This window comes from Lynx rufus, unplaced genomic scaffold (genome assembly GCF_022079265.1).
Source record: "Lynx rufus isolate CCGP_SWC_20201006 ecotype Redwood Valley unplaced genomic scaffold, mLynRuf1.p SCAF_11, whole genome shotgun sequence".
Lineage (NCBI taxonomy): Eukaryota > Metazoa > Chordata > Mammalia > Carnivora > Felidae > Lynx > Lynx rufus.
The window spans coordinates 52,334,771-52,459,878 of NW_025814825.1; the positions used below are offsets into that span (position 1 = coordinate 52,334,771).

The 125,108-nt window shown below is 41.3% G+C and overlaps 1 protein-coding gene across 1 annotated transcript; it reads right to left on the bottom strand.

Moving 5' to 3' along the window:
* Positions 1-59,509: 59,509 nt before the first annotated feature.
* CCDC186 (coiled-coil domain containing 186) lies at positions 59,510-113,443 on the bottom strand. Its single transcript, XM_047073480.1, has 16 exons — positions 113,357-113,443; positions 103,178-103,870; positions 96,657-96,783; positions 89,556-89,684; positions 84,079-84,291; positions 83,021-83,140; positions 75,913-76,017; positions 75,374-75,472; positions 75,105-75,191; positions 74,133-74,275; positions 70,480-70,735; positions 69,151-69,340; positions 67,701-67,781; positions 65,692-65,902; positions 64,186-64,405; positions 59,510-63,349 (listed from the first exon to the last, which is right to left on the bottom strand). Exons 2-16 carry the CDS (start codon positions 103,807-103,809, stop codon positions 63,266-63,268), a joined length of 2,697 nt encoding a protein of 898 aa, XP_046929436.1. The 5' UTR covers positions 103,810-103,870; positions 113,357-113,443; the 3' UTR covers positions 59,510-63,265.
* Between the last annotated feature and the right edge of the window lie 11,665 nt (positions 113,444-125,108).

Sequence of the window (125,108 nt, forward strand, 5' to 3'; positions counted from 1 at the left end):
CAGTGACCTTGGGAAAGTCAGTTGGTTACCCTGCACCTCAGGTTCACTTCCCACAAAGCCCGATCAGTAGACTTTGTTTGTGAAATCCTTTGAAATAGAAGTTTATTGCTTTGCAAAGTCTATCATTTCAAATGCTTCCTCTTAACTTTCTTTTCCCTTTCCTTGTAACTCCACCTATAAAATCCTCGGTGGCTGGTTTTTTTTTTTCCTTTATGAGTGCAAGGAACGGCTAAGAGGAATAAAAATATATATAATACCCCATGCATCCAAACAGTCATTCCCTTTTTATTATGTTTAAAGTTCTGCAGAAACCGCAACTGAATAACCTTCCCAAACATCGGATTAAAAAACCTGTTTGCCATGTGCTAAGCAAAAATGGTTGTTCAATGATTTTTAACCCACAGCCTCTATGAGAAAAGTCAATTTGAAAAGTTGCTCACCTCTACAATTTTGACTGAGTTGTAAATGCTAAAAGCAACTCTCTGAATTGTTCTCTTTTCTGGGCATCGCAATTCAGAAATGAAACGTGCTAAGTTTGTCTTTTTGTTTACCTCTTTTGTGGCTTGCAGGGTATTGGGTTTCATTGTTCCCAACTCCACAAACAGTGGCAAATACACGGGAATCTGACCGACTTCAAATATCTGTTATGTTAACTAGAGGAATTCACCTGCAATCTTGATGTCCTTGTTAAAAATGCTTTTAAAGAGTAAACATTAATAGATGTTCCAATGAGATTTTCTGCACTCCAGGGATTTTTCTAAAGCCATTAAAGGTAACATTTTGGTAAGACGCTCCTCTTAAAGAATTCCTTGTGCTTAAATGAGTCTGTGATCAGCCCTGAAATAATTTTTTTTTTCTTAAAATAAGCATACTTAAGTAAAACTGAGTCACTAAGACAAATTCCAGACTCTTTGGTGTGGGAAAGACATTGATATGTCTGGTAAACAACACCACTTTACTCAAGCAAGTCTATACCTTGATCAGCGCAGACCCCCGAAATGGATGGCATTCAGTTCGAGATTTAAAGACCCGCTTTACCATTTTATAGCCTGTCCTATCAGCAAATAGTTCCTTTGTAGCTAACACAAATCCCTCTCGCTGTTTGGACTCATGGCTGATCCCAATATAATCTGACAAAGGATGACTGATCCACTATTTTCTGTAAAAATCCTTCTGATGACCCCTTCCTCAGTTTTCTGTGCACTGTTTCCATTTCCTCTTGCAAACAACTTCAAATTCTTTCATTCTTTCTGTTGTTCAAACGGGACTCACCCCAGTGACAGGGGTTCCTCCTGGCCGGAGACCTGAATGAAACAAGCGTTAAGTGTGGCACCTGGCCCAGTGCCATCAACATCCCATCCTTCCTAGAACCGTGCTGCTGATTTTTTTTTCACTATCACCAGAGCCACAAAATTCTGAAGATCTGAGGGGCGCCTGGGTGGCGCAGTCGGTTAAGCGTCCGACTTCAGCCAGGTCACGATCTCGCGGTCCGTGAGTTCGAGCCCCGCGTCAGGCTCTGGGCTGATGGCTCAGAGCCTGGAGCCTGTTTCCGATTCTGTGTCTCCCTCTCTCTCTGCCCCTCCCCCGTTCATGCTCTGTCTCTCTCTGTCAAAAATAAATAAACATTGAAAAAAAAAAATTCTGAAGATCTGAAAAATGATTGTACAAAGTGACAAAGTTTAACATGAAAACTGATAGGTCCTTACAGCCCATGCCTAAGGCATCCTTGTGAACACAGGACAAAACGGACAGTGTAAATCTTTCTCCACACAGGCAACCAATAAAACTCCCTCCCCAAAGGGCAAACGTCCACAGCTTTCTTCAAATTTTTTTGAGCATGAATATACCTATACGGAAAAATAAATCTTTTCAGTTAGATGTGCTCAGGAGACACCTGGGTTACTCAGAGGATTTCTGTGATTAGTCTTGGAGATGTGATTCATATGCTCAGCTGTTCTTAAAAGATGGGAAGGTACTATGCATTGAAAGAGTGTGCTGTCTGGAACACAACCAGCCGAAGACTCTGAGCCTGTCCCCAAGGCACTCCCTGGCTGGGGAGATTGGAACTCCACATGTGAAAAGTGACTAAAGGGGCGCCTGGGTGGCTCAGTCGGTTAAGCGTCCGACTTCAGCTCAGGTCATGATCCCAGGGTTGTGGGATCGAGCCCCACATCAGGTGACCATCTGCCCTGAGCATGGATCCCCCGCTTAAGAATCCCTCTGTCCCTCCCCCGCTTGTATTTTCCCTCTCTCTCTCTACCTCCCTCCCTCTAAAATAAATTTTAAAAAAAAAATTTTTTTTTTTAATTTTTTTTTCAATGTTTTTATTTATTTTTGGGACAGAGAGAGACAGAGCATGAACGGGGGAGGTGCAGAGAGAGGGAGACACAGAATCGGAAACAGGCTCCAGGCTCCGAGCCATCAGCCCCGAGCCTGACGCGGGGCTCGAACTCACGGACCGCGAGATCGTGACCTGGCTGAAGTCGGACGCTTAACCGACTGCGCCACCCAGGCGCCCCTAAAAAAAAATTTTTAAAGAAATATAATGCAAGTTCTAGATTTAATTTTACATTTTCCACTATCCACATTTCTTACAAAAGTAAAAATAAACAGGCTTACTTAGTATTATCATTTCAACACGTAATTGATATAAAACAGTATTCATGAGATAACTTATTTTTACACTACATTTTTTAAATCGGGCGTGTATGTTGCATTTACAGACTATCTTAACTGGGACTCACCACGTTGCAAGCGCTCAATGGCCACACGTGGCCAGTGGCTCCTGTACTGACATTTGAGTTTAGAGTTCAGAGAAGGAACGGTGGGTGGATTATGGGTGGAAGGGTGGCATATGCCGAAGAGGATCTTGGATAAGAGGATAAACACAGCGTGAAAGGCCATTCATTGAGAAGTTATAAGGGGGAGAGGAACAAAACCACAGAGATACGTGTGGTCAGATGAATTTCCAAACAAATTGCCAAATGCAGACAGTTCGTGTTGATGCAGTAATTAGAAGATGAAGTTGGAAAAGTCGTTTGAGAATGGATCAGAAGGCTAACGCAAAAGTGTTGAACTCTAACCTTCCTGAAAGCATGGAGATTTATGAACAAGAGTGTCATGAGGAAAAGAGTGTTTTAGAAAGAGTAACCTGGCATCAGAGGCATGATACGTGGGTATAACATCTTCGCCTTCAAAATAATTCTGAGTTAAGTAAATTCAGGGATCACATTTTCCAAATTAAAAAAAAAACAGTAAGATTTGTATAATTTCCTATAATAGATATGAGCTCATTATTAAGTTGGCTTTCTGGTTTTTATATCTCAACCTCAGGAGCTGACCCAGAAAAATGCTTTTTGGCCAAGTAGGTTTCTATGTGCACAGGACTGAGGCCTGGAAAATGTCCAAAGGTCATGCCCCCAGTGGAAGTAAGGAATAAGAGAGCAAGCAATTTGTTCAAAGCAACAGGTGAGCGGTTTTGATCAAGTCCCTCCTAAGTCTGTCTCTTATCCATGCACCAAATGGCTTGTCCGCTCCTCACCAAACTAGAAGTTCTTACAGGATAAAGGCTTTGTCTTTTTTTTTTTTTAATGTTTATTTATTTTTTGAGAGAGCGAGAGGCAGAGAGACAGAGCCCGAACAGGGAAGGGAAAGAGAGAGAGGGAGACACAGAATCCGAAGCAGGCTCCAGACTCCAAGCCGCCAGCACAGAGCCCAACGTGGGGCTCGAACTCACAAACCATGAGATCATGACCTGAGCCGAAGTCGGACACTTAACCGACTGAGCCACCCAGGCGCCCCAAGGCTTTGTCTTTTTATCTTTGACTCTCCAATGCCTAGCACATTGCCCGACACGAAGTATTGACTCTGAACCTTCACTGACAATTTGACTAGGATCAGAGAACCAAGTTCTCCAGCTTCTCCAGCAATCCAGGCACATAGCGATCACAGGCTTAACTAGACCCATGCGCTGCAAGAAGATGTGATGTGACCCTCTACTTCCTTTGTAAATTCAGATTTTTCCCACAGACATAAAGAATATTTCTCTAAGAAAGGTGCAAAACCTCCAACTGACATGCACAGGAGACAAGCCCTCCTCTTGTCACAGGAAACGAGGGGTTATTTTCCAAACATTTCTAAGAAATGGATTTCTTTCTAGAAATGGCACATAGATTGCCGGAGTTATGTACCTTGGCAACATAAACGCAATGAGTATGAGGGTGGGATACTGTATATTATCATTCGTTAAAAACAGACACTTCAGGGGCGCCTGGGTGGCGCAGTCGGTTAAGCGTCCGACTTCAGCCAGGTCACGATCTCGCAGTCCGTGAGTTCGAGCCCCGCGTCGGGCTCTGGGCTGATGGCTCAGAGCCTGGAGCCTGTTTCCGATTCTGTGTCTCCCTCTCTCTCTCTGCCCCTCCCCCGTTCATGCTCTGTCTCTCTCTGTCCCAAAAAAAAATAAATAAATAAACGTTGAAAAAAAAATTTAAAAAAAAAAACCAGACACTTCACTAAATCTGTTAACTCAGAATGACATGTTCTAGGCTCTAGGTTCAGTTGTCAATGTGCAAAATCGTTGATTTCCTTGTCACTTACCGTATTCTGTCTCTCCTTTCTGAGAGATCCATAGCCATTTTTCTTACTGGACATCAAGAGAAAGAGCCCCTTTCCCTACCCTTCATGGTCTCCCCGGACCCCAACTGCCAACATAACTAAGAGAATCATATTCCACTTCACCAACACACAGATTTCAGTTTTAAATATTACTTCTGCATTTCTACACTGTGAAAAAAATGACATTATATCCATAAAACATGTGTTCGGAGCAAACAAAACATCCACAGCCCTCTCAAAGTTTGCATCATCCGCTTAGGTCTTTTCCACCTGAAACAGATTCATAATCATTACCTCCCTCTCTTAACACAAGAAATAGAGCTCATGTTGAATCTTTGTTGCAAGGGAAGTTGTATGGCTTCTTGCCTTTTGACAAAGCATTAGGACTTTAGCTGGTGTTCTTTTTTTAAGTATGTATGTATGTATGTATGTACTGAATATTGCAGAGTTCACTTAAATAGCATTATATTTTTATTACCATACCAAGATTATTGTTTGTGAGAAGCTCAGCACTGAGGTCTCAGAGTGGGAAGGTGGGCAGCAATGCGGAGGCTGGCATGAGGAGACCCCCATGAGAGGCATGGCCTTCAGGCATTTACAGACTCTCGGCTCTAAACGCTCAGAAACCTATTTGCGAAGTGTACATTTCCCTAGGTCAGTTCCTGAGATCGATGTATAAAATCAGAAAGCCAGTTTAATAATTTACAATGCAGCTGTCACAAGGCCTATTACGCCTCCCTGAGCATAATCAGACATTCTCTCTAGGCCCAGGGAAGATAATTACAATCAAAAGATTGCTTAGCAAGCAGGGGGTCAGAACAAGGGAAGCTGGTGGCAAAATTTAACGTTAAGGGCATCAGACTAAAATTTACCAATGCATCTATTTCTAACATGGGCTGGAATACTGGAAGTCTGCTGGCCGTGAGACCAACTCTCCTTTCTTCCCTCAGTGGGGCTTGGATGGCCCCTGTCTCCATTTGACTCTGTGTCTTACCATTTTCCATCATCAGTACCCCCACCTCCCAACAGATACATTCCGACTTTGTAGAAGTTAAGATACTTAGGCAGTTCACTGTCAAGTCTTCCTGATTTGGCTGTCTTGTGAGGAAAGCAGTCTATCTCTGCTCTCATCGAATATTTCTGAGTTCATGAAGGGTGGGAGTGGGGAGGGTATTTTGCTGGCTTCCCTACAACATTGAGATTAAAGCATATCCCCCACTAGAAAAGCTCCTATGTCTGTTTTTACATTATGAGAACCTAGGTATTCGATTCTATTAGTCTTGCTAAAAGAAGTAACATTGTTTCCATTTCATGTAATGATCTATCTATATCTGATTCTGTCTACCTCTACATATCTATATATCTATATCTATATCTATATCTATATCTATATCTATATCTATATCTATATATCTATATCTATATAAAGCGAGAGAGAGAGAGAGAGAGAAAGGGAGAGAGGTTGGGCAAAATGTATAGTATATGTCTACAAACTCTTATTTGAGGCTCTGTGGGGCCAGATGTCCTTTGGAACTGTTGAGAATTTTTGAGTTTTAGGAAGGTAATATGCATACACCACAGATTATAAGACCCTAAGCAGGGTCCAGGTCAGATTTCTACAATCAAACATTAACATCTCTGCAGTGAAATATTTGATTATTCATACTAAGTGGATAAATGACTATAAATAGCCTCTCGCTAGTTCAGGTCAGGTTTTGCTGCCAAATGAATCCAAGTCAGGTCACATCTACTCTCAAATGAGTTATGGAAAAACTCTCTCTTCAGCTTTCCGGATTAGGGAATGGAGAATAAGAAACTGTGGACCCGTAATATGGAATGTTCCTTTGTGGTATGCCATCGGTCTTTTAGGGAAGGCAATGAAACATATGTAAACCTACTAAATATGTTGAATCAATTCATTTATGAGCAATATTCAATAAATACTTGTTTTCTTATTTTTTTAATGTTTTTATTTATTTTTGATAGAGAGCACAAGCAGGGGAGGGAGAGAGAGACAGGGACACACAGAATCTGAAGCAGGCTCCAGGTTCTGAGCTGTCAGCCCAGAGCTCCATGCATGGCTCGAACCCACAAACTGCAAGGTCATGACAAAGTCGGATTCCTAAGTAACTGAGCCACCCAGGTGCCCCTAAATAGTTGTAAAAGGGGGAATAAACACAGTTACTGAGACAGTGGCAAGTGCAGGGAGATTTTAAAATAACTCAAGCTGCATCCTATTAGCAGACATTAACAATGGCCAAAGGCATGATGGTGATTGGTGGGCAAGGTCTTAGAAACAAGCAGCAAATTTTTTGGAAAACCATAACGACGTATCATATAGCCAGCCTTCCGCTTGTCTGCTTATCTGCATGTCTACACCTACATGCCAAGAAAGTATCCTTGATTAACACATGGGTAATTCCAAGGAATCTCATGATTGGAATAGACCTTTAAAATCACTATCATCCAACCACCTCTTAGAGCCAAGAATCTTCTGATCCTTGAGTCACCAGTGCCTTTGAAATTACAAAAGAAAAAAAGAAACAAAATGTTATGATCTTCACTGAGAAAGACACAAATACATAAAAAGTGAAAAGAGTCACATTGTCAAGGGGTCTTGTGACCTCTGGTTACAAATTCCTGCCTTAGATGTTTACCATATTTGCAAAGAAAGCTAATGCTTTATCACTTCACAGCAATCTTAGAACCTGGAGGGCTTCTAAATTAAGTTGCCTCATAAATTGACTGTGGTTATATGTTTCAGTGGCTTCTGTGACATTCATCTCGACTTATGACTTTCTATGCAATATTTATAAGATACGATCTTTTGAACCCATTGTGACCTTTTGTCTTTATCTTTTAATTTTTTTTTATAACATTTATTTATTTTTGAGAGAGAGAGAGAGAGAGAGAGAGAGAGTGCGAGTGAGGGAGGGGCAGAGAGAGAGGGAGACACAGAATCCAAAGAAGGTCCCAGACCCTGAGCTGTCAGCCCAGAGCCCGATGCAGGACTCAACCTCACGAACCGGGGGATCATGACCTGAATCAAAGCCGGACGCTTAACCAACTGAGCCACCCAGGCGCCCCACCCTTTGCCTTTATCTTAAAGGTGGAGAAAAGGAAACAGGATGACATTTTTAGCTTTCCTTCGTGTACTTTTACATCCCATATCACGCCTAACTCAGAAGGGAGATGAACAGAAAAAGAGGTCCTGTACGGAAAGGACGTAAAATTTTCGACTAGTAAATATCTCAAGCGTCAGCTTTCAACTGGACACTAACTGGGAAAGGAAATGATGAAGTAAATTTTCTAAGTGCTGAGCCGTCACTGGAGAAAAGATTTGTATCAGTCTGGCATTAAATCATGATTCAGATTTGTCGGTATCAGGCACGCCATTTCTTCTTTTTGATGTTTTTCGGAGTCCGACAGGAGAGGATTCTGGGTGTGCTCCAGTGTGCACTTGCCTCCGCACACTTATCTAGATGGTTCTTGAAGAGCATCATTTTCAATCTAAGCGTCTCAAAGAGATTCGCTCACCAGCTCCAGCGCCTTGGCACACAGCTGCAGAAGGATGTACACGAACTCAGTTCGCGATCACACTGCAAAGACTGGCTCCCATTTGCACGAGAAGTTAAGAAAGCAATGGTTCCCGCCAGGTGTGGACCGAAAAACTTCCCCGCAGCCTCTTTCCATTTAGTCTGGCGAAATTAAATATGAACTGTCCTAAGGGCAACCCGGATCCTAGCTGAAATCTCACTGTGTTGCTAGGCTTCATCCAATAGCTCGACACACTGTCTTCATGAACACACGGGGAAAAGACCACGTAGGTCAACAAAGGCACCACCAAGTCAGGTGACTGGTTCCTCGCCCTTTCTGCACCTGCTCTCCTTACCCGGCTCAGCCCTGAGCCTGGGGAAAGTGACGGAGAGCTCTCCTTGGGTCACTGTTACCTTTAGGACCGCTTCTCTTTTCCTAGTAGGAGAAAAACTCTCAATCCTACTGATAAATATAATTGGCTTGTTCCTTTGCTGCTCTCCAGTGTCAAAAATCTACCATGACCATTAAAAAACACAAAATACGATAGGAGCTTGAAAACATGATGCCAAGGGGAAAAACCAGACACAAAAGTCACATATTGCACGATTCTATTTAGAGGCAATATCCAGAATAGGTAAACCCACAGAAACAGAATAGAGGCTCATAGTTGCCAGAGGCTGGGAGGAGGGGGGAATGGAGAATGACCAGCCTTAATAGGTATGGGGTTTCCCTTTGGAGTGATGAAATTGTCCTAAACCTAGAGATTAGTGATGGTTGCACAACATTTTTATTATTTTATTTTACTTTATTTTATTTTATGTTATGTTATTTTTGTTTCATGTTATGTTGTGTTCTTTATTTTATTTTATTTTATTTTATTTTATTTTATTTCTCTCAGCGATGTTTTGTAATTTTTTTGAGTAACCTTTACACCCAATGTGGGGCCCAAACCCTGACCCTGAGATCAAGAGTCACATGCTCTATCAACGGACTCAGCCAGGCACCCCTGCACAACCTTTTAAACGTACTAAATGCCACTGAATCGTGCACCTCACAATGGTTACAATGGGGACATTTTAGGCTATGTGTCTTTTGCCACGATGAAAAGAAAATCCAACAGGGTCCTTTTCTACTAGGCTTGCCGTTTACTTAGATAGACAAAACCACGTAAAACAAAAATTGGGGGAAATATTCCAACACAAGAGAAAGAGAAGGGGAGGAATTCTATGCTAGCTTTAAAAATAGTTAAATGGGTTTTCTTCGAAGTTGATAGCAAGCAAGGAAGAATCCTAATCTTCGTGAGCCAATGTGATTCCCTCATTTCACAGATCAGGAAACTGAAGCTTCCATAGTAACCTGGTCCTGGAAAGCGAACCTTCCAGATTTGAATCTTGCTCGGCAGATTCATTGGCTGTGTGACTCAAGCACGGTCCCTTAGTGTCTCTGAACCTCGGTTTCCACATCAACAAAATGGGATGGAAAGTACTCAGCACTGCACTCCCCTGAGAGTCACCAGTTCATTTGTCGATGCAGCAAAATCAAATTTATTAGAACTTTCTGCGGTTAAGGGAAAGCAACATCTTGACAAAGTCTTAGCAGTGTCTCAAAAGGGGAAGGCAAAATAGATGTTTAGAGGATTTCAGGATCTGGTCGCAGTGACTTACAGCAGGTCTTTGAAGGTGGGGCTGACTGACAGGGGCCGAGTATAACGTATAATGTGTACATATGTGTATATGTATGTGTATAATGCAGTATAATGCGGGCAGCCGGTGGGCACAGCAGGGCAAGGGGTTCGAGGCAAGTCTTGACGAGCAAATTATTGTCTGGATAGCAAGCTGTTTGCCGGGTACCTCTGGTAAACTGATCTTCAGGATTCCCTGGAGCTAAATGTACAGTTATTTACCGGTTTACAGTCTTATCATTCCTGAGGGAAGGGTCCCCGGACCAAACCGCTAAGTCACGTTGACATGGCTGTTCTCAGTTCCAGGTTCTTCGACTTCTGTCGTGTCTGATGTAGGGGTTCATAGTTCCTGTCAAGTACAAGCCCACCCAGAGCCTGCACCCAGTACCTTCTTTATTTTCTCCCAGTCTCTCCACCAGTCCCACTAAAAATTCGCTTCTATAGGTGCCTGGGTGGCTCAGTCGGTGGGGCCTCCGACTTTGGCTCAGGTCACGATCTCGCGGTCTGTGAGTTCGAGCCCCACGTCGGGCGCTGTGCTGACAGCTCAGAGCCTGGAGCTGCTTCGGATTCGGTGTCTCCCTCTCTCTCTGTCCCTCCCCCACTAGCGCTCTCTCTCTCTCTCTCTCTCTCTCTCTCTCTCTCTCTCAAATAAAAACATAAAAAAAACACCACACACACGCACAAAAACTCATTTCTAGATCGTGACTCTCAGCCAGAACTAGAACCAAGCCTTCTGCCTGGCATTCCGGAACCCTTCCCACCAGCCACGGCTGGATTGGGTTCCACTTGTTCCGGCACAAATTAATCCCGCCACAGCAAAACATCCCAAGTCTTTTCACCACTTGGAACGGAGCAGCAGAGCAGAGTGGCAACAGACCTAGGTCCTAGGCTTCCTGTCACTTGATCCGCGACCCTGGGCTGGTCATTTACCTCTTCAAGCCTCACTTCCTCATCTGTTAACTGAGGGTGACGTCGCTTGGCACTCAATACGATTCAGCCAGTTTTTAAAATGAAGTACGTAAATTCACAGTCCCAAATTCTGATTCAGTTTCTTTTCTAAGTTTGAACAAAGACGACGTTCCTTCGTTTTGTTTTCACTTACCCCTTATCTTCTGGGAGGACCTGGGAGTGGCTCGCAGGAGGCTGAGAGAGCCTTTCCTGTGGAATCCTGAACCTGACCTGCTCAGGGGGAGAACATGGAGTACCACGGGACAGGATGGCCACGAGGAACCCACCAACCGATTTTCAGGCTACAAGACAGATTCTCAGATTTTCGGGCAGCCCAAAGTTCAGTTTGATATCGGAACTTGATCAAGCCTAAATCCCCTTTCTTCCTATTTGATTCCTCCCCTTTCCTAAGGCAACTTCCATTACTTCTCCTGGGCAGAGCTGTTGACATTTTTAGCTGCTCCATTTCAACCTGATTTATTGCCTAGAGGTCAAGTACAACCGTTTTTGTTTCGGTATTTATTTATATAAACCGGCAGTTTGTCTGACCTGTAGAATTACCCACATCCATATGGCAGATTAAATCCATGACACGAGAGTATTGTGACTAATTCCTATTCTGGGCACTTCCAATGGAGGCATCAGAAAAAAAGGCCTCTAAACTAGGGATAGGGCCTGGCATGGGTTCCAGCGCCCTCTGCCCCTAGTCAGTTTGGGGGAGTGATTTCACGTCTCTTAACCACAATATTGAATTTGTGAAAAGACTACTGGTTCAACAAGGTAACAGCAAAGATCTTTTTCTAGCTCTGATTAATTGCAACTACCCTACATTTAACCCTGGATGTGTGCCTGAAAGTTCAGATTCTCCTTGAAGAGAAACTCAATAATTTTTAAGCGGTTTTAGAAGAGGGCTAAGTTAATTGATTTATAAATACACACACACACACACACACACACACACACATATATATATGGTTGTTTTGGGTTTTTTGTTTTGTTTTTTTTTTTTTAATCCAGAAACACGTATTGAGTTCCAACTAGAAACCAGGTACTACCTTAGGTAATGGAAACACTCAGCTGCCAATCCTGGCCCCTGGTGGAAGACGTGGACAATGTCGGTCTCTAACTGAATTGTGCAGGGTTTACCATGAGACCCCCAAAGAGGGAATTGATCCCCAAATGGGCGGGGACAAAGATAGCATCACCACAAGGCTTCAAGTAAGCTGGAACTTGGTTGATGAGTGATTGTTGCCAAGATGGAAAGGGCATTCCAGGCAGAGGATAGAACTTTCCAAAGGTACAGAGGCAAGGAAGAAGAGGCCGGATTCTGAAGACAGCGAGAACATTTCGATGGCTGGAGCATCTGGCCGCTGCGGCTAGCACGGTGGGAAAGGATAAACGGTAAACAGGCACAGGCTAGATTGGGAAGGAGTTTATACATCTTACCAAGAATTCTAGACTTCATTCAGAAGGGCAGAGACAGTCATCGAAGGCTTCAAGTAAAAGAACAACCAACTCAGATTTGAGTTCTCCTGCCTGCACTCCATCAGAATACAGAGGATGGACAAGTGGAGAAAGAACTGGAGAAAGGGACATGAGTTCAGTGAGACACAATAATGAGACAAAGCCATAAATGGCAGAAAGGAAGATGAGACTGTTTGCAGGTTTCCTGGGGGGAAAGTTCAAGTCAACAGAGCTAGGCATGTGCTTTGAGGTTCTTGAGTTTGATGAGAACACCCAGGGAGAGATACCCACCAAGCAGCCAAGGAAATAGATTTGTGGCTCAGGATAGGGCTAGATACAGAGATTGGAGGGATTGTTGGCCCACCGCGAAGGAGAACTTAAAAGTGAAAACACCGTGCTGGCACCAACAAAAACACAACAAAAAAGGACACCCGAGTGGCTCCATCGATTGAGCGTTTGACTCTGGCTCAGGTCATGATCTCACGGTTCATGGATTCGAGCCCCACATCAGGCTCAGTGCTGACAGCTCAGACAGAGCCTGGAGCCTGCTTCGGATTCTGTGTCTCCCTCTCTCTCTGCCCTTCCCCTGCTCACGCTCTGTCTCCCTCTTTCAAAAGTAAGAAAAACATTAAAAAAAATTTTTTTAAACACAACAAAACAAGTAAGAGAATCGTGATGGGGAGGGGGCAAATGTTGGGGAAGGAAACAGTCAATCTACAGTCTCCTTAGACTATTTTGCAAAATGATATTTCTTATATCTTCACAGGTAAACTTTTCTTCATTGTAACTAATTCAGATATTGTATGATAACAGGTAGAAAATATGGGTCCCAAGATTATTAAATATAATGCATGTATGTGTGTATGTGTGTGTATGTGCACATATATGTGCATGTGTGTATATATATATATATATATATATATATATGTGTATATATATATCCTTTCTATATTTGGGAATATATGTATATATCTCCTTTCTCATTCTAGGAAAAAATGATGCATCAGCTTCAAGCCAGGTGAGTTGCCCAAAAAGAGTTAGGAAAGTGTTATATTCTCTTCTTTACAGTCTTAGTTTGTTGCCCAACTCATGCAGGACTTTCCCCTACATCACTGAAAGAATGTGTTTGGCACCAAGGACTTGGTATCAGGCAGACGACATATTTCTTACTTTAGAAGTGCCACTGGTAGAATAGAGAGCCTGAGAACCGGAACTGCTGCCCGAAATAGCAGGGTAAATTCACCCACTTCCAAGAAGGTCACTCAGTTTCAGAACAGGGTGCAGGCAGATTGAAGCAGATTCTTGGCTCTGTCATGCCGCGTCTGTCTGTTGCATAACTTACGGTTCTTAGTTCCCTTGACCGAGAGCACTGGTGTTGACCGGGCATTTTCTGTTCCTCTCTGTTATACTGTTTTCTAGCTGTGTCAAAAATAAATCACTATTATCAGGTGACCTTCCCTAATAAGTCAGTCTCCCTTCTGTTTTTAACAGCTACCTGTTGAGAATCCTATTTTTTTTTTAATGTTTATTTATTTTTCAGAGAGAGAGAGATTGAGCAGGGGAAGGGCAGAGAGAGAGAGAGAGAGAGGGAGACACAGAATCCGAAGCAGGCTCCAGGCTCTGAGCTGTCAGCACAGAGCCTGATGTGGGGCTCGAACCCATGAACCATGAGATCATGACCTGAGCAGAAGTCAGACAATTAACTGACTGAGCCACCCAGGCGCCCTGAGAATCCTATTTTTTTAATGAACAATTGTAACCCAAGAGCTGTTATCTGTCAGGTTTTAAATGTTTGTTAAAAATAGGAGTCCCAGACAAGTAGTCATTAGACAACAGAAAACCACAAACAATCAGAGAAGCAAGTGACAGCAGATGTTAATTACATCTGAATTCATTACTACATCTGAGCTTGAGCAAGAGCCACAGTCAGTGGCAAATCTTAAGGAAACCGAGGGGGTTTTGCCCTTAACAGAAGCACTTCTGACCCAGAGGAAACTACATCACATTAATAACCATAGCTATTCTCCTCATTTTTTGGACCTGTCCTAGAGTAAGAAACCGGAAAAATAGGAGAATACTTCAGGAACGATGCATAAATTCAGGAGAATGCTTTTAAAAATTCACAGTCTTGCTTTAGTGTTTCTTATTTTATTTAGCACTGTGGCTAAATGCACTCACGGACTATGTCACTCGATCTGAGCGAACCCCGTGAGACGAGTACTATCACATTTCACTGATGAGGAAACTGAGGCTTAGAGAGGTCAAAAACCTTCCCCCAAGTTGGACACTGGCTCTACGGGGCTTTAGAAACCCTGGCACCCTCCTTCAGAGTTCCCTGACTTGCCCACTCCCATGCAATGCTCCAGACAGTCCCCGACCCAGGACACCAAGTGCCCTTTGAATGTAAACAAAAGTGGAAGGATCACCTCCCCATCCCCCTGCCAGGCTCTCTGATTCTTGTCAGGTGGGTGGTGACAGCTTGGGTCTTCCTGAAGAGAGGCACTCTCCAAATCACCCTGGAGTGGGGGAGGGAAGGTTGCAATTTATTAGATGGCCGCATTCTCCCCACCTCAACCCCGGACCGCGATGCCATCGGTAATTGTAGCTGCTCTGCGTGTCCAGAGGTGCAACAGCCAAGGATACACCTGCATTTGTCGATTGAAGATCACAGTTTTAACACCAGGAGCGACTTCTGCTTCACCCAGAAAGACGTTTTTCTTTTCTCGTGCATGAAGAAATATGTGTTTTTCTTTCTGGTCCGTACCCTACATAACTCATTTCCATGCTCTTACCCCCGCAGTGTTTTTCCACAATTTCCCCTGATTTAGGGAAATTCAAACTTCCACATCCCCAGAACCCTAAGATATAGACTGGTTAATGCAGGTGAGCAGAGGAGTTTTCAATAGCAGCCGTAGGTCCTTTGGATCACTTGTTATTAACAACTGCCTGGGGGGAGGGGGTTGGAGTCCCGGCTAATTGACAATCACCCAGATATGAATATAATAACATCCCCGAAAGGCTAATTGTTAAGTGCTTATTAGAGCCTACCCATACGCCTGTGCTGAAAACTGAAGCACAAAAAACATTTCCAAAGAACTTAGTCTGATTGCCCTCAAAAGGATAATTAGCAGACAATATGACATTATACGTAATCAAGTGTTAAAATGTACAGAATGTAATTCACTTGATCAAAGGCTGTTGTATAACCATGTTTTAGAAACACACTTACAACATATAGTAAGCTACTATTTTCTTGGTTAAAAAATCAAATAAAAAGTCCGTCATTTTTTATGGAAAACTATGACATTGGGCGAAAGACGTCAGGAGTTTCCTTCTGGCATTTACATCCTCCTCTTATTTTAAACTCATTGTAACATCTTTGAAGTATTTACTGAGCGATGCCGGCCACAAATAGTCCTTTGCGTTGCAAATAAAAATTGTTATCTCGTTACCTACTTTGCTCCTCCAAAGTTATTTCGAGAACGCGTTTTCTATTATGATGGTATTCCTAGGATTTTACTTTTGCAATCCAGATAACGATAGCTCCTTCCCTTCCTTCCCCCGAAATACGTCTGCTGGGAGCCCTGATGCCACAGGAAGGATTCTCAAGATCTCCTAGAGAAAATACTTCATAAACTTTACAGCCAACATCAGACTTTGAAGAAGAGAAGACAAGTACAGCTGGCCGTACAGAGGCCTTCTAAATTCCTTTTCCAGCTTGTAGTGCTGCAGATAAGTTTTTCCATGAAGCAGTCCAACCCCTGTTGCCGCAAGACCTGTTTTTTTTTTTTTTTTTTAAACAAGTCAGTAAACTAACTGGAACTTTCTGTCAAGTCTGGTGACTCTGTATAAATGGGTGCAAATTTAACTTGACACGTTAATTTCTTTCTAGAAAACAATTTATATTCATAGAATCATGGAATCCCAGAGTTGCAAGGACCTTCGCAGTCATCCAGCCCAAACACCAATCTCGCGCTTGAGTTGTTCATTCCGAAAGAAGTCTGTTTTCCAGAGCCACCGAGCTGAGGTCCAGAATCAGATATTTCCAGTGAGCCTGTCCCTTCAGGGCAGATCAGTTCGACATCACCTCAGGGGTGGTTATTCTTGCTGGGGAGTGTGGAGAGATTCTGAGTGCTAGGTTCGGTAGTTGGTGAGGAGAAAAGATTTTACTTCTAATCCTATGTATAAAGAAAGATGTGGTATTACTATTCCCATCTCCCATATGAGAAGACTCAGACCCAGAGCCTGAGTGTGGCGAGCTCTAATCTAGGCATCGGGATCCAACACCTACATTCCTTCTACACTGGTTCTACCGTGTCACCCTACTGGAATATTTGGGGAAACCCAAGAAAAAGTACAGGAAATGGGCGCCTGGGTGGCTCAGTCGGTTATGGGTCTGACTTCAGCTCAGGTCATGACTTCACCGCTCATGAGTTCGAGCCCCGTGTCGGGCTCTGTGCTGACAGCTCAGAGCCCGGGGCCTGCTTTGGATTCTGTGTCTCCTTCCTCTCTGCCCCTCCCCCACTTGCTCTCTGTTTCTCTCTCTCGAAAATAAATAAACATTAAAATCTGAATTGTCAATTTCAAAAGAGAACACTTTAAAAACAAAGAAAAGAAAAAATATGGGGAAAAAAATTTAAATGAGAGTAAGACGGGGGCGCCTGCTTGGCTCAGTTGGTTAAGTGTCCTACATGAACTCAGGTCATGATCTTATAGCTCCTGGATTCAAGCCCCAGGTGGGGTCCTGTGCTGTTAGCTGCAGAGACCTCTTAGGATCCTCTGTCTCCCTCTCTCTCTCTCTCTCTCTCTCTGCCCGCCCCCCCCCCTTGCATTGTCTCTCTCTCAAATAAATAAAACATTTAAATAAAAAAGGATTAAGATGGTTTGTTAACAGGGTGAAGTAGAAACTAATTTATTTGTGGGCACCTAATAGCCCCAGGTATCTGTTTCTTTGTGTTTCTATTTTTCTTTTCTCTATTAAAAAAAAAAAAGTCTACACTTCTGAAAATTCTCAGCCTGTTTGTCATTTGATTGTAAATCTCCCCTAAATATGCAAAGATTTGAACAATTCCCCTGCCAGCCAGCCACCCATACAATAGGATGAGTATTTTCAAATCGCAGGGCTGGAAAACGGACCAGACGAGAATAAACACGTGAACCGGCAGAGGCACAACAGGACAAAAGGCTAAAAAAATTCCAAGGCAGTGGCTGAGAGAGTATGTCCTCGCAGGCACACACTCAGACAATGGAGACGCTGATTGGGTAGAGTAGGAGACCCGGGTGTCTAATAACCGCTTGGGGTAACATCTTGCCGAAAAGGAAGCTCTCACCTGTGCAGCGACCTAAAGAACAGAAAGAAGTCTGGCTTGGCCGCAGACAGGAGCAGGAGAGAGGCATCTGATGACAGAATCTAGGCCTGATTAGCCCATTCAACTGAATCGAGATGAATTGACTAAATAGGGTAGAGCCTTCCTTGTAATTACCTCTCTGTGTTTAGTCTGTATTCCCCAATCTCATGTAGCAGTGCAGAAAAATATTTTTTTTATTGTGAACTGTAATGTTGACTCTGCAGAAAATACAGGGAGGGATTCCAGACGGGGAAAAGCGAGCACCCAGCAATGAAAGGAAAATCCAGCCCACCGGGGGCGGGGGGGAGGTGGGGGGCAACTACACGTTTGCAACAGGTGCACCAGGAGGTTTGTGCTTGAGGGAGTCTGACTCACTCTCACCCAAGAATTCAACAGAAGGACCCTGCACAAAGGGTCAGCTTTGATTTTCTATCGTCTGACTTTCTATTTGTTTCGCTCTGATAACAGGGGCTTCATTCCTGGTTGGCACATCCACAATTGACTTCGGCTGAGCTCAACGGGGTTTTCCTTTCTCTTAAAATGTTACATTTTATTAAACGGGAAGGTAAAGAGAATGGAAAAGTAAAGATTATTAGGACAGGGTATCCATAGACCACTACCCACTAGAATTGAGTAATATTAACATCTGGACATGAAAATCTTTTAAAAATAAAGCAGAAGGTCCTTGGTTTCCTGCCCTGTACCTCTCTCTGTTCTTCTTCCCCAGAGAAGTCTTCTGTCATGACTTTGACGAGGCGTCTCCTCCCAAGCTTTTATACCTGTACCCTATATAAACACACAGAGCACCACATATTGTCTTGTTACTTTTAAAATGTTATAGGCATCATACTGTAGGTGTTGTTCTACAATATGCTAATTTGTAGGCATTATTCTACAATTTCCCAATTTGTTTTGAGGTCTGGCATTCCACTTCTTACAGAGTCTCTGTGACCATTCCCGCAGGGAAAATGTTCCTGTTAGATAATGAAAGATCAAAGTGATGATATTTATGCACAAGAGAAAGACATTAAAGACTTTTAAAAAAGCACTCAACTACACCTCCAAGGGTATCATGAGGCTCTCTGATCTATTAAATTAAAAAGCATAACATTTTAATGAATTGCAATGAACACTAAGCAGACAAAATACTTTTGTTTTTATTTCACGGAGCTATTTTACTCAAATGAAAGTGCTTTGAAGATGAAAGCACATTTTTTTCCCTCCCAGAATTAAATGATTTCATCCCTCACCCCACAAAGTTTATTAAAGCAGAAAAAGTAAATACTGATGTTGTTCCCTTTTCATGGAGTTTCAACCTTTACTTATGTTACAGCTTGCTTCCATTTTCTGTCCTCACGTCTTGTCACAGTTTGTAACTTCCCTGTGCTGAGAGATAGTCCTTTTCCATCCCTTAAGTTATGCCGAGTAGTGGTCTGGGGGAGGCCTCATTAACCTTATTTTTTGTGTGCGGGTTTTCTTTCATTATTTCATTGCAAGGCAATATTTTTTAAAAGACCTCATGCTGCTGAATGGAAGTTGAAATAGAGCACAACAACTTTTTTGGAGTCAGAAGGTCTGCGATGTAAATACCCAAGTTTGTTTTTAAAGGGTTTTCATAATCCATTGCATAAATATACATATTTACATAATTTCCAAAACATGCACTTTGAAGCCGCAATCCTTTCTGCGTTATCTATCAGCAACTAGTAAACGTGGGATCTGCAAGCTTGAATTCCAACATGTCACTTTGTCATTTTCAAATTCTGTGAGGGCTGGAACTCAGAGGGCGGACTTAGCCCATCTGGCTTCAAGAAACGGCATGTAATCTCCTTTGGAAGGAAGAAGATTCGAGAGTTTTGATAAACTCGGTCTCTGTGGAATTACACCAGAGGGGACTGGAGCGAAATAAATGTTCGTAGGCGCTGAATTTGCAGTTTGTCCTTCCAGGTAACATTCTGCAATTCCTTCTATGGTCTGCTTTTGACTTTGCCCCCTAACTTCTGGCCAAGGCCATGGAGTTTTCAGTTTCAGTCAGCAAAGACAATGCACACTGCCCATGGGAAATATGGAGAGTATTCCTTGTACTTGAGTGGCTTCCCATAGGCTTGATTTACCCTGGTTTGGAGAGGAGGAGCTTAGAGAGAGAAGGAGAGGGCTGATAACAGTTTCAGTGAGTTTTGCTCACCTTTGGCTTGGCGGGGAAAAAGCATGGACGCAACATTCCTGGGTGTTTCCAGCTTCAGATGCCCGCTGTGGCTGAAACCAAAGAACAAGGTTAGCCAGAGACCCTTTGGTCCAAACCCTCTACTAGGCCTTGACCGGGCCTGTTACCTGGCCCTCTATGTTTCTCCCAAGAAGAATCCTTTTCCTATGTTTTGCTTCCACGGTGTAGGTCACATACTGGTATCTTCTAGTCTTGCCAATTAGACAGAAGAGTCTTCTTTTGATCGTTGGCGGGCTTTCTTTTTTACTATTTTGAAATTATTTTCTGTACGTTATCTTTTACTACACCTTCTTTTATTACAGTTTGTTTTACTAATGTTTCCTGTGCATTTTCATCTTTAAAAAATAAAATGGAGGGCCATCCGGGGGGCTCCGTCGATTAAGCGTCTGATTCTTGGTTTCAGCTCAGGTCATGACCTCACGGTTCCTGAGTCAGAGCCCGGCGTCAGGCTCTGTGCTGACCGTGCGGAACCTGCTTGGGATTCTCTCCGTCCCTCTCTCTCTGACCCTCCCTTGTTCGTTTTTTCTGTCTCACACGCACAATAAATAAATAAACTTTAAAAGAATAATAAAAAATAAAAAGGAGAATAGTGAGGATACGGGAAGAATTTCAAACAAGGGGGCAGGATGCCAACTGTCCCCCGAGTGAGCTCTCCCTCCCTCAGCCCTCCCCGCCTGTCAGTGGATCTCTCATTTCAGTTCCAGATGGTCCCCCTGACCTTGAAGACAGCCTTCTGGGAGAGTTCTTAGTCTCACACCTAAAATCATTATTCTTGGCAGCTCAGTGGGGGTTACAGGCTAACATCCTCCCTCTGGGGAACTGTAATCCCAGCCCTGAGGATGGCTTTGTGGGGCCCCCAACACACTCTTATCTCAAACTGAGCGAGCTTACCAACGAAACTTCTTGATTTCTCATCTGCGTAACTCTCTCACACTGAGGTGACTGGGAAGAATGTTGGCTATTCTCCTTCTTTCCTTCTAGACCCACTTTCTCTTCTTCCATCCCAATCCGGCCTCTGAAAACCCTCAATGTAGGCAAAAGTAAATCCTTAAACCAGAACAGGACTAGACTGCCCGGTTCCACGACCACCACCACCATCATCATCATCATCAAACATTTATTGAACACCTGCTCTTTGGAAGACTTTCTAGAATAGAAAGAAGTATAAGATGCAGATCCTACCCAGAGGTGTCTCTCATGGTGCGTGACTATAGGACATGCATACACTTGCATAAAAAAGGAGACTGATGTGTCTGAAGCCAGTTAATGGGCCAGAGACGGATGCTGAAAAAGGTTTCTTTTTACCTGCCTGGCAAGGGCTGCCTCGTTTCTATATGGGCTGTGTAGTGCGCAGGCCATTTGGTATTACCAAATTGTGATTTAAGGAATATTAAATCACAACGTCTGGGCCTTTGCTATGGAAACAAAATTTTGCTGTTTGTCTTCTGTCCAGTTAACTAAGAACATTGTGCATTTTTAGCTTGGAAAAGATTGAGAACTATATTTATTTGAGCTAACTGAATTCTAATAACACTGGCGCATGTTTTTCAGGTTTTAAAATTAATACACACAGCGGGACGTACGTATTACACACAGGAAAATTTACCCCTTTTGGCAGACAGTCCTGTGAGTTGTGACCAATGCATACAGCCATGTAACCACAACCGAGATAGCAAACAGTTCCATCACCCAGAAGGTTCCCCTGTATCTTTGTAGGCAACCCTTCTCCCTCACCTCCAGCTTCCCCTAACCCCAGATCTATTTCCTGTCTCTACAATGTTGCCTTTCCCAGGACGCCGGATACATGAAATCACACATCCTTTTAAGCCTGGCTTCCTTCACTTGCAGCGTCATCCATGTTAAGGTACATATCAGTAATTCGTTATTTTTTGCTGCGAAGTACTATTCCATTGGAGAGACGAACCGAAGAGTGTTTATCCATACAAAAGTGGAAGGACGCTTGGGTTGTTTCCGTTTTGGGGCAATTATAAATACAGCTGCTATCAACATTCACATACAGGTTTTTGTGGATGTAAGCTTTCATTTCAGTTTTGTAAATACTTAGGGGCGGCGGGACTGCTGGGTTGTGTGATAAGTATAAGGTTAGTTATCTAAGAAGCTGCCACACTGTTTTACAAAGTAGCTGTACTATTTTGCATTCCCACCCGCAGTATAGGAGACTTCTGGTTTCTCTACATCCTTGCTGGCGCTTTGTATTGTCATTTTTTCTTAAACATAGCCATTTTTACAGGTGGGGGGCTGTATCTCATGGCACCTTTAGTCTGCATTTCCCTAATGACTAATGATGTTACGCATCATCCCGCTACGACATTCTTCATCCTTCCACAGCTAGAAGTAACCATTCCATCTCAACTGGGGGCAACATTCGGCAATGTCTAAAGACATTTTCTATCAGCAATTGGGGGAGGCTACTGGCATCTGGAGGGTAGAGGCCAGGGATGATGCTAAACATCCCACAATGTGTGAGACAGCCCCCCACAGCTCCAAAGAGTTACCCGCTCCAAAATGTCAGGAGTGCCAAGGCTGAGAAACTCTGCATTCAGCGGTCATCAGAAAAATTCAACCTGCAGGTTAGGGGAGCTTGTCATGTTATATCACATTTACATTAAATAACAAGGGACTTAGAAAATAATTTTCCAGTGGACCGTGAACCTTTTTTTAACTGCCAGCATGTGCTAAAAGTCACAGATTTCTGGCCCTTGGCGCATTACTTCCTACAATACGCGTTCTATCTCAGGTTGAGACGCACACTCTTGCCAACTTATGTATTTGGCCTTTCTCTGACCTGAATAAATGTCAACTCGGTGAGGTTTTCCTTTGCGACTGAGTTCGTTTTAGTGGTGAGATTTTGCATTATCAAACTTTGGCCCAAAGTAAGTTATGTTTGCATCGTAAATCCTTGGAAAGGGCTACAATTTATTACCAGAATGGCAAGTCCCTTACTGTCTCTGCATTTCACTCGCCCACTGTGAAATCTGAGAATCAGACGGGCAGCAGATTGCTGGGGCCACTTTGAGGCTTCAGTTCCTGTTGGGAGACTGTTAGGTGTTACTACTACCCAGCAGCAAAATGAAATTGTTCCCGTGCCAGCTGCTGGCACCAAAGGTAGGTCTTTATTGAGAACCCTGGCCTCCAATCACTTCCCCCACCAAAGTTTAAGATAATTAACAGATAAACAAGACCACATGATTTGCCTCGCAAGAGTTGAGCTTCCTTTGAAGAGTGCTTATAAGTTCCAGTCATTTTTAGATTTGATTTTTTTTTGTTTTCTTCCAATGTTTGTTTACTTATTGTTTGTTTATTTTTTTTGAGAGAGAGAGAGAGAGAGAGAGAGAGAGACGGAGTGCGAGCAGGGGAGGGGCAGAGAGAGAGGGAGACACAGAATCCGAAGCAGGCTCCAGGCTCTGAGCTGTCGGCACAGAGCCCTACACGGGGCTCGAACTCACAGACAGAGCGATCGTGACCTGAGCTGAAGTCGGACGCTTAACTGACTGAGCCACCCAGGAGCCGCCAATGTTCGTGTATTTATTTTGAGAGAGACAGAGAGCACACACGAGTAGGGGAGGGAAAGAGAGAGAGGAGAGAGAATCTCAAACAGGCTCCATGCTCAGCCTGGAGCCCCGTGTGGGGCTCGAACTCATGAACCATGAGATCATGACCTGAGCCAAAACCAGGAGTCAGATACTTAAGCCACTGAGCCATCCAGACGCCCCTGGATATTTATTCAAGTTCAGAGGTAGAGCCATTTCCAGTCCATGTTTGTGGCCATGGAAGTTTATCTTCAGAATGGGTATAAAAAGAGCAGGGAGACAGAAAGGCAAGAGGCCAGCTACCTGCTATAGTCACATACAGCTGTCACCTTCTCATCTCATTTTTCTTACCACGATTGCAAAGTAGTAACTTTATTCAACAAGTACTTATTTTTTTTTTCAACGTTTATTTATTTTTTGGGGGACAGAGAGAGACAGAGCATGAACGGGGGAGAGGGGCAGAGAGGGAGACACAGAATCGGAAACAGGCTCCAGGCTCCGAGCCATCAGCCCAGAGCCTGACGCGGGGCTCGAACTCACGGACCGCGAGATCGTGACCTGGCTGAAGTCGGACGCTTAACCGACTGCGCCACCCAGGCGCCCCTCAACAAGTACTTATAGTGTGTCTGCTCTGTTCTCGACACTGTGCCAGAAACCTAGTTGGACACCAAGGCATTCTGAGATATGGCCTCTCTCTGGAATTTGCCTTGACACAAGGGAAGACCAGACCACCACCCTCGTACCATTAGCTAGCCGTACAAAGCCCTGACTATCAACTCCTGAGACATTTGTGTCCCTAGAGCTGACACTTGAGTGCAGTAGACCCTAAGTAAACATTTCATTGATGAAGTGATGGAACACAAGTGGTGCTTCCCAAACCACCTGTGGCAAAGGACCAGTTTTTGAGTTTCTGATCCATTGGAGACCAATGCATCGGTAAAACACAGTCAAAACGTGCTTGGATGTCAAAACAATGCTGAATTGTTATGCAAGTTTTTGCATGTTTTATCCTAATTTCTGTGGTTATCTCATCGGAGGTATTAAAATAAAGAAAGAAAATTAAAAACACCCCACGGACCAGCACTGGTCCACGGACCACGCTTCAGCAATCCGAGGCACAGAGAAAAGAGGGGACGTTGTGGCTGAAGTGATCAAGGGGGTGTGAGCCCACAACTCACGTTGATTTCACCCTCTCCGTCTGGGCTTGATGACGTAAGAGAGAAGAAATCGGAATGACTCCCCATCCGCCAACCTCACCCAGATTTGATCCTGTTTCCCCAAGTCCTCCTTGTCCCAAGTCTGTTTTCTGTTCCGGTACTGGAGGGAAGGAATCCAGGCAGAACAGGAAGAAAGGCAGTTGTGGGGTTCTGGGGTGGCTGGCACCCATTCAGAGTGAATTGCTGAAGAGGTGTTCCCAGAGGCCCACCCAGGCTCTCCCTACCTTGGTTTATTCTGGTCACCTTGCATTTACTCTGTTTGTGAACTCTCATCCTACCACCACAAGCCGAGTGTGTAGACTGGAGCTTCTCACGCCTCCCTGACGAGTCACCGGGCAGTATCTGTCATATAACATCTCGGTCATGCCTCGCTCTGAAGACATTCCAGCCACTGACCTACAACCTAACGGTTCTCTAATTAGTGTTTCTAACTCACTGAAGCAGCCAGTTACAGCGATCGAAAATTCCTCTCCTCCCCTTCCCTCTCACCCACGGCCTCTGCCAGCCACGGGCACCCTAAGGTGGCCATGACTTTCCTTCCCTCTCAGTCTGGCCAACTGCAAAGCAGTGACCTGGAGAGAAGTCACCACCTCCCATGAGCGGCCCCAGGCATAGAGCTGTCTGTGGAAACACTTTATTTTAAGAACCAGAGCAAACTGTCATTGTAAGAACTCTTTTACAAGTCAGGATAAAACTTCATTGCTAAACAAAGTGCCTGCTGAGAAAGGACAGGAGTAAGAGATCAGTATTCTGAACTTTGTGGCCAGCCAGGTTTGGGCTGGGCCATCTGCCATTTGACAGCTGAGAAAAAACGACGTGCGAAAATTCCTCTGTCTCAATACTTGTGTGGATGGTGCTGAATACTTTGCGGGACATGGCAGCAGAGAAACACTGCTAGGTGAGCCATCGCTGGAACCCTTCTCATGACAGAATGCAAAAATCAGAACGTATGTCACAGAGGCAGCGTTTAGAGTGATCACATCAGCATTGCATTTTTTTAATCACACAAGAAGACAGGAAATTAATGTGACCTATAAACAGAGTTGCCATAGAGGGGGACCAAACTCCGTGCTTCCTGACGCCTTGGCACCAAACTCCAAGTTGAATGGTATTATTTTGAGAACCAGTTACTGGAATGGCCTCTCTGCTGTTCTTCCTAACCGGTCTCTTACGACCGCAATCTACCCTGTGTATTGAATGAATCGTCCCCAAATACTCCTCTCATATGCCTCTTTCACTCATGAATCTATAATGGCAGCCAACAATTGATCTTAAAAAGTCGTCGCCTTGTTGAGCAGAAGGAAGCTTGACCATTCAAACCAGTCTACTTCGTCGCAAATTGTGAAGTGAACGTCCAGAAAACGTGATCTCCTCACGGTCGCTCAGCTAGTAATTGACAGAAATGAGAACTAGAACTTGAAATCCAGGCCACGGTTATTTTGTGTGTTTATTTGCTTGTTTGTCTTAATTGCCTTAATTCCTCTCAATTCCTTAATTCCTCTGAGCAACTTTCAAAGCACAACCTGATCCCACATTACTGTAAGACATCATTTCCTGGCCCAAGTTCCTCACTGCTGTGCACAGACCTTCCCCTTTCCTTCTGCTGGGCCTTCTGCCAAAAGTTCCCATCCCCCCACCTCCCTGTACTCATTCCACCCACTTTCCTGTGAATCCCAATCTCAAGACTGAGATTCTGCTGCTCACACAGCTCCTTTGGTACTCGTTGGCTATCCTTCTCATCATATGTTGTTTTGTTCGTTAAGTGTTTCTTGGGTCTTTTCCTCTTAATTACCATGAGAGAGTTATTGGAAATTCGAGGTGGAAAGCATCTGGAAGTCATCCAGTTTGACCCCATACCTGTACATGATTGTCCCATCCCACGTTGCTGACCAGTTCTCCTAGCCCACTGCTGAGAAAGAGGATAATTAATACCTGACCCCAGCTGGCCATTCCAAGTTAGGCAACTCTATCTGCCAGAGACTCTTTTCTTATGCTAAGGCAAAAATCTCCCTCCCACCATTCTCCACCAAAATTTTTAATGTTTATTTATTTTTGAGAGAGAGAGAGAGAGAGAGAGAGAGAGAGAGAGTGCAAGTAAGGGAGGGACAGAGAGAGAGGGAGACACAGAGTCCGAAGCAGGCTCCAGGCTCTGAGCTGTAAGCACAGAGCCCAACACTGGCCTCGAACCCATGAACCATGAGATCATGACCTGAGCAGAAGTCAGACAATTAACCAACTGAGCCACCCAGGCGCCCTTGGGGGTTTCTCCTTGATGTAGTAGCAGCTATTGAAAGGTTTTTAGAAGAAGCACCCGCATGACAAACTACCTCAGATGACTGCTATTTCTTCTACTGTGAGCAAGGCTGCGGGAGAGAAGAAAAGGTTAAGACCTTCCTTAGAGGTTAAGACAGATCTGTGCATGAACTGCAGGTCTTGGGGGCAAATAGGGCATCCCTTTTTGAGAAACCTGACAACTGGATTGCAGCCAGATTGGTCTCTCCGTGGACAAGAGATAAGACAAATATGATTCATTGAATAAATTATTTTGAGAAAAAAGGCTCTAACGGACAGCGTTTCATTTTAAAATCATGCTCATTAATCATTATAAATGTAAACATTAACAAATTACTTAAACAACTGGCTATAATACGCAAACACAGGGCCAAAAGACAAAATGCCTGTTGAGCGTGGTTCAAGACTATACTTTGAAATTACGAAGCTCTTTTTTTCCCCACAAAATTCAGAGGCTAATACATTACACATGAGTTTCCTCCTTTCCTGTCCGGGGGAAGAGAAGAGTGCCATTAGAGGGAGAACAGAACTCCTCAACATCATCCATTTTTACCTAAATCACCTTTCTTAGGATCGTGTGAGTCAGCAATTCGGGCCGGGCTTAGATAGTGGTTCTTCTCTTTGTCCTACCTGGAGTCACTCGCGCTGCAAACATCATCTATCAGGCAGTTCGGCTGAGGTTGGGCGGCCTACTATGGCCTTACGTGCACGTCCGGAGGTTGGTGTTGACTGTCGGCTGGGTCACAAACAGGCAAGTGTGGGTTTCTTCACATGGAGGCAACATCCTGAAAGGGCACGCCATATTTGCCGACATCCCATTGGCCAAGGCAAGTCATGTGGCCAAACCCGGAGTCCCTGTGAGAAGAGACTATCAAGGGCATGGACGTGAAATTCACTAAGGGCAATCAATCACTGGGATAACCTACCACACATGGTCTTGTAAGGGGCTAGGCAGCATGAGTTAAAATCGAAACCACAGCACAAGACTTACTCGGGCTTCTCAAGGCACCAGGCCAGGACTCTTTCTCCACCTCCCGCTCCCTCTGTCCCCACAGTCTGACTCCTGTGTCATCCACATCAGGCTCTGGTACTCAAAGATCTACAAGACTTAAGACCAAGTCCTCAAGCCTAGCACCTCTGTGTTCCTGGCCAGGAATAATCCTTTGTTTGGTTTCTTTTGGTCTTGTCTTAACTAGCTTAACAATATAGAAAAATTAAATAGGTAGCTGATAAAAAAAATCTAAATAATATACAAGAATACAAATTAAAGTAGGAGTTGCTCAACCTTTCTACAAAATCGACTCTTCTAGATTTTTCTTCTGAAGACATTCCAGTGTTATCTGAGCTCCCAGCTGCTTCTCGTTTCCCACTTGAGACCTCAAAGCTATAGGAATTCTCTGGGTCTGCAAAAGTGGGCAGGGATCGAATGGGTTTTCCAGCAGATGTTCTGAGACTCCTGGTTTACCTCTCATGACTGACTGCCAAGTCCACATTTGTTAAACTCAGAGCTCCCGGGCATGGAGTCACCTCCATCAGCCTGGAGCTTATTCTTGGGGGGCTGGCGACCGGCTTTGGGCATTTCTGCATCCACATGAGAGCAGGCATGAGTTCCTCATGGGAAACCCGGAGCCACAGCACTCCAGAGGGTGTTTTAAGGTATTACACGGGGATATTACGGAACCTAGGCCTCTGCCACCGAGAGAAACATCTTCATGTCAGATTCCAATTAGGGGTTTATTTCCCCCACCAAATGCTGCAAAGTTGATTCCTTCCACTGGCGTTGTGTATGCATGGTGTAGAGAGCTAGACGTTGCACCTTAGGGCAAGCAGGCGTGGAACAGAGCCCCAGGAGTTTATGCACCGGCCGGAGACAGCAGGGACAGAGAGACCGACAGGTCACCGGCCTTGGTGAGAAGACTGTACTGAAAAAAAGAAAACAAAACTGTGACTTATTTTATAACCAGAAGTTTGTCCTTCATCTATTTCACCCATATTTGGAAGTTGCAGAGAAAATAGATCTTGAAAGTTTTCATCGCAAGAAAAAAAAAATGTTTTGTAACTATGCAAGATGACAGATGTTAGCCAGACTTATTGTGATGATCGTTTCACAACATATACAAATACTGAATCATGATGTTGTCCACCTAAAACTAGCATAACGTTCTATGTCAATTTTGTCTCAATTCTAAAAAAAAAAAAAAAAAAAATGCTGTATCTTAATACAGAACTGGCGATAACTCACCAAAATATAATATGATGCAAAATGAGACTCCGGGAGGGCAAAGGTCCTAAATGACAACATGCATGTGAAAGCTTGAATGAAATAATTCCCTGAGGGGGGGTCTGGGTGGCTCAGTCGGTTAAGCGTCCGACTTCAACTCAGGTCACGATCTCGCGGTCCGTGAGTTCGAGCCCCGCGTCGGGCTCTGGGCTGATGGCTCAGAGCCTGGAGCCTGCTTCGGATTCTGTGTCTCCCTCTCTCTGACCCTCCCCCGTTCATGCTCTGTCTCTCTCTGTCTCAAAAATAAATAAACGTTAAAAAAAAATTTTTGAAAAAAAAAAAGAAAGAATTCCATGAAATGTTAAAAAGGAAAAAAAAATTGTGAACAAGCACATTGGCGGAAACCAGAAACCACGAGCGTGGCCGCTCAGACCAGCATTGGCACCTGGTATAGCCAGAGAGCCTGGACACCGGCAGAAAAGGATCCGGACTAGAGCAAAACCGGTACTTTTTTTCTCAGCCACACCAAACAGAAGGTTTTCACCGATTCCTGTGCTCAGGAAATTAATAATCATCTAAATCAGAAGTGCAGGTCCGTATATACATAAAATGCACATGCACAGTATATATTTTTCTTCCGTTACTTGGCGATAAACTGCAATTCTCAATGAATCACAGTGGTTTCTAGTCATTCTTATCAGATCTTTTTTATTGTCTTCTTGAAGCCGCAGATCAGAGAACTTTCGCTGGTACTGTTAGGGGGAAAAGTGTGGGCCATGCAGACACTCTCCGAATAATGCTGGCGTGCCAGCCAGGTGCTGCCGGCCAGGGTGGGCCAGGCCCAGGCAGGCCTCACTCTTCGCTGAATCTTGCTTTAATAGGTTTATTTCCACCTGTTCTCAGGACACACTGTACTTCCCCATCAGGTCTGAAATCACTCTTTCTAGGAAGATCCTCATTCTCCTCAGCATCTTTTTTTTTTTAACTATGTCTTTCCCCACCTCTTCCTACTTCCGTTCCACTGCCCTTCTAGTCCCCTTTTAGATACTGTTTATAGTTTGTTATTAAGCTGGCCCCATAATCCCTTTTTTATTTTTCCTCTGGGTTCTGGGAGAATTTCTCGATTTTCCTTCTCCTTCATTAAATTGCTATTCTGTGGTACCCAGGGCCTCCATGGGGGAAGGGGAGAGATCTGGCAGTCAGGATTTGCACCTCTGGGTCTCCTCTCCTGCCCTCAGGTCCCTCCTCCTAAGATCATCCTGACTGCTTTCCCACCAGTGTCTTCCTGGGCCTTATTAGAACTCAAACCTTTTTTTTTAAGTGGGTTTTTTTTTTTTACATTTATTTATTTTTGAAAGACAGACAGAGCACAGGCGGGGGAGGGGTAGAGAGACAAGGAGACACAGACTCTGAAGCAGCCTCCAGGCTCTGAGCAAGCGTTCAGCACAGAGCCCAACGTGGGGCTCGAACCCACGAACCGCGAGATCATGACCTGAACCGAAGTCGGACGCTCAACCGACTGAGCCACCCAGGCGCCCCAAACTTTTTTTTTTTTTTTTTTTGCTGAGTTTATTCCATTGTTTATTTTGCATATTTGCTTGATCCCTCGGGTAGGTTCCCTTCTTTAGAAGTTGGAGTCCTCCGCGTCCCATGTTCTGTCTGAATCGAGCCTTCCAGAAAGAGATAGACGAGCTAGGGGGAGTGGGGTGCAGTCCTTCAGAATCGCTGCGGCCACCTGTTTGATCTCTTCCGCTTGGGATTCACTCCCGTTCCTCTTGCTAGGTCAGCAGCTTCCGCAGAGAGCTCGGTGGGGCTGGGGAGAAAGGCTGCACCTTCATGCCAGAGACCCTGTTCGCGTTTACAGCAACGCACATGCTTTGCCTGATGCCGTTGTCCTCAGAGCAGGCAGCCCTGGGTTCTGGGACTCTACGGTGCGCCGATGTCCACTCTGAGGGCTAGTGCGGGCAATTGCTGTTCCCCAAACCCTCGTGAGGGATCTAAGCCCGTTCCGTTTCCCTGACAAGCGGTTCCTTCACGTATGTGTGTAATAAGATGTGGGGTGGGAGACGTCATACTGACCGGGACTCCTCTTAGGGAGAGCACTGTAGTTAGGAGAAATAATTTGATGAGCTGCTTGGCAGAGTGGATGAAACTCCAAGGGCATATTCTTATCCCTAAAGGTGATGGCTTAACTGAGGACCATGAGGCAGGGAGAAGGATGTGTTTTGCTCCTGAGAAGAACAGAGGTGGGGGCGGTGGGGGCGGAGGGGGGCAGGTGGAAGAGAAAGGCAGAGAAAGGAAAAGGAAAAAGGGAAGACATAGAAATCGCAGAAACCCATGTACGGCACAATGTTAACAGTCTCATGACCTTCGTATCTTTCAATGAAGGCATTTTCTCAGTATCAATGCTATTGACATGTGGGCCAGATAATTCTTTGTCATGGCGGGCTGTCCTGTGCACAGCAGCATCTCCGGCTTCTACCCACCTAGATGCCATCAGCACCCCTTCCCCATCTGTGACAACCAAAAATGTCTCCAGACGCTGACAAATGTCCCCAGTGGGGAACAACTGACTTAAGACAACTACACTCATGATGTGCCGGGTCTGAGTGAATTCTCTGTGCAAAGTGTTGAAGGGTTGGAGTTTCCCGGCCAGGCTGATATGGGGCCAAGCAGGGGTGGGGTGAGGGCCGGAGGAGCCAGAGGCAGAAGGGATCGTGAGAACACAAGCCCCAGGAATTCACAGATATGGTGGGTCGGGCTTTGAAGTTTTCCGGGCTCTGTTCTCTGGGGCCGGGACTTTGCCCAAGGTCTGCATTACAGAGTCAGCCCCAGATGGAATCATCCCCTCCTTTAATCTGCTCCGGTCTGAGCTGTAGACAACAGAAATTCCTCCGTGTTCCTGGCACATGGCAGTCAGTCTTCCTTAGTTGCCAGCTCTAAGACAGGCTGTTCCCATTTCTTTGATGGGAATTTGGGAGAGGCTGGTCATCACCGCCCTCCGGGAGTTGTCCTGCTAACCAAGTCTATACTAGTTTTTAGTCTCCTCAGTTAGGCAGAGACACCTTGAGCCTGTATGTTGACAGAGGTGATATGTGTCTTACACAGGAGGATGGTCACTGCTGAGCGTCGACTAACAGTTTTGGGCGGCTTCCTTCAGGATAGATGCGTCCTGAAAACTTGTATGGTCAATTACTTTTTCTTTTCTTTTTTTTTTTTTTTTTTTGTCTAGCTGATCAATCCTTAGCTCTTAGGGATCCAGGGCTTGTCTATTTCCCACCAAACTTTGCTTCCTTCTCCCATGTGAGCACTTGGACTGGTTTATTAGCCCTGGTGCCCACTTAATTTTCTACCACGATCCGTGGAATTTTCCAAAAGCACTTCCCTCTCTCCTCCTCTGCCAGATTCCTAAACACATAACGGTGGTTTACCTGATTATTCAAATCAAATCAGCAAATGCCTCTTGAGGAGTTGGAACAGAATGACGAGGACATGGAAACCATGACTCTAACATTCATTGAGTGATTATTGTGTGCCCTCCAATACTTAAGAGGTTTAATCCACCAGCAAAATCCCATTTTAAAGATTAAGAAACTGAGGGTTCAGAACATTTAACTAACTTTCAAACTATTGTTACTATCTTAGTGACTCAATAATCTGATTACAAACCCTTTCTCTTTACAATATTGTAAAATGACTTGGAAGAGAAATCCAACATATATATACTATATACATATATATATACTATATATATATATATGTATATATGTATTATATGTATAGTATATATATGTATTATATATATAGTATATGTATGTATTTTATGTATATATAAAGTATATATATAGTATATGTATGTATTTTATGTATATACTATATATATACATATATGTATATATGTATTATATATATAGTATATATATGTATTATATATATAGTATATGTATGTATTTTATGTATATATAATATATACATATATATTTATATTATATATACATATATAGTATATATATAGTATATGTATGTATTATATATATAGTATATATAATATATATTTATATTATATAAATATATATTATATATTATTTATAATATTTATATAGTATATATTTATATATAATATAAATATATAATAATATATATAAATATATATATATTATATATATATAATCTTGCAGGTTTGGGTCCCAGCATACATTTATGGAAGGAGAGTTTGCTTTTAAAAACGGGGCTGTCACTTTCAAAACCTAGCCTTCAGATAGCTTTCTAAAGGAGGAATTTGGGGTCATAGGTAATGAACGTATGTTCAAGGCTCATGGTACATATTGGTGGAGTCCCTTCTTTTAAAATATTTGCCACTTGGACAGGTGAAAATATGCTATCTTTTCATTTTATTGTGCATTCTTTCATTATCTCCAAGGTTGAGCATTCTTTAACGTTTATTGGGTATATGCATTTTTGTTCATGTCCCTTGCCTGTTTTTCTGGTGTACTTTTTCTTAATATTCTGTAAAGTTTGCTTGTAAAACAAAGCTACTAATCCCTTATTATAGTGTTAAAAATATTTTTGCCAGTTTGTCATTTGCCTTTTTATTGTTTACTGTTTTTAGATACATAAGAATTGTATTTTATTGAAAAATCTCGTTCCTTTTTATAACAATTTGTTGTATTGATGGCATACTTAGAGAGTGCTCAATTCTGACATTTTCTTCTGCTTTTCAAAGGCTTCATGCGTTACTTTTATGCTAATCTATCTGTAATGCATTTTAATATAGTGCGTAAGGCTGTAGTTTCAATCTTTTACAAATAACCCATTTTTCCATCATTTTTTGAGTAATTCACATCTTCCTCCTTTAGTTCCTTATGATCTATTAAGTACTTAAATGTTCTGGGGTCTCTTTTAGGTTAACTATTCTATTCTGTCTATCCACTTATCAATTCTCTTCTTTTTAAATTTTTTTAATGTTTATTATTTATTAATTTTTTGAGAGAGAGAGCGCGCGCACAAGTGGAGGAGGGCAGAAAGAGAGAGAGAGGAAGGTACAGAATCCGAAGCAGGCTCCAGGCTCCAAGCTGTCAGCACAGAGCCGGATGCGGGCCTCGAACTCACGAGCCATGAGATCACGACCTGAGACAAAGTCAGATGCTCAACCGACTGAGCCACCCAGGCCCCTCATTTGTCCATTCTCATGCCCAGAACATAGCATTTTAAAGTAGCTTTCTGATCTCCTTTAACATTTAAGGCTTCTGCCTCTTCCCATTATCCTCTCCTCAGATGTCCTTAGCTCTGTTGGCACGTTAACTCCAAGTGAAATTTAATCGTCACGCCATTTTGTTTTTAAGAGAAGCAAAATCCCTTTGTTTCCATGGAGGTTAGTTAGCTGGCTTTAGGTACCTGCAGTTCTCCCAGCCTGCCTTTGGGCCTTTTAACAACCCCTGTCTTTGCCTAGAATGCCCTTCCATTCCCACCCCACCTCCCCACCGGGTAACTCCAGCCACCGTTCATCCGTCTATTCCTTGTTCTCCTTGTCCTCCTCTCCCTGCGACCCCCGCTCCACACTGTGAGTCTCTCAGGAGTAGAGGCAGAATCTTGTTCTAATCCTCTGCCCTGCAGTCCGATTCCCAGGTTTAAAATAGAGCCAGGTAGAGGAGGATGTGCGAGGCGACCTTTCCCCCTTGATCGTCAGTTGACCTTAGGGGGTGCTTGGCTGGGCCTTCCTGAACTCGGGACCCCCCCCCAAGGCCACTTCCTAATCTCTAGTGTCTTGAAAACCCTTCCATCAAATCCACGCCTTGCTCTCACCTCCCGCAGAACTGCTGTAACGCAGCCCACGTGAAGGGATATTATGAGATGGTTTCTGTGAAGGACCCAAGTTGAAGACTTATGGAACTGAATTTTAATTCTGCCAGCACAAAGTGTGAACAAACATTACCATGCTTTATTGCTCTAAATCTGTTGCTAAATTCGTTGTTTCTCTACGAGTCAGAAGCCCAATAAACAACTTCTGCGATGTTCCAACAAGTACTTTGTCATTGCAGCATTCTGAATGATTCATAGTCTCTCCGCTGATCTCAACCACAGAAATACCTTCTGTCTAAGGCATTAAACCTGAAAATCCATAACTCTCGGGGTCATCGGAGGCGGTTGGGAAAATAAGAGACGCTTCATGTCGTTTCCGGAGCTGAAAGTGGGTGCAACAGATATTAGAAGCAGGCGTCTTTCTATACTTGTTTTCATATCTATCTTCCCGTGGCTTCCAGTTTCAAAGATGGAGGGAAGGGCATACTCTTGAAACGGAGTGACTGTCTCACTGGGAACAAGTTGGACTTGAAACAGACAGGGAACCATATTCCTCCCCAATTACGCTCTCAACCAACGATGCTTAATTTGTCCTGAGTAAACAAAATCATCACCCCTTCTACATCTGCACGTATACCCCGTGTTAGAAAATAAGTGGCAGGATAGTCCCTCAAATGTGCGTGGGTGTGTTAAGTTTTCAAATCTGGATGAAGATTTCGTGAGCAGGCTACCCCATGCTCTGGTCCTATATATAGGCAGAGGAACAGGGCACTGCCTGAGTGGTAGGATTGAGAATGTTGCTTGCATTTACCACCCAGGCCCACACGCCCACACCCAACTGTCACAGAGCCTGAAATTCCTACCATTAGCGTTGCTACTTTTGGTTGAGGCAGAGGGCTTCAAGAAAACCCTTGCTCAAATATAAATATAACAGCCAAGAAGTGTTCCATGACACTCATTTGCAAGTAGCATCATATTTCTTCATTTTTCTATATTGCAAATAAAAAAGGGGCCGGATGGCTTTAAGAGAATCGAATAGGGAAATGGGATTAGTAACTTGGTAGTGATGAAACCTGGCAGTTACCACATCCACCAAGTGATGAAGGCTAACATGGTCAGTGATGTCATGTGGGTGTCATGGACCCTCTGATGTGATGTGATGTGATGTGATGAGAAGTGATGTGATGTGATGCGATGTGATGTGATGTGATGAGAAGTGATGTGATGTGATGTGGACGTGATGTGATGAGAAGTGCGCTTCACCCCTATGGTATTCTTCTCCAAATCCCACAACCCCAGTCTAATCATGAGAAAAGTATCTGACAAAGTCAGTTTAGGAGACATTCTACAGGATAGCTGGCCAATACCCCTCAGGACTGTCAAGGTCATGAAAAACTAGGGAAGATGGAAAAGCTGTCATAGACTGGAGGAGACTGGAGAGGCATGATGATTAAATGCTATGTGATCCCTTTGATTGGATTCTGGAACAGAAAGAGGACATTAGTGGAAAAACTGGAGAGATCCAAATAAAGTTTGGGTTTTAGTTAGTATAACACAATGTATAAACCAATGACATTAACTCTGTGCTATCTTTGCAACATTTCTGTAAATCTAAAATTATTCCCTAATAAGGTGTTGTAAAAGTCAGGGAGAAGTCCAATATCCTCTTTGTACTTTGGGGCTCCAGTGTTGGGCTGTAAGGAACTCCGGGAACTTAGTAGTGTCTCTAAACCTGAGGTCAGTGTTCAGCTGGTCCACCTTACATCCCCTTATATACAGTTGGGCCTTGAACTATGCAGGTGTTAGGGGTGCTGACCTCCTATGCTCTCAAAAATCATAACGTTTGATCCCCCCAAAACTAAACTACGAATAGCCTATTGTTGACAGAAAGCCTTACTGATAACATAAACAGTCAGTTCACCTATTTTGTATGTAATATGTGTTATATACTATATTCTTATAATAAAGTAAGGTAGAGACAAGAAAATGTCATTAAGAAGATCATAAGGAAGAGAGGCGCCTGGGTGGCTCAGTCAGTTAAGCATCCTACTTCCCCTTAGGTCATGATCTCGTGGTCTGTAAGTTCAAGCCCCAAGTCAAGCTCCTTGCTGACAGCTCAAAGCCTGGAGTCTGCTTCGGATTCTGTGTCTCCCTTTCTCTCTCTGCCCCTCCCCCGCTCTCTCTCTCTCTCTCTCTCTCTCTCTCAAAATAATAAGTAAACGTTAAAAAAAATTTTAAAGGAAAATCATAAGGAAGAGAAAATACATTTACAGCCCTGTACTATATTTCTCGAGAAACCTCCACATGTAGATGGACCCGAGCAGTTCAAACCTGTGTTGCTCAAGGGTCAACTTACTTGTGGGTGCATTGCACAGCCACCTATCCATGCTGCAGTTCTGTCTGGGGTGAGCCTTGCTTGCTCCATGATCCCAGGCCAAGTGGTCCGGGCGCTGACGGGCGTCAGTGTCGAGTGCATCACTCCTTGTAAGTCAGGCTCAGTACCAGGGATCACTTGCCTTGGCGGTTAGAGCCGCGCAAGTCAGTACCCGATTGCTCACTGTCTCCGGGTAACCAGTCCTTGTCCGAGGTGTCATGTTTCACGAGGTAGTGCCTGCAGGCTGGGAGGGGCCTTCACCGTTTCGGAACCTCACCTCCTTGCACCTGGCCAGCCTCAGAGCTCAACCCCCTTCACCCTCCCCTTCAACCCACAGAGCCCTCTCCGTATTCCACTGGGTTGAGTCCTGTCTCCCAGACCTTTGGAAACAAAGGCATGTCATGCTCCCCTGCGACAGCAAAAGCCCAGACATCCAGAACGCAGAACCTGGCTCCTCTCTTGGGAGAAGGAAAAAATTCCTCTCATTCTTTCCTGGTGAGCTTACAACTAAGAGAATTAGGCATTGTTAATTCTCAAGCGGCTTATTCTGCCGCATTACATGTTTAATAGGCGGTCTTGGACTACTCCCACAGGAAGAGCGACACATGACGCAGTAATGAGAAGTGGCACCAGGGGCACCTGGGGGGGCTCATTTAGTTGAGCGTCCGACTTCGGCTCAGGTCATGATCTCAGGGTTCGTGAGTTCGAGCCCCTCGTCAGGCTCCGTGCTGACGGCTCAGAGCCCGGAGCCTGCTTCGGATTCTGTGCCTCCCTCTCTCTCTGCCCCTTCCCCACTCGCGCTGTCTGTGTCTCTCAAAAGTAAATAAACATTAAAAAAAAAAAAAAAAGTGGCACCAGGCACTGTACCGCCTTCCACCCCCAAGAGGGAGATGAGGAAGAAGAAAAAGATAGATGAGTCCTTTCCATAAATGGTCAACCAGGAACGCTTGCCAGGGAGTCAATGAGAACAGCCAACAGAGAGGAGTGCGGGTCCTCTACTATCTTGGGTTTTTTCAAGGTAACCACTCTGCATAGAAGTAAGGCTCTGTGTGTCTGAAGGAAGAGAGCCTTGAAATGTTTGTGAGACTTGTCTCTCTTAATTATGCTATACGGCCCTGTGAGGCTTCTTGGGGATAAGCAGACCCAGCCTCGAGGATTTAGTTGCCATGGGGGCTGGAGCACCCCAGGTACTACTCCAGACAGAACAACTCCAACCTGAGCAAAAACAGCCGGGACGCCTGGCAGGGAGGAGGTGGTTCCAGAGGATGAGCCCCCTTCTCTTGGATAAGGTTGGGTTTCCCCGAAAGAGGCGGTGGGGGTGGGGAGATTTGCATAGAAGTCTCTGGAGAAAGGGGAACAGCCAGAGAGAACCAGAGGAGACTGGTCAGGATATGGGGGCACGCTGGGAAGGATGGTAGCACTACAACCAGTTTCCAGATGATCTAGAAGTTTGTCCAGTGTGAGAAGCGCTCACAGCCCACTCGGCCGTCTCCTTGCCCAGGGAGAAGACAGGGGAGCCGGCCCCAGCGCAGCTCAAGAACTGGTTTCAGGAACTGTTGTTGATTGCATAGCCTACAGCCTTCATTCCCCAGCCCTCCTGGGATTCCAGAAGTTATCTAACTCAACAAATTCCTTTCTGCTCTAAGGGACCAGACTTGTCCTCTGTTACTTGCCATTTAAGAACCCTGATTGACACATGTTAACTCCTTTCATCCCAAATTTATGCAGATAAATGCCACAAAGAAATTATTCCCTTGAGCCTGGAAACAGTAAGTTACAATGGATGTAATGGAATCGGGCTGCTGTTCAGCAAACGAGACTAAAAATGTGTTTTTGTTTCCTCTTTCCATAATACATATTAAATAAGCCCATCTTACATTATTTCTGAGCCTCAGAGACCCCGAAACCACTAGCAAGAACACAGTCTTGTGAGTTAATTATAACAGCCTTTGCTAAGTTCGGCCTGCGGTTTTCCTCTCCTAATGAAACGTTAAGAATGGGGGAGGTGAGTTCTGTCGTGTGTTGCTGCTAATGTTTTTAACTAAGGACCTGAGGCTGTTGGATATTTTTGGCTTCATAATTCCCATTTCCAGTCCCGTCTTGGACATAAATCCAGGTTGAGATCCAACAAAACGGAGTCTCTCAGCTACAAAATAATCTGTTGGTCGGAGGTAAAAAAGCTGAATTCCTGAGGCCCCTCTTCTCCCCATTCTTTTGAGTTGGCTTTTCTCAGGCCGGAAGCTGTACTTTCCTGATGCTGTTTTGTTTTTCTTCTCTGCCTTAGTGCTGGAGGCCAGCTTCTGCCTCAGTTTATCACAGTGTTTGTTCTGTGGCTCTAGACTTCCTGGTTCTTCTTGGCACTCCTGCGCTTGACTGGACACCAGAAAGAAACCAAGGTGTGTCCATTCTGTTCTCCAACACCCAAGGAGGGTGAAGCTCCATTTCCTATCTTGCCCACGCCGCATCATATGACATAGAAACCAACAGAGAAGGGATTCCTCTGGCTGACGTCGCAGACTAGCATATTACGCTCCTCATTCAGCTTTGAGGTTTCAAAATTTGAGAGAGAAAGATCAAGGGTGCCGATGGTATTATTTTACCCTCTATGGACTAAGGGCATTCTTTAGCACAGGTTGGGAATCCCTAGCTGTAAAAAATACCCATTGCTACTTTCTGTATTCAAGGACAGGTGCAAACTTTTCTGGCCTCTGTGCACTCATGTGTGTGTGTGTGTGTGTGTGTCCAGTGCGTGTTATGTATGTGCATGCGTTTGCACATGTGCAAGTTATGTATGTGCACGTGCATGTTGTGTGTGCATCTGTAAGTGCACGTGCGTGCTCTATGTGTGTTGTGTGTGCGTGTATGTGTGCACACATGTGCACGTTGTGATTGCATGCACATACATGTTGTGTGTGCACGGGTGCATACACATGCATGCTGTGTTGTGCATATATGTGTGTTGTGTGCGTGCATGTGTGTGCACACATGTACACGTTGTGTGTGCATGGCGTGTGCTTGTGTGTTCATGTGTGTGCACGCGTGCATGTTATGTGTGCACACGCATGTTGTGTGTGCGTCTGTGAATGCACACATGCTGTGTGTGCATATATGTGCGTGTTGTGTGTGCATGCATGTGTGTGCATCTTGTGTGTGCACATGCACAGGTGTGTTCAGTGTGTGTACATGGTCCTTGCTTTTAGTAGAACCCAGGTTTGCCTCACTGTATGAGGTGTTCAGCCTCTAAGAGTGACAGAATCTGAATTTTTTTCCAGCCTGAGATGAGCGCATGTGGCCCCAGTCTCAAACACAGGGTAACCTCTAACTTCCTCTGAACCTTCAGATCCTGAAGAGCCTTCTGAGATTGAGGAAGGAAGAGTCAGGGGGAAGTTGTTGAAGGCCAGAGATATTTTTGGCGAAGCTCCCCCTAAACTATACGGAAGACATATTAGGAGTCTTCTCCTGCTTAACGCAACTTCCTATAAAATTCATCCAGCCAACTTGCTATTGTGCATCATCCATAGATAATGGATTACACTGACCCAGGGCCCAGTTAAAATGAGGTCTTTAGGGTGGCCCTAATCCAATATGATTGGTGTCCTTAAAAGCGGAGGACGTTAGGACACACACACACACAGAGGAAGACGTCAGCCATGTGCGTGCACAGAGAGACAGCCATGGGAGGACACAGCAAGAAGGCAGCCATCCGCAAGCCACAGAGAGAGACCTCAGGACAGGAACAAGCCTACCAGCACCTTGACCTTCGACTTTAGCATCCTAGACTGTGAGAAAATAAATTCCTGTTGTTTAACCCCAGTCTGTCGTATTCCGTCAATGGCAGCCTGAGCAAATTAAGACAGGCTCAAAGAGGTGAACACCCAGTAAGACCCGGCACGAACTCTAGTCCACGTGCCCCAACTGGAAAACCCTTTATCAAATAAAACAACTTACTTAGAGGGAAACACCCCTGCCTCAGAGCTGCTAATGTGTAACGACGCTCTGATCGATTTACTATTTCCTCTCTGTTTAATTGCCCGAGGAGTCATACACACTGACACAAATAGTGTTCCTTTCATTTCAGGGTCCTTTTGGTTCAATTGGTATTTATAAATCCTAGACAGCACTGGAAAATAATTCAGGGTCCCCTGTTCCTATTCTCTATCCCCCTCCCCCCCCCGAGAAAGCTAAAACATCCCTCCTTATCTGTCCTGATTTAACCAATATTCCCGTTTCCTATTTGAGAAACACACAGAGAATGGCATTCTGAGAAAAACTTGACTTCTTCAGGTCGACCAGATTCCAGTTAAAACAGACCCTTGACCCAGACTCATGTCCTTTAGGGACACCTCAAGTGCACTGCCCTGACTTCCCCGGCAGGAGGCGCTATTCGTTCAGAGGGACGGCCTTTTTACTTAGCTCCTCAGTGTCCCCCCCCCCCCCCCCCCCCCGCCCAGTCCCCCTTACTCTCCGATAGGCTGAACACCCTCTGTGGCTTTGCATTCTAAAACGGAAGCGAAACCAGGGTGGGAGCAATGTTTTTGCCTGACAGGTCCGGTTCCCCTTTCCTCCCCGCCTCGGGAGGGGACACTTACTGAGTCTCAACTGGACCTGACCTCTGGGGACATTTCTTAAAGCAGAGAGAACAGGAGCCCCTCAGTCACCAAGACAGCTTTGGAACCGGTGGCCCCGGAGCCAAGCTCTATTCTGGACAGAGCACTTGCCCTATGGAAAGGGCTAGAAACAAATCTGCCACTCCTGGGGAGCCAGGGGCACAGGAGGAAGGACGTCTGGCAGACTTTCCCGGCAGGCAGGGATGAGGGCTGCCTGGTTAAAATAGTAACTGCCGAAGGTGACAGTGACATAATCCATGTGTGCAGCCACCCTGGGGGCATTTGGGTTCTCCACCTCTGCTCTGGCTAAGAGTGGGCCTGATGATGATTTTCGCACCCCGTCTAGTTCTATCTAGAACCAAAACCTAAGCGTTTTGCTGGGTTCCTGTTCACTAATGTACGCGCTTACGTTTGAACTGAACTTGTCAAAAATACGCCTTTGTGTCTTATTATCATCTTTGTAGTTTTCAGGATGACCATAAGGTCTTTGTCAGTATAGGCACAACTGGCAGATTCCAAGCACACCTACAAAGGACGACCTGAAACCCATGATCTTTTTTTTTTTTCAACGTTTATTTATTTTTGGGACAGAGAGAGACAGAGCATGAACGGGGGAGGGGCAGAGAGAGAGGGAGACACAGAATCGGAAACAGGCTCCAGGCTCTGAGCCATCAGCCCAGAGCCCGACTCGGGGCTCGAACTCACGGACCACGAGATCGTGACCTGATGCTTAACCGACTGAGCCACCCAGGCGCCCCTGAAACCGGTGATCTTTATGCCAGCTGAAGTCAGCATCCCATCCAGGCTACGGCACGGCACGGGGGCTTTCCCTCTCTCCCGGCGGCAAATTTAAGTCTGCTGGTCCCCAAGCACCGTGAGATGAGGTGTGGGGACCCCGGAGCGGTGAGTCCTTGTCCACCTTCTAAACAGCCCCCACAGAAGGCGCACTAGGCTCCCCAATTCAGCACAGCGGAGCCCTTGATAGGAAAAACCATATTTTGCACTCACCATTGAAAGCAAGTTTGCAAATTTCCGGGTAAGCCCCCAATATTACCATCAAACCTTCAGAACTGTAGCTAGCTGCAAAAGCAAATGTTATTTTATAAGACATGGAAAGGGCTCCCGGAGGAAATGTACCCCCCCCCCCCGCCCCCACGCTGGCGAGCCAGAAACCATCCAGCCCAGGAGAGACGGAAATTCCAGAGAGGAAAGCACGGAGAAGAACCGAGGTTCCCAGGGGCGGGAAGAAGCGCGGTCAGCATCCGCGTGGGCTCCGCGGGACCCCGGCCAGAGGAAGAGACGGGATCCGCCCGGAACCAGGGGGAGCTGGGGTTCCAAAAGGAGAAGGAAGGCCAGGGCAGTGAGTTCCAGCCGCGGGGAGTCTGCGGGGGACGACCTGGGCGGGGACAGGGACCCAGCAGCCCCCGGCAGAAGGAAGTGGCTGAAGGCTCCTTGCGGGGGGTGGGGGTGGGGGGGCTGTCCCCAGCTGGCCCTCCACTGCCAAAGCCCGCCTCTGGACACCTGGGCACAGAGGTGGGAGGCTCAGAAAGGAGAGTGCGGCTGTCCCCTGCCTTTCAGCTCTCCCTGCCTGCGCTCTCCGCCCGCGCCGCCCTTGACCGTGGGCGGCTCGGCTGGGCTGCTTTGATGCATGGTCGGTGGCTGCGTTTCCAGTAACCCCTTCTGGGAAGCAGGAGGCACCCTGGCCGGTTACAAGGACAGAGGGTTTCTTTAACGAAGGAGATGATTGCGTGGACTTAATTTGGAAGCCCCTGAATCTAATTTGTCCTTTATTGGAAAGCTGGATTTTCTCTCCCACGTTCTCCCCAAAGCCAGGAAACAGATCCTGGGCTGGAAAGCTCCACTCGCAGAGGAAGCAAAGGGCCACTGTGGCGATCACTTACAGAGGGCTGAATGGACAGAACACCCTCTGCCCACATCTCAGCTAACATCAGAGGCTAGTGGCTCATCAGTAAGAGAACGAGCCTGTGTCGGATGGAGGCCCTGGACAGGTCTGGGACGCGTAGAAGGACTTAGGAAGCAGGTGGGAAGAAGGGGGTCCTGTAGGAAGACACTCTCTTCGTGGCCACCTCTGAACCCAGCTCCCTGTCACCTCGAATAAGGTGTCCTTTCAGACTGTGAGGTCCTCATCTATCTCTACACGAAGGCTTTTCAGGCCACATGCCCTGCTGTCACCCCCACTGGCCCTGCTCCAGTCTTCAGTCAGCACTTGCCATGGGGAAAGAGAGGGGGAAGACTTGATTCTTAAGCCAAGGACCTCAACCAGCTACCTTTCCAGAAACTTTCTCTCCAGCAATTAGAAGAATTAACTGGGTGGTTGCAAATAATAGCAAGAAAGGATTGTTGTTGTTAGCCAATCATATTGACTGTAATAAAATTCCAAATCTTAAAGCAGAACCTGCTGGATTTCTGCTTCATGCGGTGCTGACCTGACATTAAAGCAGCTCTTTTTCGAGGAGGGTATTTCCTTTCTGCTTACAAGAGCTACTTGATCAAACCCATCCTGAACTCTCTCCAGATAAAATACACTGGGGCTAGACCTCAGGAATAAAAAGAGTGTTTTCCAGCTCCGACTCAGCACCTTATCTTTTAAAAAATGAAAAATAAGACCAATCGATTAAATCACTCAAGTTTAGTCCAAACTGGCCTCCCAAATTTTGGAGCGCTGGAAACGATATTTAATATCCCCCCAAAAATCATTTTTGAGGTTAAGAAGTTAAAGATTTAGACAAAAATAGAGCTACTTGTCCATCTTCAGTGTTGGGGGGTGGGAGTTGAAAAGTGGACCCCCCTGTTAGGAGGAGGAAAGATGACATCCCAGTGTGTTGGGCTCGTCCTCCTTAACAAGTGTCCTGCAACGTGCCGGAAAGAATGTTGCCCTTTCTTCCAAATGTCCAGACTTGAAAATAAAATTTTCAAAGGTTGGAAAGCTTTTGATATTTTTGGTTTAGGGCTTTGGGCAACAGTGGAATTACACTCATGATCTGCTAGATTATGCCAGTGCCTGCCATCCAGCATCACAGATTCTTCTGGAGGCTGAGTATGTGGAAAGGCAAGGACCTAAAGTCCACGTTACAGGAAAGTTCTCTCGGGATCATGCAGGGAGGCCACCCACCGTGGGGATGCACCCTACTCATCTGTGATGATTGGCTAGTTTCATAACATTCCCCTGCCACCTAGTGGCATTTAGAGCATAAACATACGCCCCATAGAACTTTCTAGGAGCTTCTATGAGGACTAATCTGCAAGGCGTTTATGAAGTATCTTTATTTTTCATGTGAAACAATTTCAAACAAATCCCTCAGGAAGCTCATCAGAGAGAAGATCAATGAGAATGGACTTCGGGTCTGTGCCAGCGTGTTGGGTGACAACCCGAAGCCACTTTACCATGGACCCTGTGCCTGATAACCTGTAGCAGGTAACGATTTATTCTTTCACAATAATGTGATCTACAGCACAAAGACACACACACACACACACACACACACACACAAGTATCCTTGTTATCTTTATCGCTAGAGACGAGGATTTCTACAATAACTCTGTGACTGTGCCTTTACTATTTGTAGTGCTTTGGAAATTCTTTTAGACGGATAAAGCCAAATCTTTAATTACATCATGCCATTTGCGTGACTGCAATCTTTCATCCAGTGCCTATGCAATGACCTTGCACTGTTCCCACTTGGAAGATCCATGTTCAATGCCGGGGGTCTGAATTCTAGCTGTTGTAACGGCTAACATTTGTTCAGTGCTCACACTAGGTGACAGAATACACGGTGTGCCCTACGATTATCTCATTTGAATCTCGCCACAGCACCACAAGGAAGGTACCTACTCTCACCACCATTTTGCATAGGAGGAAACCGAGGCACAAAAAGGTCAAAGGTCAAGCAGTAAGATCAAGTGATCAAGCCCAGACATTCTGTTTCCAGAATGCACACGCTTTATCCATTTCACATCGTATCCTGGGGCTCCTGGGTAGCTTAGTCGTTTAAGCATCTGCCTCTTGATTTTGGCTCAGGTCACGTCTCACGGTTCGTGGGATCGAGCCCCACATGTGGCTCCATGCTGAGAGTGCAGAGCCTGCTTAGGATTCTCTCTCTTCCTCTCTCTCTGCCCACCCCCCATCTCTCTCTCTCTCAAAATAAATAAACTTTAAAAAATCACAAAGTTCACATCATATCCTGCTGTTGGAATTTTTGGTGGTACAAAACTTCCTTTACTTAATTTTCCAGGCTGCTCAAAACAGTTTATCCAAGTGCATTGCTCCACATAAATATAAGGTCTTACACCAGAAGAAGGCCAGCTTTGTTCCAGGCGGTGGCTGTCATATTTGCATTGTGTATCACATGACATCAAGGACCTCCTGGCACAAAACCAATGGCCTGGAAGTACACGACACATGTGACAGATTTGTCACAAATATCAGCCCAACAACGCTGGGTTAAGATTTCCCAGAACTATTCCAGGGCAAGAACTTGCCAGTGGGAAATGGTATAAGGAACTACAAAGGAGCCCAGATCCAAAGTCGAACACTGAGCCCCTTGTATGTAAACAAACAAATTAGGCACCTAACCCCACGAATTACTAAAGCCCATTCTTTTGACAAAACTAAAAAAAAAAAAAAAAAATAGAAATGAACATCAAAACTCAAAACCTTAAGCAAAATATGACAGTATAAAAATAATACTTCAATTTACACATTTTAAAATGAGCATAGAATGGTTTTTTAATGATCTGACATAAACAAACCCATTCATTTTTGTGCTTTTCAATTTTTTAAAGCCACTTGAGGTTTTAATGCTAAGTGTCTCTGATTCTGTTAGATGTTCTTTGTCATCTCACGGTACTCCTTAAATCATCTGAAATTCGTTTTAATTTATAGAAAGTATGCTCGCTGAGGATAAAGTAATGAGAATGGTCAAAATTAATAATATTATGGGGAACATACTCCAGAAAAACTCCCATTATTTGAGGTTGTTTAAAGGGTTCATTTGTTTGTTTCAATGTTTCTCTTTAATGATTAGGTACAAGGCAGTGATTGGTTGCATTCATATGATTAACCTTAGATCTCTACTTGAATATTTTTCGTACATTTTTTGGACCTTCCACAACATATCTTTGATCCACGTCAATTAACTGGGTTAGAATAAAAAAAGTCAATAAGTCAGCAACTGTGCTTGGCCTTGAAATCTTTGATCTATCTGGGTAATATTTTTATTTTACGAAAATGTAATGGAATTTCAAAATGATAAGCCACACTCCTTCCCCACTCAATGAACATTATCGCTCAGAGAGCTTTTATAATGGGTGTTGGCAAATCAATCAACAAAGTAGTTGACACAAAAATCTTTTCTGTATCATTGGAGTTTTTTTTTTTTTTTACAGAATATGAAGGTGCAACCCACTTTATATTTTTCTTAAGTTTATTTAATTTGAGAGAGAGGGGGAGAGAGAGAGAGAGAGAGAGAGAGAGAGAGAGAAAGGCAGGGCTCACCTGGGGCTCATGTTTTTACCTGAAGCGCGCCTGAAGCTCACCCAAAGCGGGGCTCGTGCTCACCCAGTGTGGGTCTCCCAACTCACCAACCGTGAGATCATGACCTCAGTCAAAGTCAGATGCTTAACAACTGAGCCGCCCAGGTGCCCAGAAACAAAAATTTTCTTTAATATAAAATTATATTTACAAGTAGAATATATCATTTAAAAGTATAACTTGAGGAGCGCCTGGGTGGCTCAGTCGGTTAGGCACTGACTTCGGCTCGGGTCATGATCTCACGGTCTGTGAGTTCGAGCCCCGCGTCGGGCTCTGTGCTGACAGCTCGGAGCCTGGAGCCTGCTTCGGATTCTGTGTCTCCCTCTCTCTCTCTGTTCCTCCCCCGCTCATGCTCTGTCTCTCTCTCAGAAATAAACATTAAAAAAAAATCTATTTTAAGTGTAACTTGAGGGGCAGCTGGGTGGCTCAGTCGGGTAAGCATCCGGCTCTCGGTTTCGATTTCGGCTCAAGTCATGATCTCACGGTTAACGAGTTCCCCCGTGTCGGGCTCCGCACTGACGGTGCAGAGCCTGCTTAAGAGTCTCTCTCTTCCTCTCTCTCTGCTCCTCCCCATTCACACACTCTCTCTGTAAACAAATAAATAGATTTTTAAAAAACGTATTGAAGCAGTCCTAAGACAATGTTGGTTTCCACTACATATTACACTCTGATGCGGGAACCTGGGTGGCTCAGTTGGCCGAGCATCTGATTCTTGGTTTGGGCTCAGGTCATGATCTCACGGTCGTGGGATCGAGCCCCACGTCAGGCTCTGCACGGAGCGCGGAGCCTGCTTGGGAATCTCTCTCTGCCTCTCTCTCTCTAAGTAAATAAACGTTAACACAAATAAACCGTGATGGCAAACTGTGCTTCATTTCAGTTAAAATGTGGCCAAATATCAAAGGGCAGTCCACTGCCAGGACAGGTCATTGTCCCTGCTGAAGCCAACGTCTATTTCCATATCCTTCTAGCTAAGAAACTGGCAAGCAGCAGAAAGCTTTCCCAGAGACTTAATACACTGTCAAGAAGTTCGTGCCATTTTTGTATATTATAAAATCCAGACGTAGTATATTCTTTTTCAATGGCCTGCGGAGTAAATTATATCTTAGGCTGCACAAATTAATCTGAACTACCCGGGGAAAATGTGACCAGCATAGAGATCTATTGTGATATCGCATATGTGCCTGTGTTATGTTTTCCTTGGCAATGTGTATTCGGTCTTCCAGCTGCTTAGACCGATAGTAGTTAAGAGAATAATTTATAGGGGTGTCTGGGTGGCTCAGTCGGTTGAGTGTCCGACTCTTGATTTCGGCTCAGGACACAATCCCAGGGGCGTGCCATCGAGCCCTGCACTGGGCTGTGTGCTGACAGTGTGGAGCCTGCTTGGGAGTCTCTCTCTTCCTCTCTCTCTGCCCCTCCCCTGTTCAGGCTCTCTCTCTCTCTCTCTCAAAATAAATAAATGAACTTTAAAAAAAGAGAATAATTTGGGGTGCCTGGGTGGCTCTGTCAGTTAAGCGTCTAACTCTCGGTTTTGGTTCAGGTCATAATCTCACAGTTTTGTGAGTTGAAGCCCCACACTGGGCTCTGCACTGTCAGGGTAGAGCTTGCTTGGGATTCTCTCTCTCTTCCTCTCTCTCTCTCTGTCTCTCTCGCTCAAAATAAATAAATAAACTTTAAAAACATTATAAGTTATTATTCATTCACTTACTGGACAAGTGCTGGCTGTGCATTCTTTTTTTTTTTTTTTTTTTTTGTGCCCTGACTGTGTTAGAACCGAGGATCCTGTTGATTAGGAATTTGGTGTCCTGGCTGAGAGCATACGCTCTGAAGTCAGATGGCCTGGATGTGACTTGTGACTCTACCGCTTCCTACCTCGGCAGCCTCAAGCACGTTGCTTCAACTTACCGAGCTTATCCATCTCTAAGGCAGGTTTTTGGCATGGATCAAACGAGTTAACGCACAGAAGTTGTCTAAAACAGTACCTGATTTATAGGAGCTTCTGCTGTTTTGATCCATGAACGAGTGAGCAGAGCAGTGTCTCTGCCCTTACGTAGGCCATCGGACAAGACAGGTACGTGGGAAGTTGCTCCTGGTCCGTTGTCAGGGGGTGTTCGCTTGCTCGTGTTGTCATATTTTCTGATTTTGTCAAAATTGACCCGTTCAAGGCCACGATCAATACCACGGAACCTCTGACCTCACGTGAGTCTCTTAGGATCGCGCGTGTGCCCTGGTGTCACGTGTCCACTGAGCTGGCTGCAGCTCGATCTGCCTGATTGAGGTCTTCTCAAAATGCCCTGCAGTTCCGTGCCCACACTCCACTCTGTGCCATTTCTTGGAGACACCACACTGGCTGAGCACCAGAATTTGTCACAACAGGTTTCCGTTAGATTCACACGCTTCCTGGAATTACCCCAGTTCTCGTCCTTTTCCCTCATGGTCCTTAAGAAAACGGGGAGGTGGACAGATGTTCTGGGGCAGATGGTCAGAGGCTGGATTTCCTAGAACATCTATCTTTTCCATTTTCTATTGCTCCCTAGGTCCCTGCAGTCTAGACCCAAGTCATCTTGGTTGTTACCTTATTCACATTCTATCCTCATTTTCCCATATCCCCACTCACAACTACATTGGAAACACTGAGCACTTAGAGCTCACAGTTTCTTTCTTTTTCTTTCTTTCTTTCTTTCTTTCTTTCTTTCTTCCTTTCATTTTTTTTAATTTTATTTTTGATAGAAAGAGAGACAGAGCACAAGTGGGGGAGAGGCAGAGAGAGAGGGAGACACAGAATCTGAAGCAGGCTCCAGGTTCTGAGCTGTCAGCCCAGAGCCTGGCGCAGGGCTCGAACCCACAAACCATGAGATCGTGACCTGAGCTGAAGTAGGACACTCAACTGACTGAGCCACCCGGGCACCCCAGAGCTCACAGTTTCTTGGTACGCCCAGTCAGTGACTAGAATTTCACGGCTTAAACAAGCATTCCACTTAATATCGGGTGACAACTCGTTTCCAGCTAAACTTAGAAAAAACAAATTCCTGTCTTTGGAGCAAAATATTTTGAAATAATTTCTCAAATTATTTTGAAATTACCCTTAGCCTGAATTTATTGCTTCAAGCTAATATTTTAATCTCTACTAAAAATGTCCACTGCTGGTATTCCCAGTATCTAGAACAGTGCCAGACGTGTTCAGTAAATATTTGTTGAATGAACTGAAGTGCAGTGGGCACGATTATATAAGGTTGGAAATACAAGGTTCGTTGGAAAAAGGATGCAAAATTGCATCAAGGCTCTCCTGATGTGAGGAGTCAGTGAACTATATCCAGGGTAGACTTTATTCGTTCATTCATGCATACATTTAGTCCCTTGATAAACACATATAGTGCATAATATTTGCCAAGCACTGTTATAGGTGATTTATACATAATAACTAACGTAGCCAATACTTCCTGTCTATAGGACGGAATAATCAGATCTTAGACATTGAAATGAGGGGCGCCTGGGTGGCTCGGTCGGCGTAAGCATCCAACTTCGACTCAGGTCATGATCTCAGTTTGTGAGCGCAAGCCCCTGATCAAGCCCTTCAAGGACAGTGTGGAGCCTGCTTGGGATTCTTTTTCTCTCCTTCCCTCTCTCTCTCTCTCTCTCTTCCCCCTCCCCCACTTGCCTGTGCTCTCTGAAAATAAATAAATAAATAAATAAATAAATAAATAAATAAATAAATAAATGTAAAAGAAGAAATGGAAACGAAGTGTGAAAAAGCAAGGGGGTATAGATTCCTATGGTACGTTGGAAGAAATGTGTAATTGATCACTTATTTCATAACAGCTTATCGCGGGCTTACTCAGTCTAGCAGGCCCCATGCTATATGCTTTATATAATAAATTCCTTTCATCTGCACAGCAAACATATAGGTTTTTTTTTTTTTAATAAAGTTTATTTGAGAAAGAAGGAGAGAGAGCGTGTGCGCGCACGCGCGGGCGCCCACAAGTGGGGGAGGGGCAGCGAGAGGGAGAGAGAGAATTCCACGTAGGCTCCTTCCTGACAGTGCGGAGCCGGATGCGGGGACTCAAACTTGCGAACCATGAGATCGTGACCTGAGCCAAAGTTGGACACTTAATGGACTGAGCCACCCAGGTGTCCCCGTTTTAAGTGTTTTTAGAGGTACAAAAACTGGGGCTTCGGGTAGATAGAAGTCCAAAGTCCAAAGTCACAATGTTAAGAATTTGAACCCACGTGTATCCTATTGCAAAGATTTTTCATACTCGGAAATCATCTATTCTCTTACTTATTTTCTGCCTTCTTTCTCACTCCCAAACCCACTGGATTGTAAGCTGTACCCATTGGCAGAGGAAACCTCGCTTTCACTGCAGTCTCCGTGTGTCTAAATCGGTGCCAGGCACTTGGGTGGCACTTGGGAAATATATTTTCCGTGAGTGGGTAAGTGACTGGACTCCAGAGCCTGGTAGGGATGCCCCCCTGCCTTCCTAATACCACCAGTTCCCACCAAAGTCATGTAAGGTTTCCATGCTCATTTTCCCAGTTTAAGTTTTATTAACTAAAGCATATATTTGATGTTAGAGACTTCCTTCAGACTTTGGGAAACGAGTCGTGTTGAAAGAGCATGGGCTTTGTGGAGTCATACCAAAGGAATGCTAATAACAGGCACATGAAAAGGTGCTCAACGTCACTAAGCGTCAGGGAGATGTGAATCAAAACCACAATGAGATATCACCTCATACCTGTTAGAATGGTTAGTACCAAAAGGACAAAAGAGAAGTGTTGGTAAGGATGTGGATAAAAGGGAGGACTTGTACATCGTTGGTGGGAATGTAACTTGGTATAATAAATTGGGAAGCACTTTGGAGGCTCCTCAAAAAGTTAGAAATAGAACTACCATAGGAACCAGCAATTTCTCTTCTGGGGATACATCCAAGGAAAATGAAATCAGGATTCCGTGTTCACCGCAGCATTACTCACAAAGGGGAGGTGTGGAAATAATCTAAATATCCGCGGATGTACAGATGGAATAAAGAAAATGTAAACGTCAGTGGAATATTATTCAGCCTTAAAAAAGGAGATCCTCCCATTTGTGACAAAATCGAGGAAGCTGGAGTACAATCAGCTGATTGAAATAAGCCAGACACAGAAAGAAAATACCGCGTGACTCCACTTCCGCGTGGAGTCTAAAGTGATGGTTGCCAGGGGCAGGCGGGGAGAAGGAAATGAGGAGATACTGGCCAAAGGGCGCAAAGCTGCGGGGTGCCCGGGTGGCCCAGTCGGTTAAGCATCCAACTTCAGCTCACGTCATGATCTCAAAGTTCGTGAGTTCGAGCCCCGCATCGGGCTCTCGGCTGTCAGTGTGGAGCCCGCTTCGGATCCCCTGTCCCCTTCTCTCTCTGCCTCTCCCCCACTCATGCTCTCTCTCAAGAATAAATATTTTTTAAAAAGAAAAAAAAAGGTGCAAAATTTCCGTTATTCAGGATGAATAAGTTCTGATGAGATAATCGCCATGTATAGCATAGGGACAATAGTTAACCATATTGTATACTTGGAACTTGCTAAGAGGATAGATCTTAAACCTCTCTCTCTCTCTCTCTCATACACACACACACACACACACACACACACACACACACACTGACAACCATGTAGAGGTGATGGGTAAGCTATTTAGTTTGATTAGGGTGACGCTTTTTTTTTTTTTTTAATTTTTTTTTTCAACGTTTATTTTTTTTTTGGGACAGAGAGAGACAGAGCATGAACGGGGGAGGGGCAGAGAGAGAAGGAGACACAGAATCGGAAACAGGCTCCAGGCTCTGAGCCATCAGCCCAGAGCCTGACGCGGGGCTCGAACTCACGGACTGTGAGATCGTGACCTGGCTGAAGTCGGACGCTTAACCGACTGCGCCACCCAGGCGCCCCTAGGGTGACGCTTTTACAACATACACATATATCGAAGCATCAAGTTATACACCTTACATATATACAATTTTTATATGTTGATATTACTTTGTTTAAAAAAATAAAACTGATATTTGGGCATTAAAAAAATAGGATATGGGTTTTGAAGACAGGCCAACTTGGAATTACGTACTGCCCTACCTACCAGTGGTAAGTCCTGGGAAGGTCCCTGAACCCAGCGGGATTGCTGTTTTGTGTTGGGTCCCTAGAGACCAGTCCCATCCCTTTTTACCTGGCAACTCTTTAGCTCTCTGGAGACAGTGCTCTTATCTCCCATAGAATCTTCCCTGTCCAGGTTTAAAAAGACCTTATTCTTTTCAATCATTTCTTAAGAACATGGTTTTCAGAGACTTCATCTGCCGAATCACCCACTCTGAGGAGCCCACACATGGCAGTGTCCCCTCGTTTGCTAGGATATAGAATAGAGCCACGGGAACTCTTATGCACAGCTAGTGGGTGTCCAAATGGTACAACCGCTCTGGGAACGTCCAGTAGCTTCTACCAAAAGCAGACATTTGTGTTTCGACTGTTCTAGTGCTAGGCATACGTGCACTAAATACACATCCATTCGCTTTGCCATAGACGTGTACAGAATGCTGTATAGCAGCTTTGTTTCTCCAAGTAGGCCCCCAGCTAGAAACTCCCCCAAAGCTCATCAGTATTAGATGGATAAACGGTGATATATCCACACAATGAAATACTATAGAGCAAAGGGAATTAATGACCCACGATAATACCTGACAGCGGGGATGATGCTTACAAACAAACTGCTGACTCACAAGAACACTACTATATCAGTCCATCTTCTATCGAGTCACAAAAAGTGAGGTAAAATAGGTCAATGCTACTAGAAGTTAAGAGAACTCTCATCCTTCCAGGATGGGTAATGACTGAGAGCACGAGGAGGGGTTTGGGGTGTGTTGGTCGGGATCCAATCGGAACAAAGAAAGCACTGGGTGTTGGTTCCACAGCTGTGTTCAGTTTACAACAATTTATTAAACTGTATACCCAGGACATGTAGACTTTTCTGGAAGCCTTATGGCTATAGCTCAATAAAAGGGTTTTGTTGTTGTTGTTGTTGTTGTTAATATAATGACCAGATAGTCAATATACTTGTGTGGATGGGACACCGGCCTGTGGTCTTCTATTGAAGCAACTTTTCTGGCAAACCCAGTAGTCAGTTTCTGTGTGTGGCATTCAAGGCTGTTCACCGCCTGGATGCTGTCGGATAACTTCCGAAGATCTCTTCCGTGTCTATGGGTCTTACCATTGCTTGCTGAACATAAAGGTTGCCATTGCAAAATAGACTCCGCCTTTTTGTGCCAAGAGCATGATCCAGACCAAGCTTGAGCCAAATAGAACCACTAGCTATTTCTTCTACACATCTTCTGTTACCACCGCTGGCACACCCAGACGGCCCTGAGCAAATGGCATGGAGGCTTCTTCAATCGGGGCATCCCGTCCAGCTTTCCTTCCATAAGTTCACTTGCGGCATCCATGAGGGTCCTCCTCAGATGACGCTGTCTCTTCCGGCACAAATCTGGTCCTTTCCCACCACCATCCATGCCATCATAGGGTGCTGGGCTCTTGCCGCCTTGTCCCAAGTAGGGAATTCGTCTTACCTCCCATGGTGCTTTGCGCATAATGATACTGTATGAATTGTTAAATAATACAATGAGAAGAAATGATACTTTTAGTTGGTTAAACATTCAGTTTCTGAGTGTCAAAGATCAAAGTCTTATCTTTGTGCCTTTGCAGGAGGTTGAACGACTTAGGTCACTCTCACCTTAGTAGCAGTCTGGGCCAATCAGGAGAGAGAAACAACACAGTAGGTTAAGTCAGAGCTTAATACAAAGAATTATTACCTATGATAAAAGAGTAACCATAAGGAAACTCTGTGTGGTACACGAAGGCTGAGAGAGAGGTCCCGAGGAAGCACAAACTTGGAGGGGTTTCAGCCCACCGGGTAGCAGAGAGGTTAGCTGGTTTGGCCAGCCCGGAGCTGGTCTGGAGTTGGCTGGTGAGCAGTGAATAGGCTACCCTCTGCAGCGCTGGCCGGGAAATAGTCAGCAAACAGGGGTGTGAACGTTCAGTGGCGATTCTGTGTGTGACTCTCTGGACCACGAACAACGGTCTGTAGCCATGTGGCGGCTGCAGTTTCCACGTCGAGAAGGCCACGGAAAGGTTAGCACCAAGTGCTGCAAAGTTGCAGAGGGATGGCTGGGGCAGGCTCCCCTGGATGTCCTCAGCGGACCTCCAGCCCCTGACAGAAACTTCCAGAAGCCTCCTCCTCCGGTAACGTGCCGCCATGGCCCTCTACCGAGGAAACTTAACACCGCGCTCACTTGAAAGGAGAAAAGGCTGAGGGGATTCTCTGGTTTGTCACAGAGCGGATAGTGAAGAATGCACTGGGATCTGAGAGGCAATACATCAATATTCCACACACGGTCCACCTTCGGAGCCTCCTGAGTTCATTCGGTTCCAGGGACGTGTGCAACCGGAAGGCTGTGGGGATTAACTGTGTTTCGGGCACCGTCAGAGTCGTCGGTGCCTGCGTGGAAGAGGCTTCTGAAGGTGTGTGACCTCAGGCAGATCACCTCCACTCACTCACCAGCCTTCTTCCTCACCTTCTACTGAGGGGCTGCAGTGGCCGAGAGGGTTGCAACCCGGGCTACAGCAAGAAACACACACACACACACACACACACACACACACACACACACACACACAGGGTTTCAAAGGGCTACGCACAGTTCAAAGTTTGAACGTTTCAACCACTGGTTTTTTTGGGTTTCTTTTTTTTTTAGTGGTAAATCATCTTGTCTTTTAGGATATTATGGTAATAAATGCTCATTCTTTTTGATCTTCACTTAGCAAAATAAAAGTCGACAAGCTCCGAATTCTGTTTTTGAAATTTTACTGGTCTGTGGCACCTGAAGGTCCGGTCATTCTGGGACTAGATGTTCTCCCTTCAAGCGCTCTTTCCTCTCTGGAATCTGTGCTTCATACAAAATATTCAATGAGTCCAAAGGCAGGAAGAAAATCTAGGAAATGGTGAAAAAATGGCTTTATATGTGTGTCTTGTGGAGCGTAACGGCTTTGAATTGGCGACAGCAAACAGCCTGACTTCCATCAAAACACAAATCATGGGGCACACGGGTGGTTCAGTGGATTAAGCACCCAACTTTAGCTCAGATCATGATCTCACGGTCTGTGAGTTCAAGCCCCGTGTCCGGCTCTGTGCTGACAGCTCGGAGCCTGGAGCCTGCTTCGGAGTCTGTGTCTCTCTCTCTGTTCCTTCCCTGCTCATGCTCTCGGTCTCTCAAATAAACATTAAAAAAACAAAAACCCACCACAAATCATCTGCGTGGGAGGAGTGTTCAAGTGATCTCCATGGCTTTGAAAGCGCCCCAGAACCTCGTCAAGAGTTTCTTCTGCTCTGTGACCAGTGGTTGCGGCAGTGGAATTACATCATCCCCACAGTAGAGTCCGATCTGTAAAATCCATCGGCGACATTTGTGCTCGACGGCCTGGGATTTGGCACCCGAGATGCTAGATCGACCACGACAACTTCATAACCCTTCGTGAGACTGGATCGTCGGATCCCTCAGGGGGCACCTGGAGCTTGAGCGTGTGGAACGTCCTCCTGCCACAGAGCTCTGTCTCCCGGCCTCGGCTTCAACTTTTTTTTGGAAGTTGGTGCCTTGGAGCTTAGAAGGCACTGAACCTCATAAAAGTAAAGAAAAAACGTAATAAATATTTCAGGCAAGCACACAAAGGCCACTTTACACATAAACTTCGAGTAAAGCACTATTTAAAATAGGATTTTAGGGGGCACCTGGGGGGCTCAGTCAGTTGAGCATCCAACTCTGGCTCAGGTCATCATCTCGAGGTTTGTGAGTTCAAGCCCCGCATCGGGCTGGCTGCCATCAGCACTGAGCTCACTTTGGATCCTCTGTCTCCCTCTCTCTCTGCCCCTGCCCCCACTCTCTCCCAAAATAAATAAATAAACTTTAAAAAAATTTTTAATAAAATGGGATTTCTATGAGAAAATGAGTTCTGAATTCTGGTCAGGATGCCGGGGAAAGACTCTTTCTGGCCTGCTTGTCCCAGCAGGGTCTCCCTCCAACCTTGTCTCAAATTCACAAGAACAAAACACAAAATCCAGAGAGAAGGTAGTTCTGAGCCCAAGGCAGCACCCTCCCTTGGCAAGGGTTTCCTGGTTACCTGGTTTTGGGGGAGATGGAATCTACTGGGGGTCTGGGTGGGCAGGAGCAGGGTAGACCTGGAGGAAGGACAGCAGGGGTGATGGGCATTTGGGGTTGTCTCACCTAGTCAGAGCTCATAAAAAGAGCCTAAGAAACAAGTAGTGTGCAAGTTTAACTGGTATTTCCTGAAACAAGCAAAGTAGGAGGGTGCTGAGAACACACACACACACACACGACTTACTGCCCTGCGCCTTAGTCATTAAAAAAAACAAAAAAACCAAACAAAAAAACTGCATAGTGAAATGATGTGGAAAGCCATTCTAATATTTAATGTATTTCCCAAGTTAATGCAAATAGAAGTTGACTATTGGTAAGTTTTTTGTTTTGTTTTGTTTATTTCAGTGGGTCCTAAATTTACAGAACTACTTTGGCAATGTGCTAAATGGTAGAGATTCTTCTCTGGAATGTAATGACATCCTATTCCTTGTGTGTGTGTGCGTGTGTGTGTGTGTGTGTGTGTGTGTGTGTGTTTTGGAGTGCAATTAGGAGCAGATAGTCTAGCCAACAGCATGGACTTCGGACAATCAAAAAGTAAAACAAGGCTGAAAATTCCTCAGAAATAGAATACTTAAGTGCACGCTTAAAAAAAAATCAAGTTTCTTAAATATAACATAGGTTAATAGTGCATCTCTACAGGGGCAGGAACATCAAGTCTGGTCACACTGTTCTCAGAGAGAATCATTAAAACAGCATTGGCATTTGTCAACCAGAGGCATCCTCTTAAGCTTCTGGTCCTAAAGAAGTGTGTACTTATTCTACATTCACGGATTGGAGCAGAGTTATTAAGAAAAAACCCAAGGGGAGCCCGGGTGGCTCAGTCGGTTAAGCGTCCGACTTCGGCTCAGGTCATGATCTCACAGTTTGTGAGTTCAAGCCCCGCATTGGGCTCTGTGCTGACAGCTTAGAGCCTGGGGCCTGCTTCAAATTCTATGTCTTCCTCTCTCTCTGCTCCTCCCCTGCTCATGCTCTCTCTCCTTCAAAAATAAATAAAATGTTCATTTTTTTTTAAAAGAAAAAAATCCAGCATGGATAGAAGTTCAGAGGAATGGTCTTTCCAATCTCTTCACTGATGAGGCTCAAACTGACAGTTAAGAACTACAAGCCAAAACGAAAAAACAAACAAACCCCCCGCCCCACCACAGCTAGTATCTCTTTCCCTCGCTCATTCTCTTCCACGTATACATTCCTTTCTCTCACAAAACAAATCCCTAAGCTACCAAAAAAGAGACCATCGAGGACATCATGCAAGCTTCCTCTATTCTATTAATTTTCCCTTTATTCCAAGGATCCTGATTTCAGGGGATTCTTTCCAGTAGTAAAGTCATTCAGGTCTGTGGCATAATTTAAGTGTATGGAAAACAACACGGTGTGATGTGAAATACCCACCACACACACATTAACTTCATGAAATTAATGCCGTTTCCGTATCTTTTTATTGAACATATTAGAGCTTTATTATTAAAGCTAGATAATTTGGGCAAGTTACATAGTTTGGTGGAAAATGTGAATATATTACTGGCTCGTCCAGTTCAATGAGAAATTTTCACACAGGTGAAAATGTCTATGTGAAGACAGGCATGTGAAAATTTGCCTTTTGTAAAAGGCCAAGTTTTGCTACCAATGATATAAACACAAATTTAAAATAGAACCTGGCATTCAATTTAAACTGCTTACTATTCATTGACTTCTAATAATAATTGGTATAATAAAGAGAACTGTGGTAAGCAAAACCTCCTAGTGGAGTTTAAAAAAGAAAATTCAAGCAATTTGAATCAGCCTTGCCAACAGTCTGGAGAATCAGTCTGTTTAGCAAGTGGTGTATGTAAATAAATAATCAAAGATGCTATAAAATACAACTTGGTAAACAGGCATTACCTATTTAATAAGTACAATATATACATAGAATTCTCTTGAAAAGCTTCATTTTATACAGAAACATATTTACAAAATGAACAGTGTAATCAAATTAAAGATTATCTGTACAATGCACACACACATACATATACATATATATATATACACACATATATATATGTATATATATATATATATATATATATATATATATATACACACTTTTGGAAGATAAACAAGTTTTATCATTGTCATCAAAATGGACAGGCATATGCATTTTAAAAAAGAATTCATACCAGAAAATACATCTTTAATATACAATTATATTTTTCATTTATTTTCCTGAAAATTCTTCATGTTTGGATACGTTTTCAATTATTTGCTCTTGTTCAGAGCCTTGAGAAATTTCAGGTTTCTAGTGCCACCAACTGGTGTTAAAAATGAACAATCTCAGTGTCAAAAGAAGATTGTTTTGTTTTTTAAAAAGGATATCGAAAAACAGGCTAGTAGAGTCAACATTCATAAGGCAAACTAACCATACCGAGTAACATGATTGAGAAAAGTATTTTCACCACAGTAGCATATATATAACATTTACAACATTGACGGTTTTTTAATGTCTTGGTAAATCTTGATCTAAACTTTTATGAAGAAAATCTTTAGAAAAGAATATGCTGTGAAACAAAGTTTAGGAACACGCATGAAAACGTGATTAGATTCACTTTTATGAGCATCAAGTAGGCATTAATAATTTACTAAAAGGGCAAAAATCAAATACTTGTCTATGCTCTTTGGATTTTTTCTTCTTTTTTCCTAAAGAAGAAGTAAACACCAAACTATGGCAGAGGACGTGCAGACCTCTCAGCCTACCCCAGAGCAAGGACTCATCTCCCAAAGTTTCATGCCACGGCGAGACTTCTGGGCCACTACTTGCACAACTGGATTAACCCTCTTCCTACGGCAGCTGGCTGGGAGCTGCAGAGGCTCAAAGAGCTGCTTCTGGTGCCTTCCCTGCCATTGTCACTAGACCTCAGCTCCATGGGGACAGCAACAGTCCTGCCCGGTCTGTTCACCAGTAAAATCACAATACCCTGGACGGTGCCAGGCAATAGCACAATAGCAGACTTTCAATACAGGTGTTTTTTTTTTTTTTTAATGAATAAATAACATGCTGGTAGCCTGATAAAATAATTCAAGATAAATCACTTTAAATGGCGTCAAAGAAAGTTAAAAGAAAAACCAAAATACCGAAGTTCAAACCCATTTCTTTGCTCAAACCCACTGTTTTCAATCCTGAACACTTAACAGGCTAAAGGGAAGTAGTATGCGAAAAAGGGAGCCACAGTAAGAACTCACTTCAAAACGAAGGCCTAGTAAGCATATACCGATAAGACACACACACAAAATAATTTCCTGTTCAAAGAAACCAAAGCAGTGCTAACTATCAATGTAGCCTTTGATATGTACAATGAATAATGAACATCTAAAATAAATATTTCCCCAGATCTCACGTTTATTCAGGCCGTTTTCCTTTTTTGGACACTCCACTCTTCTCTCTGTATATTCACTATAGTAAAAGACTCTCTAAATCCCTAAATCCTCACACCAAGAGCTTTTTGTGAGTTCGTATAAAGATTTGATATATGCACATTTTCATATATTACTTTGTTTGGTTCTAATCCACAATAGAAAGTGAAGATACAATAGAAACTGAAGGAAAAAAAGAAGATAAAGCATTCTCTTCAAAAGTTTTCCATAGTTTCTTATATTTATGGCGGGGGGGTGGTAAGTAACAATAAGTCAGAACATGATTTATGACAGCTTTCTTCTAAAGTTGCTTCACCATTCAATTTTCCCAAATGGTGGCACAAGTGTTAATATTGGAATGTTTTATTTTTGTATATAATAAATGTATATATTCTTAAAAAGTGTATAGACATAGGACACTCTAGATCTGATCACTGTTTGGCCTCCATTCATATATTTTGTGTCTTGGAAGGAAAAAACAAATATTGTAGTGTATGAATCTCTATCACATAAGCAGCCATAAAAATGTAGTTTTGTTGGCTACTCTAAGCAGTCTATAGGAATATCAATAGTATGTCTAGAAACAAAGGGGAAAGTAATTCAGATTTGATTGCACTCACCCTCTTCTTTTGATAAATTATTATTGGTAAAAATAACAAGACACATTATGGTAAGACTGACACTTGTCACAGCTATTTTAAAAATGTTTTTGAACTTCTATTTCCATGCTGAAAAGATTTTGTTTTTGGAAGACAAGACACCTCGATACACAGAAAAAATAAGACACTACATTGAATCCTTAGTAAAAATTAAGCATATGATCCTTTTAAACAATGTTGATATAAAAAAAATGTTAAAACACATTAACGGGACATTGCCACCGTAAGCCCAACTTTCAGAGCCATATAACTTCTGAAAGGCTTTTTCATCATCCCAAAGCTTACTTCTCTTAAGGGGAGAAAAAAGGATGCAAAAATCCAAAACAAGAGTGACACTTGTGGCAACATCTGCATGTCAGCCAAGGTATCCTATCGTAGAGATGACCTGAATGTAATGAAATGTGAAAAACCACACACAGAAATGATAATAGGTGACAAATTACAAGAGGAGGGAACAAAATTCAATGATGTAGAAGTACCGATACCATGGACTGGCGACATGGAAGGGCGTATTTTAAATAAATACTGTAAAAATCCAACAGGCTACACAAATTTGGCTCTAAATTTCCCTTGGTTACAGAGATGTAATTATTTTGTATTTTAAATAAATATACTGAAACACATCACATTTGGGGACTGTAAGATCACTCTGCTGGAATACATAATTATATCAATGGTCAAGCATGGTGCTCAAATGACATGGTTAACAGAGTCATACGCTGGATTCTTTGGGGAACTGGTTCTTCCTAAAAGCCTTACACATTTATCTTAACACTTGATGTCAGTAAAACTAAAGTATTTCAGCTTGAAAGAATTCATTATTCATCTCTCTGTTCTAATGAATAATCTATTTCACATTTTAAAATACAACTGAAGTCCGCAGAGATTTTCTAAGTGAGCGTGTTATTTAAAATCAGATTTTGTGTAACTGAAGACTAAAAAAACTCAACTATGAACTCAAACAACTTGAATCTGACAAAACGTACCTAGCACAGAGAAGGAAACCTGATGGAGGCATTCAATGGCTGATTATTGCTGGCGACCAAGAGCTGGCTTTCCTATTAGTGTCCATTAAAATGACAAGAAGTTAAGACTCCCTGGCATCCCTGTGACACAACCAAATGGGATACTGGAAGGTCAAATATGATCTTTATCACTTTAGTTTTCTTCATGTTGGAGAAACAGCACATTACGGAATGATGAACACGTGTCCTTTCATGCAGAATTTTAAAAGCTGAATCATTTTTGACATTATATATTTTAAAAGGAAGAAATAAGGAGAAGGGGTTTTCAAAAGCCCTTGTAGTAATGTTCAGCACTTTGTATGACCATTAGCAATTTCGGTTGTTCTGATTCAGGGACAGGCTGTCACTATACAAAGACAAATTTCATCAAAGCTTTTGCTCTTACAGTATACACAGCAATGCATTCATATTGTAAAAGGATACTTTTTTATACAGATGAAGCAAAACAATTTTTTACTGACACACAAAGCAGGGAAAAGTTTCCAACAATAATGGGCAGTGGCACCTGCTCCTTATGTGGCTTTTGTCTGTTTAGTGAATGAGAGCTTTGCGTTAGGGTTTCTTCGTTCTCTGTTCGAGTTCATGCTGATGTTTAATAAGACGCTCAATTTCTGTTCCAAGTGTTTGTAGATTTTCCTTCACCAGTTAGAAAAAGGGGGAAAGAAAACAGAATTATTAGGTAGCATAAGTATAAAGATTCAGTTTGTACTGTTTTTGCTCAAATTTTGAAACCAAAAGGGTGAGGATGAGTCTTAAATGCTCGGTGACACTGGCCAGGAGCACAGTGGTTTTCAGTAAAGGAGTCCTATACATTTCAGAATCTGTCTTTTTACTGAAGCGACAGTAAATTTTGGTGCACAAAATTATTACTAGATTTAAAATGTTCTGTTTTAGGGACACCTGGGTGGTTCAGTCAGTTGAGCGTCTGAGTGACTTTGGCTCAGGTCATGATCCCAGGGTCATGGGACTGAGCCCCACATCAGGTTCTGTGCTGAACGTAGAGCCTGCCTAAGATTCTCTCTCTCTCCCTCTCTCCCCTGCTTGTGCACTCTCTAAAATTAAAAAATGATAATAATTAATTAAATAAAAACATTCTTTAAAATCCGTTACTGACTATGGAGGCCCAAACACAGCACAAACAGAACAGTCAGGTCAGGTAATATCTGCAAAAAGTAGAGCTAGAATGTACATTAGAAAAGACATACCTCAGTCTTAAAGCCTCAGTGATCAATCATAACTAACTATAATAGAGGTCAGAGGCGGCCCACTGCAAAATAAACAACTGTCTGTCCAATAGTGAAGCTGATGTTTTGCTCTTTCTTTTTCATTAAGAAAAATACAGAAATTTGATCTCTGGGTCAAATGGCTACCTTGCATTACAGAATTGGTCATTTACATGCCAGCTCACGCAATGAAAGAGGCCCCATTACGCCATGCTTGCTGGTTGGTAAGTAAATGAAAAATATAAATACCTTCAATGTAATATTTTTTAGTAATGTATCCTCTAAAACAGCCTGTAATTTTCTGTTGATCTCCAAAGAGAGTTCCAATGTTAATCCACTATCAGCTGGATGGGATGTATATAAAGATGCCATAATGCCTCCCCGTCTACTTAAATGGACTTTGTTAAAATCAGATGCCTCTGAAGAAAGTGTGCCTGATTCTTCCCGTAAAATGTAACTCTGAATTATTCTGTAAAATAAAATGACATTGTCAGTTATATACTTGCAGAATTAAAAACATTAGAATTTACAGGAGTTGGCTAATCATAAGCATAAAGATGATTAGCATAAAACAAATATCTATTAGGTTAAAAAGAAATATACTAGAAAATAAGGGAACTTTTCTCATTCAGTAGTTTCTTAATCCCATTTTTGTTCAACATGGTATTTATATTAACGATATACAAACACTGCTTTTCAATTTCTTTGTTACTTTAATCAAAATACTTTTGAGTAATTTATTGGTCCATTTTTAGTTAACATTTTCTATTTTCCTGTTATTAAACTCAGAACTTTATCCTTTTTTTTTTTTTTTTAAGTCATGGGCAAAATTTTCTCTAAGACTAAAATTATTTCAAAATTAAAATTAAAAAGGCATGGGTACATATATAAAACCTCTTACTTAAAAGAATATAACATTTGTAAGAGGACTCTGGCACAGCACAGGCTCTGGAGTCAGTCAGAGCGGGGCCCAGATCTCCAGCTTTTGGTCACTTACTAGATGAGTGGTGACTCTGGAACATTTAGTAATTTGACCTGAGCACCACCAGTTAACGTATAGGTCACTCAGTTGTAAGAAATCAATGAAATTTCGTTAAGTCACAGGCACAGAATCTTGTACTTGGCAGGTGCCCAATAAATTACCCACCAAATCCTACCCGACAGGAACAATAACCCACAACCCCATATTATCTCTTAGAGCCACAGTCATGAAAACTGAAAGTAAAGTAGAGTATTCTTTTTAAATGCAAAGTTATTTTAGTATCTTAAAAAAATCAACATCTGAGGCGTCTGGGTGGCTAGGTTGGTTAAGCGTCCGACTCTCGGTTTCGGCTCAGGTCATGATCTCACGGTTTTGTGGGTTCAAGCCCCGTGTCAGGCTCTGTAATGACAGTGCAGAGCCTGCTTGGGATTCTTTCTCTCTCTTCCTCTCTCTCTGCCCCTAGCCTGCTCACATTGTCTCTGTCTCTCTCAAAATAAATAAACTTAAAAAAATTTTAAAAGAAAAATCCACATCCACTGAACTCTCTGTATCACCTTAACGACCTGTTTTTTCTTTTTTTGTTTTACAGAAAAACTAGGTTTTTCTGTATTCCCAAAACCTAGAACATAGTTAAGTGATCGATATAAGACTGGGAAATTAATAAATATTTTTTGAAAGATGGGCTCTTGTTATAATTAGTTCTGAAAACAGTAACTTTACCATACAAATAACGGTATTTCAAACACAGACTGTGTTATCATAATAATACATACTTTGTTTTTTTCCTAATTTCTTCTACCAATTGTTTGATATGATCCTCCATAAATTCTATCTTTTCATTTTTCCGAGCATGTGCTTTCTGTAGCCTTACTATCCTCTCAATCAACATGGCCTTATCTACTTCTGGAAAGTTATCCACAGCTACTGATGACCCAGTATTTTCTGGAGATCGATCTTCTGCACTGCTTCGAGCATTGAGGGACCCTGAAGACAAAAAAAAATCAGTTTAGATGCTGTGCTTAGTCTAAAGTCATCTCTAATAGCACATATTATTTCTCTAGTATTGTTTTCAAATATTCACTCTAACACAGCTGGGCACAGAACACAAGTCCTACCTGGCCTGAGGCTCTTGCTATTGAATACATGGATGTCAGAAGTACCAAAGGGCCTATTATGTCTCTCAGCAACAGGATGAGGAAGTGGCAAGAGAGAAACAAGAAACTCAGAAAAAGTCACAATAACAAGCCTGAAGTCAAATGAGGAGCCAAAGGCAGACACAGAGAGAGAAGACAGAATATACCAGTCGGTTCAGCTCGGAAGCCAGTCTCCTTAGGTACAAATCCCACTCCTCCACTTTGTAGCTCTGTGACTTTGGTCATGTCATTTAACTCTCTGTGCCTTGGTCATTTCATCTTAAAATGGGAGTGATGTTATTATTTACTTCATACGATTGTTATCTTTATTTAAATGAGCTAATGTATGTGAAAGTGTTTGGAACAGTGCATATAATAAGCACTAAGTGTTAGCTATTATTTTTACCAACATCAGTTGAGAAAAATTTCTGATCCTTTTTATACTACAAACATAAGCTTTTTCAACTCCATTTTGTAGACTGAAGACAAGGAATAGATCTTATTCGAGGTTGCACACTAATAAGTGACAGACCGGGTTCTAAATACATATGTGTAATTTCAAACCCATGTTCTTTCTACTACATGATTTTCCCATTACTGGAACAGCTGATTCTCCCTGTAAGGTACTACTCCTGAGAGGGAGTGTAGTGTAATGGCACGAAAGGACTCTAGAGGCTGAGAGTTCTGTCGCTGTGAATTCGGACCAAGTCATGGAACCATTCGGAATCTTAGTTTCCTCATCTCTAAAATGTGAATTATAACACTTACCTCACACGACTATTCTGCAGAGTCAATAATATGCTGGAAGTGCTTAGCATGGTTCCTGGCATTCCAAAATGACAAATACACTGATTTTTTTTTTTTTTTTTTGCTAATTATCACTTCCACAATGGTATCAATCATAATTTTTGGCATATTTATCATGAGAAAAGCTAAAAAATTTTAAAATACACATATATAGAAGCACTTGGCTGGCTCAGTCCGTTAAGCATCTGACTTCGGCTCAGGTCATGATCTCACAGTTTGCGAGTTCAAGCCCTGCGTCAGGCTCTGTGCTGACAGCTCGGAGCCTGGCGCCTGCTTCAGATTCTGTGTCTCCCTCTCTCTCTCTCTGTCTGCTCCTCCCCCACTCATACTCTGTCTCTCTTTCTTAAAAATAAATAAACGTTAAAAATTTTTTAAAAAATAAAATACACATATATAAAAAATCTGATTAATGATCATTTCATTAGTTTTCAGGTGTTAAAATATAAAAGGAAAAAAGAGAGAGGGAGAGGGAGAGGGAGAGGGAGAGGGGGAGAGGGAGAGGGGGAGAGAGAGAGAGAGAGAGAGAGAGAGAGAGAGAGACTGTATTATACCCAATCTCTCTATATGGATGGATACAAATCTAAATTGAAAAATGAGGAAATTGTTACACAGAATAAAGAAGCAGCAGGTAAAAAAGGAGGTAGGGAGACAATCTAGAATCCCGTGGCAAACTTGAAACCCTGGACGGTGATGAGAATGTAAACATTTAACTGGAAATGCTACAACTTTTTATAACTCAAAATGGAAAAAAAAAAAAAGCATATCAATACCTTTTAACACACCAAAGAAGCTACTTCTTTTTAGTCAGTCACTAGGTAACATCTGAAGCCTGAGATTTTTACCTGATGAACTAGAACGACTCCCCATGCTGCTGACTTCTTTATCATAGTTTCCATTCTCAATCTGATCTATTTTTCTTCGTGCTATAGGAAAAAGAAATGGATTGCCTGTGACAATTCTCATGACCATTCGCCCCCACTATCTCTGATCTTAATTGCTAAAATCACTTAGGCAAAAATGGCTTAAACATCAAGAGAAATTTCTTGAATACATACTTCAGACAGGAGAGCTATGGTAGTCATTCATATACAATGATATGTAGAAACGTACAGGTCAAATACAAAATATAAGAGACAACACTATGATGATATCATTTAGGTACAGTGACCTAGCTTTCAGAATCCTGACGAATTTAGATGATCTCTGTGATGCCAAAGATTTCCCTTCAATTATATCTATAAAAACAAACTGAATAATCCTTAAGGCAAATACCTGAATATATTCATATTAAGTAAATGCTAAAACTCTTTTATCTTATTACTATATTTTACCATATTTTACCATAAAGTAGTGAGGAATAATAGAGATTAGGAAGTCAGAATACATATCTTATTCATCTTTTATCCAAGCATATAGCATAGACTCCAAATCACTGCATGAATTTTTAGATGAAAAGAAATCTGGGTTCTAGTCCTAGTTGTTGTGTTCGGGTAATTCAGAACGTATCTGGGTCTCGGTCTCCTCTAAGATGAAGAGTTAGGGTTCAGTGATCTCTAAGAGGTCTATGAGGGGAGGTACAAGTACCTAGATGCTAAACAAAACAACTCATAGCATGTATAGGGAGAAAATATTGGAATTTCCATTTATACTTGTATTTCGTCTGATCTTTTAAAATTTACATTTGTAATGTAGAATAATACATGTTTAAAATTTATAAATAAGTATACATAAATTGGAGAACAAATGCTTAACTACTTTTTACTGATAGGAGCATGTGGTCAAAAAAGTTTAGACACTACTTCCCTAAGGTACATTCCCAACTGTCACGTTTTGGGATTCTGCGAATAAGTGCCCTTTACATAGAGGATGTTATAGACTATTTGTGGAACTATAAGAGGTTTAGTGATTTGGTTTATGAACATCAATACATTAAAAAGAACACAGAGGGGCGCCTGGGTGGCGCGGTCGGTTAAGCGTCCGACTTCAGCCAGGTCACGATCTCGCGGTCCGTGAGTTCGAGCCCCGCGTCGGGCTCTGTGCTGACAGCTCAGAGCCTGGAGCCTGTTTCCGATTCTGTGTCTCCCTCTCTCTCTGCCCCTCCCCTGTTCATGCTCTGTCTCTCTCTGTCCCAAAAATAAATAAACGTTGAAAAAAAAAAAAAATTTAAAAAAAAAAAAGAACACAGAGTTCTAATCAAAGTGGTAGAACCTGATGCAAAGTAGATTTTTTTCTACAAATCCTTAATGACTAAAAGAAACAATATTAAGGTCTAAGTGGGTGAGAAATTGGTACCTTGCTGGAGTTGTTTGATAAGATCCTTGACACTGGAGGCATGTTTACGTCTCTGAGTGACCAATTCATCTTTTAGTTCTTCGACCTGGGTGCTCAGTGCTTTAACTTCTGTTTGTCTACAGGTGAGTTCCGCTTGCAGGGTCTGGACCTCCTCTCTCCGCAGTTCCTCCTCTTTCAACAATCTACTTTCCTAAATATTAAAAAGGATAAAACAAAATACACCAGTTTTAATACCTGTTTCCATTATTGCTCACAATTCAAAATCCTGAAAATACAAGGTCCCTGATGGTAAATGATGGTAGATTCTTCCAGAATCGCTTCTTACCAGGTTCTGTTCCTGAGCTCTCCAAATTCCTCATAGAGGAATGCAGGGGGCATATTAACACATTTGCCATTTCATACATGCAAAAGAGCATATGACCGATGTTCTCTGTATTTTGGACTAAAATCTCAAATTATCTTTATGAGTAACTTGAAGATACTTTCATAACACAAATATTAAACCATTTTTAAACTATAAACATATAGAAATTTGAAATAACTTTAAAAAATATACAGTAATTCCAGTTAGGAATGACAAAAACCATGGTTTTCTTTTTTTTTTTAATTTTTTTTTTAATGTTTATTTATTTTTGAGAGAGTGAGTCAGAGCGTGAGCGGGGGAGGGCCAGAGACAGGGAGACACAGAACTGAAAGCAGGCTCCAGGCTCTGAGCTGTCAGCACAGAGCCCGACGCGGGGCTCAAACTCACAAACCATGAGAACATGACCTGAGCCGAAGTCGGCCACCCAACCGACTGAGCCACCCAGGCGCCCCCAAAAAACCATGGTTTTCTTATTTTCAAAAGTGAAATACTTTCTCATAAGCATTTTAGGGAGACATTTTATTATAAATTAGGAAGGAAAAAGGAAACTTTGAACAAGTTGGAAAAGAAAAACTGTTACCTTGCACAGCATTTGAAATTGCCAGAAAGTCAATGCCAATACAAAAAAAGAGTTTAACTCAACTACCAGTGGGTTTATGCTAGTAGGAAAATTTAATTTGTGCTTCTTGCTATGTTGCTTTAAAAGTTAAATGTAGGGGTGCCTGGGCGGCTCAGTCGGTTGAGTGTCCGACTTCGGCTCAGGTCATGATCTCACAGCTCGTGGGTTTGAGCCCCGCGTTGGGCTCTGTGCTGACAGCTCAGAGCCTGGAGCCTGCTTCCGATTCTGTGTCTCCCTCTCTCTCTGCCTCTCGCCTGCTCACACACTCTCTCTCTCTCAAAAATAAATAATAAACATAAAAAATGTGAAATAAATAAATAAAAGTTAAATGTAAATTTATACTTACCAAATTAGTATTTGTCTGTTTCATTTGTTCACATTGGCTTTGTAACTGACTTTCACTACAGGAAAGCTTATCCAATTGTGACTGCAAAGAATTGGATTCAGACTGGAGCTGTGCATTCTTACTAGTGAGCTTTTCTGTAAACAGCAGTAGCTCAGATTCTCTTTTCCTACTGCCTTCGATGTCTTTTTGTAGGTCATTAATCAAAGAATTGAGACTTTCCACTTCTTCCTTCAAATTTTCAATTTCTTGTTTACCTCTAAAAAACAAAGTTTATGTTTAGGGGAAAAAAAACTATTAAAATACATTAAGTTAATGGTTTGGGAGTTTTCATCAAATAAAATGTTTTATGAAGGTACTTTTACGCATTCATCCAAATTATTTATTTGGATTTTTATGACTACCTGATATGTGCTAGGAACTAAGAGCTGGGAGTGTAAGTGAGCAACACCGACACGGGCTTGCTTTCAAAGGGCTTTCATTCAAGTAAGGAAACTGTATGTGTGATAAAACATTTTTCATGAAAGCGCAGAGTGGGCTGCCTCACCTCGTATAAGTGATGTTTAAATGAATACTTAAAGTAAAGGTTAGCAAACTTTTCCTGCAAAAAGTCCAGACAGTAAACAATTTAAGCTTCTAGGGCACATGGCCCTGTGGCGACTGTTGTTCCCTGGTACCATGGTGTGAAAGCAGCCTCGGACAGCCCATAATGGAATGAGAGCAGCTGTGTTCCAAAACAAAAAAATTATTTACAAAAAAAGGTAGCGTGCTGGATTTGGCTCTCGGGCCACAGTTTGCTAACTCCCGACCTAAAGAAAAAGTAGGAGTGACCGAGACATCAAAATATGTTCTTGGGTGAAATGAGCCATACAGAGAAAGACAGATACCATATGTTTTCACTCTTATGTGGATCCTGAGAAACTTAACAGAAACCCATGGGGGAGGGGAAGGGAAAAAAAAAAGTTAGAGAGGGAGGGAGCCAAAGCATAAGAGACTCTTAAAAACAGAACAAACTGAGGGTTGACGGGGAGTGGGAGGGAGGGGAAAGTGGGCAATGGGCATTGAGGAGGGCACCTGTCGGGATGAGCACTGGGTGTTGTATGGAAACCAATGTGACAATACATTTCATATTAAAAAATATATATATGTTTTTGGTAGAAGAAACAGTATGTGCTAAATCTGGGGAGGGAACGACAGAATGACTTGTTTGTTGCTTCAACACTGATGGGGACAGTGACAGCATTATATCCCCAGCATTGAACACGGGAGACACTCAACATTTGTAAGCAATTGTGCTGAAAAAAGAGAAGGCACAGAGGGAGAAGCAAGGTGGCTACTGATCTTCCAAGCCATGCTAAGGCATCTGAGCTCACAGGGCAGTTTGAGCCAATGGGAAATCACTGAAAGCTTGTGAGATTTCCATTTTAAAAAGATCATGCTGGCCACAGTGTAGGAAATGGATTCAAAGGGAAGCAAAACAAAAACAAACAAACAAAAACCCCACCAAACTAAAAAAAGACAGTTTAGAAGTTGTGGCAGTTTTCCAGATGAAAGGACAATGATAGCAGTGGTGGGAACGTAAAAAATACACGACTTGAAGGATACTCACTAACACTCTGTTTCTGGTTAGATGTGTGAGGGGAAGGAGAGAAGAGCCAAGGAGGAGCCCCAGGCTCCTGGGCTGGAAAGTCACGTGGGTGCTACACACATCATTCACCTCAGGAACAGGAGAGGAGTGTATTTATGGACAGGACAGATGAATCAGTTTGGGACACATTAAAGTTTGAGGTGTCTGTGATACTTGTGTGTCTGGAGCTCAACAAAAAGGGCTGAAGACAGTATCTGAAGGTCCTGCAGTATGGTATGGGAACGGTAAGGCTCACTCGGGGGTATGATAAAACAACAACAAGAGTTTTATGACAAAGAGAAGGCTGCCGAGGAAAGGAGAAAACGAGTGGCCACGAAGTGGGGAGGAACACCAGGAAAGAAGATATGAAATGAAGCCGAAGAACAGAGCATGTCAAGAAAGATAAGGGGCTTAATGGTCTTAATACTGAAAATTCAGGGCTCCTAGGTGGCTTAGTCAGTTAACTGTCAACTCTTGACTCCGGCTGGTCATGATCTCGCAGTTCATGAAATCAAGCCCCGTGCTGGGCTCTGTGCTAGATGTGAAGCCTTGTTGAGATTCGCTTTCTCCCTCTCTGTACCTCCAGCACTCATACTCTCCCTCTCTCTCTCAAAATAAGTAAGTAAAATTTTAAAAATACTGAAAATTCAAGCAAGGCTTAGTCTGAGAAGTGTGTGCTAGATTTAAGGAGGCATTAGCAGTTTTTAATGGGAGGTTGGGGTAGAACCTAGAAGGACGTAGAGAGAAAAAGAACAAAGGAAGCAAGGGCGTGGAGGATGCGTATAGATGATTCTACGAAGATGCTCAGTTGTGAAGGACAGGAAAAGGGTAGGGGAGTCATAGGAATTTTAATGTTTTTAATATACAATATTTAAGTACAGAAAGAAAAAATGTAGAGAGGGGTAAGAAATAAAGGATAAGAGAAGCAGAAGAGCATGGGATCCACACAAGTCGAGAGAAAAGCTCAATTCAGAGGGGAACAGGAACACTTCTTCCATAACAACAAAAGGAAAAGAAAGAAAGGTTGCCAAAGGCTGGCGAGTTCACAAGACAGATCAAGAACTTGTTAGCTCCCATTTCTTTTGTGAGGTAAATAAGAGGTAATTGCCCGCTAAGCCTAAATATCAAGGGGAGGGAGACCAGAAGTGTGAACAAAGCAGGAATAGATGCTTCCAGGTCGGGGAGAGGCTATGACTAGGGACATCATTATCATTTCCAGTTGAGGTTACTAACTAACCATGGATTTATCACAGCATCAACCCTGATGATGGTGAGAATTTTTAGCAACGCTCAGCAGCAGATATGGGTAAGGTATGAAAAAGAAGGTATTTGGATTCAAGCTGAATCCACGCTCTGCCAGGTCATGTCACGAGTAGAGTCTAGCTAAAAGGTTTTACAAGAGGTCAAGGAATAAGGTCAGCTCCTGACTCTGCACTACACACACACAAAGATACAGGTATACGTACGTATCTACCTTTGGGAAGAAAAAGTAAGTAACATAATTTGAAAGTTAAAGAATGGATAAAGAAACTAAAAACCATTCTGTCTTATAAATTGCTATTTCCAATATTGAGGGTATATACACTTTGATTTTTAGAAGCCATGATAGGAACTTCAAAGATAATCCAAAAAAGTTCAAACAAAGACAGGAATTTAAAAGTTTTTCACTAGTCAAATTGTAAAATCATTCTTGCTTAATGCAGTAATGGCATTTAAGAACACAATCTTGAGACAGAAGAGCCTACTGATTAGCATAAAGAAAAGTTGTGAAGGGGCGCCTGGGTGGCGCAGTCGGTTAAGCGTCCGACTTCAGCCAGGTCACGATCTTGCGGTCCGTGAGTTCGAGCCCCGCGTCAGGCTCTGGGCTGATGGCTCAGAGCCTGGAGCCTGTTTCGGATTCTGTGTCTCCCTCTCTCTCTGCCCCTCCCCCGTTCATGCTCTGTCTCTCTCTGTCCCAAAAATAAATAAACGTTGAAAAAAAAATTTAAAAAAAAAAAAAAAAAAAAAAGAAAAGTTGTGAAGTTTATACCTTTGATGCTGCTCCTGTATCTGATCCGCAATTTTCACTCTGTCCAATAAATTCTGAATTTCAGCTTTCTGGCGATTAATAATTTCCTTATATTTTGATAACTCATCTTCTGTTCTTAATCGTTCATCTTCTAGACATTTCACCTATCAAAAATCATAACCAAGTTAGCGTACAAACAATATTTTCTTGTTCCTTAATTACTTCAAATAGTGATTACATGTTAATAATCCGAGCTAAATTCTGGAGTGGAACTAATTAATGTGAAGAAAATACAACGGGATGTTGACAGTCCTAGGACTCAGTCTCAGATTTCTTATGATTTAGTCTCGGGAGTTTTAGCTTGTCACATTGTTTTGAATCTCCATTTCCTCACCTGAAAACCGTATACCTTCCCTACTTACCTCAAAAAACTGGCACGGAGAACAAATGGAATGCACACGAAAGGCACTTTGAAAACTATTAAGTGATGGCAAATTCCAGGTTGTTACTTAAAAGCCTATTTCTAAATAAATAAATGGTATTCAATGATATTTCACATCCATATCAAAAGGGATACTATTCTTCCAATAAAGACTAGATTGTTAGAAATTAACACTGTACAAGACTATATGGGAGACATATGAAGTCTATTATTTTTTGTCACTCACAGTTCTAAAGTCCAACTTTCTTTTCAATTAATTCGCTGACAAGACTGCCTTACATTAGAGGCCCGGGGAGAAGTTACAGAAACAGCAAATGTGCCGTAAAACAGCAATGTGTGGCAAATAGTTCAAAGGGACTAAAGTGGAAGACATTTTCATTTCAATAAGAGACTCACCTTCGTTGCTAGGAAATCGACATTCTACTCCTCTGAGTTCTTTCATTTTGAAACATTTCTATATAAATATCCTTTCTCCAACACTTGGAAAGTCAGAATGAGTCCCAAATTAAAGATATTGACCTTTCCTCTGAAATGACTAACGATTTAATTACCTTTGTTCTCAGTGTTCGTAGTTCATCCATGCCCTCCTTAAATGTCCTCTTCAGATCTTCCAGTTCTTTTATTTTGGCATGATGCATCTTTTAAAAAGTTTAAAAGAAACCACAGATCATTATGTACCAGACAAGATCTAAACGTTACTGCGTGTTCCTTCGAAAGGCCTTATTATTCTCTTATTACGCTTAGTATAACATTATTTATTATTTCTCTCCCTCTGTATTTATTACACAATCCACAGTATGAAAAGAGCAAAGCCACTCACCTCTAGCTGGTCGGATTTTTCTTGCATCTGTTTTTCAAGTTCTCCTTTTGTGACTCTAAGCTTGGCATCCAGCTCATTTGATTTAATTTCTTCTGACTCCTAATGGAAAAGAAATGAAAAAAGTATGACTTAACTTTTAAAGTTTTATGCTTTGGAACGTGACAGCTTTTGCCATTGTTTACTGATTGTGAACTGCATACCTTACATACTAAAAAGGATTGCACTGAAAGGTTTTTAAGATGTCAATTCTGCACGAACAAGAATAGCACTTAAGATATGTAACATAACACAGAGTAGGTTTTATGTTATACGTTTCCGGTACTCTTCATTCTTCTGACATTTTCTAATGTTTTTATTTGGTTAAAACTTCCCTAATAAGATCTCTATTTAAGCTGCAAGTACTTTAACACAGGAAACAGTCTGCAATTTATTTAACTGTCCTACCAAATCCATTCCACACTACCAACACTGTAGATACAAAACGAGTACTGATATTTGGTGCAATTTTGTTACTAATCTATTTGAAAAGTTAAGCATACCTGATACGTTTTTATCATATCCTGACAATTTTTCCTTATCTGATCTGCTTCTTCCTTTGCTTGAGTTAACTTTGTTGTTGTTTCTTTGAGTTTATCTTTGGTTTCCTGCATTGACAAAAGACAGTGTGAGACAAGAAAAAAATACACAGTGGTCTCTGCCTTGGTCTTTGACACAAAACTCCTAAAACCCTTGTAATATCCTAAGTGATAAGAACACTAGGAGCATTTCTTGTTGCAATATCGTTTGTGTGTGTGTGTGTGTTTTTGGGCATGGAGCCCAATGCAGGGCTTGAACTCACAACCCTGAAAGTAAGACCTGAGCTGAGATCAAGAGTCGGACATTTAACTGACTGAGCCACCCAGGCAACCCACTGCAATATTGCTTTTGGCCTCTGCTCCTGACATAGAGCTCTTGAAACCCCTGTAACTTCCTGAGTGACAGGGGTGTCTTTTGTTCTAATGAGACAACTCTAGGTGGGCTCCTGGATGAGAGCTGGTCACCAAAAAGACCACGTCATGATTAGAAGCCAGGAATTTTTAGCCCCCAAAGAAAGCCTGAAGATGGAGTTGACGATCCATCATGCCTACATAACAAAGCCTCCATAAAATCCCAAAGTATGGGGTTCAGAGAGCTTCCACGCTGGCAAGTACGACCACACTGAGAGGGTGACGCCCGCCAACTCCATGGGGATGGAAGCTCCTGCGCCTGGGACCCTTCCAGACCCCACCCTACACAGCTCTTCATCTGGTTGTTCATCTGTGTCCTTTATCATACCCTTTATAATGCGGTAAACATGTGTTTCTCTGAGTTCTTTAAGGAAAATTTCCAACCCAAGGAGGGGGTGGCTGCAACTTCTGATCTAGAGCTGGTTGGTCATAAGCACGGGTGATAACATCTGAAGTATGTATGTGGCAGGAGGTGGGTGGGCATTCTTGTAAGACCGAACCCTTAACCTGTGGGATCCGATGCTACCTCCAGGGAGATGTGTCAGAGTCGAGTGAAACTGTAGGACACCTAGGTGGTATTCACAGAGAATTACTTGCAGGGAGGGAAAACCTCCACACATCTGGTGGACCGGAAGTGTCAGAGGTCGAGTGTCTTGTGTAAAAGTAAAGGAGACTCACAGGGAAGAAAGACACAGCAGGGAGAACTGGGTTCTTCCCTACACTGGGGAAGGAAAACATTGTCCCTCACAGACAGCGACAAGGTTGAGCACAGTAACGTGATGAACGGTAAGAACAATGATCAGAGTAGAGAAAGTTCTTGTCTTGGCACTGCCACTGAGGGGTCACATATTTTCTAGAAATAACACTTTACGCTTCTGACAACAAATAAAGCGGCCTATGCAGTTAACTGATAGCCATAAAATCAAGTTAAATTTGACAGAGTTTTAAGTAAATCGCTACAAGTAACTAACATGATAAGCCAAGACGAACACAGCGTTAAACAGTTCTTTGCACACACACAAAAGACAGTTGTTTCACAGCCATGGTATCTATTCGAAACTGTCTTACACATCCATGCTGTGATTTGGTTTCTGTTCCTAACCACTCTCCTGAAATAGCAATTCTGAAGGTTTGGACGGACTACTCTTACCAAATCCAACTACTTTCTCTCATTTTTAATTCTTGACTTACCTGCTCCAGTTCTGACCCCTTCTGACTCTTTGGATAGCCTTCCTCTGTTTCTACTACAAGACAATATACTGTTTTTTCCCTCTTTGCTGTTGCCTTCTCTGTATCCTCAACTGGCTTCCTGCTTCCTGTGGCAATTTTTCAGATACAGCCCTGCTCTGCAGCTCATTTTCCAAAGTTCTCCTTCAGAGCACCCATCCAGTCCCATGGTCTGGGCTATACTGTGGATTTGAGACGAGGGTTTAGGTATGACCTCCTGGTAGCTGCTATTCAGAAGGGGGTAGATGCTGCTATTCTGCCTTCCCATAGACAGAATCCGGGGCATCATAGGGTATAACAATGTATACGCCGTACTGTAGCTTTCGTGTTCCCCCCTTTGAGTACACAGCTTCTGGACAACCCCCGGCTTAGTACTTGCCACATGTTTATTGTTCAAGTATATTTGCTGAATCAACAAGGAATCACTAATATAAACTTTCTGCTGTAGGTAGGCCAGTCTTGCTAAACATCAAATACTCAACTCCCATTTTTCCTTTTTTCTTGTTGTTCCTCCACTTTGAACGTCTTTCTCTTCGTCTTTTGAACCACCTAAATTGCACCTATCTTCACACACCGCTTCTCTCATGTCATTTTTTATTATAATCTCTCATACAATTAAGTACTTAGCTAGATACTTCCAGTTGCTGGTCTTCTAGTAAAAACTTGGTTTGGATTAAAACTCAGCATCACTTTGGGGCGCCTGGGTGGCTCAGTCGGTTAAGCGTCCGACTTCAGCTCAGGTCATGATCTCACGGTCCGTGAGTTTGAGCCCCGCGTCGGGCTCTGTGCTGACAGCTCAGAGCCTGGAGCCTGCTTCAGATTCTGTGTCTCCCTCTCTCTCTGGCCCTCCCCCATTCATGCTCTGTCTCTGTCTCAAAAATAAACAAACATTAAAAAAAAAATTAAAAAAAAAACTCAGTATCACTTCTAAAATACAAATTATTTGGAGAATTTTTCAAACCTTGTTTTTTTTTTTTTAATATCAGAGTATTAGCTCGAAGAGGGGAGGGGAGAGAAAAATCGTTCATATATTTTTTCCCCACTTTCATATCATCAATAACTGAAATAGCTAGGCACACAGTAGGTACTCCACTCAAAAAACAGCAATTGAGAGATTCCTATAATGCTAAATCATTATTAAATAAATAATCGAATAAAATAAGTTTGGTTAAGGTATTATGTTTCATTGATGCAGTCACTCATTCTGTGTTCACTGCCATGTGAGGCACTGTTCTAAGCTTTGGGGAAATCTTACTGGAAGACAGTTAAAATATCTACTCTCATAAAGCTGGTATTCTAGTGATGATCATAAATAATACATAAAATACATAAGTAAAACTACGTTATATTGGATAGTGACAAGTGCTAGGGAGTCAAAATAAAGGGCACAAGCAAGTCTGAAGGGAGGTATGAATGTTGAGAGAGCCAGGGAAAGTGACACTGAGAGGTGACAGATGGGTAAAGACCTGAAAGAAGTGAGCAAGAAGAGTCGCTAAAGGACTGGATATGGTGACTGAGAATTCAAGGACAATCCTCAGGTTTTGCGCCTGGGCAACTAAAAGACTGAACTGCCATCTACTGAGAAGGGAAGCAATGGAGGGCGGGCACATTATCCACAGAGTTTTAGACATGTTCAGTTGAAGATGCCTGTGAGTCATCCCAGATGTCAGATGCCAAACAGCCATTGGACTATATGAATCTGGAATTCTGTGTCCAAGTTCTAAATCTAGGAGTCACTAGCATAGCTTTTAAAGTTTCATGTTTTTCAAGTCCACCAATCTTGTCTTCTATAGTATCTAATCTTGTTAATTCTGCCCACCGTATTTTTCATCTCAGACGTTACATCCATTTCACCTTTCGTGTCTCTACTTTTAACATACTCATGCTTTTATTTACCTTCTTGAATATATGGAGTATATTTTTATAACAGCTGTTTTAACATCCTTACCTATTTCTTTCACCTAGGTCATTTCTGGCTTTGTTTCTACCAATTGATTTTTCTTTACTTCTCATTATAGGCTATATTTTCCTGCTTCTTTGCATGTCTGGTAATTTTTTATTGGATACCAGACACTGTCAATTTTAAGTTTGTAGATCCTAGAGATTTCTGAATTCAAGTATTTTGGGCTTTCTTCTGGGACATGGTTATTTGAAACAATTTGATTTGAGGTTTTCTTTCAAAGCTTTGTAAGATGGGTCCATAACAGACTTTGAATTCGGGCTAATTAGTCCCCACTGCTAAAGCAACACCCTTCTGAGAACCACTGGATGCCCTGTATGTTAAGAGCACTCTCTCTTGGTTGGGGGAAACGTGAACCACTCTTATGAGCCCTAGGAATTGTCACCCCTACTCCTTTCTGATAGTTCTTTCTCCACCTCTTTCTCATACACATATACTGATTAGTACTGAGCTGAATGAAGAATTGAAGGGAACACAGTGCAAATCTCCAAATCTTTCTCTTCTCTGGTACTCTACCCTGTTTCCCATACTTCAAACTTTGTCTCCTCAATTCATGGAGACTTGCTGGAATCTGTCTGGGTTCTTCTTCTTTGCAGCAACCTGGAAATTCTCCATCTTGCTTGATTCCCTTCTCTCAGGGATCACTGTCCTGTGCTGCCTTTGTTGTCCCAAACCTAAAAACCTTCATTTCATATATTTTCTTTTTTTTTTTAATTAAGTTTTTTAAGGTGGGAGGCTAAACTGAACCCTGTTACTCCATAATGCAACCAATTATAGTTATAGAAGAGTTACAGAACTGAACATATACTTCTACTATGTGAGGTAACAGTAAAGCTAATTAAAAGTGAGCACTAGCTTCTAATTAGTGGGCTTTATAAGTTAAACCATACAAGAATGAAATTATCACTGACAACATCTATGCTCCAGTGAGATTATTTTATCCTGGGACCAAGTAGGTAAATAGGTAGCAACCAGGTAGGTGAACAATTATATGAGGTACACTGTGGGGAAAGTCCTTCACTACACTAAAAATAAAAGGCTTTTGTTTTTAGAAGCTAGCCATTAAAAACACATTTCAATTTAACTTCCAAAGGAGTTTCAGAAAAGGAATAAGTGAAACTATTTCTATTGTCTGATCCAATTGATAATTCTACTGATGAAGGAGCTATCCGATCTAACTAAGACTTAGTTTCTGGTAATACCTCTGGAGGCCTGCTCAGCGGTTAACGATCACAGTGAATCCAGAACTTCAATATTAATACCTAGGACTGGGTGGGCAGAAACTAGAAATTGGAAAGGGTGCCTGGAGAAAAACTTACAAGAGTCCTGGCTCTTGTTCACCTTTTAAAAGGTGGCCTATACTGCCTAGACGGTCATTAAATCTTTGCATCCTTTGATCTAGAGACACCACCTCACATCTACTAGGTAAATAACGTAAAACAGGTAACCAGGATCCCATCCCAGACACTCTCTCAAAGCAATTACTGTGTCCTCCATGGCTTTCACAGCATCCATATTATTTCATACAGTGCTGTGCACAGAGGAAGGCCCAGTTAAACACCTGCTGGTTAATAAATGCCTTAAAAAAAAAAAAAAAAAACTGGTTAATTTCTAATTTCCACATACTAGGTCAATATGCTTATTTTCGTTTTCTAGCAATCCACACCACGTGACCTCATTATGTCAGCCTCAAACTAATTCTCTAACCTACTTACAAAGTATCTGGTTTCATCTCACCTCAAAGCTGCCATTAAATAGCTATTATTACCAATTTTTTAACACATATGGCCACAGAAGACCAAATGTTAGCCTTTCACTTTTCACGCTCCAATGCTAGTATTCTAATAAGTTGCAGCATCCCATCCCTTAGGGCTAGAGATAATGAGGAGAAAAGTGCCAGAGATATTAGATATGACCTACTATTATATTCAGATTTTGAAGCAATTTGGATAGTTTGGAAATCGTTATCATGATGTAGGATTTGGAATTTTAATTCTTCATTCTGTAACTGAAAGTAAAGGGACATTTTAAATGATTTACAGCCCTGCCTGTGTGAACTGCAAGGATTTCCGATCCTAATTCCTTCTCTGCCTGTGTAGCTCGTCAACACTCCTGTGCGGATCAGCATTTAGCTCAGAACTCAAGGACGGCTGCCATTCTCTATTCTGTGACCACCGTCAACACTTCTCCCAACAGTTTTCTCTGATAATATTATATGTAAATATCCAAAGGTTACTAACAGTTCTACTTAGAATTATTTAGTGAGATAACCTATGATTATGGTTTTAAACAATATCATTAATCTTATTTTTGAAAACTTGGCAATTGTTATAAATAATACTGCTCTCCAGTTTAAATCCTATTTTGAAGTTGTTCTTTTACTTCACATCTATCATCTTCAGATTTTTATTAACTCTTATACCAGTTCAGTTGGTGCTTAAAATCATGGCATCACATACCAGCCTTTAGGATCACTTATCATTATATTAATTTTTTTTAAATGATACTCATTAGGCATAATACCAATGCAATTATATTCATAGTAAACAGATATGGAAACATTCTTAAAATCTTTATTATACTCTTATTAAAATAAAAATTTATATTTATTTTTTAATTAAAAAATTGTATTAAATGTTTATTTTTGAGAGAGAGAGCATGCATGTGCATGCACACACGTTGGGGAGGGGCAGAGAGAGAGAGAGAGACACACACAGAATCTGAAGCAGGTTCGAGGCTCCCAGGTGTCAGCACAGAGCCCAACACAGGGCTCGAACTCACGAACTGCGAGATCATGACCTGAGCCGAAGTCCGACACTTAACCAATTGAGCCACCCAGGTGCCTCTATTTTCTTTTATTTTTGAGAGAGCGAGTGGGATTGCACAAGGGTGCATATAAGCTGGGGAGGGGCAGGGGACAGAGGGAGAGAGACAACATTAAGCAGGCTCCACACTTGGTGGCACACATGGGGCTCAATCCCACAACTCTGGGATTATGACCTGAGTTGAAGTCAAGAGTCAGACGTTCAACCGACTGAGTCACCCAGGCACCACATAAACAAGAATTTATATTTCTTGATTGTAAGAATCTTAGCATCACTGACATTCCTTTAAAATTTTCAGAGTTTACTTTTAATTTTTATAAATAACCCACAGACTCCCCTCTTTCCCCTAAATTTCTGACAATGTTTAATATTAAATATAAATATCAAAAAATGCTTAAAGAACAAAATCAATTTTGGATTTATAAACAATGAATGACAAAGTTTAATATTTTTAAAATTTATGATAAAATTTAATAGTGTAATTTAATATGTAAATCATGCAAGGAAATACCTTTTCACAATTACCAAATATTTAGGCCCCACCTACTCCCCAGAAGTCACTACATTAAGCTTTATGCCTCATTAACTATTATTGCATTTGCTCTTAAAACTGGTTTTAATAACTTTTCCATTGCATTACAGTACTTACCTTGTGTGAATCCATTTCTGCTTTTAATTTGTTTTGTGCCCATTTTACTTTTATGACATGAGAGTTGATATCTTCTTTTAATTTGTCAATTTCTCTGGTGAGTCTAGTAGTTTCACTTTCCTAAAACAATATCACTAGGTCATATTTTTCACTTAAACAATCAACCAACTCTTTGTGTATCTTTTATGCCTCATCAAAATAATCAGTGCAATTAACACTGTATTTCAGGGGCTAGCATATTATAACCTACAAGCCGTAAACCTAATTTAAAGTTCAAATGATTAAGAGAGTAGCAAAACCCTAAATCAAATTAATAGACATAAGATGATTAACATTTACATTTTAACCAACTAGATACGTTGCTACAAGTACACCTTCATGATCCTTCTCAACTGGCTGGCATTCAGGCAAAATACAAATTAAATTTTTCCAGAATTCCTGAGAACAATGACAACATTTCTGAACTAAAAGTTAATTTATAAAAAAAAAAATAACATTCATCATCAAGAAATGATAATCCACTAGAAATAAGACCATGCCATGAGGCAGCTAGTTAACAGCAAGGACTCTAAAAAGCTCAGTAATTAAATCTTTTGGGGCAGCATCTAAGAAGAACATGTTTTTCTACAAGAAAAATATAAATTCTCTTCTATGATAAATAACTGTTACATTGAGATTCAGTCAAATTGTATACTTCTGGCTGAAAAATTGTTTACATCTTGATCATACTATGTATATATTTTACCAAAATAAAATGTTTTGAAGCAGAACTCTCATTTCTTCAACATATAGATATTAAAAGAGGACTTTAAAAAAATACCTGTCAAGAAAATGTTATTTAATAAACATGTGTCAATCTCATTTTTTCCCAGCAAAGACTTTTCGCAGACAAGTAATGAGATATTAAAGTTACTAAAACATTCATGTTCTTAGAAGGCAAACTAACAAAAACCACTTTATGTTTAATAGTGACTTAACCACATTAAGTTATGATTATTTGATTAAAGAAAAGCAAAAAGAATACATTTCAACTAAGGTACAACAGCACCAAGTTATACCTTTGTCTCATACAGCTGGTGCAACCGTCCTTTCTCCTGAGAAAGCTGCTTAATTTTGTTAGTGTTTTTCTCGGATTCTTTATTTGCATCTCTGAGCTTTCTTTCAAGTATCTCTTTTTCCTTTCGAAGGTCTAAAGATTCCTTCTCGCCTCTTACATACTTCATTACCATTGCTTCTTTTTCCTGGCGTGCCTCTTCACATTTTTTGTTGGCCTTTGAAAAAATATCCAGCATTAATAAAACTTTTTTTGCAAAACAAAATCAAAATCAATCAAAATAAGTAATACTTGGGGCACCCGAGTGACTCAGTGGGTTAAGCATCCAACTTTGGCTCTGGTCATGATTTCACAGTTCATGAGCTCGAGCCCCACATCTGACTCTGCCCTGACAACAGATCAGATCCGCTATCTCCCTTGCTCTCTGCTCATCCCCTTCTCTCTCCCTCCCTCTCAAGAACAAATATTAAAAAAATAACAGGGGTGCCTGGGTGGCTCAGTCAGTTAAACATCTGACTTTGGCTCAGGTCATGATCTCATGGTTCGTGATTTCAAGTCCCACGTAGGGCTCTCTGCTGTCAGCACAGAGCCTGCTTCAGATCCTCTGTCCCCCCCCCGCCCCTCCCCTGCTTATGCTCTCTCTCAAAATAAATAAACTTTAAAAATAATTTTAAATAACAAAAAAATAATAAAATAAAATTTTTCTACAATATCACCAATGTATTTTTGGGTTTTTTTTTTGCACAACATTCTCAGGCCTGTGTCATGAAATTTTTAAATGAAAGGAAAAATTCAGAATTATAGAAAAAAGATACAGCCAATAAATTACTATCACTACTATTTGCTTTTACTCTTTCCTATTCCTTTTACTTTGGCTGACATAGTTACTGTTTCCCATTTACTCCTCCAGATCCACTCTTCCACTCTTTCCTATCCCACCCTGTGCTTTGGGAAGATGACTATCACGGACCGTATCAATAAGTTCCCTTGCCCTCATACTTCCAGTTGGATTCAGTCAACGGGAGGCATTAGGCAGATCAGAACTACAGGCAAAGAGTGAGATCTGGCTCCTCCAGAGTCACCACAGGTTCACGGAAGGCCACTGTCTATGTCAGGTGTCCACACTATACAACTAACCCTTCTGAGTTGCATTACCTGCTCCCTCTCCTTATTCCTTTAGCCCAAAGAGTAACAGTGGCTCCTCTAGCATCTCAAGACCCTGCATTTTCCTTTGGGTCCCCTAAACCTTGTCCATACTTTTTTGTAAAGAGTCCTTTCATTACATTCTCAAATCGGCAGTTTCTGTTTTCTGCCAGGACCCTGACTATATGCCTGACAGTTCCTAAAATCTAAAAATCTTAGCTCCCTTGCTAACTGTAGGCTAATGAATGATCATCTGATTTCTTGTATATGAAAAACTTTTCTAAAGTTTTCCACTTAATAAAAAAATATCTAGGGGCGCCTGGGTGGCTCAGTCGGTTAAGCGGCCGACTTCAGCTCAGGTCATGATCTCGCGGTCCGTGAGTTCGAGCCCATGTCGGGCTCTGTGCTGACAGCTCAGAGCCTGGAGCCTGTTTCGGATTCTGTGTCTCCCTCTCTCTGACCCTCCCCCATTCATGCTCTGTGTCTCTCTGTCTCAAAAGTAAATAAACGTTAAAAAAAAAAAAATACCTAATTGGATTGTGATACCTACATACTCTCAAAATTCTGTTAATATAAGCCAGTACTCCATATTCTGAAGTTTCATGTAATGAAAACTTCTACAGATAGCCCTTCATTTAAGTAAATTTACACTCATAGCTTGCAAATATGATGGAACACATATTTATGTTATAAAAGATGAAACCTTAAACTTTAGGGCTTTTCATTGGCATCTAGTGGTAAATACCAACTGATACTATAACTGAATTGAAGAAGATATAACGTTAAAGAGAATGTAGGTAAAGCTACCATGGTCTGATGAAAAGTACATAACAAAGAACGTTTCATGAAGTTCTGCTATAGCTGATAAGCACATCTAGTAGACACTCAGAATACTATACAAATACTTTTCAAAATTGTCCAATTGGGCCCCCCCCCCCACTGAAATAACCTGTTAATTTTCAGGAAAAATTAAGGGAAATATTGGAATAGGAATGTCAGAGATCCCTGAGGATTTCACGATGTAATTGTGGACAAAAATTGAGAAAACTGTGCTGGAACTGGTTAACGGAATTAGCTATATTTTTAGATAACTGAATAACTGTTCTTAGGAAAAGCAATTAATGATAATATCAACTTAAAAAGAAGTCTAGTTTCATAAGTTGATGTTCAGATAATGTATTAGCTTTTGGAAACACAAAGAACAAGTTGTGGCTTCTGTCCCAGAAAAGCTCATTATCTAGGTATGAATAACATATAAACAAAATGTTTACACGTTATATAAACAACATATATACATATAACATGAACAAAAGCGCAAATGCCTAGTTGTATAAAATAGCATAATTTTTTTGAGGATATCGACATTTTGGAGGGTTTAAATTTAGCATGTTGGCTGGACTGGGGTGGGGGGAAGTAGTTATGAAACAGATTTAATTAGAGATTGAATCTTCAAAGGAAGAAGGGCTTCTCTTATCATGCTAATGAGTTGAGATTTTATCCTACAGGCAATGGGAAGCCAAAGGATTTATAAATCAAACCTTTTATTAAACAAATTAGTAAGATAACTGGTGGCAGGATGGTAGCTTCTCTGAAACTGAGAGATGGGAAGCAGAAAAACCAGAAAAAAGACAATTAAAGTAAAATATTATGAGGTTCTTGACTATGCAAGGGATGTCCTGTTACTCGGTCATCCGTGGATCAGCTGCGAAGGAATAATGTGGGGTGCTGAGTATTCACATTTCTAGGTCTCAACCCAGATGATGGCAGCACCTACTTCCCAGAACTGTTGGAAGTATTAAACAAGATCATACTATTGCTTAAGCTTCTTCAAAAAGTCTGTCCATTTAGGGTACAGATAAAGGAAGAGGAGCCAGTAAGTCTTTGGATTTGACCAGTTTAAGATATTTATCACTGACTTGGATAAACACATAGAAAGCATGAATAAGATAATCAATAGGATTCAATAGCCAGTTAAAATTAAGATAAAATGTAAGATGTTCTGGTCTCAAAATATGGTAGATAAACCATCCCCATCTAAAACACCAAAAATTTAGATGAAATACAACAAATATTCTTTTAATAAACAGTTGAGCTCACAACAAAGTATGAGAAACCCCCAGGGCCCAAGAAGCTAAGAGGAAGCAGGAATCCAGAATGGTATGCTAGGCCTGAACTCTTCATTGCCTTGTGGACATTTCCCAATCCAGGAATGGGGGTATAAAGGGAACATGCTGTAAGTCCTTGAGAATTTATAATATAAGCCTACCCTCCTGGAAGTTTGAGGTTCGTATTCATTCTACCTGCAGTCTGAGAAATGGAGAAACCTCAAGCTGGAAAATTAAACTGGGGAATGTACTGTGTGTGCGTAAACAGGTGCACACTCATGCTGGGAATCTACTTCTAAATAAAATTTAACCAGGTTTGGTGACTCTACATGAAGGATAAAACAGTGTTCATTTTACTAGTCTTTTATCTTTTCTACAGGCTTAAAATTTTTCAAAAAGTTGACAGGAAAAGGTAGGGGTAAAAAGGAATGAAGCAGATCTATAAATATTTAAATGAAATGAATTCCAAAATCTACACCATAATACCCACTTCGTAGCGTTGTTGTGAAGATTAAATAAGTTGTAAAGTGCTTTGAACGTGGCCTGGCCCATAGCTAAATCTCAATACATTAGCTAATGTTAATAACTTCACCTACAGTTTTCATCATTATAGAGAGAACAATTACATAGTAGTGAATGCAGCATGTTGCCAATTATTTTAAAAAGGGGGGATGGAAGGAAGGAGAATACACACATGCTTGTCTAGGCAATAAACATTTGGGGAAAATACACAGGAAACTGGCATCAATGGTTACCTCTGGGAAGGGGGAAAATGGGAGAAAATGTTTGGAAGAAGCCTAATTTTTTACTGTTTGAATTGTTATTGTATATATCCAACTACCATTTTGTTTTTATTTGAAAATATAATAAACTCTAAAGAATACATTTTTTAAAAAGCTTGGTGGTTCTAATTATCAGTTACGTTTGAGTCTACCAAAACCAACAAATTCTTAAGGTCTCATCCTCTATATTTCTCTTCAATTAGTACAAAAAGTTTGAGAGCTGAGAGCATAGATTTTAAATCATCATATTGTAAAGAATCACAGAAATAAAGGTTGAGGACCAACTGTTTGCTAAAGTTCTTCCAGAAAGCTACCTACGATAGTAGCTTTAGGGCAGAAAGAACAGGATCCATCTCACTGACAGTGTTAGCAGGCAGGTAACACTTTCTGATTCAATTCACCATAAGGACCAATTGTTAGGCATTATGCTAGGTTTCATGAATAGAGAAATGAAGATGACTAAGATCCTATACTTAAGAGTGCAGGCTGGGGCGCCTGGGTGGCGCAGTCGGTTAAGCGTCCGACTTCAGCCAGGTCACGATCTCGCGGTCCGTGAGTTCGAGCCCCGCGTCGGGCTCTGGGCTGATGGCTCAGAGCCTGGAGCCTGTTTCCGATTCTGTGTCTCCCTCTCTCTCTGCCCGTCCCCCGTTCATGCTCTGTCTCTCTCTGTCCCAAAAATAAATAAAAAACGTTGAAAAAAAAATTAAAAAAAAAAAAAAAAGAGTGCAGGCAATAATAACACAAAATACTTAAAATGATCTCTTCTGAAATCCATATATACCAACTCAAAAAGATTACCAAAATGAATTAAGTAGGAAACCCCCCAAAAAGATATACAGTAAGATTCCAATCAAGTAGGAGGAATCAGGGGGCACCTGAGTGGCTCAGTCAGCTAAGCATCCGACTTTGGCTCATATCATGATCTCACAGTTTGTGAGTTCGAGCCCCACGTTGGGCTCTGTGCTGACAGCTCAGAGCCTGGAGCCTGTATTCGGATTCTGTATCTCCCCCTCTCTCTATCCCTCCCCTGCTCACGCTGTCTCTCTCTCTCAAAAATAAATACAACATAAAAAAAAAAAAGTAGGAGGAATAAGTATATGAATACATACACATAAGCTTGTGTGACATACCTATGTATGTGGTAAGATACATAACCAAAATATTAATAATTACTACAGAACAAGGAGTGGGATATAAAGGGATTGGGGGCAGGAAGAGAGAAGTACAAATGAAAGAGGACTTTCACTTTTTTTTCTATATACTTCCTTAATTTTAAAAATATTTTTGTAGTTAGCATGTATTTATGCATTGCTTTAGCATTTTTTAAAAAGATTAATTACCTATTCTTAAGATACCACTGATACTCAAAACAGTCTAACAAGTTAGTTTATAATAAACAAGAAAGAGTCACCAGAATATGAAGTTAATAATGATATTGATTTGAAAAATACCTGTTCCATTCGATGGGCCATCTCTTTATGTAACTGCTGAACTGCATTTTTAGCTGCAATGTCTTGAGCTACTAGTTTATCTTTGGAAGCTTTAACTTCTTTACTAAGTTCCTCTATTCTTGATTCTAACTGAAAAGAAAATTATTTCCAGTTATTTTCATAGCTATACCAAGTAGGCCATCAACACTTTAAATAAATATAAACAATGAAAAGGAACATAGAGGAAGTAATGAATATACTTCAAACACAGAAATCAAAAGTAAATGTTAGCGATAATTCTAAATCTCATTAGAAGTAAGTAAGTATAAAGCTGACACAGATTCTGGTAAGATGTATATAGTAAGCTCCAGAACAATCACTAAGGAAATAAAAAAATATAGTGAAAATATGAAAGAAATTTAAATGTTACATATTTACTTAATGCATAAGAAAGCAGTAAGGGGGGAACGGGAACAAAATAGACATGATACATATAGGGAAAAAATGGCAGACAGAAATCCACTGTCAATAACAACATTAAGTGAGATTGTGTTAAATAATCACATCAAAAGCCAGAGATTATCACACTGGAATAAAAAAACAAGATCCAACAATATGCTATCTATAAGAGGGATTTTAAATTCAAAGATTCAGACTAAAAGAAAAGGATGTAAAAAGATACAGCTTGCAAACAACCATAAGAGGGGTGGATATACTAAGATGCAAAATAAACTAAAAAAAAACAAACGTTACCAGAGATAAAGAGGAATATTTCATGATGGTTAAATGGACAATCTATAATAATTCTAAGTATATATGTACCTAATAACATAGCACCAAAATACATGAACCAAAAACTGACAGAAATGAAGAAGGCAATTGATAGTTGGAAACTTCAATACTTCAATAATGGACAGAAGTACACAGAAGATTCACAAGGAAATAGGAGACGAGCAAAATTATAGAACTGGATCTAACACATTTATACAACATTCCACCCAACCAGAGAAGAATACACATGCTCATCAAGTATGCATGGAACTTTCTCCAGTACTGAACATATGCTAGGTCATAAAACAAACCTCTATAAACGTAAAAGATTGAAATCATATAAAGCATGTTCTTCAACCAGAATGGAATGAAACTAGAGTCAGTAACAGCCAAGTAATCTGAGAAAATCACAAATATGTAAAAATTAACACCTCAATAACTAATGGAAGAAATCATAAGGAAAATTAGAAAATACAAGGTGGTGAATGAAAATAAAGACACAACATACCAAAACTTTAGGGTTGTATCTAAAGCAGTCTTTAGAGGGAAGATTATAGCTATAAACACCTCTATTAATAAAAAAGAAAGATCTCAGGGAGCCTGGCTGGTTTAGTCAGTAAAGTGTGCAACTCTTGATCAAGGGGTTGTGTGTCTGAGCCCCACGTTGGGTGTAGAGATTACTTAAAAATCAAATCTTAAAAAAATAAAAGAGGCGCCTGGGTGGATCAGTCTGTTAAGCGTCTAACTCTTGATTTCAGCTCAGGTCATGGTCTCGCAGTTCGTGTGATCAAGCCCTGTATCAGGCTCTCCGCTGACAGCACACAGCCTGTTTGGGATTCTTGGTCTTCCCCTCTCTCTGCCCCTCCCCTGCGTGCACACATGTTCTCTCTCTCAAAAATAAACATCAAAATAAAATAAAATAATAAAATAAAATAAAATTAAATTAAATTAAAATAAAATGAAATAAAATAAAATAAAATAGAAGATCCTAAATTAATAATCTAAATTTCTATCTTAAGACACTGGAAAAAGAAAAGGAAACAAAACCTAAATAAAAAATTTTTTTTTTTTCAACGTTTATTTATTTTTGGGACAGAGAGAGACAGAGCATGAACGGGCGAGGGGCAGAGAGAGAGGGAGACACAGAATCGGAAACAGGCTCCAGGCTCTGAGCCATCAGCCCAGAGCCTGACGCGGGGCTCGAACTCACAGACCGCGAGATCGTGACCTGGCTGAGGTCGGACGCTTAACCGACTGCGCCACCCAGGCGCCCCAACAAAACCTAAATAAAGCCAGCAATAGGAAAGAAATAAATATTAGAATGAAAATTAATGAAATAGAAAATAGAAAAACTGAAAATTCAACAAAATGGTTCTTGAAAAGATTAACAAAATTGACAAACCTTTAGGGAGACTGACCAAAAAGAAGCTGGTGGGGGGCGGGGGTCTTCTCAAATGGAAATGAAAGAGGGGCACACAGATCTTACAGAAGTAACAGAAATAAAACAGTATGAATGAATACTATGGCCAATTTAACTTAGATGAACTAAATGGACAATTCTTAGAAAGCCACAAACTACCAAAACTGGCTTAAGAACAGAAAAAAAACAAAATCTGAAGAGACCTATAATAAGTAAAGAGACTGAATTAGTAAAAAAAAAAAAAATAAAAACCTGCCCACTAAGAAATATTCAAGCCAAGGAGACTACACAGATAAATTCTACCAAACATTTAAGGAATACCAATTATTCACAAACTCTTCCCCAAAACAGAAGAAACACTTCCCAACTCATTCTATAAGGTCAGTACTACTCTGACACCAAAACCAGAGAAATCACAAGAAAAAGGGCTATAAGACCAGTATCTCTTATCACTGTAGATACCAAAATCCTCAGCCAATGGAAAATATAATACTAGCAAACCAATTCTGTAATATACGAAAAGAATTATACACTATGGCCCACAGGGATTTATCCTAGTAATGCAAGGCTGGCATTATACACCCAGATATCAACTAATGTAATGTACCATATCAATAGAACAAAAACACATGATCACTTCAATAAATACACAAAAAGCATTTGATAAAATTCAATACTTGTTCATGACAAAAAAACACTGAGCAAAATAAAAAACAACAACACAAAACACTAAACAAAGTAGAAATAAAAAGGTACTTCTTCAACCTGATAAAGAGCATCTGTTAAAAACCCACAGCTAGCTTTGTACTTAATGGTGAAAGGCTGAAAGCTTTCTCCCTAAGATCAGGAACAAGAGAAGGATATTCATTCTTGCTACTTCTATTCAATACCATATTAGAAGGTCTAGGCAGGGAGGGCAATTAGGTAAGAAATAAAAGCCACTCAGATTGGAAAGGATTAAGTAAAACTCTCTATTTGCAGATGACATGACCTTATATTCAAAAAATCCTAAGAAATTCACCAAAAAACCTTCTAGAATAATGAATTCGGCAGGTTACAGGACATAATATACAAAAATTAAATGCTTCTATACAGTTGTAATTAACAACCTGAAAATGAAATTAAGGAAATAATTTCATCTACAATAGCATCAGAAAGAATAAATACTCTAGGAACAAATTTAATGAAAGTACAAACTTACACTATGAAAACTACAAAACACTGTTTAAAGAAATTAAAGATCTAAATAAATGGAAAGACATCCATGTAAGTAGAAGACCTACTATTGTTAAGATGGTAAAACACCCCAAATGAATCTACAGATCCAAGGCAACTTCTATCAGAAGCCCACCTGGCTTCACTGTAGAAATTGACAACATGAGAGTAAAATTCATATGGAAATGTAAGGAATTAAGAACAGCCAAACAATCTTGAAAAAGAAGAACAGGGGTTCTTGGATGGCTCAGTTGGTTAAATGTCCAACTCTTGATATCCATTCAGGTTGTGAACTTGCAGTCGTGGGATTGAGCCCCTGTCCAGCCGTGTGCTGACAGTGTGGAGTCTGCTTGGGATCTCTCTTTCTCTCTCTTTGCCCCTCCCCTGCTGGCACTCTCTCAAAATAAATAAATAAACTTTAAAGAAAGAAAGAAAAAGAACAAAGTTTAAGAACTCACATTTCTCCATTTTAAAATTTACTACAAAATAACAGTAACCAAGGTAGTGTTGGTACTACTGGAACAAAAGACAAAGAGATCAATGAAACAGAATTAAGGGTCGAGAAATAAACCCATATATCAAACAATCTTCAACAAAGATGCCAAAACTATTCAATGGAGGAAGAACAAAGAACAGTCTTTTCAACAGATGTGATTCTGAGACGACAGAATAGCGACAAAGAATGAAGCTGAACCCTTACATGATACTATGCACAAAAACTAACTCAAAATGAAAACCTTTATTAATTTTTTTTTACATTTATTTATTTTTGAGACAGTGAGAGTGCAAGCTGGGGAGGGGCAGAGAGAGAAGGAGACACAGAATCTGAAGCAGGCTCCAGGCTCTGAGCAAGTGTTCAGCACGGAGCCCAATGCGGGGCTTCAACCCAGGCAGGAACCGCGAGATCATAACTTGAGCTGAAGTCGGACACTTAATCGACTGAGCCACCCAGGTGCCCCAAAATGAATTAAAACTTAAATATAAAAGCCAAATTATAAAACCCTTAAAGGAAAACATAGGGGTAAATCTTCACGATCTTGGATTTGGCAATGGAATCTTGCATATGACACCAAATGCACACGCATACACAAAAATAGATAAATTGGACATCATCAAATTTGAAAGCTTTTGTGTTTCAAGTATACTATCAAGAAAAGTGAAAAAAGGGGGCACCTGGCTGGTTCAGTCAGAGGAGCACATGACTCTCAATCTCAGGATTGTGAGTTTGGGTCCCACACTGGGTGTAGAGATTACTTAAAAAAAATTAAGATCTTAAAAAAAAAAAAGTGAAAACACAATTCAAAAAATGGGAGAAAATATTTATAAGCCATATATCTGATATAGGTTTATTATTCAGAATATAAAAGAACTATTACAACTCGACAACTAAAAAAAATCTTTTTTAATGGGCAGAGAATTTAAATAGGTATTTCTCCAGAAATATACAAGATGTTCAACTTCATTGGTCATTAAGGAAATGCAAATCAAAACCACAATGAGATACTGCTTCACACCTATTAGGATGGCTATAATTAAGAAGTCCAGGGGTGCCTGGGTGGCTCAATCAGTTAAGTGTCAGACTTTTGATTTTGTCTTAGGTCATGATCTCATGGTCATGAAATCCAGCCAAGTGTTGGGTTCTGTGCTGACAGCAGGAGCCTGCTTGGGATTCTCTCTCTGCCCCTCCCTGGCTCACGCTCTTTCTCTCTCTCTCAAAATAAACAAACATTAAATAAACAAAAACAAAACAAAAAGTCCAGTAACAACAAGCATTGGCAAGAATGTGGAGAAAGTGAACTCTCATACACTGCAGGCAGGAATGCAAAATAGTGCAGCCACATTGGAAAACAGTCTGGCAGCTCCTCAAAAACTTAAATATAGAATTATCATATGACCCAACAATTCCACTCCCAAGTATACAGCCAAGGGAAATGAAAGCATATAATTGATCACATAAAAACCTGTACATGAATGTTCATAGCAGCATTATCTTAACATCCAAATAGTAGAAACAACTCAAATATCCATCAGCTGATAAAAGGACAAACAAAATGCTATATATCTATGCAATGGAATATTATTCGGCCATTAAGAGAAATGAAGAACTGATACATGCTACAACTTGGATGAAACCTTGAAAACATGCTGAAAGGAGTCAGACACAAAGGCCACATGTTACCTCCCTCCATATATATGAAACTCGCAGAAGAGATAAACACATAGAAAGTAGATTGTTGTTCCCTAGGGCTCGGGGAAGGAAGGAGTTCAGAGGGAAACAAAGAGTGACTACTAATGGGTATGGGGTTTCTTTGGGAGGTGATAAAATAGTTTACTGTAGTGGTAAAAGATGTACAACTAAAAACCATTAAACTGTACATCTGAAGTGGGTGAACTGTATGGTATGTAAATTATATCTCAATAAAGCTGTTGAAAAAAAATCCCTAAATGTTAGCTTATGGAACACGTGCACTAATTTTCCTTATGACAAAATTACCTAGAGTGACACTGTCCAATAGAATACAAGCCATAGTATAATTTATATTTTCTAGTAGACACATTTTAAAAAGCAAAAACTGAAATATTAAATTTAATGTATCCAAAGTATTATCACTTTGACACATAATCAACATGGAAAGTTGAGAGATTTTACTTCTTTTTTACACTAAGTCTTCAAAATTAAGTGTCCGTTTTACCTTATAGCATTTCTTAATTTGGACTAGCTATCTTTCAAGTGCTCAGTGGCTATATGTGGCTAATAACAAGTTCATGAAATGAACAACTCTGGTTCTCTCCCATCTATTCAATCTGAAGTTTCTGGTCATCAGCAGTGACCTGCCTACCAACATGTGGCTTCAGCCCTTTATTAAGACTCCCTCGTACTTTAAAATTCTAAGTTTGGTTTGCATGTGGTGTGGCTCTAAAGCATATAAAAATAATGATTAAATAAGTAAAATGTACAAATACAATCACTTTGTAATAATGCACTAAGTATACCAAAACATAAGCAAATGAATCTTGGTTTAATTTTTTATTATTATGAATTGTTTACTATTATTTTCATTATATAGTTTTTGGTGAAGGATGAGACAAAAGGAAAGACTTTTAAGGCTAAAATGCTTCTAATCCTGTCCACGGGGGGGGGGGGGAAAAAAGCAGCTCAGAAAGATAAAGAGCAGCTCAGCTTTGCTACTAGTCTGAATATTCAATTTGCTAATCCGTGCATCAGAGTTCATTAAAAAAAATTTTTAAAGGAAAGAAAAAGAGGAAAGACAAACTGGAGAAGCCAGCTAGCCAGATAAAATCTGAAGCAGGAGAGCCAATCTTCACAGTATAGTTCACAATAATACTGAGAATGGAATCATCTTAAACTATAAGCTTAAAAATATTCTAATGCCACATACTAACATTAAGGTATATATTACTTCCACCCTTAATTGGTAATAGTCTTTCTTACTACCAAATTGAATCCTTTTTTCCTCTGATCTCTATTATATATAGAATACACTCACATGTCTTGTAAGAATTTAAATTTACATAAGAGAAAAAAAATCAGGCTATAATTTCCACTTCATAAAAAAGAATGCTTTATATACCAATCAATCCTCTGCATTTAAAATACAATTTAGCTTAAAGAACTTCAATTTATACACAAATTTTCAGGAATGTATTTACTTTATAAACTGAAGTATAGTCTTTAAAGATTTTTGTCTTTTTACCTGTTTAATTGTGTTCATATGCTGCTTCTCTGTTTCTGTTCTTTTTTTTAATTCTTCTCTTAAATTGTCTTTTTCTGAACAAATGTCTAAGATGAGCTCCTGATGCTTCTTATTTTCTTTAATTAACCTAAATATAAAAAGGGTGGTATAAGTAAAGCATAATTAAAACTGGAGATGTGAAATAGACTCTATCTGCAGATTACAGGTACTTATGATAAATACATCAACATTCCTAAGTAATCCTTTCATGATACATTATTCTTTAAAAAAAAAAATTCTCTAGAGGTCAGGCTATTACCTTCTTGCTAGAAATTTGTATATTTCAAATCAAGTGAAATATAGTCCTATAAAGAAAACCAAATTCTTTTAAGTTTACTTCTTTGGGTATCTCAAATATGTACTTCATCCCTTCAGTATTTGAACTCCTCCAGATCAGCGGTTCAAAATCCAGGGCAAAGCCCTTCCAGACATCTTCCTGGAGACATTTTTGGTGACCCCATCAGGGGTGGGGGGTTGCTACTGGATTCTTTCGGGTGGAGATCAGGGATGCTGCTAAACATTTCATAATGCAGTACAGCCCCACCACCAACAGAGAATGATCTGTCCCCAAATGTCCACAATGCTGAGGGTGAAAAATCTTGCTTTTTATTTTAAGAATATTTCAGTGATATTCTACTAATAGTTACAGAAGAAGTTGAAATAAAATAAAAAATATATAAAATAGGGGCGCCTGGGTGGCTCAGTCGGTTAAGCATCCGACTTTGGCTCAGGTCATGATCTGGCGGTTTGTGAGTTCGAGACCCGCATCGGGCTCTGTGCTGACAGCTCAGAGCCTGGAACCTGCCTCAGATTCCACGTCTCCCTCTCCCTCTCTACCCCTCCCTCATTCACACTCTGTCTCTCCTTCAAAAATAAATAAACATTAAAAAATTTTTTTAATAAAAAAATTTAAAAAATAAAATAAAAAATATGTAAAACAAAATACAAAAGTTGAAGCAGAAATTTCATTGAGTCCCCTAGAAAAATATAAACAAAACCTTGCAAACTCAGAACTATAAAATAAGACCTCTAAGGAAGTTAAGAACTAATATTTTAGATTTTTTCAAAGTTTTTTTTCAAGTTTTATTTAAGAGAGAGACCGTGAGCAGGGGAGGGGCAGAGAGGAGGAGAGAATCTCAAGCCCCCATGAGGGGCTCGAACTCACAGATCATGAGATCATGACTCGAGCTGAAATCAGGAGTCATATGTTTGACTGAGCCACTGAGGCACCCCTAGAATAGCAACAGCTATTACTTAACATTGACTACTCAATTACTAAGTTAATTTTTAAGTGCATTATTTCATTTAATGTTCAGGATTATGAAATTATTAAGTCTGTGAAATTATTGTCTTATGGAAAAAAACAAAAAAATAAAAACCTGAAGCCTAGCACTTGTTCCAGGTCATATAACTAGTATGTGGTTGAACTGAGATTTGGCTACAGGTCTAATTCCACAGCCCAAGCCTTTCTCCTACTTTGAAGTTTGCTCATTTACTCAACAAATGCTTACTGGGTACCTACTATGTACCTATACTATTTTTTTTTTTTAAGTTTATTTATTTATTTTGAGAGAGCAAGCAAGGGAGGGGCGGGGGGGGAGGAGGGAGAGAGAATCCCAAGCAGGCTCCACATTGTCAGCACAGAGCCCTATATGGGGGTTGAGTGCACAAACCGTGAGATTGTGACCTGAGCTGAAACCAAGAGTCAGACACTTAATGGAGCCACCCAGGAGCCCCCCTACACCGTTCTATGTGCTAGAAGTATGTCAGCAAACTATCTCCACCCTCACGGTGTTTACATTCAAAGGGAGAAAATGAAAATAAACAACATATAATAAAATGTCAGGAAGTGATCCCATCCTCTTAAGAAAACTAAAGGAGGGCATGAGGGCAGAGAGCAACTCGAGCAGCGATTTTAGATAAGGCAGGGTAGGCCTCTCTGAAGAGCACAGGTATACAGTGAGGAAGCAAGTCACACAAATGTTTGGGAAGGAAAAGAATGTAGCATGCAAGTTTATTCAAGCCTTTTTGCCACAGTGGTTTAACTTAGATTATTTATTTGTTTAGGTACACATTCAAGTTGTTGCAGAAAACTACCTGCAACACAAGAATCCTGGCTATAGTTCACAAGTAAACAATTTACCGAGGCAGAAGTGAAGAGCAGCAAACCCTCCAATTGTCACATCCGATGCACAACTGTTCCTAAGAATTCTGGTTGGGACCTTGGACAATATACTGATGTTAGAAAATAGAGACATGGATGTGTAAACAAAGACATTTGGAAATAGATTGATTCAGGAAAATTTAAACCAAAGGAACTGAAAAGTAATTTTCTTTATAGAATATTAAATGAAGGCGAAAGAAAAAAAAATAGTTGTTCTAGAGCTAAGCCGAGTCACAAAGCATTTTCTTTGGAATTTAAAATATCATGTGAGGGACGTCTGGGTGACTCAGTTGGTTAAGCGTCTGACTTCGGCTCAGGTCATGATCTCATGGTTCATGAGTTCAAGACCCGCATCGGGCTCTGTGCGGACAGCTCAGAGCCCAGAGCCTGCTTCAAATTCTGTGTCTCCCTCTCTCTCTCTCTGCCCCGACCCCACTCATGCTCTGTCCCTCGCTCAAAACTAAATAAATGTTAAAAAAAAAATAATAAAATATTATGTGTATAACAAAAGATGAACTTAGTTAAAAATAATATCTAGTATTTTTAAATGTCTTAATGTGTACAAACAATTCCATCAGATATCATCCCCCTCACAGACATGAAAAATGTTTGGTTCAGAAAGGTTGATATGAACCACAAAACAGAGTTTGCAAGTGGAAGGGGGACTCTCCAACAGCAGGCCTCTGACCACAACTGTGCTTACCCCAGTCTACCGCGCGGCCACTGTTCAGACAGGATGGGGCAAAAAGAATTTTCTACTGTATTCCTAATATTTTTAGATAAATTTAATACAACTAGTTCATTTCAGATAACCACATTAAAAAAATCTTCTGAAGCCAAAGTAACTAGGCTCAGATTTTAACTCTGGCATCTACTAGCATGTGACCTTGACTTAATCTCTCTGTGCTTCAGGTACCTCATCTGAAAAATGGGAATAATAGTTCATACGACAGAGAATTGTGATTCCATGAGTTAATATATGTAAGTGCCAGGCATATAATCAACAGTGTGTAAGTATTTGCTGTTATTATTATTTAATGTACAACATCTCACAATTTACAAGAGGGGCATTAAAGTGAAGAATCCAGATCTGAGCAAAGTGGGAAGACACATCAGAGACAATCTCAAAAAAAGGATCTGAAATTGCACTACTAGGCATTTATCCAAGGGATACAGGTGTGCTGTTTCGAAGGGACACATGCACCCCCATGTTTATAACAGCACTATCAACAGCCAAAGTATGGAAAGAGCCCAAATGTCCATCGATGGATGAATGGATAAAGATGTGGTATGTATATACAATGGAGTACTACTCGGCAATCAAAAAGAGTGAAATCTTGCCATTTGCAACTATGTGGATGGAACTGGAGGGTATAATGCTAAGTGAAATTAGTCAGAAAAAGACAAAAATCGTATGACTTCACTCATATGAGGACTTTAAGACACAAAACAGATGAACATAAGGGAAGGGAAACAAAAATAATATAAAAACAGGGAGGGGGACAAAACAGAAGAGACTCATAAATATGGAGAACAAACTGAGGGTTACCGGAGGGGTTGTGGGAGGGGGGATGGGCTAAATGGGGAAGGGGCACTAAGGAATCTACTCCTGAAATCATTGTTGCATGATACGCTAACAAATTTGGATGTAAATTTTTTTAAATAAAAAATAAAATTAAAAAAATAAAAAGGGTCTGAAAGAACAGTACAAAAGGAAAATAAGGAAGTTACCCTAAAAATCAACAATGGTAAAAGCACTGAAGGTCTAAGCACAAAAGCATATAGTTTATTCATAATAGCAGCAGTCCAGTAAGGATATGAGAAGCAGTCATATCCAGGCACCCCAAGGGTAGTATTTTTAAGTTTATTTATTTGAGAGAGAGAAACAGTACGAAAGGGCCAGAGAGAGAGGGAGAAAGAAAATCCCAAGCAGGCTCCATGCTGTCAGCACAGAGCCTGACACAGGGCTTAACCTCTCGAACCATGACATCATGACCTGAGCCGAAATCAAGAGTTGAACACTTAACTGACTGGGCCACCCAGGCGCCCCAGTTTTAGGGTAGTATTAAGAAGAAACTTGAGTTTCGGGGTACCTGGGTGGCTCAGTTGGTTAAGCGTCCGACTTCAGCTCAGGTCATGATCTTGCAGTTCGTGAGCTCGAGCCCCACATCAGGCTCTGGGCTGACAGCTCAGAGTCTGGAGCCTGCTTCAAATTCTGTGGCTCCCTCTCTCTTTGCCCCTCCCCTGCTCCCACTCTGTCCCTCTCTGTCTCTCAAAAAATGAATAAACGTTAAAAAAAAAATTTTTTTTTTTAAGAGAAGACTTGAGTCTCAAGAAGAATTTGTACACTCATGTTCACAGTACTATTATTCACAATAGCCAAAATGTGGAAGCAACCCAAATGTCCACTGACAAATGGATAAGCAAAATATGGTATATACATAAAATATTCACACGTAAAAAGGAAGGCATTTCTGACAGATGCTACAATACGGATGACCCTTGAGGACACCCGCTAAGTGAAATAAGCCAACTGCAAAAAGACAAATACTATGATTTCACTTTATATAAAGTATCACGGATAAATTTTAGAAACAGAAAGTAGAACAGTGGTTGTCAGGGGCTGAGGGCAGGAGAATAGGGAGTTGTTGAATGGGTATGCTTTTCACATTTGGGTATGGGTTTCACATTTGAAAGATGAAAAAGCTATGGAGACTGGTTGCACAACAATAAACCTAACACTACTGAACTGTATGCTTAAAAATAGTTAAGATGGGGACGCCTGGGTGGCTCAGTCAGTTGAGCATCTGACTCTTGATTTCAGCTCAGTTCATGATCTCATGGTTTAGGAGATAGAGCCCCCGCGATGGGTTCTGTGTTCACAGTGCAGAGCCTGCTTGCGATTCTTTCTCTCCGCTCCTCCCCCACTTGTGCACACTCCCTCTGTCTCTCAAAATAAACATTTAAAACAAATATTTAAGATGGTAAATCTTATGTGTATTTTGTCACAATCTAAAATAAAAATTGAAAATAGAAAAAAAGAAGGGCTTTGGATGCTTAAGAGATTCGAGTTCACTGGATAAACCAATGAAGGGTAAGCTGGTTTGGGGAAGACTGATCCACTGAGGAAGAAAATCTAGAAGAGGGGCATCTGGGTGGCTCAGTTGGTTAAGGCTCAGGTCATGATCTCATGGGTGTGGGATCAAGCCCCAGGGCAGAGCCTGCTTGGGATTCTCACTCTCCCTTTCTCTCTGCTCCTCCTCCCTCTCTCCCCCTCAATATAAACTTAAAAAAAAAAAAAAAAATCTAGAAGAGTAAACAGTGGAAGCAAGAGATCATTAAAAGCCAGTTACCTATCTAGCAATATTTGGATATTTTTTTCTGTCACCCTCCTCTAGTATATAGACTGCTTCCACTCCTTTCTTTACATATATATCTCCCATTCCAAATTTTTTTTAAGTATCATTTTAAAAAAAGAGAATCGGTCTGTATTTTAGTGAAGGTTAAGGTTTCCTTTCTTAAAGGTTATAAAAGACTGTCTAGGGGCGCCTGGGTGGCGCAGTCGGTTGAGCGTCCGACTTCAGCCAGGTCACGATCTCGCGGTCCGGGAGTTCGAGCCCCGCGTCGGGCTCTGGGCTGATGGCTCGGAGCCTGGAGCCTGTTTCCGGTTCTGTGTCTCCCTCTCTCTCTGCCCCTCCCCCGTTCATGCTCTGTCTCTCTCTGTCCCAAAATAAATAAATAAACGTTGAAAAAAAAAAAAATTTAAAAAAAAAAGACTGTCTAAACATTTGCATCACTTAAATAAAAAAATCTAGAATAAAAATACAGGACAATATTAAGATGAAATAAAATTAAACCATCATTAAAATAGAAATTAACTATCAATCCAAGAGAAGTCTAAAAATAACTATGTTCTTAATTACTGATAACTAAGCAATTCTCTAAATTTTAATTTTTAAAACCAATGGATTTACGATGGGAATTTTAAGAAAATCTTTTTTAATTGCATGACTTCTTGTTTCCTTTTGAATTTCTCAGTTTTAACAATATTATGCTCTACATTCTTTCAAAACTGAAAAACTTGTCTTTATAAATATTTCTAGATCTTTAATGAATTCACATTAATATTTATTCCTTTAGGCATATATTAAGTAACTAGACAAACCTGACATTTGCTCAATTATTCAGCACATATTTGTTGATGAACTGCAACGTGCATGACTATTATGGAATTCCAAGATGATACTTTCCTTTAAAGAATTCAATCTTTAATCCTAACCGGTGGGGGGGGGGGGGCACGAAAATGTTAAAACCTTACTTCTTTATGGTGTGCTCCTGTTGTAAATACTTCTCCTGCACACATTTTTCAAACATAACTAATGCATGTTCTCCCTTATTCATTCCATTTGGAACTCGGTGTTCTTCTGCAAACTCTGTAGATAAAAGCTCAGATTCTATTTCTTCCAACAAATCCTCTGACGCCGAAACATTCTTTATTTTTGAAATAAGTTTCTTGGTGCAGTCTGTATCGTAAGGACTTTCTGAGTAAGTCTTTTGATTTGCTGCTTCTGTAAATGTAGATGACCTCAATTCCGCCAATATCTGTGTCACTGTCTGCTCAGTTTCATTTGTTTTCGAAGCTTGCTCTGTAAAACCTCCACCAGGAAAATTAGCTAGTTGTTCAGAATTTTCTGGGCATATGTCTGTTTTAGCACAAGAATCCTCACCTCCACCATGATCCTGAATATAGTTTTCCTGTGCTTCAACCTGATTGTGTTCATTAGGCTGACATAAAGTTTTATCAAAGTTTAATGATGGCAGCGTAGACTCATTTTCTAAGCTGCTGCTGTCATCACCAGACAACAAGTTGCAGGAGTCTTCCTTTAATTCAAATGTTTTCCCGATATTTTTATCAGAGGAAATGGAGGCTATGTGCTCTGCCTCTGACATGCTGACTGGCACCACTTCACTCTGCACTGCTTCAAATCTGTTCCTGGTCTTCGTTTTACATCTAAAAAAGCAAAAACATCAAAATTGTAAAAAATTTAAGAAGTTTTGTAAACCATGACCTCATATGTATTTGCATATACTCCATGATATGAAATAATTAAGGCCACAAATTTACCAGTAATAACTCTTTGAAAGGGGGAAAAAAAACCCCACAACAAGTAAGACAGTCAATCCAAGTGTGCCACAACCAGGAGGGTGCTACAAATCTTACTCTCCTTTCCTCCTTTAATTCAGTCACACAACTTCACTTCAGGTGCAGTTTGCATTCCTTAATCACCTCTATGAGATGTTGGGTATAAAATATACAAGTTTAAATTGTTAGAATTCAACTGAATTGTTTAGAATTCCTTCAGTTCCATGAGAGGCAAAAGACACTCTCAAGAATCTATCAGAAAATATTGAAGGAATATTTCACTAGAAGAGAAAGATTATAAAACAACTCATACTAACGATGATAACAATTTACTGACAAGGAAAACCCTATCTATAAAACTCTATCTATAGCCCAGGCTCCTAAAGCTGGATGTTAAAGATCCCTGGCGGGAATTTGTTTTTCATCCAGGCAAAAATCCAGGAAGTACCATGGTGATTTTCAAACATTCTCATCAGGAATAAACAATGCTCAATGCAACTCAAATGGAGCCCATATGCACTGCCCGGGTCATAAAAGAAACATTGACAAAACGAATTCAACAACTAGAATACATTTTTATGCTGTTTATGAGGGTTACTATTTTAGTTATTTTCTGAAAATTAGTCAACTTCAAAAATTATCCTAAGACAGATAAATATAAAATATTTCAGCAATCTTGATGAAAAAGAACCGTCAACTTCTTTTCGTCACACATCAACAAAGCATGTATAGAGTAGATGAGCTACCAGTGTCATATAAGATTGGATAAAAAAGGGGGCAGATCATAGTTTTGACACAAACTAGGAAAGAAAGAATTCCAGATGGAAGGTGTATTTATGGAAAACAAAAATATAAAATTTTTGAATAACAGAAAGATATATATTCACGTCGGTCTGTGATGGAAGCATTGGTCAGGGATTCTGAAAAATGATAAGAGACTGTCAGGTGGAACCTGGGAATGATATGCAAGAATGAATTTTATGACACCATAAATCATGATGGACTTGTATACTTGATTATACTACAGTTTCTAGCACACAGTAGATTCTCGAGTATTGCATTAAAGTACAGAAGTGATCTAATAAAACTAGTACTGTATTTGAGGAACATTCTTCTAGGAGTGTAGAAAATGGGGAAGAATAATTCTAAGAAAAGAGGACCAGTTTGTTAAGTACTCTGTATTTTAGTTTAGACTGTCCTTTGAGGCATCAACTAGCACAGACGCTGGCCTTAATCCTACACATTACCTATCTGTATAACATATTTCCAAAGCACCAAATAGAAATTATCATTTTCTTGCTGCATATATATTATAACGAAGACAAAGCCCACACTAGTATTAAAGGCTTGGTTTACACAATACAAATTAATGCAGTAAGTTATAAAGGCCTCATAAGCATGCTGTATTCTAAAATCTAAGATAAAATAATTCTCACACAGGGGCATTAGCCACCTGTATAGTTCTCCCTAAAGTAAGTCACTGTGAGATATAACTTGTGAATGTGTTGCTGCTGAATTTGAAGTATTAATTTAGAAATCAATCTAAAAACTAATGAAGTGGTTTTAATCATCATAACCAGTCAATGTTATAGCAACTGAAGGTGAACTCAGAGCTGACCAAAATAACAGATAACAGATAAAGAATCTATTTAAATGAGTTAAGTAATACAAAGGCATTGTGACTCTCCAGCACAGAGCAAGTAAGTTTTATCATTAGAGAACGTGTGCCATGCTTTGTCAAGAGAAAAGCACTAAGCAAATACTGAGTATCCTTTTATCCAGCTTTCATATTCTCCTGGGTTCAGTCTTCACCCTTTTTTCCCTCCTAGAATTCATCCACTTTGAAAATTTGAACCAACAACTCCTAGCAGATATCCACATTAGTTACTTTCAGTCCAGTATTCTTGAGTTACAGATAAGGAATTCCTGTTTGCCTTCACTCTATCTCTGTACCGGTATTAAAATCTCCATCTGAATGTAGGCATTTCAAATGGATATTCCACCACAGCCTCAAACTGAAAATGGTTTAAAAATCTCCAATCAAAATTGTAGCTCCTATAATTGAGCACTCCCAGCTAATCCTTTCGATTTCTGTCAATGGTATCATTTTTCTTAGTCATGACTCCTTCCCTTCCTTTGCTCTCATATTCTTTCACCAACTTCATGTCTCCTCCAATTATACCTTCCTTTCTACTGCCACTGTCCCCTACCTGCAACCCAATCCAGGTGTAATCACTTCATACCTTAACACTTGAAATGTTGATTTCTCAGTCTTACTCCATTCCTATTGTCTTCCCTGCAACTCCAAGTATAAAAATAAAGAGCTTAATAAAAAGTGCAAGTGACTTGAGACAGCACTAGGTCAAGTAACACCCAATCCAGAAAAGGGGTTGAAGCATGTACTACAATAGCTCTGCCAAAAGGGAACAGGAGCTGCCCTGTGAAGGGAGCCGGCCCTCGATGGCAGAAGGGACCAGCGAGCTACAACACTGACCCTAGAAGATCCACACATATCATAACCTCCACAGAGACTACCACCAAATGCAACCAGATGAACCAGATTAAGACCAGGGATATCTCTTTCCTCTTTGGAGGTTCCTATGATAAGAATTCTGCCTCGACTGGCTGGTCTTCGGCCAACTACAAAAGGGCTAGCTAGAGAAAAAAAAGAGGGAACATATTTTAGAGTCAAATTACCTCTTCTTTAATTCAAGCAGCTGGAAACTTAACACCTTTATCCTTTCTTCAGGTAGAATAAGGAGTTTGTAATGTTTTTTGTGGCTTGTTTTGTTTCTTAAGTAATTGAAACCTATCTTAATTTCTGGAATAAGTTTTCTCTGATAATGAAAAGTGGCAGAAAGATACAACATCAAACCCATGCAAGGGACTGTACTTCAGAGGGAAGTAAAAAGGATGGGGGTGTTTTACAGAGGATGATTACAGACCTAAGAATAAAAACTAAAACCACGTTTATACCTCAGAATGTGATTCCTCCTCAGTAAACCAGTCATACTACTTGTCCAATCTTATCTCTCAACACATTCCTAAAATCCTAGGACCTCACTATAATCTACCACCCAGACCAGTCTACTCAAGATTCCTTCAATCTACGCATTAACATTTCCATGGCTTTGCCATGGAAAATGTCCTTCCTTTCAGTCTATTCGGAGTCTAACTACATTTAAAGGACCAATTCTAAATCCACATCTTCCTCCAAATTCTCTCTCACTGTAAGTACAGAAATAATCTCTCATGTAAATGAAAACATACTGCATTTGTATATACTCATCAAGCACACAGTCCCTGCCTTCCCAATGACATTTCTGGACAGTCTCTAGCTTTTTAAATGAGCTTTGTACTTTCAAGGAGGAACTTCACTCTGAAGTGAATCAAACTTCTTAAATCCCAAGCAATATAATAATGGTAATAATGAATAATCTAACATACACTCTTTACTATATTTACATTTATTCTTGCAAATGTTAAATGTTGTTCAGTTCTCAATGAGGGTGGGATCCACTGAGTTTATACAATGATCTGAGACTTGTAATATTATATGAACAGCGCAGAACAAATATTGTCTCACTCTCAATATTTATCTAAGTGAAAAAAAATAAGTCTGTTTGTATGATTACCTCAGCTTAGACTGTTTTACATATTACCCTTCCATAAATTAAAGGAAGCTTAGTTTAACCTCAAAAGACAAGTACTTTCTATATTGTTGCTCACTATATGCCCCTGACCTTTCACATAAATTGACATCTGGTAACCACTTAGTTTGCAAACTTAATTTTCTGATGCTCAAATGAATACAACTTGCACAACAAAAGGAGAGGTGTTGAGAAAAATCTATGTGTATATATGTAATAAAGCCATCAACCAAAGATTAAGTAACTGTACAAGATTATGTACAATGAGCTTGATTATGTCCACAATTAACCAGATAACTGGGGGGGGGGGAGGGGGGGACCAGTCAGCTGCGTCCTCTTGCGGGCCTCCAGTTGGCAACACAGATGTAGGCCAGTGTGGTTGCTGTCCAAGTTTTTTCTTTGGGGATAGGGGAATTGTCATTGAAATTACTGAGGATCCAATAGCCTAAGAGCAGTTAGACACAGGTTTACAAAATTGTTTTAATTAAGAAGTGCTCGTACAAATCCAATCTACACTCACATATAAAGATATAGTGATTACAATTACAGTATCTATTCCTTTTTTTGAGTTCAAAATAACACAGGTTATCTGACTTTTTAGCAACTCTTACTCATTAGGGGAAAATGCTGTATTTAAACCTTAGCAGTCACAAAATTCCTCAGTTGAAGCTTCCTCCCCCCCAACCCCCCGCCCAGAGTTGGTTCTGTTTCTGACACAGTACTACAGGACCAATTCACACTTCAATATTGTTTCAGGAGTGAGAATTGGTTTCGCTCTTACTGGAGCTCATCAGCTGTAGGCAACTGGTCAAGAAACATTTTTTATTTGCCTTAAAGCCAACCATTATCTACCTTTGTTTTATTTATTAACACTTATTCATTTTTGAGAGACGGAGTGCAAGTGAGGGAGGGCCAGAGAGAGAGGGAGACACAGAATCTGAAGCAGGCTCCAGGCTCTGAGCTGACAGCACAGAGCCTGACACGGGGCTCGAACTCATGAACTGTAAGATCATGACCTGAGCTGAAGTCAGATGCCCAACTGACTGAGCCACCCAGGTGTCCCTGTTTTATTTTTTAATGAAAAAAAACCTCTCATTTCTACAAAATTACTTCCATATAAGAGCCTTACAAATAAAATAAAAACACTGTCTTTAAGAACTTTTAGTACTAGTACTTGTTTTCTTAGTAATTAGCAATATAAACAATAAAAAAAAACTTAAGCCTACTCAATATAACGCAAAAACAAATGAATCCAATCCACATATATTTGGTAATAGGTTATCAAACAAGCCTCATACAAAAGTACCAAGTCACAAATACAATTCCAAACTATTAATTCATTCACCAGGTACGTACCGACTGAGCACGCATTATGTGCACATACTGTTCTATGTGTTGAGTACATGGCAGTGAAGAAAACATCCATCCCTTAGGGAATTTACATTTTGGTATAGTGGACCAATATATATAAAAACTCTGTGTTAAATCTTTTACTCTTTTTGTTTATAGCATTTTAATATGAACATCTGTCAGTGTTCCCTCAGAAGCTATAGAAGATATGCATAAGTGTTTTAAATTCAACAGAAAAATCTGGCTCAGTTCAGCATAAATATTTACAACAAACTACACAGTTTTAAATTACAAACTATACCATTTAAGTCTCAAGTAATACTAGCTGTATATTTCTTAGATAACATCCACTAAGACAAGCAAGTTGAGTCTGTGAGAGCACTCCTATTCTTAAATATAATGGTTTACTGTCCTTTGAAGGCAAAGTACATTGAAAGGTTTTTCACATATTTCCTAAATACACATTGAAAGCACCATGAACAAAATAACTTATATGACCAGTTCTAAGAAGGTTCTGATAAGTCAATTAAAATCAGAAGCAATAAATAACATCAAAGATGCATCCATAGTCCAACATAATCTGATCACAATCCTCAAGTAACCCGAGTAACTGGTTTTTGATGGATGTTACCTTTAAAATACAAACACTTTCCTGGATAAAGTTTTTAAACACAGAATAAACTAACAGGACAGAAAGGAACGTGTGTAAAAAACATGAAAACCTTTTTTCACATGATGAAAATATCACACACTGAAGTTCACAGAAGGCAAATCAAATTCTACTTTTAAAAGATTAAAAACAAAAAAAGATTAAAAACTAAGATATTTCAAAAAACTCTAGCTAAGTTCTATCAAAAGGAGAAATATTTTGTACAGTAGTCACATTCTTTTTTTTAATTTTTTTTTAATGTTTATTTTTGAATGAGAGAGAGAGTGCAAGCAGGGGATGGGGCAGAGACAGAGAGGTAGACACAGAATCTGAAGCAGGCTCCAGGGTCTGAACTGGCAGCACAGAGCCAGACACAGGGCTTGAACTCACGAACTGCAAGATGATGACCTGAGCTTAAGTCGGACACTTAAACTGAACCACCCAGGCACCCCCAGTAGTCACATTCTAGTTAAACTTGTAAGTAAAAATTTAACTTTAATAAAGGAAACTTTGAGTTTCCTTTATGTGAAACATAGCACAATATTTTTAAAGTTGCCTTAAGTCTACAGCCTGAGGAGTATGAAGCCAAGGTCAGTATCCTTGTGGGGTTTGTTTAGCTTTGCACCCAAGACTCAGGGCAGAGCACATTTTAGGGTTATGTGCATTATATCACAAAAGAAAACATTAGGACAGACTCAGGGCAATAGATGCAGCAAGAGTCCCCTCAAATAATACCAAACCCTGTGACAGGATAATAGGAGAAAGAGAAATTATGATCCATCAAGATTCCAGGAAAAAGAGGTTAAGTAGCCATATAATCTATCACGTTATTAAGTCATATGTTATATTATCAGTTTAGTATCTTAGACCCATACAATTTTATGTAACTCTAATAATAAGTTTTAAAGCAGAAAGTTTTTAATATAGAAATCTTAGTTTGAAGCTATCTGTAGAGAGCTATTTAAACTTTACTGAGTCTCAGAAAGTGTAAAAAGTTTTCAGCTAATTTTTTCAAAATCTGAAAATTAAAAGAAGGGTGGGGGGAAGAAAAATGACTGACCTATATAGTTCCTTCTTCAAAAAAGACGACTAATAAAGTTAAAAGTAAGTGGTAAGTCTGCCTTATATTAAGTCGTTCTGGTTAATGTTTAAATTTTGAAACCACCTTTGGCCTGGGCTCAGTTAACATGGTATGATATGGTTCACTAAAAAAATTATTCATTAGTACTAACTACATAATCATCCCTATAGTAGATTACCAATTCATGTGCCCTAATGACAAATATACTCACAATCCAATCAGTATTTTCCTTTGCCAGGTTTAATTGATACTTTGTATCTATTGCTCCTCCATCCCAATATTATTCCTTTTGTTTACTTTTTAGACTAAATATTTTTTTAATGTTTATTTATTTACTTTTGACAGAGACAACAAAGGGGGGGAGAGACAGAGAGAGATGGAAACACAGAATCCAAAGCAGTCTCCAGCTCTGAGCTGTCACCACAGATCTCGGGGCAGGACTTGAATTCACAAACCGTGAGATCGTGACCTGAGCAGATGCTTAACTGACTGACCCACGCAGGCACCTCAGCCCAAATAGATTTTTAAAATCTCAGTAGCTAATAAATAAGTTCAAAGAAGTCTGAAATCATGAGATTACAAATGATTTCAAAATCAAATGATCAATGCTCCTAGTGTTGCCCTGAAATGAAGACTAAATGTAACATTGCAATATCCTAAGCCCAATAAATGTTGTTGAGAAATGCAAAATTTAGCTTTATTATTTAAAGCTAGAGATAAGGGATAAAAGAAAAATCCAAGTTTTACTGAAAGAAAAAAAAACAAAACAAAACTTGAGACCAAGGATTCTTACTTTAACATGAACCTGTTAGAAGAATTTGGAAAACTAATGCAGATTAGTCATTCCTCAAAGGGAAGGATGATTTTTCTAAATCTCTAAATAAGGCCGCTTCCACCTATTATCTCTTCGTAAAGACTGAATATACAGTACAGTTACCTTCACTTTGAGATGTCAGCACGTAGCTGTAAAAAGTGTACTAAGCAACTGCCATCAGGAATGCTGTCATCGAATAGCACTAAAGGCCAAGTCTTGCATTTATGGGTGAAGGAACTAAAAGGTTAAGAGTAGCTACTGGGCTACACTACTCCCTTCATGTTAGTGGTTAAAACTCTGAAACACCAATGACATTCTCTGAACCTCCACTGTTTAAAGTAATCTCGAGGTTTATATGCTGGTATTCTGAATTTGACAAGGTTTTAAAAATTAATAATATCAACAGAAACACAATCCATGCATTTCCAGGGAAAAACAAGAATATAGGCACAAGCCAGGCATTTCCAGGTAGATTCTTCAGTATTTACATGTTGGCCTATTACACTGTAAAAAGGAGTTTTAATTCTTTGTAAGATTTGTGAATTACTCAGTAATTTCACTGAATTTAAAATAAAAAGACCAAACAGGAAAGAAAAAAAACGAGGCCAATCATCACCCTTTTCTATTTCTGTAATGATGAATAAAGAGTTGAAAAGCAGGTGCACAGAGAATAGTATACTTTATTAACAAGGAGATAGTTCAGTTTCACTATCAATGTCTCTTGAACCTTAATTTTCCCCACAAGATCAACTCCGTCTAATACGAAGGTGTAGCCTGTAGTTGGTAAGGCTACACCCACAATTAGCATACCTATACACTTGGTCTTTTTTTAATGATTACCAGCACAGCTCTTGAAATACTGTTGCACCGATTTGCTGCATACTTTTCTTACAAAAACTTCCAGCCTATCATTTTGAAAGAAGTAAAAACACTAGGCATCAAGGGAACATTACACACACACGGAGAAAACTGTCAAATGCCTTGGTACCGTATGCCATTATTTTTACTAAACTAATTCCCACAGGTAACAAGACTAACAAGTGAAAGGGGCAGATTCTAATCCTGATGCTCCTACTCCAAATCCAGGTCTCTTTAAACAAAACCAAGATGTGAATGTTAGTCACAGCTGTTAAATTGCTACAGCTAAGCATTAATTACACCCGCGCTGTCCCCTAGGCTTGGTACTAGGAAACATGTAGAAGAGCCTTTCCCGTGTTACAAGTTTGATAAACACAAATCTGAAATATCCTTACCACCAAGGTTTAGCAAACGCCTTGGATGTCCTTGGAAGAAAGGCAACAGAAAAACCAAGAACAGTATCTTTCACATCCAAAATCCCCAAAAATCTTAAGTTACTTAAAATCATAATAACGCAAGTGTTTACAGGACGATAAAAAGTCGCCACAACAGTAAACATAAAACAGTCAACTTGGAGACGGAAAGAGAAATAGGCGATTGAGTCTATGAAAAATCGTCAAGCAGGTGGGGCTTAGCTGCAGTTCGCCCTGGGAGACCAGGCAATCGGCCCAAATTCGACTCCTCTCCAGGCACCACTCAGGAGGCACGGCCCCAGGACCCCCACCGGTCTCTGGGCCGCCGTCTCTCCAAGTCGGCCCGGGACCCAAGGAAGAAGGCAGGGAGAGGAAGGGACTCCTAACTCTGTCCCCCTAGCGCTCGCCTCCCTCCACTGTCCCCGAGAGGCCAGGCGGACGGCCGACCCGGGCCCCGCAGAGCCGCGAGGGAGGTGGGCAGTCCCGCCGCGCCGCCACCACGACTCCCGGTCCGCTTCGGGCACCCGTCAAGCACTCACCCCACTTCTCCGAGCCTCAGGCCGCACCCCTACCGAGGCCGCTGAAGCTCCGGCTCAGGACCTAATTTCTCCATAGTGGGGACCGGCAGACCATGAGGTGCGAGGAGACAGAGAAAAGGGACAACACCGACGCCGCACTCCCTCCTTCTCGGTTTCCTCAAGCCCCCGCGGAGCTGACACATCAACAAAGATGGCGGCGACGCTGAAGCCGGCCCCACTACAGCTGAGGGGGCGGGGCTCTCTAGAGGAGCCAATCAGGGAGGCGCGGGCGGTGTGACGCGACGCACCTCGGGGCCAGTGTAACCTGTCTGCAGTGGGCGGGGCCAGGGCAGCACAGCCTCCTGCACTTGAAGCGCTGAGACCGGCGCTCAGACTCTGGGCACCTACGCCCCAACTGACTTGGCTAGCCAGCGATCCTGCTAGTCCTGTCCTGTGTCTCGCGCCACTTCTGACCCAAGCCTGCTCTTTCTTTCTGTGGGACGCGCTCATTGGATATAAGCTCACCTCACCTTTTGACCCTTCTCATATTAGGGGCATAAAGCAATAAAAGAGAATTCGAAATTGTGACTTCCCAGCTCTGATGCGCAAACCTTGCACCTGACATAGGAGGAATCAGCAGGAGCAGCCTACCTGCCCGTCGACGATTCATCCGTGGGAGAGATTCTGGGGGTTTCCATAACACCGCGTTCGTGTGTACAGGGTGGCACTTATTGCCATTGTTTAATAATAAACTGTTGGTGCGTTCGTCTCTGGCACCAGGCTGTGAGCGCCTTGAGTGCAAGAAGTGTCCTATCCGGTCTGCCAGGTGTCCTTATAGGCAGCGTGGGGAGTGACATGCGGGAGGTGCTCAAATATTAGCAACAAAAAGTGTATTGGGAAAAGTGTATTGAATACAGTTGCTTAAACAGGTCCAGGTAAGTAAGGTGAACAGTTTGTGGAGGTTTTGCAAACCTATACTGTCCAGTGAAGTGATGTTCTTTGGTTTAGGACGCCTTATTCACAACTTATGAGTGAAAATAGTTCATTGTGACAAGTTGTCGATGTTAGAGTTTGTAAAGCAAAGCTTGTTCCTGTTCTGTTAAGCTTCTTTGATACTAACTGCTGGGGGTGGAAATCACTAAAAAATTCAACATTGTGTAACTCTGTTCCTCTTTCCTTTTCAACAGGAAATAGCACCTCCTTCCTTAAATGAAAATAGTGCACTGAAACACACTGCAGTTAAAAGTGTTTTAACGGTGAAGAAATGATTTAACTTTAAAATAGTCAACCAAACATTCCTAGTGAGATATATTATTTCAAGAGAAAATAAAAATTTAGGCCTTTTTCACAGCTCATATTGTCAGTAATAACATTCATATCATTATTTCTGAAATATACATATTAATAGTAAGCATTAAAGTACGTTTCTTGAAACCAAGATTTTGAGTATTGGAGAAAGGAAATACAATACATAATCAAAGAAATTAAGTAAAAATTATGCAAACCTAAATTTGAATTTGGAAATATCAGTATGAATTCATGGTATTTTTTGTTTTTTCATTAAAAGTCTGTCCACTGAAAAGGCCTGAAACAACAATCAACCCAATGCACACTCTTATTCTCCATCATTGGTAAATATAATTTCCCACCAAGAGTCACCTGGGCTCCTCTTGGATATCAAGGACTGTTTCTAAGTCTGGGGAAGGAAAAGTACAATAAAGTTCTAAGACATGTTGGTTGTATCAGAAAGCAAAGAAGAAAGTGAAGATAATAGGAGTTGTGTCAAAGACTCAGGGACAGGGGGTAGGCATTCAAAGGTATGCACGCTGGTTAAAGGACAATTAAGCATTCAAAAATGGTAACAGAACTGATTGATACATCTACTATGTCCAAAATTTGTGTTGATTTTTTAAAACATCATTTGGCCACCTTTGGAAGATGCCAAAGAATCATCACATTCTGAAAACTGATAAAAGAATCAAGCATCCTAACTTTCCTGTTACAAACTGAATCTCAAATAGTGTGGGAAAGTTCTTCACAGAATAACGGATAATAAATGCAGAAGATAGATTTTTTCCATTTTTCTAGGCCTGATGAAATAATGGACCTAGTTAACGATCATCAATGAGTCTAAAATCATTAGAAGAAAAGCCAGTGGAAAACTTTACAGTAGATGGGTGGGGCTGACAACACTTGAACCTGATAGATCAATTTTAGTATTTCTCAAAGAGACACAACTAGATAATGAAGTGTCTTCTGATGTGATGCAATAGAGGAACACAATACCACCTATGAAGTATTCTTACCAGAGGAGATGTGCTCAAAATTGAATCTAAGAAAAACTGCCATTACTTAATTTTTTGTTTGTTTGTTTTTACATTTATTTATTTTTGAGAGACAGAGTGAGACAGAGTGTGAGTTGGGGAGGGGCAGAGAGAGAAGGAGACACAGAATCCGAAGCAGGCTCCAGGCTCTGAGCAAGTGTTTAGCACAGAGCCAGACACAGGGCTTGAACCCACAAACTGTGAGATCATGACTTGAGCTGAAGTCAGACGCTCAACTGATGGAGCCACCCAGGTGCCCCTGCCATAACTTCAATATATAAATTGCAAGAAAATCATTAAAAGGAAATCTCTTTTGGGGTGCCTCGGTGGCTCAGTTGGTTAGGCGTCTAATTCTTCGGCTCTGTTCATGCATGGTCTCATGGTTCATGAGTTCCAGCCCTGTGTCGGGCTCTGCGTTGATAGCATGGAACCTGCTTAGGAGTCTATCTCCCTCTCTCTGCCCTTCCCTCATTTGCTATTTCTCTCTCAAAACAAGTTAGAAAAAATAAACTAAATTAAAAAAAAGGAAATCTCTTTTTATAGTATAGTACTGAATACAAATAGAGGATCTTGTTTGGAACCTGATTTGAACATAATTATTAAAAATCATGTGAGATGCTGGAAATTTTAAATACAAATTTTATGATATTAAGAAATTATTAGTGGGCCACCTGGGTGGCTCAGTAGATTAAGCGTCTGATTCTCGCTTTCAGCTTGAGTCATGATCCCTCAATATGTGGGATTGAGTCCCACATTGGTCTCTGTGCTGAGAGTCCTTAAAGAGGGGAAGCATAATTCCTCTTTCTTAGGTGTAGGTGGTGTATAATGACTTCCTTCCAAAGTGTACAATATGCAAAGAGAGGGAAAACAAAAGTAACTTTAGAGTACAGAAACCTGAGGAACACCACCAGTCGGGGGGGGGGGGTCACAAGCATGTTATAAAGGTATGTATGAAATGTGTCTTTCTACAATGTCAGTTTTATTCCATCATAAAGCAAGATTAATGTAACCGTAAAGCAGATTCAGGATTCTAAACTCAATGAGATCTCTATGCGTTTAATTTGGCTTCCTACACATCACACCATGTACGATATAAAGTCATGCAACAAACGAGATACGATAAGGATAAGAAGTTAATGAACAAAAAGTCAGCGTGTGAGCAGTTAAGATGAAGACTTGGTAGGTTCTGGGCCAGCTGTAGGCACCTACTGCTTAATATGTTCAAAAAGTTGAGGGTCTCTATTATGTTTAGAGATCACTCAGGCAGAGCCTTCGGCAGCAGGCGGTCAGATGAGGAAAGGTCAACACCCAGAGAGTCTGGCAGTTTGCTGCAGAAATCCTCCCTTTTAAGAGAAGTTTAATCAACTTGGGCCTTTGCAGGTTTCTTTTAGTGCTAGTGATCATCAGCTCCTGATTCTTCCAGGCCTTACAGATTATTACCCCTCGGTACTTCCAGTCTATACTGGTTTTGGTGATACCTGGTGTTAGCTGCAATACCCTTGGCTGCTTTCCTGATTACATCACAATTTGACCTGAGGGACACGATCTTGCACTCTACAGGTGGAAAGCATCAACTGTCATGAATCACATCCAAGGATGTACACTTGGTATGATGCAATATGAATGGCACTTTCCCTCTGTAGCCTTCTTTCCAAAAACCTATTAACTCCAGTCTTATCATGAGAGAAACATGAAACTGACAGTGGGGGAATCTTACAAGGTGCCTAACAAGTACTCACTCCTGGAAACTATCAAGGTCATCAAAACAGGGAAAGTCGGAAAAACTGCCATAACGTAGAAGAGCCTAAGGTGATATGACAACGAAATGTAAAAATGTGGTATCCTGAATGGAATTCTGGCTCAGAAAAAGGACAGTAGGTAAAAACTGAGGAAATCTAAATAAACCCTGGACTTTAGTAACAATGTATCAATGTTTGTTCCTTAATTGTAGCTAATGTGTCCTACTAAGGGGAAACCGGGTGTGGTTAATGCGAGAAACTACTAGCTTCTCAACTTATTCTGTAAATCTAAAACTGTTCTAAAAAAAAAAAAAATCCATTATGGGGCACCTGGGTGGCTCAGTCGGTTAAGGGACCAACTTCGGCACAGGTCATGATCTCATGGTTCCTGAGTTCCAACATTGTCTCTCTGCTCCTCCCCCATTAGCGCGCTCTCAAAAATAACAAATTAAAAAAAAAATCCATTATAAAGGAAAAAAAGATACAAGTCAGGATTTGCTTCCAAACAACAGGAGTGTGTGAGGGGCACAGATGCAGACAAGATCCACCGTGAATTGGCAATGTTCAAACTTGGTGATCACTACAGGGGGGTACCAGGTTTCTTCTCAATTTTTTTGAAAGGCCCCTAGTCCGCCCCCCCCCTAAGTTTTCTAAGTATTTAAGTAGCACCAACACATAACCAGGTGCACTTGGGGGGAAGAAAAAAGTGACCACCTGTGTTTAGTTTCCAAGACCAGGCAGAGGTAGCGGATTAATTTGAAAAACCTTGCAAGACTTTAAGTGGTTAATGCGACTCAAGGGACCTTTAGGGAGTCGGTTTGCGTCTTTGCGCTCAAAATTCGCCGTCCGCGTTCGCAGGGCCACATTTCTAGAAGCAGCTGGAATAGCTACGGCGTCTCCGCAGAAGAACTTCGTGAGCACGCGGCACCGAAGCACAATGACGTGGCCGGGAGACCAGAGCTCTGCTTCCCCAGCGCACGGAGGGCGCGCGGGGGGCGTCGCGGGGCGCACGTGCGCGCGGACTGCGCAGGCGCCGCTCTGGCGCCGAGCCGGACTTCGGAGATGAGGTGAATGCCGGAAGCGCACCTGGGCGGCGGGGTTCCCGGGCACCGGCGGCCGCCACCACGGCCGGGCTTCAGAGACGGGTCGGGGTCGGCGGCCCTTTTGCCTCCTACCAGGTCAGGGTTCCCAGGCGCGTGGCGGAGCGAAAAGGGACTGCGTGAGGCCTTCGGGGCTTCAGTCGTTGGGGACCGGACGTTGGGCGCTGGACGTTAGGGTCGGGCGTTGAGGTCGGGCGTTGAGCGGGCACAAGGGGCCTGGCAGTGGAGAGAGGATGGAAGGGTGTTGGGGCCCTCGGAGCCTTGGCTGGGAAGGGCAGGTTTAGGGTTGGAGGTTGTGGTGGGGGAGGGGCGAGAGGCGTGTGATTTGAGCCCCCGGGCAAAGTGGGGGGGGGGGGCTCTGCCTTACGTTTAGAAAATAGTACTTCCGGGCGTGAGCCTCCAAAATGTGAACGTCCCCTGGGATCCCATTCGAGGAGCTGTTTTCTCTGGTCGCCAAAAGAAACTATAGTTTGTGGATTCAGTCACTGCTTTTGTTTAGCTCGAAGCTGCCTGTGCAAACGACACTTAACGCTGCCTAGACTTTCCCCCTACTTCCTGCCTTCCGTAGGGAACGTAGATGCGCCATGCCTTTAGCGGGCGGGATACGTGAGCCAGCCCGGGTTCCTTTGGCGAGGGTTTGTAGCGTGTCTGCTGGGCGCCAATCACAGTTAGCACTTGAGTCCTTGCTATGAATACGCTGGCTTGGTTGGCCTCTGGAGTGTGAGAAGGTGCTTCTAGTTTCCTTATTGAGCTCTAAGGGTGTTGAATGCGAAGCGGCACGGTCTAGGAATCAGACCTGGATTTTCATCTCAGCTGTGCAATGGTGCTCGCTCTGGCGCGCGGGGGTGTGGGGAGGGGATGGTTGGCAAGTTAGTTCACCCGCCCAGGTCCCCCTCACTCAGCTGGAGGAATAAGGACATAGGAATACTTTAAACCTCAGATTACTTCAGTGGGCAAAGTAGTTACTCATGAGTAGAAAAAGTTCTTGGTAGGAGTGGTATAAAAGTCGAGATCATAGCTGCCTTTTACGCACTTTGTGAACACCGGCCACTGTGCTGAGTCTTACACACATTCTCAAACTTAATCCTCATGGGTAAGTGTTATGAGGAAGTGAGTAAGGTTGGCCGCGTTTTGCAGAAACTGAATCCTAAGAAGATGAAGTGATTGGGGTTGACATAGCATAGCTGAAAGAGGAAGATGAGCCTTTGCTCAGATTTGGGTCTGACCCGCTTACATTTAAAACTTGTGTTCTGCTGAACCATTGGGTTTCACAGCTTTAAAACCGAGTGTTTCCTTTGAGTAGCCATTCTCTCTGAACGCGTGGGGAAAACAAAAGCAAACATCAGAGAAGAAAAAGAAAATCACAGCTCAGTATCTGTTGCAAGTACTTTTGGTATTAAAGGACAATGCACAGTGGTAAAAATTCACTTTAGCCTCTAGGCTGTAGTGTTCTGGGAAGGAAGGAGAAGGCTTACTGTCACTGGTTGCAGATGTATGCTGGGATGCTCCTGGCCACATGGAAGAGGGGGGGAGCGGGATCCCAAGGGAGTAAAAGAAAAGGCTTGCCCCTCAGGGAGCTTCATGTTTTATTGATGTCAAATCATGAAGCCCAGAACAAAATTTACAATACAAAGCTAAGGCCTTATTTTTGCCTGTAGAACTCTCAGTAGTCACTTCCATTCCATTGCTCTTTTATTACATCAGTGATTCCTTTAACATAAATTTGGGGACCCTCCTAATTAACCTCTTGTGTTAGGTTAAGGAAATACATAACTAATTACTATGGATTTGGGAATGGTTATAAATTCTTGCCACCAGTAGCATGTAAAAAATAGTACATTGTATATAGGGGAAACTGCTTGTTTTACAGCTGGGTAAGATTAGCCTATGAGGTCTCATGACCCTTGCAACAGTGTCTGATACCTCTCTGTACCTGTATACCGGAAGTCAGTAGCCCGAGGTTGGGAAGCATGGCATTATGGAATAGTGTCTGCCCACTCCAGATTCGAGCATGCCCAGTGATTGACACAGGATGAAGCCAAGTAGGGATAATTGCAGGTTTTTTACAAGTGTTTTTTAATGTCGAAATACGTGTGTTAGAATTGATAGAACTGTAGGGGCACCTGGGTATCTCAGTTGGTTAGGCGTCTGGCTCTTGATTTCAGCGCAGGTCATGTCTCACAGTTCGTGGGATCGAGCACAGAGCCTGCTTGGGATTCGGTTTCTCCCTCTCTCTCTGCACCTACCCCACTTACGTGCACACATGCACTTTCTTTCTCTCTCAAATTAAAAAAGAAGGAGAATCGATAGGATTGTAAATCAAAAAAGGCATTTTTAATACGATAATAAACACTTTTTTAAAAAATTAAATTCTACAAGATTTTAGGTAACTGCAGGTTTTACATGTACTCACAGAATTCCAGGCTGCCGCTCCAAAAGCTAGAGCATGAGTGGAAGTGGTTAGTGTTCAAAGTAAGGCGGAGTATGATTCTGCCGCCCTGCTGTTGGCTCACATCTGCAGTGCTGTGCTCTGTTAGAAGAAGCATGTCTATATGAAGGTTTCTGATGAACTAGAGAAAGTCCAGACTTGTGAGGACTCCGGAAGGTGCTACATCAGCTGGTGAAGGACCTGGAGGAAAGTTGACCTGGTGGGACATCTCAGATATTTGAAAGGTAGTGATTACAGGGCAGCAACAGAATTGGGGGGGGGGGGGGAGTGAATTATTTTATAAAAAAGAAATGCAGTACAATTGGCTGTCCAAAATTAAAGGAAGTTAAAAGCCTCTAGTTATAGAACAGGTCTTCACTATTTGCTCTGGGCGTTGGAATGAAAATTCCTGAATAGGGTGAGGCAAGTGAGGTGTCTTTCTAACCTACATATTTCACCTTTTTATTTGCTGCTTACACTTGTACATTGGGTCTAAGACTGATTCTGTTGTTCCTGAAGTCAAATTTGTTGGCTCATTTTTGGAGTTTGTAAGAGTGGATGTAAGACTTGAGGTTTTGCTATTAAATTTCAGAAAACCTCATAACATGATGTAATTCTCTGTTTAAGACTGCCAAATGTAATTTCAGATAATGAATTTCATTTTTCCTGTCGAGATTGTCATGAAAATAGTGCAGCAGTGTCTTTTAAGTAGTTTTGTCTCAAAAGATTCAAATATCTTTTGAATACTTCATTGTACAAAAACACCGTGGTAGGTGCTATGGGAAATCAGGGGGTTTTTGTTAATGGTTTTAAGAAGACATGGTTCCTGCACTCAAGCTACTTAAAATAACCTAGAAGACGGACATAATTGTCTATAGCTAACTGTAATACAGGGTGGAAAGTAACTGACTGTGGATTGACTGTCAGCCTTACTAAATGACAAAGTTAGGAAAGGCTATTTTGGGAGTTACATGTTGTGTATTGAGGGTCCCACTGGTGTTGAGAAGAGGACTATACCCTACTTTTGTGGTTTAAATATTACTTGATCCTTTACTTGGTTTAGAATTAACTACACTTTAGGAAAAATAGGCTCAATTTAAATGTAATAGTAATATTTTAATTTTTAAGGATATTTTAATCTTCAAATTTTTTTTGATGTTTATTTTTGAGAGAGAGCATGAGTGGGGGAAGGGCAGAAAAAGAGGGAGACAGAGTCTGAAGCAGGCTTCAGGCTCTGAGCTATCAGCACAGAGCCTGATACAGGGCTTGAGCTGTAACTCACCAGTCGAGCCATGAGATCATGACCTGAGCTGAAGTTGGACAGTTAATCAACCGAGCCTCTGAGGTGCCCCGGAGATGTTTTAATCTTTAAAATGCTTTTTTCTATAAAAGTAATTCTTATAATTTGGTAAATTATATATAGTGAAAAAGATTCCTTTGTCAACCTACTTTACACAACACTCATTGTTTTAAAAGTTAATGTATTTCATTGATCATGCTTACATGCAGGGGTTATTTTTTTTTCCAGTCATTATATTGGATATACAGTGTTTCTGATTTTTCATTTGCTGTTCTAACACATTTCACAATATTTTTAAAACTAGGACCCTAAATGGTAACGTTAATATTCTATTTAGTAATGGCATCACAGTTAACTTTTTTCTCCAGTATTTTTCATCATTTTAAATAGGACTTTTGTTATTTAGGATTATTTTAATGGGATGATTTCTAGAAGTCGAGTTGCCAGATGAGTGACTAGGAATGTTTTTAAGAAAACATCTATATCTCAGGGTGCCTGGGTAGCTCGAGTGTCTGACTTCGGCTCAGGTCATGATCTCACGGTTCAGGAGTTCGAACCCCACATCAGGCTCTGTACTGATAGCTCAGAGCCTGGAGCCTGCTTTGGATTCTGTGTCTCCCTCTCTCTCTGCCCCCCCCCCCCGCCATGTTCTGTCTCTCTCTCAAAAATAAACATTAAAAAATTTTAAGAATACATTGATATCTTAAGAATGTATACTTAGAGACATACATGTATATATGTGTATGTATGTATGTATATTCAAATTGTCTCCCAGTAAGAACATATGACTTTATATTCCCTGCAGTAATGAGTGTCCTTTTTAATCACGCTCATGCTGGGTAGAAAATAAGTTACTTAATTTCAATTTTTGTTTTTTATTACAAATGAGGTTGAATGTTTTTACCCCTATGTTTATCAACCAGTCTTCATCTTTTATGCATTCTGTTCATGACTTTTGCTCACATGTTTTATTGGTATCTATCAATTGTGCTGCAAATAACAGAAAACTCATGGGTTTATTTGATGCCATAGCAAGTCTATGCATAGATCAGAGCTGACATACTGACTCCAGGTTACCGCCAGAGACCCCAGGTGCTCTGCCTTTCCAGCTCTACGAACCTTAGAGTGTGTGTTCTTCCTTTTGCTTATTTAAGCTTCCTGATTGCGTTATAGGAAGAAAGGGGTGAAGGTTCCTGCTATCCAAACCTGTCCATGTTCATCAAGAAAGGACAGAGCTTTCTGGGAAGTTCTCCTCAGGAGGATTGATTATGGCCAGTGTTGTCTCTAGTGCCAGCTGACAAATCAGAGGTAGAAGATGGCCTTTTTGGGTCAATCACAGTGTCTGCTACAGTATCCGAATGTTTTTACTATTTATCACATTTTTAAAAATTTTGGTGTTGAATTTTTCACCTATGTGTTAATCTTTATTTCCTGGCCTGTTTGCTATTTCTTGTAAGTTTTTGTTTTATAGAGTCATGTTTGCTATCAGTTTCTTTGTGATATTTTACCACTTTTAAACAAAAAGCCCCAGAACCCTTCATCTTCTAATGTAGTTATTGTAGGCTGATTCCCTGGGAAATAAAACCTGAGATGGAGGTTTGTGTACTGTGATGAGTGAACATGGCATTAGTGTTTCTGGAGTTCGTTGGGGTGGCCTTTCTAGTCCAGTATATGCCCAGTATTGGAAAAATGAATGCTTTTGGTTGTATTCATCGTGGTATTTAAAATATCACCACTTGCTTTCTGTATCTTGACAACTGTCTAAGGCACTCGTGACATTTAAAAAAAATTTTTTTTAATGTTTATTTTTTTCTGAGACAGAGCATGAGTAGAGGAGGGGCAGAGAGAGAGGGAGACACAGAATCTGAAGCAGGCTCCAGGCTCTGAGCTGTTAGCACAGAGCCCAGCGTGGGGCTTGAACTCACAAACCGTTGAGATCATGACCTGAGCCGAAGTCAGTTGCTCAACCGACTGAGCCACCCAGGCACCCCAGCACTCCCGATATTTTTGACGTTGAGTTCTATTTTTATCGGCTATTAATATTAGTATTCCACCTTTTTTTTTTTTTGGTTGTTTGCATAGCATGTGTTTTAGTTCCATTATTTACAACATTGCTATATAATTTCGTTTTATCTCTGCTGCTTATGCATAGCATTTAGCTGGTTTTTTTTTCTCCCTAAGTCTTTTTCTCTTTTAATTGAGACTGAATCACTGATACTTGGATTTGGTTCTGTCACATTTGATGTTTTCCACTGACCATGCTTGAATTTTTTTTCTGTTAGACTGAGATTTTTTCTTCAGTAATTTTATTTTTTTTCTTCAGTAATTTTAAATTCATGTATTTTAAATTTTAAATTTTAAATTTTAATTTAATTTAAATTTAATTTAATTTAATTTAATTTAATTTAATTTAAATTTTAAATTCATGACAGGCTTTGCACTGTCAGCATGGAACCCGATATGGGGATCGAACTCAGGAACCGTGAGAGTATGACCTGAGCCAAAACCAGCAGTTGGACACTTACCTGACTACGCCACCCACACACCCTGGGAAATGCACATTCTTTAAATTTCTTGTACAGAGTGTGTGGCATTACTCCCTATTCCTACCCTCACCCAGTTTCCCCTGGAAGTTACTTCTCTTTTGTAACTCAGTGTCCACGGTATTTCTTACCGCGTCCAACTTTCTTCGGTGTAGGTGTGCTTTCCCTGGCAGCTGCAGGATCTTTCTCTGTGACTGCCTATCTGCAGGCCTTGTGTTAGGGATCTTTCCAGGATCTGGTCCTCAGAGAGTTCCCCACCTTTGAGTGTGCCTGTGTGTTTCTTTTTATTTCATTATTTTTTCTCTATCGTCATGGATTAGGCTAGGCCTAATTTAAAGC

What these genes read in the sequence shown, in the direction of transcription:
- CCDC186 (XM_047073480.1), bottom strand. Translation starts at nt 103,809, where the DNA reads ATGTCAGAGGCAGAGCACATAGCCTCCATTTCCTCTGATAAAAATATC. An exon ending in ATATGATAAAAACGTATCAG is followed by an intron (nt 75,473 to 75,912) that starts GTATGCTTAACT and finishes CTTTTCCATTAG; the next exon opens with GAGTCAGAAGAAATTAAATC. An exon ending in TACGAACACTGAGAACAAAG is followed by an intron (nt 74,276 to 75,104) that starts GTAATTAAATCG and finishes GATTTTTGATAG; the next exon opens with GTGAAATGTCTAGAAGATGA.